This window comes from Botrytis sinoallii (genome assembly GCF_014898435.1).
Source record: "Botrytis sinoallii strain Bc 23 chromosome Unknown BSIN_023, whole genome shotgun sequence".
NCBI lineage: Eukaryota > Fungi > Ascomycota > Leotiomycetes > Helotiales > Sclerotiniaceae > Botrytis > Botrytis sinoallii.
In genome coordinates, this window is record NW_024066050.1 from 1 (window position 1) to 112,895 (window position 112,895).

Here is a 112,895-nt window from a genome sequence, read left to right on the forward strand (position 1 = left end):
GACTTATGGCTATAGCGATCTGATCCACATGGATCCACCCTATATGCCGCCTCATAGGCCACCTTAGTGTGGACCTCCTGACACAGCTCCACTGAGCTCCGACAATCTACCGCTAACCCTAATAGAGCTTTTCTATTATGGGCCGCAAAAGCGATCGATCGAATGCTGAGGGGGAACTGATCCCCCCTCCAGCCGCCACCACTGCGCCTATGCGCCATTCCGCTACTCAGCGGAACCATCGTTCCGGCTGCTCCTCTCGAGCGGCCCAATAGCCGAATCCTCCGCTCCTCTGGAGCACCATCACACACACACCCGCTTCTTTGAAGCGGCACACCTGTACACACCGCTCCTGTCCATAAAACATGGTTCTATGACAGAAGTAATTGTACAATCAGAGCGCTCCTCTCCATGAGCAGAAGGAAGCGCTAGGAATATGGGGCCAATCAAAAAACGGCCCTATTTGCGATCATTACACTGGCTTGTTTAGGATATATAGAAGGAACTGGGTTTACCCTGTGAGGTTTTACTAGCGTGCGCATCATCGCCTTTCTGTATTTGTAACTCTAGATCTAGCCACGTCTTTCATACCCCTCGGGAGGTCCTCTACAAGACGTTAATCACTATAAATAAATAAAATAAATAAATAGCTATATATTATATATCTAAGAATCTATTTATAAATACATATATGCTTTATCAAATCATTCAATATATTCTATAATAAAAAGATCAGAATAAAGTCTTTTTTGCTTTAAAAAAGTTTAAGCTTTTTTCTATATCAAGAAAGTATAAAACTGTAAATCCAATTATAAGAATAAGTTAGGATCTAATTATTATATAATCCCTTTAGAATTTACTAACAGAGTATAACCAACCTTACACTAACTTAATATCTTTTTGATTAGCACCTAATATTCTTACAGTATATTAAAATATACATTGCGAAAATTATACGCGTTATATTCCATATCCAATCAATAGCTTATATAACCTACAGACCATCTGCAGCCTGTCTGCGAAAAGCGATTATTATCTATATACTCCCCATTACCCTTTTCAATTCCAAAATATAATTTGATGAGCTATACAAACAACACTCAAATGCAAATTATATTCTAATTGATATCAAGATCAAAAAATATATCAATCTAATCAGTAAGACAATTTATAATATAATATAAGGAGCTTTATTCATTTACAAGACAATCCCAATAACCGCACTTCTTATAGAAGTTGGTTTCCCAGCTGGAATTATTGCACTAGAACAAGCCAGATTGAGGTTTGTATTTCGGCTTCAGATAGTGAATATACAATACCTACTTGTAAACCAATTAAAGTTGTATATCAGAAAAAGAGAATAAGGCATAAGCATATTGAAAAATCCTATTATCAGATTGTAGAGAATGGGATGAGCAATCCTTATAATTGAGCGTTCCAGACTTCTATAGTTACACTTCTCCCCTAAATATCATATTAATCCAATTAATGATATAAGCAAAAAGAATGCTACAGAAATGTTTAAAAATTAATAGAATCTAATTTCCCAAGAAAATTACTCTGTATTCTCAAATGGATTCGAATAATACAATAAACATAGTCATCGCATAAGATACGATTTTGCGATCTACCATAATAAACAATAGATCGACAGTGGCTACAACTGTATACACGAATAGTCACACATCTTTGATACTAAGATGATTAGCGTATAGCAAGGATTGGAATACTTTCTGAATACTATCAAATGTTTTTATTAAGGCTGAATATGATTATATATTGATAGTATCTCAGTGATCTAGGGAATACAAAGGAGTGCTGCTGATTCCTTTCAATAAGTTTATTATAAATGTTATTAAGCAATACGATACTATAATATCATAGTTAAATAGTCCTCTAAGTATATTGAGATAAAAAGCAATAAGGCAGTCAATTGTCTTGCCGATCAGGGTATAATTGGACTACTTGATCCTGGCTCATTGTGCCTTTCTATTATTAACAATTCTCGCTCTATTTTATATACTAAATATCGATATTCAAAAAATAAATAATGGAATATGAAAAGAGATCTGATCTTCAAAATATATAATATATAGAAGTCGATATATAATATCTTAGAGCTGGGGAGCCTCAAGCTTTTCTGTGAAGTACTATACAAACTTATAGTAATGCGAACTAGATATAATGACTTTACAGTTTATTAGATTAGATTCAATTACAAAAAATAGTAAAAACATTTATATATATAGGATCGAGAAAAGCCTATTATACTTCTTTCGATATCTAATCAATAATCAAACACACAACAACTGACCACTTGCATCAAATCGATTATGATCTGAATGGGATGCGATAGTATATATCAATTGCATTCTGCAATCATAACACAACTTTATTGATCTTTTTACCAAATCTAGATTCTATATTAGAATATGCTCAAATTATATATAATCACACAAATACCAATCTGCTTCAATACCCCAAGAACAAACTCTCCATTCCAATCAATCTAAAACCCGCACCGACCAGCCATAAACGCCCTAAGCACTTTCCCGATTAATAACAATCGACCCAATTATCCGCCAATATCCAGATGATATACAAAATAAGGCCCTTTAAAACAGAACCACAAACCCTTAAACAAAACAGCTATAGATCACTATAAGCAATATTGAGCAGGGGAACATTAAAGGCAACAAGTCTTTGATTAGTTAACATTATACTATTATAAGCGGCTGGAATACTAGCGGCCTGTAGGCCCGCTCCTTAATATATCTAGAATACCCCTTAGGAGGTCAGATATTAGACGTTAATCACTATAATAAATAAATAAATAAATTATAATAATTCCTCTCTTTTATTTAATTTTTTTTAAATATTATAAAAATTATAATTAGTTATAATATTATATCTCTTTTAAAAGATTATCTTTATTTTTTAATTCTTAATCCTTCTTAAAGAAGTATTATTTTATTATAATCTTTTAGTTTATTATATATAAATCTTATATTCATTTTCTCTTAATATGTATTAATAATATATTGTATATTATATAAGAGACAAAAAGACCATTGTCCTCCGCAAGGAGCCTGGCTGGTTCAGTGGTAGAGTGATCGGGTCACTCTCCTATTGTTCTACGACTTATGGCTATAGCGATCTGATCCATATGGATTCACCCTATATGCCGCCTCATAGGCCACCTTAGTGTGGACCTCCTGACACAGCTCCACTGAGCTCCGACAATCTACCGCTAACCCTAATAGAGCTTTTCTATTATGGGCCGCAAAAGCGATCGATCGAATGCTGAGGGGGAACTGATCCCCCCTCCAGCCGCCACCACTGCGCCTATGCGCCATTCCGCTACTTAGCGGAACCATCGTTCCGGCTGCTCCTTTCGAGCAGCCCAATAGCCGAATCCTCCGCTCCTCTAGAGCATTATCACACACACACCCGCTTCTTTGAAGCGGCACACCTATACACACCGCTCCTGTCCATAAAACATGGTTTCTATGACAGAAGTAATTGTACAATCAGAGCGCTCTCTCCATGAGCAAAAGGAAGCACTAGGAATATGGGGCCAATCAAAAACGGCCCTATTTGCGATCATTACACTAGCTTGTTTAGGATATATAGAAGGAACTGGGTTTACCCTGTGAGGTTTTACTAGCGTGCGCATCAGCGCCTTTCTGTATTTGTAACTCTAGATCTAGCCACGTCTTTCATACCCCTCGGGAGGTCCTCTACAAGACGTTAATCACTATAAATAAATAAATAAATAAATATATTATATAAGATAATATGGAAATCATTATTTTTTATAATAAAAATATATATTTAAATTAATATATTATTATAAAACAAAAATCTAATATCTATTTTTGTTTGTATAAAATAAATTATAGATATATTAATAGAATATTAAATACTTTAATTATTAATATATCTTTTTATAAAATGTTTCCTAAAAAAAATAGGCCTTTTTAAAGAATTTTTATTTTTTATTTTCATTTTTTTATATTCAAAAACCTTTTTTTTGTAATCAAAACTTTCTTATAAAATTCTTAAATATTAAAAGATTTGAATTATTATAAGAATTTAAAATTTAAAATTTAATATTAATTATATTCAATATAACAAATCTATTATTAATAATATTATTAATAATAATTTTAATATAAATATATCAAATCTTTTTTTTAATATGAATAATAATATATTCTTAATTTAGAAAGATATTAATTTAATAATTTTGAAAAAAGATAAAGAGTGATATTTTGTTTTAAATATAATAAAGATTAATGGGTTTTTTTAAGAAAATCTTTCCTTAGTTTTTTCGTGTTTCTATATTATATTATATAAAAATTAATATTATTAGTATTCTTAGTATTCTTAGTATTATTACTAGTCATAGGTGAAAAAGAATTTGAAATCTATGAATTCGTAGGGTTTCAAAATTATTATAATAATCAAAAAGAAAAAATAAATTCTACAAATCCGTAGTCTGAAATTTCTTTTTTCCCAACAGCTAATATTATTTCTTTTCTTTCAACAAAATAATTAAAGAATTACTTACAAAATACAAATGATTTTAAGAATATGTATATTCTTTAAACATATAATAAATTATACTAACCATTTTAACTAACCCTCTAATATAAATTCAAAACTTTATTTCTAACTTTTTTTTGGTTTTTTTATTCATAACTACAATCATTAATAACAACTTCTTCTTAGTTCTCTTATTCCTCATAATTAAAAATTCAATACCTAATTAAAAGATTAATTAAAACTATAATACATATTAAAATTTAATATCATATATCATATAATTGATTCATTATTAATTCATAAAATGATATTATTATATTAAAATCACTATAGATCAGAATTAATATCATCAACCATCTTAAAATAATCAATAGAATTTTCCTAATAACTAATAAATAATATCATCGAAATATCAATTAGAAAAAGACTCTTAATAATCTCTATAAATCTTAATTGAAAAATAAACATAGAGTTATATTCAATCAATAACTTCTAATCCCAGTGTTAAATATAAATCGAAATAAAACTTTTACTTAATATAAAACTATAAAACCTTTTCTCAAAAAATATATTCCTAGATTTATATATAAATAAATTATTTTTGATATCTTTATATTACTAAACTTAATTATCTCTATAAAAATTTCAAATTTAATATCAGATTTAATATGAACTAAAGATTATATAGCTAGGATACACTTTATAAATAACATTTTAATTTTAGAATCAAAGTAATGTTTTAAATAAAATAATTTCTTAGATATCTAAAATCAAGTTATTTAAGTCCTACGTTTTAATTTTGTCTGTTTTATTTTCTATTTTAGAAGCAAAGAAAAGCTGTTTTATAGCGTTTACATTACCTCCATTAGTAGTCTGTCTTAGAAAGCGTACTACGATACTAATAATATCATTCAGATGCTTGCTATTGTTTGATATATTATATTAAATCTACAGCTTGTAAGAGTTCTGGAAACCTACTCACCGCACCCCATATGGTTTTGTAACAAAATCTCTACAAAAATAGCGTTTCCTATACAAATTAAAAAATTAATAGTGTTTTCAATTTATAAGACTTTATTTCGAAAATTGAATTGTATATAGGTTATATAATAAATTAGCTAAAAAAATGAATAGTTTATTTTTAAATATTTTTATAAAGAAATTATATAAGTTTGAAATTGAAAAATTGATTTTTTTAATTTGTAATACTTTTTTTATACAAAATAAACGATTTTTTCGAGAATTTTATAAATTTTGTTTTCAATATTTTATAATTCTATCAATGAAATAACTCAAAATAAACTAGCTTTTTTTTATCAAATTCAAATAAATCCAAATCATTTTCGGATTATTTATATTATTTTATATGAAAATATAGTAATTAAATAGGGGTTTAAGAAATTGAAGAAATAAGGGTTTTAGCGGGGAAAAACGATTTATGTGTGGTGAGCAGAGGCCAGAACTCTTACATTCTTGAATATTGTCTTAATATATAAATCAAAATTCTTGAACATCATTCTAGTCATCATATATTAAACAATTAGAACGGATGAATTTCCAATCGCGACACGCTAAACACAATCACGGCCCTTAGAGAATTGGGTATAAAAAAAAAACTCAGACGAAATACTAGAGGGTCTCCCTGAGACCCCCATCAACCGAGTCGGAGAAGAACTTTCCATTGACAGTGACATCAAAGATCAAGTGATATAGTGATTGGTATAAACGCAGTGATATGAATATAGTGACATGAATGAAATACGATCAAGATTTAAATCGAATTTTGAACACCATTGTGAATTGAATGGATGTCACGGCTCTCCTGTTGTCTACTTTCGTGGTTTGAATGTCTATAATTTTATGGTTTGATATAAATCAGCAATCAAAAGTGGTGATTGTTATACGACATGCATGTCGGAATTAGTTGACAAGTCATATACAGTAAATAGCAATCAACCATATGAAAAGGTATGACCACAATCCTATAGCACCAGCTGTTTTACATCTCGTTTGCTCATCCTTAGGCGTGAAAGTGGTCTTCGAGTGATTAATCAAGGCCATGTTTTGGTTACTGCATATGGTAGAAATGCCCTGAAATAACGATAGAAGTCTAGTATCTGAGCTGACTAGCTCCCTACAAACTTCACGATTTTTCATGTCATTTATGTCAAATAGTTTGAGTATAAGCTCCATTTTCTAGTTTTCTGTTGTAAAGATTCTATGAGGTATTTATCTTTACTAACTCGTTTCGACATTTTAACCCCTTTCTTTCCTCTATAGACACTTTCTTCATACTTTCTCTAAATAGTCCCAAGTTTTCTAGTAACTGAAAATTACTGACCCTTTGCTTCCCAAGCCGACCAATTCCCTGCGACTGATATTCCATTGATTGAAGTTTCTATTCGTGATATACGAGATTATTAGTGACGAGTAGCAGTAAGATTCACAGTCAGGATGACAATATGGATGATATGGTCTAGTTGTATTATCGTGCTTGTCGAGGGCTGTTCATTCAAAGTAAGATAATTTACTAATATAGTAGCTCAATGAGTTTGCGATAAAGATTGAATGTTATGGGGCTCTACAAATGGTGCTCTTGTCTATGCTAAACTGTCTTATCAATACCTCTGAATTGTTTACGCATGTGACTCATTATCTTCCGTACATGATTCATCCGTATTACACGTGCCATCACAATGATTATCTATGAATCTGATAGAAGCAAATCCCAGGTTTATATATCCCGGCAAGCCTCCTCATTAAATTCTGGGTTTGTGGCCGTTTAGTTCAAAAACCTCTTCAAATGTGTCACCAGAAGAAATTATCAGAAAGCTACTATCTTAACCGACCGAAATTCGGAAATTGAGCGAGTGAGCTTCTTCACAGCCAGCTTAGTTTAAGGAAACAATTGAATTGGATTATCATTTAGATCAGAAAAATCCTCGTTACGAGAATTTCCCAAAGGCCTCAGAAACACATCCAGCAATAATTTCCAATGTCTCAACATTCAGTTGCATCTCCAACATATCTGAGGGCGCAAATATCCGGAAAGCGATTACTAGCATATGTAAAGAGTAATAATCCACGAGAAAATGACTACCCAAAACAAAGCCTACTTAATCATCAAGCTTTGCTGGACAGCAAGTGGGACGACCAAGAAGAACCCGATGAAGCCATGAACGTGATAGGGCCACTATTTGTGTATCTCAATGCTCTGAATATCCCCACAGATATCGAGTCATGGGATGGATTTGAGATTAATTTGAAAAAGGAAATTCTAGACCCTGGGGTAAGTTCTCGTTGATTAACACTGTCATAATTTCTGGTTGCTTTGTGCTTGATATTTTGGAATTGCCGAATAATGTGATATTCAAGTCAAATTACGTCTCTAGAGAGGACTTGTAGTTTTTCCAATCACCGAGAAAGCCATTCCCCCCAAAACAGTTAATCTTTATATTGGTATTTTGGTTCATGAATACGGACGTGAATTTGTCACGTTCGACCTCTTCCCCTATCTAACCGAAACTCCACTTTCATCTCAATATCAGATGATTATCAGTCCCTAAACTCTTCAATATCAAAGCAAGAACACCACACAGTTTCATTTTTCAAGGAAATAAGCTAACAATCTTTTGCTTCAGCTACCAATACCTCATTATGATCTAGCCATAAACTCTACGGTAAGCGATCACGACGTATCAGACGAAGCTTTCCATAGCCAAGCTTACCAGCGTACTAGATTGTACATTGACTGACACAAGAATATTTTAGCACGGCGTAATAGTAGCATACGACTCCATGAGCCCGCACCAAGTTGCGCTTCTCAAAGACATCAAGTCGTCCATCATCCCCGACCTCAGTCGATGGTCAGATATTACATATTTGAAATGGGCTGAGGTCTGCAAGTTTCATGGCATTGAAGCGAGCAATTTGAACTACGTCATCCAACACCACGTAACGAATCAGACAACATTGGACGTCATAAAAGAGGTACTGAAGAAAAGAGGAGAATCGCTCGCGCCATCAGGATGTGTGGTGTCAATGGGGGATAGCAATGGTCATGGTGCTGCATTATTAGGCACCCCTAATGGAAAAGGAGTTGCTTGGCTCCTGGCTCAACACAAAGAAGCTTTCAAGGACTTGACTATAATCAGTGTGGAGATATTTTCGTGTAAACTTGCAAATAACGAGTACGAGACAGAACTTGAACATCCATTCGATAAGTCTTCGTGGTTCAACCTCTGTTTTCGAATGGGCCAAGAATGATCCAGACTTTACTTCTTCGTCACCTGATTGAAATCTGCTCGGTCATTCGGAAATGTAGAAATAATGAAGGAATAAAGGGGATGTTGATATGAAGGAGAGAGTTTCGACATGGAAAGGGAATACATGGACGGAGTTTCTAGATTGAAACGTTAGATAAAATGCACTGTTCCATTTCCAAGATCAGATTTCCAACGAGAATGACTCAGTATTCAATGAAGACATTCCCGTATTTAGTTCTCGCAATATCCCGCCAGTCCATACAACCAGTGGAACATTCCTCTTACCAGAACTACGCATTTGTCAAAGAATGTCACATTTTCGATTATCAAATGAATAATACCATGGACCAGTAGTCGAAATTTGTTCTCAGTACTGAATTTGTATTTTCAAAAGATTGGATCTCATTTTAACTCTTGACTAATCTCATCACACTGATATTAAGCCCTCCCTTTCATATACCAGCCCGCTAGCTATCGGCTCTCAGGTACGTTCTTTTCCGAATTGTTTTCCGTCTCAAGTAAAAAGAAAGAGTGATACAAATCCAGAAAACACCATCCATCCAACCATCCAATGCAGAAAATATACGCCTGAAAACTTCGAGATTAATTTCAAATATTCCCCCCCCCCGACAGAATCGCTCACATGCGCGCAAATGCTAAGCACTCCTCTGCCCCTCCCCTTTTCCCAAACCATATTCAAACCTCCCAATCTCTCCATTTTGAAATCCCCGATATTCCTATCCATCTTCATCTACATAGCAGCTAATTCAGAATCAATACTCCTGTCCAAAAACGTCCTCCTCTCACCGACCAACTCTGTCTGCAACCTCTGTTCTACCAAAGCTCTAACCTGTTTCTTCGTAACATTATCTAGATCTACCTCCCTCAAACAATTTTGAATGGCCTCTACAATCTGCAAATCATCTGGACCGGCAGTACCTCTTTGGAAATCAAATCCACTGGCAGGTCTATCAATCGCAGCTCCCGCTAATGGTGAGCGGGCACCACCTGTGAAGCCTAGCGACGAACGTGATTGATGTCGTCCTTGACCACCACCGAGAAGATTGTCAGAAGACATCATTTGCATCGAAGGACGGTTGTTGCCAGGGTAGTCTTGATATGGCGAGGCGGAACGATCTTGTTGGCGAAGAGACATTGCAGATTGATTGCGGAGAGGGTGATCGGTGTATTGGTTTGCGGAGTAAGTAGATTGAGGAGGCATGTATGGACCGCGACCAGGGAAACCGGTCAAAATAGTGGAGGCTGGCTTGACAGATGAGTACATGGATTTCATGTCATCCATTTCGTATTGATCATCGAATGTATCATATGCCTTTTCAACTGCTACGCCGCGACGGCCTGGAAGGTTGTTGTGTAAAGCGTAATCATCCCATCGTTGAAGAGGAATGCTTCTTGGGTCAAATGTTTCGCCATCCACGGCTACAACCTTCGCAAGTCCCTTTTCTCCCAGGACAATACGTGTGTTACCCCACGAGAAGTTGTCTTGGTTCCAGAATGAGTAGATTGGTAGAACGAATGAGTAAATTGGGAACGCAAGGATATAAATAATCATCCATCCAACGTGTTGCCATTGGCGTTTGAGAATAAATATCAAAGCTTGTAAACCATATGTACCAGCAATCATACAAATCGAAATGAGGGGAAATTGACCTTGATGCGTTCCGACTTTGTACAACAAATATCCTAGATAGACTGTAGTAGCAGGAAGAATAATTGTACCGAAGAGATCGATGAAGACAACGAATCTCATGCTGAAACAACAGAATCCACACAGTTCAGGAAGCCAGACCAACTCAGCTAGATTATGGATGGTAGAATTGATCCAACGTCTTCTCTGAGACAGAAGAACACTCCAGGTTTCGGGCGCGGAAGTACTGGCGTATGCATCGGGAATAAACTTGTACTTCATATATGGGAAGTGCTTGGTCATCAATGTAGTTAAGAACCGATCCTCTCCGAGAGACAGAAGATTCTTCTTGTGCAAAGTATCAACCACACACTCACTGTACTCGTTGATGATAGCATCAGCGATGATCAATGGTTTGCCTTTATCAGCGGTACGTAGACGATACATAGTGAAACTATAGAGCAAGTATTAGTATGCTGCATGTAATGAGTAGAGGCTTAGAAAAAGGGTTACTTGCCAACCAGGTAAACAAGTGACACTTCCGAATAGAGATTCGAAGGCCTTTGCCAAATGATGCGAGATGAAATATTCGTAAACTTGAATCATAGTCCACCAAGAACGTTCCTCGTTTTCGAGATTGGTTTCACCACAAATACCAGCGATTTTACCATCATTGGAACAGGCAGCCACGAGACGATTCAGCGAGTCTTCCCTTACACTGGTATCGGCATCAATCATAAGTAGATATTCGTAAAGCTCTGGATCCACTCCAATAATGTTGTTGATTTGATGGAACATTTCCAGCTCCAATGGGTTCATGGGTGCTCTGTGATGGACGCGATTGAGGAAGCTCATGAGAAGAATTTGAGTGTCACGTTTTCCACGGTTACCGGGCTTTGACTTGGATTGCTCGGATTCCTTGCCAACCTTGACCACTACAATATATGGGACCACATTTCCTTCAAATTCATATAGACCCGAGTATACCTTACCATAGTTGAGTTGCTCGTTGCCATCTCCGACGGATTTAAACGGCAAGGCGGGAGGGTCGATCTTGGGATCTACACCAAGAATATCGAGGATGATCTTTGGTGTGGGGCGATCATTACCACCTCCTACAACCATACCATCACAAACGACACAGATGAGCTTCCTTTTATTATCGTATTGTAAAGCTGTCAAAGAATCCAAAGCTTTACGCAATGAGTCTTCACCTTCGGTATATGCTGGAACTTGGCAAATGACAAACTTGTCTTGAGGAGATGGACGTCGCTTCGAACCAAATTGAAGTGCAGAGACGAACTTGATGACAATGACACTACACAACACAATTGTGAAGGCAAGAAGAATGTAGTTGTTGATCTGACATTTAATGGAATCTCGAAAATCGGGAATGCCTGCATAGAACAGATTGTTCATGCAATTCAAGTTGTTGAGGATACTCACTTGATAAGATGAATTGGCGTTTTTGTAATTGTCATCCCATTTGCTCGTGATATCTAGGCCCGGGTTTCTGAGTACCATTTGATAGATTGAATCATCAATGAAATCATAGCCGGCCACATTCGTATAGAGACTTAATGTGTAATAATAATTGGTGAAGTCGTAGATCTTGCCCTTTAGAATGACCCAATAATGTTGATCGTTTTGGCCTTCACTATTGATCGCACTGTTCTTCACTACTAGATCACCATGGTAATACTCTTTGATTGCAGGTGTGTACACGTCCGCATACCAATTCCAGTCATAAAGCTTACTGGTTGTATACGCTGAGCGATTGCCAGATATATGGATTCCGGCAGGATACTCAGCAGTAGTGTTGTCCAGTAGTGCCAAGGTGTAGTCGGTCACAAGGCCAGGGCATGCAACAATCAATGGTGGCGGGAAGTAGCTGTCCAAGTTCAAACCAGCAAAGGGTTGCATGACATCGGAGGTTGTCGTGACAGAGGTATCACTATGCTGCAACTTCCAGAACTTGGAAAGATCATATACTTTTCCATGAATGCTGACCCAAAAATCGTTATCTCCTTGATGAGTGGCGACTTCATTCGCATTCCATGCTTTATCAGAATTTGGACAGAGGAGTTTGCCAAATTCAATAATCCAGAAAACAACCAAGCAATTGAGGAAGAGGATAAAGAAACACAACACTAGCTTTTCTCTCCAAGCCATGCGTACATCTGGTCGTTTCATCCGACCGATAAATGAGAGGAGGAACGAAGGAATCCACCATGTAAGAGCCCAGGTAGTGGCGACCCAGATACGACGCTGGTTTGTTGCCTTTTCATTGACAACAGCTTTCGCGGTGCCACCTTCGGGGTCATTCACCATTTCTCCATTCTCATCGGTGTAGTAAACCTGCCCCCTCATATCATCTCCCTTGAAGCCGAGTCCATAGTCACCACCACTGACATTCCTCGATGGTGTGATAGTGGGAGCCCCGAGGTTACTCCGAGCTACGTTGGCTTGACTTTGACGATTCATGATATTATCGTGACTTCCCAGAGGAGTCAGATCATTATTAGGACCAGCAAAGAAACCGCTTCCATTTGGTGGGTTGGAGGAGTATCCTGTATTCATGTCGTGGGCTCCCAGCATGCCTGCCATACCTCCGGGCCCGCCCATACTTTGGAACTCCCCTTCGGCTGGCTTTAGGTCAAGCATGGTCTCAGCTTCCCACCAAGCGCTCTCGCGGATCCATATTCGCTCTTTGCCGATGACAACTTCACCATTGCTCCAACCACGTTCCATGACCCAGCTTTCAATACCATCACGCCCATCCTTACAACCAAGGGGGGCATATCGTTGGACGAATTCTTCGAAATCGAAATCGGCTGTGAAATCCAAGTTCTTGTTTCGTCGATTTGCCCATTCTGGCAAGCGCCATGCGCGAAGCTGGCGTGAGACGGCACCCGCTGACCAAGCCGAAGTTGTTGAAGGAAGCGAAGCTAGCGCTGCAGGTGAATCGTCGGTAGGATGCATAGATAAGTGATACCAGACACGACTGCTACCAAGAACGGAAGGTAGATCAATACGACCGTTGCGGCCTAGATTGATACCTTGACCCTCGATTGGGAGCAGAAGCTTCTTGAGGAAACCATCATCTTCTCCCTCACGGGCAACCTTCTCCAATACGATCTCACGCTTCTCGAGCTCGTGTTCACGATCTCTCCCAGAAGGTCCAGTCATGATACCAAGATCTGGAGCAACTTCAGAGACAGCATTTTGCATCTCTCGGATAACAGTTGAACCAGCAGAAACCACATCAACACCATCTTCCTTCATTTCGGCATTGATACCCTGAGTATCGTCAAAGACACCTCGCATTGCAGCTGCCTTCCCAAGATTTGGATCTGGAATCTCAAGAACAGTTATGCAAACAGTGTCACCATTGTCGTCTTCTGTATTTGGGGTTCGAGCTCCTGGTCCCCCTTCGCTGGAAGAATCACCATCCTTGATTCTGGTCATCTCACTAGCAATGGCTTCATTGGCCTTCAAGATGACCCAGTCTACAAGGGCTTCATAGAGACCACCAATCAAAGTTTCTCGCTCTTGTGTTGAGCATTGCTTGACGAGAACCTCGGGCTCCAAACCAAGCAGACCTCCGACATCTTCACAAATTTCCTCCAACGCATCTCCATCAAGAACAAAGCTCAAGGTATCACCTAGCTTCAACAATCCTGCTAATATTGAGATGAGATCTCTGTGTGCGGCACCCTTGATGCCAATAGCTTTTAATGATGCTCTGAAGTCGTCTGCAGCAGCAGCGTCATCCGCGGTGGGAAGGTACGATGGAGGGTCGTATGTACCAGACTTTTCCAGAAGCGCGTAACTAGAAGCTTGTTTTAAGCTCAAGAATTCTCGTTCGGCAGGAGTCGACGCAGATGTGAGGAGGTAGTAGAAGACGTCGAAAGCTCGATATCCTGGTTCGGATGGAAGGTTTAAAAGCCCCTTTTTGGTATCAATTCCACCCTCGGATAATGCTATCGACGCAGCGGTAAGATTTCCAGCAAGTGAAAGAGTCAAGGTCACACCAAGAGCAGATTGACGAGGTGTAGCTGGGTTTTGAGGAGAGACACAGTGAATAAATGGTCGTAACACCTCAAGGGCGGTATATAATGAGTCGGGTATGGTCAGAGGGAGCGTGTTGAGGAAAGGAGCCAAAATGGAAGGAGTAGACTCGTGAAGAGAACTATGATCTAGTTAGCTTTGAAATCCGAAGAAGGTTCAATGGACCTCGTACCCTAAAACGATACAACCATCTTCCGCACGTCTTCTAGCATGTTCCCAAGCTCGTGCGGCCAAGGCTGAATCTATTACACCTCCCGCTCTTCCTTCACGATCAGGTAGTGAAGCAGATAACCAAGTGTTTACAACTAAGCTACTGCTAGCATCCAATCGATATGGTTGGCCAGATGTGTAAATGTGGTGAACGGCGTTCAAAAGTGTCGTTGCTGTTACTTGAGATGATTGTTGACCCGCAGCGTGAAAGTGTCGAGCGGCTCCTGTAGCAGAAGAGGTCATGGAATATGTTGACATTCGATTGTTGCCCGCCATCGTGTAATACAGATGGGGGGGATTTTCCTCCCTCACTTCGATCTCAAAGCCTTATTTGTTGATTTCAATGTTTTCCAACACTCCAACACTCAATATTCTTTCCTAAACCAACCCCTTTCTAAGAATTTTTTTTGTAGATGAAATGTCTTCGATATCAAGAGTCTCGGCAGTCGCGTTCTTTTGATATTGATTCAATAGTATGATATGGGAGGTTAACCGGTGTTATTTTGATTCTAAAGGGAGTCTTCTTTCTTATGTGATCGCTGAGCAAGTGTGAATTGGGTTGATGCAAGTGCACAAAAACGAGAGTTGGGAATGAATATTAAAAGGATGATAAAAAAGTACTGAATGGACTTGAACAGCCTTCACCAAACGAATGAGGTGAATTAGATGGAATCAATGGCACCAAAAATGGAGAAGTCGGAATGAGATGAGGAAAATGCAAAAGCAAAAAATGATAGGAATGTTCTGTTCATACCAACTGACTGCACTGGCTGGTACTTGAGAATAACTTCTTTGGGTTATGGGTTATGGGTTATGGGTTAGAATGATTACCGGGGAGGGTAGGGTAGGTAGGATGATTACCCAGCAGGAAAGGGTACTACGGTAGACGATAGTGACATCCCCTGGAATGAAAATAAATCAAGAGAGAGCTAGTGGGAAGTGGTCAAATGGTCAATGGTCAATGGTCAATGGTCAATAGTCAATAGTCAATGGCCACTATAAACATCTCACTCAACATTAGCTACGAGTCCGACCTGCAACCTACAGACTTTCCAACCTACCATCTGCAAGCTACCTAGGTACCCGTACCGGACGGGAATTCTTTTCTCTTTTCCTCTTCCAGTGCGCCAGTCCCAAGCCAAGTCTCCCTATGGTGGCTCAATCAATGCCTTTTGCTGAACATGGGTCCATGGGTCCAGGGATTATTTATGTTAAACTATCTTGCTAAGCCGCATGTTGGGAAAGAAGAAAGAGATAAATACGAGACTTGCGGTGGTTGGATCAATGCTGTTTTAATCTTTGCATTTGATCTCCCGAGGAGGAATTTAAATGATATACATGATACTCGTTCTGGACACATACTCTGTGATTGTGGCTATCAGAGATTCCCGAGGTCCTCATACAACTTAATTGCCACTCTCGAGCCACTGCATTCAATGCATGGAGAGGAAAGAGTACCTGCCTCGCGTCTGCCAGCCAGCCTAGGTAGTTGGACCCTTTGAATCGTTATACATAACATATCACGATTCACGATTGACGATTCGCCTTCCGCCATCCACCATCCACCATCCACCATCCACCATCCACCATCCACCATCCACCTTCCACCGTTCACCACCCTTCCGATCCAATCGTATTCTCTCAATACCTTCCTCAATGAATCCATACCTACCCTATGGTCCATACCTCGTGCCTACACCTCGTACCTACCCAAGTACGAGTATTTTAAAACAGCGACAAACTTCACGTTTATTTTAAGAAATCCACATGTACTAGGGAGCTTCTTAGTTTTCCATAGTCGAAGTCTATCGAAGACAATATCGTAACCAAGTGCCCCATCGTGAGACATTTGAGAATTCAGACCTGATCTTTGCAGCTCTCTCTTCACATATGATTTAAACGACCTTGCGATCTAACACATTTTGGCATTTCAATTATAGATCAATCACTCAAAGCGTTCCCAAAGTTGCCCATAGCTTTGTGAATCCTTACTCCATCAATCCATCAACCTAGGTACCTACACTGTCTGTCCATCCTATCTAGGTGCGCTCGACGTGCTTTGCTTGGATCATCATCTATCACCGAAGGTATGTACATACAAGCGCCGAGTCCTCTTTTCACACACCTCACAGTGATCATGCAGTTGGAAGATATGTGAAGGGGTTACAATCCCTCGGTAGGCCATAGATAAATTATTCATCTGCCTACAGAGAGAGAACTGCACAATTTGGTATCCATTTAATAACAAGCATCTTCTAATGATTTCGAAAGTCAAAGATTGATGCTTGAAAGAAATAAGGGGCATATGGTTGTATGTACTTCATAGATGACTATAAAATTAACCCTGCTCAGTAATCAATCCAGTAATCAATCGATCCATATTATTTTTGCCTGGATCTATTAAAGATACTCGGAGTCAGTTGTTGTTTGAAGATCTACCCACATTTGACTTACCCCTTGGCTTACTCATTAAGCAATGGAATCGCTGGAAGGAAATTCTGGGCGGACGTCGCGTCTCTAGAACTTCCTCGGAACGATCCCCCCCCAAGCCCCACTATATGTATGTTGAGTTGTTGACGGGCGTCAAAATTAAAATACCGGTAGAAGGAAGAATGGAGGCGGAAGACAAGACGCCTTGAAGGGTACTGGGGAGGGGGGGGGGGTCTTGAGGGGATGGGTGTATAGTACTCGAGTACGATGTAGGTATGTATTTTATATTATATGCGTGTACCTTAATATATAATAAAAGCAGTCAATTTTGCAAGAGGAGAAAGGAGTAATCAAAAGCCGAGAGCAGTATATGTATGTGTATGTGTATGTGTATGTGTATGTGTATGTGTGTGTGTGTGTGTCAATTATCTACATAACATGATACACTGGTATCACATAACAATATATAAAAACGGACATTGGATATTGTGATGCAGTATTATACCTATTAAACCTGACTTTCCTGTACTTCGTAAAAGATGTTGATGGGCGAGATGGGTTGATGCTTGTGATACCCATCTACCTCGTACTTGATCGCTTTCTCTGATGCAATCAGTCCCTAGGAGTCCTGATAATATGTGGATCGGTTGGTCTATCTATCATCCATCCCCATCCCATTCATTCCCTCGAAATTCCCCATCGCTTCCTCTTCTCTTCCATTCGACTCCGATCATGCCAAGCGTGCCAATCAACGGGGAATGTTCGAAGCGATGAAGAAGGCTTTTCATAATACCATTGTGCGAGTGAGTGAGTGAGTGAGAATAGCTTGCGATGAGTACCTATGATGATGATTCGATCGAGTCCTTTGTAAGCATTTGTTATTGATTGGTGGCTGTGTATGATCTCTGATTATCTAGTATGCGGGTATGATGATTTGTTCCTCAATGATCATCCGCTTGATTTCTCGTGTTGATGGAATAATATAAAAAAAAATCTGGAACGAGGTGGTGGCGTGTAGCTTTTTTTTTTCTATGGAGCACGTTCGCGTTCGGGGGATTTCTGAATGTTTAAGTCTTCTTGATTTTCTTTTCCTCCAAGTCTTATTCTTATTATTGGATCTTCCAAATAACCTTATGTGGTGAGCTGTCTGAGGCGGGATTCAAGCTCTTCGCAAGTTTAAATAAATTGCCGTTCTGTTCTCTCCCTCTCTCCTTACTATATTATATGTCTATATGAGTGAGCACTATGCACTATGCACTATGTCCTATGTAATATATCCTCCGTCCGTATTTCTTCATGGCGCAACTCCCCTGCTGATGTAAACCCTGGTCGTTCCTCCTTAAAATAGTTCACACACGAGAAATGTTAAACCCCAAGTAATGATTACGGTAGACCATAACATCATCGAATCTCCAAAATCCCAAAATATTCATCTAACCCTGTAAACATTAAACCAAATCATCTTCTCGTACCTACCCAAAGTATTTCCCTTTACTTGCTGCTTGTAGGAAAAGGAAAGTCCATTGTTTTTGGGTAAAAAGAAGGGATTCACAACTTTTCCCCCTTCAACTTCAACATCAATAACATATTCATTTCTTTTTCTTTTGAATTGCTTCCTTAAACCTTTTTCGGGGCAATTTTGCAATACATTCGCTTTCATCTGTTGCTCATAATTCACTCGCTATTTAGTCCGTTTTTAATAGAGTCTTTCGTTCTCTTCAAGAACTTGAACCTGAATTACCCCTTCGCTGACCCAACATTTACCCCCAAACGCGGTCCAATATCTCAATACCGATCATATTTCTTACTCGAGAATTTCCAGAGCATCGATTATACATTGACGCAAAAACACAAAAGTTAAGGGTTTCGACCCAAATCCATCCATCATGGCTCTCAATAATCCAAGTAGCGGAGCTCACTCGCAGCCATCCCTTCCTGCCTTGCCAGCCCATTTACAATCAGACACACACTTAACTGCACATCTTGCGAGTCGATTCCATGTTTCATTACCAACGGCAGATCTGTCCTCTCATGCCTTAATATCTCTCAACACATATTCTTCGTCGACAAAAGGTCCAGATGGAGGCAAAGAAGGGAGTGCAATGGGGGGCGCCGAGGGTATGGCCGACAGGGCGTACACAAGACTTGGGGCCAGAACTGAGAACCAAGCCGTAGTCTTCTTGTAAGTGGGAGATGTTATATTCATGATTCCCCAAAATATATTACTAATTGGACAAATAGAGGAGAATCAGGATCCGGTAAAACCACCGTTCGTTCCCATTTGCTTTCTGCTTTACTGAGCAAATCCGGTACACCTCTTTCCACCAAGTTATCTCTGTCCGCATACGTCTTCGATACTCTCACATCCACTAAAACAGCTACCACCCCAACCGCTTCGAAAGCAGGTCTGTTCTTCGAGCTTCAATACGATACAGCATCAACAGTCAACCCAACCTTGATTGGTGGAAAGGTTCTCGATCATAGATTAGAAAGGAGTAGAGTTGCGGCTGTACCAACTGGAGAGAGGAATTTTCATGTGTTGTATTACCTTTTAGCTGGTACCAGTGCCGCTGAGAAGGCACATTTGGGATTAGATTCATCCGCAGACCATGGAGGCGCCGGTAATCGACTTTCTACTGGAGGCCAAAAGAGATGGCGATACCTTGGTCACCCAACGCAACTCAAAGTGGGAATCAACGATGCGGAAGGGTTTCAGCTATTCAAAACAGCATTGAGAAAGTTGGAGTTTCCAAGAAGTGAGATCGCCGAGATTTGCCAGATTTTGGCTAGTATTCTTCACATTGGTCAACTTGAGTTCGAAAGAGCGGAAAATACAGCAGCAATGGGTGACGACAGTGGTGGTTATTCACACGAAGGTGGTCAACAATTCACGGCTGTGAAAAACAAGGATGTCCTCTCTATCATTGCAGCATTTTTGGGTGTTGGAGCGACTGATTTGCAAACCACTCTTGGATACAAAACCAAAATTTTGCACAGAGAAAGGGTGACGGTGATGCTCGATCCCAAGGGTGCTAAGAGCAATGCAGACGAACTAGCAAGGACTCTATACTCGTTACTCGTAGCATATGTTATCGAAAGCATCAATCAAAGAGTCTGCGCGCCAGAAGAGTCGGTTGGAAACACCATTTCCATTGTCGATTTCCCTGGTTTTGCTCAACAGCCTGCCACTGACTCAACTCTTGATCAACTTTTGAACAATGCTGCCACGGAAGCACTCTATAACTTTACCTTGCAAAGCTTTTTCGAATCGAAGGCCGATATGCTCGAAACTGAAGAAGTAACTGTTGCAGCTACCAGCTACTTTGACAATTCTGATGCCGTTAGGGGTCTTCTCAAGCATGGTAACGGTCTTTTAAGTATCCTTGACGATCAAACCAAGCGTCATAAGACAGACGTACAACTACTAGAAAGCTTGCGAAAACGTTTCGAGGGCAAGAACCCAGCAATAACAGTCGGTAGTGCAACTGCCAGGCTCCCAGGAAGTAACTTTGCTACCCACAATGCTTCCGCTGCATTCACAGTCAAGCATTTTGCTGGAGAAGTAGAATATCCCGTTGCGGGTTTGGTGGAAGAAAATGGAGAAGTCATCTCGGGAGATCTTATGAACTTGATTCGTGACACGAAGAGCGACTTTGTAGGCCAGCTCTTTGGTCAAGAAGCTCTTCAACGTATGGTTCATCCACAAGAGAAGTCAACTATTATGCAAGCTCAAGTTAGCTCGAAGCCTCTAAGACAGCCAAGTGTCATGCGCCGAAAGGGGGATCGACCAAGTCGTTTCGGTGGCTCAAAGAATGCAGCCGACTCGGTTGAAGACATCTCTGAAACTATCGATTCTGGAAGCAAATCTAGAAAAGGTCTCAACATTGACCAAGGCGCTGCTGCACAGTACCTGTCATCCTTGGACAATATCTTCAAAGCTCTCAACTCACAAAACACGAACCCATACTTTGTATTCTGTCTTAAGCCCAATGACCGTCGCATAGCAAATCAATTCGACAGCAAATGTGTACGGATGCAACTTCAAACCTTCGGTATTGCTGAAATCAGTCAACGGTTACGAAATGCCGACTTTAGCATCTTCATTCCTTTCGGAGAGTTCCTCGGACTTGCAGACACCGAAACAATCTTGGTTGGAAGTGAGCGAGAAAAGGCTGAAAATGTGATTGAAGAGAAAAGATGGCCATCTAACGAGGCTAGAGTTGGAAGCACTGGAATATTCCTCAGTGAGAGGTGTTGGGCGGAAATTGCGAAACTGAATGAACGTGGTTTCGTCGCCGGACGCTACCCATTACCATCTGATGATGGTGGTGAGGCCAGACTCACACCAGGCGGTGAAAACTATGGAGCCTCAAAAGAACGTCTTTTGGGTCCTGGGGCCGCTCTACTCACACCATCCCCTGGAGCGTTCTATGGAGATAAGAAATCTGGTTACTTTGGTAGCCAAGACGATGCACGCTCTGATGCTGGTGCTTCAGCTCTTGGTCAAGGTGATATGTTCCGCAATTTGGACACCAAAGAGCAATTGGCTGAGAAGGGAAATGAAAAGACCATGGTTGAGGTAGAGGAAGTTAGAGTCAGCGCGAGTCGTAAGAGGTGGGTAGCAATGGTCTACTTGATGACTTGGCTCATTCCTGATTTCTTGATACGATGGATCGGTCGCATGCCTCGAAAAGACGTTCGGTTGGCTTGGAGAGAAAAGCTTGCGATCAACATGATGATTTGGTGGGCTTGTCTCTTCTCCGCTTTCTTCGTCGTGATCTTTCCAAAATTGATTTGTCCAACTCAACACGTTTATAGCGCAGCTGAGTTGACGTCGTACGATGGGAAAACCAACGATGCCTATGTTGCCATTAGAGGAACGGTTTTTGATCTTTCAAGTTTTTCAACTCGTCACTACCCGTCGATTATACCCCAAAAGAGTATCTTGAAGTATGCTGGTATTGATGCTACTGGCCTATTTCCGATTCAAGTCTCGGCTCTCTGTCAAGGAACCACAGGCTCTATCGATCCTTCAGTGCAACTTGATTATACTTCTTCTAATGTCAGTGGTTCCGCCTCTACAGTCAGTAGCACAGATGCCAATGCTGCATATCATGACTTCCGTGCCTTCAAGAATGATTCCCGTCCCGATTGGTTCATAGAGCAAATGATTATGCTTAAAGAGTCCGGTTATTATAAGGGTCATCTTGGTTATACGGCGTCATATGTTAAAACGCTTGCTTCGAAATTGGACTCGATCGGCATCATTGATGGTAAAGTCTATGACCTTACCAAGTATATTTCTGGAGGTCGTAAAATCATTGTTGCTGAGGGCGAAACTGCATCTTCGGATGTTAGTGTCGACTTCATGTCACCCTTGGTCGTGGACTTGTTTCAACAAAAATCTGGAAAGGACGTCACGAAATACTGGAATGCTCTTGCCATTAGTGATGAGATGCGGTCTAGAATGAAGATTTGTCTCGATAATCTTTTTTATGTTGCAGATGTTGATACCAGAAACTCTATCAAGTGTCAATTTGCTGAGTACTTGATTTTGGCCATCACGATCATTCTTAGCTCTGTCATCGTCTTCAAGTTTTTTGCGGCTCTTCAATTCGGTGGCAAAAACATACCCGAAAATCTGGATAAGTTCGTCATCTGTCAAGTGCCTGTCTATACAGAAGACGAGGACTCTCTTCGACGTGCTATTGACTCCATTGCCAGAATGAAGTATGACGACAAGCGTAAACTCTTGGTTGTTATCTGTGATGGTATGATTATTGGTCAAGGTAACGATAGACCTACTCCACGCATCGTTTTGGATATTCTTGGGGTATCAGACACCGTTGACCCTGAACCCCTGAGCTTTGAGTCTTTGGGAGAAGGAATGAAACAACACAATATGGGCAAGTGTTATTCCGGTCTTTACGAGGTCCAAGGTCATATCGTTCCTTTCTTGGTCGTCGTGAAAGTTGGCAAGCCTTCTGAAGTTTCCAAACCAGGAAACAGAGGAAAGCGTGATTCTCAAATGGTCATTATGCGATTCTTGAACCGTGTTCACTACAATGCGCCGATGAGCCCTCTCGAGCTGGAAATGTATCATCAAATTCGCAATATCATTGGTGTCAATCCGACATTTTATGAATTCATGTTACAAATTGATGCCGATACGGTGGTTGCAGCGGACTCTGCCTCACGAATGGTTTCAGCATTCTTGGACGATACTAAATTACTCGGTGTTTGTGGAGAGACGGCATTAACGAACTCCAAATCTTCATTCGTCACTATGATTCAAGTTTATGAGTACTTCATCTCTCACAATCTTGCGAAAGCGTTCGAAAGTTTGTTTGGTAGTGTTACTTGTCTGCCAGGTTGTTTCACAATGTATCGTATTCGAGCTGCAGAATCCGGAAAGCCTCTATTCGTCAGTCGTGAAGTTGTGGAAGCCTATGCCAATATTCGAGTCGATACACTTCACATGAAGAACTTGCTACATTTGGGAGAAGATCGTTACTTGACCACACTTCTCATGAAACACCACGCCAAGTACAAGACCAAGTATATCAGTACCGCTCACGCTTGGACTATTGCTCCTGACTCCTGGGCTGTCTTCCTTTCTCAACGTCGTCGCTGGATTAACTCAACAGTACACAATCTTGCGGAACTCGTGCCTATGTCCGAACTTTGTGGTTTCTGCTGCTTCAGTATGCGTTTCGTTGTCATGATTGATTTGATCTCCACATTGGTTCAACCGGTCACTGTTGCTTATATCGTCTATCTCATCGTCCTCGTTATCCAATCGCCAAGTTTTGTTCCTGTCACGGCTTTCATTCTACTTGCTGCAATCTATGGTTTGCAAGCAATCATCTTCATCGTACGACGCAAATGGGAGATGATCGGATGGATGATTCTTTACATCCTTGCCATTCCTGTGTACTCTTTGTGTCTTCCATTGTATAGTTTCTGGCATATGGATGATTTCTCTTGGGGTAACACTCGTGTTGTTACTGGAGAATCGGGTAAACAGATTGTCATCACCGATGAAGGAGTGTTTGATCCCGCATCTATTCCACACAAGAAATGGGAAGACTATCAAGCCGAGCTTTGGGAAGCTCAAACTCAACAAGATGATGATGGAAGATCTGTCATTTCAGGATATTCCTATGGTACTAAGTATCAACCTAACGTCTCGGAATACGCCATTCCGGCATCTCGTTCAATGTCCCAGTACAATGGTTATGGTATCGACTCTAAGAATGGCAATCCGTATCAATCCCGTCTCTCATTGGCTCCATCAGAAATGGGGATGGGTACACCGGGAAATCGAGCTAGTCAATTCAGCGGAAGTCAACATTTCGGTCAACAAGAAATGGAAATGTCCAATTTGGCAGGTTTGCCAAGTGATGACTCTATCTTGCAAGAGATTAGAGATATTCTCAGAACAGCTGATTTGATGACAATTACGAAAAAGAGTATCAAGATGGAGTTAGAGAAGAGATTTGGTGTTTCACTTGATGCTAGAAGAGCTTATATTAATTCTGGTATGTTATCACTTATTCCCAATTCAGATTTTTCGTCAACTAACTTTTAAATAGCAACTGAAGCACTTCTTTCTGGTCAACTATGAGGGAAATGAATGGAAAGAGATTTATATTTGAATTACATGCATATAAAACGGAGTCATTATTGTCAATCTTTCGACGATTTGAATAATTTTCTTACTAGGGTTTGAAAAGATTTGAGGGAATCAATGGGGGGTTGGATTGGGTTTTGAAGCATTGGAGCGATCTGAATTGTATGGTTGTGAGAAATGGTTGTAGTGAAGAAGGAAAGGAAAACTTGGTTACATTATATTACTGGGTTTTATTTGAGCTTGAAAGTTGACTTCAAGATGGGCAGAATGGAATGCAACGGGGCGTAATTAGGGCTTTGGAGATCTTTTCTCTGAAGATTAATAACACTTTTTCTGTCAGATTCCTAGTTTTTTATTGTGTGATTGTGAAGACCGATTTGTATAGATTATGGTGGTGAGAGGCAGAGTTGAAATTGAGGGAGGTGAGTGGATGGGAGTAATGTTTTAGAGCCTACGAAAAAATCACTGGTGATGCTTTTACGGAGGGAGAGTCTTTGGGTGTTATACACTAGGTTATCATCCTGAGGGAAAGAGAAGATATCTTGAGCTAACATTGTGATTTCTGGAATGGTTTTTGGGAGACTAGGAACCTTTTGGGGTGTTGAGTGAGTGCAAGGTGGTATGGTAGTGAGGAAGGTTCTGCAATGGAACTCCTGTGTGGAATAATATCTTAAAGCGCTAGATTGCTGTGGTTAGATGAGTCGATTTGATGGATGTGTGTGTGCTGGCTTTTGTGTTGTTGGGATGTTTGTTGATGCGGAAATAGGAAATGGGAAATGGGGAAATGGGAAAGCAAGTGTTTGAGAGTTGGGGATGTTTAGATGACTGGATGGTTGGGATGGTTGTAGATAGATAGAGTGGTGAGTGCTTTGTTTTTGGAATGGTGGGATTGGTGGGATAAGTAGGTATAGAGGGGAAATTTGTGGGAATTGACGAGTGAGCATGTTGTGTTATGTAGTGAGATATTATGCGTGTTTGGGTGAGGTATTGATGGGATTTTCTGTACATGGATTCCATGAGTTCTTTGGATTCTTCTTTGGCTGATAGAATTGAATATTTTGGAACTGTTGTGTGGAGTTCTTGATGCTTATGGGGAGGAAAGAAAATTTGTGTTGTGTTGTGTTTGGTTGTTGATGGAGAGAGCGCGTATGCGGGATATGTATCCTTGGTTAGAGGGTAGAAGCCAGGAATATGATGAGATGGAGGGGAAGTTAAGGGTAGAGAAGGATAGGGCTGATGATTTGGATGGATAGTTTGAGGAGGCGAGAGAGGAGGGAAGGATGAAGGAGGTGGATTGGAGAGAGGGGTTGTGGGGAGAATTGTGGTTTCCACGATGATTTAGATATTGCAAACTTTTACATATATTCATGGGTGCAGTCACTTCTAACTCATGGTTGTTAGTCATTTCGAGGATGGAGTGTTTTTGAAATTGATTGATCATTGTTTGCTCTTTGAAGATTCTGAAAACTTCTCGTTCTGTAATCTGACCTCATTAATACCAACAGTCACTTTGACAGTGGTCGCTTGCCGTGCAACATAGATGAGTATGCAAACTTTGTACATTTTGAAATATATATTGTGTTGAGGTAACCAGTTCGACATTTCAACATCATGATTCTCACCTAGGTTAGGGGATTTTCTTTCAAAATCAGATAATTGCTTATTCTTACCTTTATTTACCGAGTTCGAACTCGGCAAAAAGATCCATCGCCAAAATCATGCCATCAATATTCAATCGAACCCCAGTCGAAGTTCGACAAAAAACCGAAATCGATCTTCTCAGAAGAAAAGTGACCGCACTGGAAAAGGAAATTTCGGCAGAGAAGAAGAATGTAGCTAGTTATGTGAAGTCCGAAAAGGATACTCTTGCAGCGTGGCGGAAATACGTGGAGAATTTATTCAGGGGTCTGAGAGAGGATTATGCGAATCTACAAGAGAGTTTGGAACGGACGGAAGCGAATTATAGGAATAAATTGGGATTGCCTAGGTATGAAAGGGAGGGAGTGGAAAATAGTGGGGTGGGTAGAGATGATAATCGGGATGTGGATGGTTATGGAGCTCAGAGGAATGAGTTCAGCAGAGAGAGTAATCGGGGTGAGAGTAGTTACGGTGGACGGAGGAATCAAGGGGTCAAGAGGATCAAACGGAAAAAGTTGAGTCTGAGACTCAAGGAGATCAGGGCTTTGGGAATGGAGGAGTTGAAGAAGCTCAATCAAATACAGCTTGGGGAGGTGGGAATGAAGAAGAGAAAAATTAAAAAGAGGCGGCTGCGGCGGCAGAAAGTGTGTGGGGTAATTGAGCGGGAGATTATAGAAGTAGAATTTTGGATGTTATCTGGTAGGAAATTTTTGTAATTTCTTAGCGAATCGATTAATTGTGGAAGCTAAGCTCTGGATCTTGCGTACAAGTGATTCGTAACATGAATTCAAATGACCGGACTTGGATTGTGGAATAGATGCTTGATATCTGAAAGTAGCTCATGCAATAAAGATTCAGTATTTGGCAAATTATCTAATTAGACTAACCACAGGTTGATGGAATGACTCATGAACGATTAAACTCCTCGCATATGAAATGGAAAGTAAATTTGTCAGTTGCTGTGTATACACTCTATGAATGATTAATAAACAAACTCGAAAATGAGTCGCAAGGATTGTTTGTATAGTGACTATAGTCTGCCAATGTGTGACATATCAATGTCAATTAGATAGAATTACAATCATCATGACTTGGACCAGCAAACTCTGAAACAATGGTAATATATATCACGAGTAGAGGCGACCAACCAAAATATCATGAACGTAGTGTTCTCCTTCTTAAAAGACTCGAGTAAATGCAACCAAAGAAGACAAAATGGGAATATTTTCAAGCTCAGAGTCTTCTTTCAATCACTCGCAACAATATTGTAAATCCTCAAGTAGTTACAGAATCCCCGCAAATCCTCAGACAAGAATTGCTCCCCAAATGACATACGAACAACTCAGAAGAAGAATTGTGTATCTCGAGGAAGGAATTCATAAACTAGAGGGACAATTGGAAGCAGCTGATTTGCGTAGTAGAATGTGGTGGACAGATGTAGAAAACTATTATAAAGGCATGAAGAAAGATTCTGAGGAGTTCCAGAGGAAGGTTGATCAGAGACAAGTGCGGTTTAGAAATGCAATGAGGAAAGCTCAGGATCAGGAGAGGGCTATCAGAGAATATGAAGAAAGAGTGTAGGAGTGGCGAGAAGAGATTGAGGTTACTTGAGCCAAGTGAAGGGAAGATGGCATGAAAGTTCGGGTAGATGATGCAATTTTGTTTTAGCGAATCGATGATTTATGAAGCCAAAATAATAATTGGCAGATTTCGAGACCTTGAGAGAAACACCGTATGAATTCTTAAAAGTCTCATTATGTGATGTAGTCTTATTCTACTTTCTGAAATTCACCGTAAGCCCTCCTCCCCGATATTCTTCCATACTACTACTAGTGATTCCTTATGTGTTGGCGAACACCGTCGGAAAAAGCAGCCACGAATTTAACATCGTCATGATATCTCATAATGCAGTCATATGTATCTGAATGCTGTGAATATGCAAACAAACAAAGACCATATAATGAATCCAAAATCGTTGTGGCATAGTTATATTTTCAGAATCAGCACGGTAGAGAATTCGGAATACAATCCCAATCAGAAACACGACCCACCCCGAATAAGTAAAATGGGAGACCGCGGATACTACCAACATTATTACCTTCAAAGGGCCAGGGAACAAGCAAGATATGATGTACCGACATTCCAACGTCTTTCGCCCATTACACCTCCCCCAGGCATCTTCACCGAAATAGAAAAAGCAGTAGAAAGCACCAAAAAAACGCGCGAGAAATATTTCTACTGTATCAATAAAGCAGAAGAAGATCTTATGAAGTATTTAAAATCCAGATGTGCATCTCCGGTACCAATGGGTCATCTCAGAAGCTTCTGGGAAGCAGCAGAAGGGCGTAGGAAAGAGGCTAGAAAGGCAAGACAAGATTATTATGAATCGTGTAAACATGGGGAGAAGATGAGAGAGAGGCTGCAGAAAGATATGCTTGGATTTTTGGTGAAGGACTTGAATTCTTTGAGTGCTGCTGTTGGGAAATTGCAGGATGAGAATATGGTGAGGACATTCAGGGAGGGATATACAGGGGAACATGTAGGCTTGGTACGCAGATAATGGGATCTTTTGCTCCTAAAACTGGGAAGCTGAGAGGCACCCGGAGTGAGACGTTACTGAGGGTAGACTTAAATCATTGTGTATGTGGATATCAAGATTGAATTAATCCCATCTCTTTCACTGATGATTCGAGATTTGTTTGCTTTCGGGATGTTGTGACAAGTCAAGTAAGGTGTATTGAAAAGTATTGAGATAAATGAGTGACTAATTAGAAATTCACAATTTACGTCATGAAGAATGGCAAAGTCATCGTCTAAAAGGAGAATATATGATCGCGTCAGTAAACCAGAGAAGGAATGACAATCACTAACGAATCGTGAAACCAAAGATATATCAACTATGACTGGTAAACATTTGGTATTAGAATTTTCAACAAGGTCAGCACATCTGGCTCTATGATTGTTTCTTCGTCAGTACCAATATCGGAGAGAAGCTATGAGTGAAATAGAAATATTTCTGTAGGGACATTTAACTGGTGAAGACCAAGATATAAAAGATAGGCAATGGCCGCTCTAGAATTATATTGGATCATTCAATCACTCCGAAGAGAGGAAGAAAACAAAGAGCATAATAACTACAATCCATCCAATGCCCAAAGCAACGATATCCAACCCCGAGTGGTGGGAGCAAAGACAATGCTGCGATGGGTCGAAATTCTACTACAACATTGCAACAAATGAAAGAACAAAACTAAATCCCACCCGTGGTCCACTTCCTCCGGGTTGGCTGGAATTTGAAGATCAGGGAGAAATTCTAGCCCGCCAAGTCCGCACTGGAATCATTGCAAAAACAGACCCACGATGCTACCGACCAGAACAAGAGAGACGAGCGGCTGCAACAATCCATGAATGGACGACGCACCTAGCAAGTCCTTTATATAGCCAACCTACCGCTCACAGCGTCTTGAGAATTATCTGGAGAGATGTGGAAATGCATCTTCCTGGATTCCGAGTAGATTTGGAGCAATATGAAAAGTTGAGAATGAAGGCTGCCTTCAATGCTGAGCTCGTTCAAAGTTTAGATGATAATCTTCAAGCTATTGAAACCTGGCGTGCTATAGCCGAAATGCAGGTGGAAAAGTTGGAAAAGAATGCTGCAGCTTCGGGGAGGAATATCAATGTGGAAGGATTGAGAAGAAACTTTGATGCTTTTGGAAAAGCTGTTGATGCAGCAACACAAGAAATGATTGAAGGGTGGTTGACAACAGAACACAACATGTATCTGTTGAAATTATTGGAAGTTTTCTTTAGTTCATTGAGAAGGCCAACATGGGGATAGTTGAATTATGTAGATGCGATACTCCCTTCACAATGTATTTTATTAGTCTAGAAAATCTTACTCAAAACCCTCTTCACCTGTTCTGGTTGACTCTGAGTCTTGTTCTTCAATGCTGGAGCATTTTGCTTGAAGCGCATTGGTCTGTTAGCATCCTTCTTCTGCTTCTTTGCCTCCATGTTTTCATCCTTTGTGACCTCGGCGTCATCGCCATCCTTCCTCTTCTTTGCAGCCTTCTTAGCTTCCATTCCCTCTTGTATCTTCGCGCGTTCAACGTTTTGTACATATTCCTTATTCTCCTTCGTCGTCTTGCTGATTTCAGCTCTCATTCTGCTGTTTCTCTCCGCATTTTCTGCCGCAATTTGTTCCGTCAAATTGTTCCATTTAAAGCCCTTCAAATAGAGAAGATTCCATACATCGTCATGATAATAGTTTCCTTTTTTGCCTCCAATTGTCTTCGCATTCAATAGTTCGCACACCTTCTTGGCGTCCGCTTTATTCACAAATTCTACCCACCCATCCACAAATGATCGTTTCTTATTTCCTCCATTGCGAACTCGTCTTGTGTGCGAAGCTGGATCTTCAGGTGTCATGAATATGCGATTAATGTCACCGTATGGTTCAAGGAGTGATCGTAATTTTGTTGGTTTCATGAAGGGTGGTATTCTGGAAAGATAGACAACGCCGGATTTCTTGATAGCAGCAGCACTTGCGACAAGATTCTTCTTCGTGAGAGGCCTTGAAATTCCTGGTAATTCCAATTCTTTCGAGGTATTCTTTGGTTTGGATTTCGATTCTGGTTTCGATTCGATCTCTTTTGAAGCTTCTGCGACTATATCATCCTTAGAGTCCTGTTCTTCTTGATCGCTATTCTGTTCGATATCTTCGTCATCGCTTTGATCGTCTTCAACCTTTCTCCTCTTTAAACTTCTGCCACCCTTTTTGAGATCCTCTGCTTCCGAATTATATCCTTGACTCTCATCTCCGTCACTCTCTTCCAAATCTAGGAAATCGTTGTGCTTTCTCGTCGCCATTCTTATGCTTGACTGAGTGATTGATCGATCGATTGACTTATTGCTTGGTTGGTAGGTTGGTTGGTCGAATAGCTTGATTGATGAATGGGAAGAAATTCGGATTGCCCTTCGTAAAGAATTATAAATTTTGACCAGGATCACTTATCAATTTTTTTGGGTGGTGAATTAACAAAAAGTATAAAATTTTAGCGGCTTGGAATCTGTCGGCACCACTGGTGAACCCCTGTTACATCCTGTCATGACATTGACGCATAGCGATACCGGTAAGTGGGCGTCACTGATAGCTTTGCTTGACTCTCTTTATCCCACCACCCCCACTAGAATTAAATCTGCAACATAAGAAGAGTCTCATGGTGATTGTTTTGTTTTGTTGCGTGTTGTATTGAATTTCATACAATTAAAAGAATAGTACACAAAATTTCCAAAATGTCTGTCGAAACAATTACTACCATTTCTCCTATCACCAACAAGCCTGTCTTGACCAGAACTGGAATCTCTGCGGAAGATTTACAGCAATTGCCCGTCACTGCCACCGAAGCATTCTTGAAGTATCGTAAGACTTCATTGAAAGAACGTCAAGATATCGTAAAGAAGGCTCTTAAGCTCTTGAACGATAAGCAAGATGAATTGGCAAAGGAGTTAACGGAACAGATGGGCCGACCCATTGCCTATACTGCGAAAGAAGTTGCCACGGCTGTGAAGAGGGGCGAATACCTTTTGAAGATCAGTGAGGATGCATTGAAAGACACAGATGGAGAGGCAGAGAAAGGATTCAAGAGATTCATCAGAAAGGTGCCAGTTGGACCATGTCTCATCCTCTTTGCATGGAACGTAAGTGTTATTTTCCGGGCCCTCATTTCTCTGGCTAACTTGTTATTCTCAGTACCCCTATCTTATTCTCGTCAACTCTCTGATACCTGCTCTTCTCGCTGGTAACTCGGTCATTCTCAAGCCATCTCCGCAGACGCCTACAATTGTTGAACATATGGCATCCATCTTCTCTGAAGCTGGCCTTCCAGACAACGTCATCCAATATTTCCATTGCGGCTCCCCCCTCATTATCGAATCTATTGTTAGAGATCCAAAGGTAGCTCTCGTGTGCTTCACTGGATCTGTAGCTGGTGGTTTGGCTACAGCTAAGGCAGCAGCAGATCGAATCGTGAATGTTGGACTCGAACTTGGTGGTAAAGATCCCGCATACGTAAGAGGTGATGTTGATGTAGCGTGGGCAGCTGAGGAGATCGTCGATGGAGCTGTTTTCAACTCGGGTCAAAGTTGTTGTAGCTTGGAAAGAATCTATGTTGATGAGAAGATCCATGATGAATTCATTGAGGCGTTGCAGAATGTCTTGAAGAACTACAAATTAGGTGATCCTTTCAATAAGGAAACGGTAAGTACCTCACACACAATTATCGCTGGCTAAATACTTACTACTTGCTTATGCAGCATGTCGGCCCCGTCGTCTCAAAGAGGTCAAAGGAAACGATCGAGGCACATATCAAGGATGCATTAGATAAGGGTGCCAAGGATCTCACGCCCGAGAATGAAACCTTCAAGTCTCCTCCTTCAGAAGGCAACTACGTTAAACCTACTTTGCTTGGTAATGTCGATCATAGCATGACTGTGATGACTGAGGAGACTTTCGGTCCAGTCATTCCCGTGATGAAAGTAAAGAATGATGAAGAAGCCATCGAACTCATGAATGACAGTGAGTTTGGCTTGACTGCCTCAATTTGGACCAAAGACACGGCAAAAGCAGCCGAATTAGCTGAAGACGTAGAGGCTGGAACTGTCTTTGTGAACAGATGTGATTATCCAAGCCCTGTAAGTCACCTCTACCCTTTGATGATGTACATAAACATGGCTCACAAATATTGATAGGACCTTGCATGGACTGGATGGAAAAATTCCGGAAGGGGCGTCACTCTAAGTAAATTTGGCTTTGAACAATTCGTCAAGCTGAAGAGTTACCACTTGAAGGATTACCCTAAATAAGGGCTTTTAAGTATTACTTCTACACATGTGTGCTTGTAGTACAGAACTCTCGAACGACTTTTGAGTCTTTTAACACCAGAAATCGGAGCCACAAATCGATAAGTTCTAGTCAAAAAGGAGCATTCGAGTAGAAATAAGCGATTGAAGGATCCATATAGACGAATGACGAATATACCTTATCTCTTTCCACGGCGCTGAAATCAATTTTTGATGATCAAGTTCTACACATGTCGAATGTCATTCTGGCATTGATGGGCCATGGCGCTTCTACGCCATTGGTACACAGATATCAATTTGTAGCCAAGCAATATGCACATTTTATTAGTGATACAATCTCGAAGAATTCTTGTGTCAAGTAAAAGGATTTGGATTAATGTTGATCCATTTTCTAAAGTAACGCAAGGGATCCATTTGATTGGGCAAGACAATTGAAGAATGGGTGAAGATTACCTAGCAATAAGCCTTACTGCAAAATCATTGGAAGGGGGAATTCTTTTGAAAAGTTAATCACATGATCAACCCTTCCTACTTCCTATCTTCCTGTTGTGCTCCCTCACATTTCCACGCTTTTCCCTTATTCCGGGTATGTTCTTGGGGCGACATTCCGTGCCTCCCTGATTCGAATCTGTACATCATAATTATTGAAGGGGAATTTTATGTAATTCATCAATTTACTTCAAGTCAATTTAGTCATGTTGATGAATTGAGGACAATTTCATTCTTTTATTTATTTATTACTTATTGTTAACATTGTATGGTGCTACTGACTCGAATTGTTTGTCTCCTCATAAGTTACCAGGTATCTAGTAGTCCTTTTGACATTAAACGTATTCAGCTCGTTAACCCCCCCTTTGACAGATTTAGTAGAAAAGAAGCGATACATCCTGATCATCAACATTCCAGAAGGGCCTCATCTGATAAGGGAGTAATCAAGGGAACTTCTCATTTCCTTCAAGCTTTGGAGTAAGGAATCCGCCACGTTACGTCGCCGGATTGCCGTTACTTTGAGGCGTACCAAAGAATGGGAATTTTGATGCACCCGAAGTAGTACTCATTGTAGTACTGACTCTGTGTAATTTCTCATATGATAGTATCGTTGCCCTTGACAGCAAACTGGCAATCTATATTCATAAATTTATTTTCCTCTCTTTAATCTTTTTTTCTCGTATATCTTGTTCAATCATCGCCAGTCTTATTATTCGGGGCATTGGCAGACAGCTCTTCAGCAATTCTTCTTCTTCTACTTCTTTTATAGTGAGCAACATACCTACATCAACAATCATTTTTTCATTTATTTTCTTGTGTCATTAATTACAGTCATTCCTCAGTCACGCGTCTTCCAATATCCTGCATATTCATCGTTTCAGAAAAGCGCGTCTGCCTTACATTTTCATACCCGTTCTCAATCTACGGTATAACATCACGAGGACATTCAATTATCAACATAACAATTACTTATCGTTAGACATCACAAGATATATATATTTATACGCACATACTTTCATCTCAATCTCAATTCAATCATTTATCAACATGTCCTGCATACAACTCAAAGCTACACTCTTAAAGCTCAGCAATAAATGTGCTGAAACCCTTGGATTAAAATCAAAAACTCCCAAAGCTTTATCTATAGTAAGTATATATCCATATATTCGGGTTCCGCATTGCACGATCTCTGACATGACCATCACAGAGTGCACCATTCAATTTTCAAGAAGGCCCAGCAGTCAATCTCCCCGGTTATTCCGAGGATGAGTAAGTTAGCCTTCCCACTTCTCAAATCTCTTTCGATACCTTCAAATCCTGATAACATCTTAACAGGATATCACTCATGAAAGAGAAAGCTATTGCGTCAACAGCCGTCGTTTCAGATAATCACTATGCGAACTTGAATCGATGTTACGATTCAGATATCTCGGAATCACATTCGAGGACGGGATCTCATGGGTGTGGGGTTGGGAGGAGTGTGGTTCATCATGCGAGGAGAGCTAGTAGAGGGTGTATGTATGGGAATTGAGATGGATGGGTGGTGATACAGGTTGATTGGGTGGCTGGGGTTACTTGTATGATTATGGATTGGTGTACGATAGGTATTGGGTGGGTGGGATGGTTACGGTTGCTGATTTGGGGTTATATGGACTGGGTGGGTGGGAGGGGGTTGGAGTATTGTTATATCGTCGATATTGTTATGGGATGGGGTTATTGGCGGTACGGAAGGGGATACTTTTGACTATATAATCGAGTATGGTGATAAATAGGGGATAGGTGGTAATGGAAACGGGAATAGATGATCGCATGGTGGTTTTTAAACAAATTGATATGAAGAAGGAAAGACGAAAGCAATAAAATAATTTTTGCATCCTTATATCTTGAGATAGTATCTTAAGAAGTCAATTATCCCATTTCTTGATTCAAGTAATGCAGGAATACGGATCTTCTGAGTGTTTATGATTCCATGCGTGTTTGGGAAATCACTGTCGGTTCTTCTGTTATGCTAGATCTATCTACGTATTAGTTCGATTCTCCCTAATTCTCTTCATATTTAATGGAGTCCTTAAGGAATCAAAATATTTATCTAACTAAAGAAAGGAATGAAGAAAAAAGGTATTCCTCAACACTATTCTCGGAAAACGTAATCAACAAACGCCGAGCAGATTAACCATATCAAGTATTTGGGTAGTGCTGGTTCGGAAAATTCCTCATCAACTCATGAACTCATTATCTATATCAAGCCCTTCTTTCCTTCCTCCATCTTTCCTTTCATAAATCCAACGCCTTGCAAAAACTTCTCAAAATCCATCCACATTCAACGCAGACCAAATCAGGATATCATATCATCGAAATTTAGAAGAAAAGCACCAAATATAAAGAAACAATCCTAAATAGGAAGAAAGAATAGAGAGCAATGAAGGTGAATCGCTTGCTTATGAGTCTTCTCCATCAGGCTCCCATGAACCGTCGGCACTTTCTCCCGAAACGCTCTTCTTGAGAGAGGATTTTCTGGTGACGGGTACTTTGAGACTGGGGGTTGAAGCAGATGAGGAAGGCCTGGGGGTGTTGGGCTTGGAACTAGCTCTTGTGGCGGGAACTTTGGGGGTTGCGGTGCTAGGAGCTGCAGTCATTGGAGTGGAATTTCTAGTGGTGATAGCTCTAGGAACAGTAGCTTTGAGCGCAGCAGACTTGGGTCCGACAGTTTTGGGAGCAGCGGCTCTAGATTTCCTAGTTTTTGGGGCGGCAGCTGGCTTGATGAGGTTGGGTGTTCCAACTGTAGGACTGGTAGCTATGGGACCAGCGACACTGGGAATAGCAGTCTTTGGCTTCCTGGTCCTTGGTGTAGGAGTTTTACGAGTGATTGTTTTTGGTGTGATCGGATTGGCAGTGGCAGCTTTAGAAATAGCAGTCTTTCGGGTGGCTTTTGGTTTTGGCTTTTGACCTGGCTGCCAGTCTTCATCTTTTCCGTCTCTTGCGGCCATCCTTTTGTTGATGGGAATGAGGTTCTCCATGTTGGGGTCTTGGCTTGCTGATGGCATTGAAGGATTTCTTCACTTTCAGGTGCGGGTGCGGATGCGGCTGCAGTGGGATGATTGGATTGCTGGGTAATTGGTCGAGATTGAACTTCAATGACGTTGTGAGGGTCTATGCTCTTTGTGATAGAGGCGGCATGTGTAGGGAAAGATTTAGCATAGTTATGTATGACGGGCTCGGCTAGAGATTTAGTATATCCTTGATTGTAATCTGGGATAGGACGGGAAGAGTCGCTCGAGGTATTTGTTCCACCACTTCCTCTGGTACTAATTGAATCTCTTGGAGTCGGAGTTGACAAGGTGTTGTGTCCCGAAGGGATTGCTGCAGTGTTAATTGTGTTGTTTATGCCAGGTCCAGAAGTATATCCGGAAAGAGCTGCCATGATGCTTGAACTGTTACTTTCGATAATCTCAGAGTTGTACCCAGAAGGGCCTGGTGCGGTGTTTGCAAAGTTCCTTGCATTGGAACCTGCATTGGGACCGGCATTGTGTACTGGATGCTTTGGCGCATCAATAATGGAAGAAGCCATTGGTGTATCCATAGGAGCAGCACTTAAGACAGCTCCAGAATTGTATATCAGAGCATCTGGTGTATTATTGGCGACAGTTGTTGACGTATTGGTGGGAACAACTACTGAAGCGGTTCCAAAATTATATCCAGAAGGACCAGCAGCATTGTTGACAGTGCTAGCTGGAGCAGCAAAGTTGTATCCTGAAGCAGGAACAATATTTGCACCAACAGAACTAGACTTGTATCCCAAAGGACTAGGAATCTCATTTATAGTACTCATTTGACAGAATCCAGAATTAAACTCGGAAGGACCAGGAGTATCCATCGTAGCACTTATTTCGTCAATAACTTCAGCACCAACGGTATTACCCCCACCGCTCACACTTATTCCACTCATCTCAATATCTTCATTATCTTTGGCCGAAGCTAGGCTATCTTGCTGGAGAAGCCATATGTGATCTTGAGAAATTCTCTCCGCAACATCTTGTCGGGGTTTTGGGGGAGGGTTTCGACTGCGTCCTATAGGACCTTTTCGATACCAGTTTGTCATAGCACCTGATTTTTTCGATGAACCTAATCTCTTTTCGGGTACAAGATCGGGGTTCAGGTAATTTGCACGGTAGGTAGCATCATAGCTTCGGAGACCCTTTTGAATTTCTCGACGGTCTGATAAGGCCATCTGGGATGAGGTGTTAGTCTTTGGATTGTTGCGATTCATGGGTATGGAAAGAGGAAGGATGAAAAGAGACATATGGGGATGAAAGACTTACATCTTCTTCATCATTAATATCGAAACCTCGATGTGTCCATTCTGGTATTTCTGGGCCTTCTCTAGCTCTATACAAATGTCAATGTCAGTCTCGGACAATAGTAGGATTTGATATTAGGAACCGGAGCATAAAATACCTCATAGCAGAATCAAAGCTCTGCTCTCTTCCGCTGAAGAATCTATGCTCATGTACAAGATAAGGAATATCTTCATATGGTTCTTCTCTCGTTCTCTTTTGATTCAAATTAAGCTTTATAAAGACGAAGTCCTCATCACTGACTGTAGGACCTTTAATCGGACCAAGGAGTTCGGGTTCCATTAGATTGATATTGTACCGAATACTTTGGAGTAGATTTTCAGATATTGGCGGGATCTCAATATCATGATAGTCGGGCCAAGGAATATCATCCATAATATCATCTCCGGACATATCTGCGAGATTCATATCTGGCATCTGGTCGCGGATTCTTTGCGACTTCTTGATGTCGCGATAGAGATCTGAGGGAAAGTTGATCGTAAAGGGAGGTTGATTGTCGCGATTTTTTTAAGATTGCGAGGCAGAACGTGAGGTATGGAGGCCCAGTGTGAGTGGCTGGGGACGGCCAGCGTTGAAAGCGCTCTTGTCCCAGGTGCATTGGTTCGCACATTAAGTAAGGAGAGTTTGCCATGGTGAGAGCTGTTGATAATTTTAGATAAGAAAGTTTGGATGTTGGGTAATTGAGTCATAGAACTAACTCACCATGGGTTTCGAATAAAGCCGGAGGTTCCAAGGTTGTAGGATCTGCCACAACTTTGTTTGGAAGAAGAGGAAAAGTCAGTGTTGATTTTCGAGGTTAAATATAAAGTAATGGGAAGGCGGTGAAAGGAACTTGATTGCAGAGTTGATTATGGTGAAGTGAACTCTTGATAAAGTTCATGTTCCGAGTAGTGAATAAGAGATTGTTGGATGATTGAATGAATGAATGTATGAAATGATGCAGTATTTGGAGTTCGACCGAGATAGGAAGAATTGAAGTCTCTCTCATGAACAAGAAATGTAGACTGTTCTCAAAAAGAGATTCGAGGATATGAAGAGATGAAGAGATGATGTTGTCCAATGCATCATTTATGATTTAATTCCAAGAAATGACTTAATTGTAGCAAAATGTAAAGTGGTTTGAGAAAATAAGATGTGGTCATCCTCAAAATAAATATGAGAAGGACAAGGAAGTAAGTAGCTCTAGGTTAGTTCTTCAAGTTCTCAAGATCATTCTAACAGGAGGTCAAGGATTTGACGTCTGAATGAAAGAAACATACAATAATTAGTACCATTCAGTGACCACTAGGTCTAAAAGCTTTCAGAAACAAGACTATGGGCTATTCTCTGGAATATCTTTGTAGACTTTGAGAAACAGGCTTGCTTTGAGCATAAAAGGAATTGATTGGAGATGAACGCAAGAATTTGAAGACTCTTAGACAGAACAATCCCAGACAGTTCTTAAATCGACCCAAAGACAAGATTATCGCTTATTGCTTCATCAAGAAATGGAGTATGATAGCTCAGACAAGCAACCGATAGTAGATGGGAAAGTTTTTTATAAAAGGAACAGAGAAAACTGGTGTTGGCTATGCTGGTATGTGTTGAATAGAAAAAAGCTAGATAGCTCTCAAATCCAGATCAAGAAATAAGTTAAGAGCTCATTTCTCCTCCTTACAACAATCATGGGGTATTTGGAAATATGAACAGACATTTTAGGACTTCCTTGAGTGTATTGAACGTGCTGCTTAAACGGAAGATAGCCCATTAAGAGCTACTGGAATAACAAAAGAATCGTTAGAAATATTAGAAATTACTACCAAGATCCTCGTTTTCTCCAGTCATCTCCAAAGTTCTTTGATGGTAATTATCAATGATAGACTACACAAGTAAATCAGTATTGTTGAATGAAATCTATTTGAAGCTGGGAGCTGAGGGACATGAGGTAAACAAGTCTGTGCTTCAGCCGAGCCAATCGGATGACTTTACACCTTTTCACAACTTAATCTCAACAATTGTATGATCGAGTAGTACTGCTAGCTTTGAAAGGAGAGAGAAACTTGAATGGAAATGAAAAATAATTGAACGAGCGCAAGGAAAGAAATATACGTACTTGATCGATATCCCCCAACATAGTCTCCATTTGAGAGCTCGACATGATTGCTGAAATAAAGAAAGAAGAAGGAACAGAAGAGAAAACTTTAAGTAGGCCAAGAACCTGAGAGCCAGCTCAACTGTACGTGATTAATTTGATCCAATGTGAATATTCTCAAAACCGCTCTATTGACTGGTTTTTGATATGAGAATGACGTGATACGGCTCGGCATGAAACGGAGCTATGGCTTTCATAATAATTTTCGGGGACTAATCTCCTATTTAGAGTATCAGATTTGAAACAAGTAGAGGTGAGATGGTGAAGTTATTGAATTTCATTCTAGAGAATAATGGCGCGTGAGTGAATTACATTAGTAGTGCACATATCGCAACTCATCAAGAGTTCTTCATTTAATTTATAAATCTGCAGACGACTGACAATATCCATAGATGCATTTTAAACCAGAGCCATATCTTTTAGAGTTATATAACTCTCCAGAAAGAAGCCCCTGATAGAAGTCTAAGGGGAGTAGAGTAGTCTTTGTACCATGATGATAGAAAGACATTGAGAATACCAAACACCGTGATGTGATATATCTATTCCCTTAAGCATGGCGTTATTCACTAGTTCTTATATTCGAGATGGCTTAGGCCGACTTCGTGAGCTCCCGAGGTCGTGGCTTGTGTTTACTAGTTCTTCGACTTTGATCAACTCTTGCGGATGAGGATCTAGAGCCTGCCATGTTCTCAAGGCTGAAGATTCCTGTAGTGATACGAGTGAATATGCATACGTGAATGCACTAGCACACTAGCGGACTAACTTATTGCATATAGGTCTCGTAGCTCTGAATCTAGAATAAAGAAGACACAATATCAATCAATGCATTATACCTATTATGAAGACGTCATAATCAACACCGGGGTGATACCAACAATTCCATACTTTGATTCATTCCTGTTCTAACTCATCCCGTGCCTGCAAAATGAAAGTTGAATAATAATATTACATCTAGATGAGGAGAATGAACAGAAGAGAATGTAACTTCAGTGATGTTTCAACATTTCCAAAGAGGACCACATCTTCTAGGCCTTAGAATAACCAGTCAATTGATGTTAGACTAGCCTGTTCACTGGTAATTCATCATTGTAAGACTTCATTTCGGATTGCATCTAGAATGCTGTTGACATTTTCACTTGAATCTGTTGATCTACTCACAAGACACTAAACAAAATCAGTCAGTGACATGCTCTCATGACAAAACTAAAAAATCCAGGCAAACAAAAATAAAATATCTACGGCTATAAAATCAGTCTGTATTCTACCACGAAAACTCAAATTTCCCTTCTTAATTTCTCACACTCGTCACATATCACAAATACGTGACGAACAACATATTCACCTCAGAAATATGGACGCGTTCTCAGAAGCTAAGACTGCAGGTCAACTAATGCTGCAACGAATCTCTCAAGATGGCGATACTCAAGACGATTATCCAACCCAAAGTATTTTCGACAGACCCGAATCAAGAGAAGAAAACGGATGGGCTATCAAAATAGATCGCCAGGAAGTTTTCATCCGCATTTCATAACTTGGAGCACATACGGAAAATTACCAAGTCGAATTTTGGAGAGAATTGGGAGGGGATCTTGACTAAGCATTTTGGTAAAGCTGATAGTACATTGGGTCAGACTACTGGGGTAAGATCATCTGCTTTTATTCTGTGGGTGAACTATATATTCGAGATTTGGTGTTCGTGTTAGGAATGTTTTCCTTTTGAGAAGAAAAACTACGAATAAGGATGTTTCTCATTATATTTTGTTGTGAGGATGTTTGTAGCAGGATTTAGATTGGGTTTACAAGTGGTGGATAAGTGGTCCTTAAACCCCTTTTCCTGAAGCGAAAGATAGATTCTATCTCATTTTATCTCTAAATACACTTTATCAAGTTAGAATTGCGTTATGAAGCATGTAAGCTAACTGAAGATAGGAAGAAGATGGTCATTTTTACTACGCAATGAATGCAAAGGTAAGATCATTCCAGACACATGTCACGCAAAGTTTTGTTACGCCTTTTTATCCAAGCATCAATTCCAGAGGAGGCAATTTAGTGACATTCTAGAATCGAGTTATCACATTGTCTGGATACTGTAAATTGACTAACATAAATCTTTCAGGATGGAATCATCATTAGCATCGATTCGAAGTCTCCCAACTTCACTAAACAATCAAAGGCAATAGCAACAGGCGAGCCAGTAGACAACGTATCAGCAACTACCCTCCAGACATGGTCCGACATAACCTATCTCTCATGGCATGAAGAATGCACTAAAACATCCACCCCCCTCAAAAATCTCAAACATATAATCCGATCGCACATCACCAACTCCGAAACCCTCTCAGTAATCACCGAGATCCTGGAAGAAGAAAAAATAATCTTCCCAACCAACGGATTGTCAGTCGAGATCGATGATTCCAAAGGGTATGGAGCTGCACTGCTGGGAACACCGAATGGGAAGGTATTGGATGGTTACTTGCACAGCACAAGAATCAGCTTGGGAATGCGAAGATCGTGAGTGTGGAGATTTTCCACAGTTTCCAGGTGGGATTTTTTGATTGTGATGAGGAGACGGGAGAATTGATTATGAGAAAGAAAAAGATGATGGGGGCGGAGGAGCCTCGCGATCGTCTGAATTTGGACTTTACGATACAGTGTGGATGATGTTTTAGTAGCTGTGTTGGGTAATGGAATTTATTGGTCGTGTTTTGTCTTTTCTGAGTTCAGAAAAAAAGGCGAATGGAAAATTAGAAGCGTAATTATTTTGCGAATGTTGAATGGGAATTTGAGTTATGAAAGTTATGTTGAGACCTACATTATACTATATTCAAATCATTCATCTTCTTTCTCTTTTCTTTTCTCGACCCCCATTCTTTATCGAGTGAGGTAGCAGAGAGCAGAAACCGTCCTCTCTCTACGTAATCGAAATAAGAGACGGAAATTAAGTATCCTTTTAAAAAACTTCTTCAATAAATCATAAATCATAAACTCATTTCGAATCAAATATTAAAATTTCAGAAGACTAATCAGATATTAAACTTGAATTTTCTTTATATCAACAATCAGAAACATATATAGTTAATATAACCTCGAAAAGATATTCAAATAATCGAAATCCTTCCAGATAGTACTCTATTCCCGGCTCTCATTTCGATTACATAAAACTCCTCTTTTAGTATAAAAGCACTCCGATATATATATCTATAGAAAATCATATACCAGAAACTACTACGAGTATAACCTCTATCCCGCAAAATCCTTCCCTCCAAAATACCTACTCATTGATTTTCTTGAATGCTCTAAAATATCACGTAAGATACTATTCATATTCATATTTAAAAGGTAAAGAAAAAACTCGTATTAAAAAGAATTGTCTTTTTATATTTATATTTACATTTACATTTATATTCTCAGTAATCTTATACGATCTCTAATAAATAAATAGATAGAATATATAGTCATAATTATGATCATGATCATTATATAAAACTATATTATTCTATATTATAACTCAATAAATAAACAATATATAATCTAATATAGAAATAATCTTCTATCTAGATATAATAAACTGCTTACTGATTTTGGAAAACCTTATATATATAATATCTTACTCTTTATTTAGGCGACTACGCCGCTTACCATCAGCGATTTGGTCATCAAAACAACAAGCTGGACTGCTCATGCGACAGCGCTAAGGAATCATATCACTTCTTTAAATACACTATAAACAACCTAAAGCGTTCAGACTGACCCCTTGCCCCTATAGAAATGCAATCTAACAAGCAGGCGATCATATATATCAAAAAACTCTTACACACACCTAACAAGCTTACTCAGCTAATTACCAACTCAGAGTTCTACACTCAGATCTATCCTAACTACTAAAGGATTCTTAGAAGCAATAATCTTTTCAACAAAACTTGCTGCTCATCCCTTATAAACTTATTACTCAACTGATTATTCGAATATACTACACCCTAAAAACTGCAAACCCAATATATAACACAAGAGCCCTACTGCTCGGCTAAACAAATAGCAACCCACTCTCGCTTCTTCTCCTCTACCATAGGGATCGAAGCCCACAACAAACCTATCCACCCGGGAACCAAGCTCTGCCTCAATAACAACCCGGATCAAACATTCCCTTCTGGAAACAGAAGCGGATCGCACCCGCAGAAGAGCGAATAGCCCCTAGCATTGAAGTTAAATTGCTAAATTCGGTCGCGACGATCACGCCGCTCAAATAGTTCCTTATCTTAGCACATCTAAATACCCTTAGGGAGATCCAAAACAGACGTTAATTAATATAAATAAATAAAATAAAATAAAAATACTCTTTATTATCGTTTATCGTATTTAGCTTCTAGGAAAATTAATGATTATTATTAGTATTATTTATTCATTTATTTCAGTTATTCATTTATTCATATATTCATATATTCATATATATACACATCCCACTTTTTTCTCTCTCCCAAGATAAAAATACATAGAACCCAAACTACCTACCTACCTACCTATCTATACAGAGTACCTACGTATGAAATTCCATGTAATCTTACAAATATGAGCCAGCCGTCTACTAAAACCTCTAAAACCTCCTAAAAAAAATCACAATCCTCAACTCAAGAACCCAAAACCATATCAAAAGATACAACTGTGTAAGTATGTAAGTAAGTAAGTAAAATGAGATCATCCAGTGTATAAGGTATGTATGTATATTTTAACGCCATCGGTATCGATATCGATATCTCAAAAGAAGAGGCAAACGCAAGGCAAGGTTATGAATTCTTTTACATCTATCCATCCATCCTATCGTATGCTGTGTTATGTTCCATCTCCCATTATCGAAAATCTTGCATATATGTTTATGACATTTGAAACTGAGACTGAAATTGATTTAAATCCCATCTAGCAGATGCCATAAAGTCTCGCAAATATCTTAGAAAAACTCCCCATCAAAATCCCCATCCCAAACTAACAAGTACTATCCCAAACCTTCGCACGATCCAAAACCAAACCCACAGAATTCTTCCAACCCAATCTCACCACCGTCTCCTCCTCAGGCTTATAAACCGGCCATCCGTAATCACTCAAACCCTGCTCACTATCCTTTGCAAAAGCCGCCCACGCACCTCTCATATATCTCCCCAGCAAAACCTGTTCTTTTCCCGCGCCCGTGATCCCCGGTCCCGTCGGCCACGTGCCAAAAACGCTATAGACATCCGTGATGTGGAAAGCGCCGGCATCCACGCCCTTGAGGATTTGCAGGTTGGGAAAGTCCCCGAAATAGCGGTATCTCCATGTTTTGGCCCCAGCGGCCGTGCTTACGTTTGCGCGCGCGGCGGTGGGACACGCAAAGGTGGAGTTGGTCATTTGGGGGATGTCGATGGGGTGGCCGGACATGAGGGATTGGGCGGCGAAGACGGCGGCTTCGTTGTTGGTGTTGCCGATGAGGAGGGGGAGGGTGGTGAGGTTTCCTGCGGCGGCGCGCGCGGGGTAGTCGGAGAAGACGAGGGATTCGTCGATGGAGGGGAGGAAGGTGTAGAGGTGCGCGATTTGGAGGATGGCGGCCGTGGTGAGATTGGGGTTGCGCATGCATTGGATGACGGAATCGGGGTCGACTGAGGCGTCGCCGCAGCCGAGGGATGAGGAAGTATTGCGCCAGGAAGAGAAAGCTTCGGAGGAGGAGAAGGTGGGAAGAGAGGGGATGGTACCGGATTGCATGATCATAGCCGAGACGATGGGATCTTGTGGGTGAGCGTAGGAATAATAGTCGATGGAACAACTTCCTGCCGATTGACCAAAGAGAGTGATACGAGATGGATCACCTCCAAAATTGGCAATATTGTTATACACCCATTCGATAGCGAGTCGTTGATCGAGCATTCCATAATTACTGGTTGGACCTGTTGAATCACCGGAGAAACCAAAGATGTTTACACGGTAACTTTGAATTATTAGCGACGATCGAATTGATGATGATGGAAAAGAGAAACTTACTTGATGCTAACCATAATCACATCTTCTTGATCCACGAGAGTCGAGCCATCATAAATATGCGATTCAGTCGCGCCATCTCTGAAAGCACCACCATAGATCCAAATCATGACTGCTTTTTTGGTTCCAACGACTGGGGCTTGAGCGGGTTTGGGAACCCAAACATTGAGTGTTAAGCAATCTTCATTGTTTCTAGGTCCATCACCTGCTTGAGTAAAGGTATCGAGGATACTAATACCAGAAGCGGTGTAGTTATCGACTACATCTGGGAAGTTTGATGGGATGAGTGAAAGTTCATCGGAGAAAAGCTTTGGACATGTATATCCCTATTAATTATTAGAATGAGTGTTGGAAGATACATCAAAGATAGTCTAACTTACAAAATTTGTACCATTAAGAGATTCGTTTCCAGTAAATGGTTGTGGAGGAGCAAATCGTAAATCACCAATAGGAGGTTGTGCGAATGGGATACCGAGATATTCATAAACGGCTGGTTTCTTGGGAGATGGATGACCAGCCACTTGACCACTGGTTGTATTGACGCAGCGATAAAGTCTTCGACCTGCTTCGGATTGTTCGGGACATTGAGCCAGGATGGTGGCAGCAAAGAGAAAAAGAAGGAGGAACTTCATCATGATGAAGAGAGCGTGATATGGTCTAGAGAACTTGGCGTTTGTCTTGGGATTGTAGTAGAGATGTGTAGGAAGGGATTTTTCAGTAGTTGTGTGTATGCTGTGTATGTTGTGTTTATTGTAGATCAGAATCTCTTTTGGCAAAGGGACGAGGAAACTATATAACCTTTCAAAAGCACTAGAAGCTCGTAGGGTTCCTATGCTAAGCCCTGAGGTTGATACCGCAGTCTTGTTGAAGTCCATACCACAGCCTTCTCATTCAGATTTTTCGGTGGCTGTTAGAACATTAGACGAAGAGTGACTTGAGACGATAGTATAAATACCTATCGATTTTGTTGAAATTGATATGATTGAAATTGGATACCTATATATAGAAAAGGCTATGTTGTGCATGCCTTTACGATTTGGTGAATATCTCCAAGCCGCACTTGCAGAGATTCAGACGTTGCCATGCAATACCGATGTTTTGGGTACGAGAATCATGTATCTAAGTGGTATCATGAAGCACTTGTTGTTCTCTCAGGAATTTAAGCAAGTATGTGTGTGTAACCATTTCTCACCAATATTATTTAGAAAACGAAACACTTTTCAACGCAAAAGAGACGTTTCCAGTTCAATAAAACTACAATGATATCATAAAGACTCGAGATTTAAAACATGTTTTCTATTTCATCCGATCCAATCTTGTGTCTTGTGATTCGTGGTACAACAGAATTCATAGTTTCAGGCTGGTGATACCGAAAAAAATCGAAAGGGGCTTATGTTGTAGAACAATATCAAATTAAAGAATGATACATACATACAGATTTCTTTCCTTCAGAATATGAAATATGAGATATGAATGGCAGAGTTCGAACGAGCCACGATTAAAAAGGCGGAGTCGTCTATCAATTCATTCATCAACTTATTTGAGTATCGAGGAGTTCCGAACTGAATTGCATGCGCAGTCGAAGGTTCATTGGTGATATCCTCACGTTACTCAAAAAGAATGGGATATATAAGTATATCAAATATTCACAGTGCTATGATTTTCAGGGTTCGCTGTCTTATGTATTTACCTATCTATACCTACCCATATAAACCACTGAGAAACGATTTCATTACTAGGAAAACAAGATAATATACTCATACATTCTCATCAACACATGTTATCCATCCCGCAGATAGAATGAAGGAAATCCAAAGATTCGAATCATTACACTTGTAAGGTTACTCCACGTTCACCAATTCTTGATTCTACTTGAGATCCTCAAACACTCTACTTAAAGAGATGTCTTTAGATAGGTAGTCGAATATTCCAAACACAGACTCTATCTAGACCGAATCAAATACAACTTGACTCGTGATACGTGGGACGAACAATAGGGTCGACTTCTCGAAAGAGATATGTCTTGATAGCGACGTGATCGATGGATTTTCTGGGGAAGACGATGAGAATAGGTAGTAAGATGTAATTTTTGAATGGTAGTTGTTCTATGGAATTTCTTAAAATATAGAGAGGAATAGCATGGCGATAAATGTATTTTTACCATTAGAATTGAAATCTAGACTTTGAAATATTTACATACTCATTGCTAGTTTAAACACGCGAAAGAAAAAAAAAATCATCTCTCAAGCCCCAAAACCCAAAAACCACTTACACATGTCAAATCTTTCTGGCCACGCATTTCATCTCCGCCTCACTCAGTATCATAGGTAGATATCCCCATATGAAAATCTCTTCAACATGCTGCCTGAACCCCCCTCCTTCCCTCCCTCCAACACCAACCTACCATCCGAAACGCCCAAACCAAAAAATCCCACGCCCAAACCAAGTCTCAAGAAAGACCTCTATGAAATAAAAATAAAATAAAGATAAGACGAGGCAACTCCAACTCCAACCCCAACCTAAACCCCAACCAAGCCGCATCCACAGCCTTACGGCCCAAGGTACTGGATTCGGGTCATTTTAACGCACGCACGCGCGCACGCCTGCATTCGATTCGCCTTACCACGCCACGAGCGATGTGGATATACTTACGAACGATTTGAGAATTCTCCAGTGCTGACTGAGATTTGGAACACTTCACAGCTGAAGATTGTGATTACGATTATGATTGTCAATATGATGACCAAACGAAAAGAACGAAAGAACGAAAGAGAGAAAGAAAGAAGATTCGTTGGCATCGCCTCGCGATACATACTCAAAACGAGAAACGAAAACGAGCATGTTTTGTCTGACACGTCAGATTCCAATATCATCCAGGTGCTCTGCTACCCGTCCGTCCGTCCGTGCTCATACCTACCGAGATGGATTGAGTACGTAGATACTGAGGCTCGGAAACGGAATCTTCTGCGTACGATGGATGCCATGTACAGCTCATCATGGATCTGGTTTGGGTTTGTAGGTAACCCCGCAGGAAGACTTATCCATATGTAGGTACTCACCGTTACTTGCGGGATGGTTTGTGTGGTGTGGTGTGTTGTGTGTATCGTAGTGCGGATATAATGCGAGATGCGAGGTAGCTCTGTGCTCAGGGTTCAGTTCATCCAGAGTTTCGCCGCTCACCGATTTTATTTTTGATGGGGCCACCAGCATAATGTGTGTACTCCCTAGCCACTGGTTATTCATCATTCATCATTCATCAGCCACATACAGACCCGCAATATCACAGCCACATCACATGAAATTCATGATACTGAAATCCTGTTCCTGGCCCCCATTTCTTCTTTACAATTCATAGGTACCGACCAATTCTCAGTACAGAAGCGATCTGCATCCCAAGACCAAACTTGTCGGTAGTATGGGATGATGTTTCATCTCTCTGTACGTATGATTCGATCTCAGGATTTGCCACGAGTCACGACTTGTAACGCGTTCGGTAGTTCCCGGTAGTTGTGTTGTGTGTGTATGGATTGTATCACGTGAGTGTGTAATGATTTGATATTGATGGAGATAGATTGACGGGGGTGATGATTCGAATTGGCGATGTGGTGATGTGTGATATGTGATATGCGATGTGGGCAAAAGTGGACGGAGGGAATGGATTTCAGCAATGGTTATGTGGCTATGTTGAAATTTTTTGTCAATGATAGCCTATCGACAAGTCGGTGGAAACTTTATTCAACTACAGCACGGGACGGATGTTTCGATACGATACGATGGAATGGATAGGATATTGTTCATCCCCGTCCCAGTTCAGTCCCCGCATTGAATGAAGAAACCTTGAACGACTGGATCATTTGTGCGATGGATGAATTTGGATTTTCGAAATGATTCAGAGGGTTTGAGATTGGAGTGTGTGTGTATGTATGTGTTGAACCTTGATATGCTATCGATGATGATTCATGATGCCGTGTGTTATCCTTACCCTTACGGTAATATTGATGTCGACATTGATTAATGAAGGAGGTCAGCCGCTGCACCAATGTTAGTGAGCACAGATTCAGATTGAAATTCCAATTCCAATTCAAGAAATGTGTACGATATGTATCATGTATGCACCACCGAGGAAATGATATGGAGTAAACAAGCTTGCAGCGACCGATATGCGACCCCGGGAGAAGCGTTCATGGATGTGGGGGGTTTGGCTTAAGGGGTAATTATAATGTCGTCGTCATCACATAAGAGGGCGCTTGTTTGTGATTGATGGAGATGGTAAAGGGATTGTATTGTTGATTGAGAGTTGGTTTGATATTTTGTACGAATACTGTATGTGTTGTTGTCGATTGATTGAAGTTTTCTACTTTGTATTGATCAAATAGAACACGAACTGTACTCGGTCGTACGATATAAAGTGTATGTACCTACTAGATATAGCACCATCTCAATAGCAGACGATGAAGTGTAGTACAAATATCAACCGTAATGGAGTGTCGTTGTCGATGTTCAAACTAATGTACGCCAATATCTCGTTGATAGAAGCTTGATAAAATCAAGATTATTGGCTTCTCTTGTGTAAATGCGCCAAGATGGGAAGATCAAGATTTAAGTGGTGTGGTGATTTTGGAGGAGAGAAGAAATCTTGATTTTCGTGAGGAAGATTCCTTGGTTTTAGGGGTAAATGCTTGAATGTTTAGGAGATTTGAGGATGGGATGGGATATGGCATTGGGATTTGGAACTTGGGATTCAAGACTCGAGATTTAGAATTGATTGTATTGTTACTGGATAGTTAATGGATCGTTAATGGATAGTTAATGGATAGTTAATGGATAGTTAATGGATAGTTAATGGATTGTTATAGATTGTAATAGATTGTGGAAGAAAGTATTGTCTGTGAATAGTAACAATTTATATGATTATCATTAGGTGTAAAGTATCGGTAGATATATACCAGTAATATATATACACGGTAATGTTATTTAGACAGTCATAATATCATGAAAACCATAATATCACGACAATAAAGCTATCAATCACCCTCGCATTGGTGCCACGCAAACTATCGACCATCTACCTCAATATCATTGGACAATTTACAATCTTATGATCCTTTACGCATCATCATCACCATCATCGTGATAACATCATCCAGCATAGCACATTTAGCATTAATGAGGCATTTATCACGGAACCAAAGAAAGTTGGTGAACGGGTGAACTGGTCTGCACATTGCACCGAGAGGACGCAGGAAATTTGCCAAGACATTAAGGATCCTCTTGACAATTTACATCTTAATCCTCACTCCATCACTCACATCACTCACTTGAATGTTTTGTGAATCTTTCTCTTCTGTCTGTTCTTCTCTTCGTTCGGCCTCTTTCTCCTACCAACCATCACACTTTCCACACCTTGCCCATCTGGAATTTTACATCCAACCTCAGCCTCCTCTAGTCTTCTCGGCCACAGGTCTTTCCAAGGTTCTTCTAGAAAATCAACCTACGAAGAGAACCTTCCTTCCATTCATCACCAGCCACACTCACACTCACGCTCACCCTTCTACAGCCAGAATATCTGGGGCAAATTATTCTAGGAATGACCTCGTAGATAAAAAAGATCATCAAATTCACATCCCAATCCCAATCCCAATCCCAATCCCAATCCCAACGTCAACATCTGAGCCACCTCTTGAAATTTGCCCATCCAAAAAAAAAAAAAAGGTCGAGAAAGGAATCAATTCCTCAAAGGCAGTTATCTCAATTCGCCTCTTGTGAAGACATAAAGTTAATCTTCTCTCTATCCAAGAAGTACATAACTATTCTGTCCTTTGGATTCTCGTGAAGGATCTCTTATTAAACACCCCCTGGTCAAGAAGACCCAGGTACTAGGACTCCATACAATCAATTTAATCTTATTACCACCATTACCACCATTACCACCATTACCACAATTATCACATTTCCTACCCAAAAAAAATCAACAAATCAACAACTACTACCGGTATCTACCACCTACTAGGTACACGGACGACGCATGGGAACTTAGATCTGAACCATCCAATTCCAATCAACAAAATCACTCTGGTCTCGGAAAACGATCAGCTCACTGGGAACGAAAAAGGGTGTCACTTCTCAACTCAACTCTATCTTCTTCACAGTCATCCACCGTTTTTTCAATCATCGAAGCGCCAACATCAGCACCAACATCAACACCACCATCAGCACCACCGTCAGCATCAATTGGGTCTACAGGAATAAAGCCTGACTGTGCCTTATCCGCCCTCCCTCCCTACCTCCCTAGTCCTCATTTTATACGACCACAACCTCGTCAACGACCACGACCATTATTTAGTCCCAAGATCCACCTTCAAAGGTCAAGTTTCGAATCATCAATCCCCCCCATACATTGTTTGTCAACTTGATAATACAAAACATGGCTCCAAACGATTATAACCTTTGTTAGTTAATTCCTTTTCTCACTAACATCTTTTGCAAATGATTATCATGTCCATGCCCTTATCAACATTTGTCACTTATTTATTCTGATTTTCCTTCCCAATTGTTGATGGGTCAATACTTACCATTATGTTCAATCTAGATACAACAAAACGAGCGGCGCGACAAGAAGCATGGCATGGTCCAGGAACAGAATGGAATCCTTTTTCGAAAACCACTCGACGGAGCAGTACCTTTCCCGCTCAAGTTCCCGATGAAGAAGCTTTGAGAGGATTAGAAGAACCTGCATTAAGAACGATAAATACCGAGAATGGTCCACGATCATCAGCGAGCCAAGCACCATTTTTTAATTCACAGAATGCTGGCACGGCAATGGAAATGCAAGATTTAGAAAAGTCGGCGACAAATAATGGTGGACGTCCTAGCGATCCAAGTACCGAAGCAACAATTGTTGGAAGACAATCATCGAGGCAACCGAGTGTGGAGGAAAAAGCACGACGGAGATTCCTGAGCAGATTTACCAAGAAGGGTAGGGAAGAAGTCGATGGTGAAGAGAAAAAGAAGAAAGGCGGAATCTTTCGAGGAAAGGATATAAAACACGCGCCCTTCACCCTGAGGAGTCAATTGCAGAATACCATTTTCAATTCCTGGATCAACGTCTTACTTATCGCTGCACCAGTCGGTATCGTACTCAATTATGTTGGTGGGGTAAATGGAATTGTTATTTTCGTGGTCAATTTTCTTGCCATCATACCACTGGCAGCGATGTTGGGTTTTGCCACTGAAGAAATTGCTCTTCATGTGGGTGAAAGTTTAGGAGGTTTATTAAATGCTTCTTTTGGGTATGTATCATGTCTGGCGATTTATGGTCTTTATGGTCTTTACTAACTTGAATTAGAAATGCCGTCGAGATGATTGTCGCTATTATTGCCTTGGCCAAAGGAGAAGTTCTCATTGTTCAAACTTCTTTGGTTGGTAGTATTTTATCCAATTTATTACTCGTCATGGGAATGTGTTTCTTCTTTGGAGGACTTCGAAGAGAGGAACAATTCTTTAACCAAACCGTTGCTCAAACCGCTGCAAGTTTATTGGCCTTAGCTATTGCTAGTGTCATTGTTCCAACCACCTTTGATTTATGGAGTGAAACAACCGATGCTCCAATTGCAGCTATTTCACGTGGTACTTCGGTCATTCTTTTGGTGGTATACATCGGTTATCTTTACTTTCAATTACATACTCATTCTACCATGTTCAATGAGGAAAGTCAAAAGGTACCAATGAAACCACGCAAACACGCTCTACCACACGGTGCAATTGCAAAGGGTTTGGCCAAGGCTGGAGGAATTGGAGCAGGACCTGGTCGAGCAAATATTGCCGAGAGACCACCTAACGATGAACTGATCAACCCAAACGCACACGAGGAAGATGAAGAGGAAGAAGGTGAAGAAGCACAATTACACATCTTGGTTGCGTGGGCGACTCTTGCAATTTGTACTGCTATCATTGGACTTTGTGCAGAATTCATGGTTGATAGTATCAGTGCAATTACTAAAGGTGGTGCTATCTCTGAAGAATTTGTTGGTCTTATCCTTTTACCTATCGTTGGAAATGCTGCAGAGCATGCTACTGCTGTAACTGTTGCTTGCAAGGATAAAATGGATCTTGCAATTGGTGTAGCTGTTGGATCCAGTATGCAAGTTGCTTTATTCCTCATTCCTTTACTGGTTGTTATCGGATGGATCATGGGCAATGATGCTATGAACTTGAGTTTCGATGGTTTCCAAGTTGCTGTCTTATTTGTGGCTATTTTACTAGTCAATTATTTGATTGGTGATGGTAAAAGTCATTGGTTGGAAGGAATGCTTTTACAATGTCTTTACATGTAAGTTTGAATTCATTCCTTAGGTGATATCCTTATACTAACATTTAATAGAATTATTGCAGTATGTGCTTGGTATTACCCAGCAACAGGTGCTGTATAAATCAAAAACATCGAAAAATCAAAATACGTTTAGCTCAATTTGGAGTTAATACTTCTTTCCTATATTGAAGTCTGACGTCATTTTCGACGTCTATTAGCATTTCGAAGCTCAAATCGGCGAAGATATATCATCTCGAGGATTCTACTTTTTTTCAGAATCAAAAATCAATTACAGTTCATATTCGACCTCGAGTTTTCAGTGTATACACACGCATACACAATTCAATATTTAATGTTTATGTCATTCTTTTTATCGCTTCTTTTCATATCTTTCAATGCCGATTGTATAAATATGAATACCACTTTTTCACGCTTGCTGTACATATCCCACAAAATTGCATGCGTTTTTTTGTCGATGAGATTCTTTATTGCGTTAGATGGGTGTTTAGGAGTTGAATTTGTCATTCTTTTCTAAGATGAGGTGAGATGGAGAGGTAGAAATGGAAGGCTAGTAAAGGCAAGCAGTCTGGGGCAGAATGAGAGAAGGAAGCAACGATTGCAATGGATACCATATAAAAGTCTGCGAGAGAATTGAAAGAGGACTTGTAGATGTTAGGATTAGAGTAGAATGGATGCGATGAGATAAGAAAAGATGATAAGAAAGATCTTTTGAGGATGATTATTAGCTTTGTGATGTGATGACTTGAGTAAGTGAGTGAGTGAGTTAATGAACTCTGCATATTACGCGTTGATTTATTAGATTAGGGTATGAATATGGAGAGGGTAATGGTAGATAGATAGCTATATCAACTACTATGAAAATAGACTATAATCGAGAATAGAGAGATAGAGATTGATCGATTAGCGAGACTGATAGATTGATAGATATCTAGATAGGGGTTGGGAGTTAGTTGGTAGTGAGGAGGAGGAGGGGAGGGGTTGGAAGATAGTTGGTAGTGAGGAGGAAGAGGAGGAAGAGGAGGAAGAGGAGGAAGAGGAGGAAGAGGAGGAAGAGGAGGAAGAGGAGGAAGAGGAGGAAGAGGAGGAAGAGGAGGAAGAGGAGGAAGAGGAGGAAGAGGAGAAAGAGTAGTTGTAATATATTGAAAGGGTTTCTTGGGATTTATTGTTTAGAGTAAGTGAAATGTGATTTTGATACTTTTTGGGGGAGGGGGAGGGAGAGGGTGATTTTATTATGTTTTTTTGGCTGAGAAAGGGAAGCCAGAATGAAGGAGGTAATTGAGGATTTTTGTTAAAAAAGTAGTTGTTTATTTTCTATAAATAGAGATTAAAAAAGTTATTTTACTAATCTGATTATAGAGAACATATTCGCTGGGAAGTTGTTATAAATTTGAATTTTCTACTGAATTGGAAAATAGAGATTTAGAGATGCGGATCAAGAAAAGATGAGAGAACTGGTAGATGAGATGGAGAAGGGGAAGGTGAAGGTATGTTTGGAAAATGTGGTTTGTGTTGCGTTGGGGATGTTTCGTGAAGATGGTGATAGGGGTGGAGAAGCGAGTTTGGGTTAGTTTGCTGTGCTTGTCCTGTAGTAGTAAAGTTAATATCTAGATATAAAAAGAAATTTAATATAAATCCTTATATAATGTAAACTATTATATTAATGTAGCTATCAATAAGGTCCTACGAATAGCGATTAGAGGAGTCCTCCCAGTCTAGCGAACGACCCCGAATACAGTGATGATGAGGGACAGCGCTCTTCCACTAGCAGAAGTAGTGCTAGAACAGATAAAATGGAGAGCAGCCCTCTGTACCCAAACTATTGATCCAAAACACTCTCTTTATTATCGAGGGATAAGAGCCACCTATTCCTTTAGTAATAGGGAAGACTAATTGCAGTTAGTTAGAACAAAAGTCTAGATAATCAATCAGTATCTTCCCCGAATCAAGGAAAAGATTTTAGTAAGGCCCTACTACATACCAGGATATCGAATAGATCTTATTAGAGGCTTTACAAAAAAAGCAGTAACAAAGCAATTCCAAGAATAGTGGAATAAATACATATACGATCAGATTACTATATTCTCTGATAAATTGGAATAGACTGATAAGGATGATAGACAAGTAGGATATAAATATATTGTATATAGAGGATAGATGGTAGTATGTAAAGGAAACGGTAGATTGTATTACAATTCTTATATATTCGATACAGAAGCAATCGGGGTATACCAAGGCCTTCAAATAACGATTAGAAATATTATTGGTATAAAATAAATGGAAATCTGTATATATATTGATAATATATTGATAATATAGGGAATAAAAGGTATAGCCTTTATTATATTGTAATAGGTCTTTCTTAAATACTACAAATTAATACAAACATACCTAATCCAGATCAAATAGTCGTTAGGCTATACAAGAATCGAAAGGAATAAGCAAACAAACATACTCGCTAATAAAGGAATAAAAAGATTAGCCTCAGGATATGCAAATCGATTTATAATAAGCGATATCCGCTTTATAGCAAAAATCATTATAGAATCAATAATATAAGTATAATGAATTAAACAAATATTAATACTCTTCAAATAATACCAGAAATGGGATTCAAAGAGTACAAACAAATACTCTAAGGAATTAGAATTCTCATAAGTAATTCTCTATTATATACTAACAATCCACTCAACACATAACAATTTCAAAAATTACTACCAATAATTTAAATATAAGGAAGCAATAATCCATTACTGTTGGTTCAATAATGAGATCAGGAATACGGGAGACGTGGTTCCCACTATCATTAGTAGGCCCCTAAATGTCTGTATTGTATTCTGTCTAAAGAGCTAGCTAATGAGGGGAAGTAGTAGGCCTTATATAGGCACTACTGAAAGAGCTAGTCTCCTTCGCATTCGCCTAAATACCTTTGATACAGTAGCCATTGTATTGAAGTCATTCTTTTGAAGTGAATTCCCTTGTTCACACAATTACTTATACAAAATATTCAAATCTTTTGAATATATTATATATTACTGCAAAATCCTCATAATCTATAAAACCTAACCTTTAGATATCAAGTTTAAATATTTATTCTATAATTAAACAACTTAAGAATGATTATTGAAATAATTAATATATATATCAGCTAAATTTGCTAAATTTATTGTTATAACAGATTTCTATAGAAATATATATCTTAGAATATTATCAGAAGAATAAAAGGAGAGAAGGAAAGGGATTGATTGATTTAGGCAAATATAAGCAAGAAATAAAAGGGAATAGATTTAGAAAAGCTATATGAAAGAAAATTAAAGCATATAGTATATTATATTACAATAGAATATATTATTATTATTATTATTATTAGTAATTTTCAACCGGGCCGTATAGGCGAGCCTCCCAGGGGGCATTACAGTTGGGCTAACTACGGGATGATCTTCTAATTTATATAATCCCCTTTTTCTAGGGATAAGATCTCAATACCCTCAATAGCCTTCCAAGCAATAGCTAGCGCACTTGCACCTTTGTCTCCAATCCTCTGAGCACCTCCGTATACACTTTCCAATCTTCTATATAATATTTATTTGAAAGCTACTTTATCCTATAAGGGTAGCTTTTGTATACATTCTATTGCAACATGATATACCGCGTGCTTCAATTTTCTTCCACATAGCTTTTCTAGATCTATCCCCTCCTACTCCCTGCTTATATTCAATAGAATATATATAAAAACTATTCTTATAGGATAAAACAGCTTTTAAAACAAATTGTCACGGTGTGAGATCACGTGACATATTGGTCCCCTCGGAGGGGACTGAATTGGGCGCTCGCGCCGGAGCGCAAGTAAGCTAGGACCTGATCGGACTAGCTTGCTTAACAAATCCTGTATATCTTCAACTTGGAAGATCCTGTATTATAGCTCTTTGAGCTATATTTTAATCCTCAATTTAAATTTATTACTTGAATCAATATAATCTTATCAGATTAGGGCAAAGTTATTAGAACTCTATTCTGTTTGTTTATCTCGTAATACTATGTAGCTCTTATTTATTAAAATATCACTTCTATAATGAACTGCTTTGTATTTGCCTAGCCGATCTGGGGACTCCTTGGAATTTGATACTTCTATATTAGAGAATCCCTAGGTTTGATACTAATATCTTCTAATCAGTATCTGTATATTATACCGAGCTAAAGGAAAATCAATAGATTACTCGAATACGAAATTTCCGAATCCCTAGTTTGCAAATGTATTCAAACTATTTGTATAAGCAGATTATTATTCAAAATATTTATCTACTCGATTGGTCTTACCAATCTATATCTATTATATTTGCTCGTTTGAAATTGTATTCCTTAAAACTTTTGCTAACTCTATTTCCAAATTTATTGTATTTATTTTGATTATTTGATTAAATAAATACATCTTTAATTCAAAAAAGGTTAATAATATTTACTTTGATTTATATAGATTTATTCAATAGATACACGAAAAATTGGCCCATCCCTTATAAACTCATCACTCAACTAATCACTCGAATACACTATACCCTAAAAACCGCAAACCCAATATATAACACAAGAGTCCTGCTACTTGGCTAAACAAATAGCAATCTATTCTCACTTTTCTCCTCTACCATAAGAATCGAAGTCTATAACAAGCCTATCCACCCAAAAATCAAGCTTTACCTTAATAACAATCTGGATCAGATATTCCCTTTAAAAACAGAAGCAGATCGTACCCGCAAAGAAGTGAATAGCCCTTGGCATTAAAATTAAATTGCTAAATTCGATTGTGACAATCACGTTGCTCAAATAGTTCCTTATCTTAACACATCTAAATACCCTTAGGGAGATCTAAAACAGACGTTAATTAATATAAATAAATAAATAAATAAATACGAAAAATTGAATATGAATAATAATAAATTCCTAATGATTTATGTTTGCTTGATTTATATTATTAAAAGATTTATTAGAAAGATATACAAGCTTATATTACCTAAAATCTTCTATGGGATTCCTTAGTTTATCAATTATATTATACTCCTTGAATATCTCGAAAATTACTTTTAGGGATTTTGATCGAATATAAAATATATAGAATAAACTATATATATTAAGTAAAGATATCTTGATTTTAGTATTTTCTTTACAGAATTCTAGAGATTTGTTTTAAAAGAAGAAATACCTAATAATACTTTAATCCTATTTCTATTTTAAGGAATCTCTTGCAAATTATAAGATATACTGTTATATAACTCTATTTCAATCTATGAATTTCGTTAATATATTAATTATCTATAATAATTCAAGAATTGATTTTGTTAATATTAATAACAAGTTTATTGTATTTATTCTATTATTTTTAAAAATTTCATTCTAAAGAATATGTCACGGGTTCACTAGCGTAGTATATTAGCGTAGTGGATGCTTAGTCATCTTGCCATTATATGGCAAAGTTACATTGTATCACTTTCAACCTCTTTGTAGAATATCATATTGTGATACTTTGCCTTAGAAGAACTGCAAGAGCAGGGTACAATTTATCCTTAGAATCTATAACTACAGAATCGGGAGCAAAGCGCTCATAGAGCGTTTCTATATACTAGCTATGTATATATGATCGTGTATGTGCGCAAGTGTGCATGTGAGCGATCGCAGTTGTGATTAGATGCGATCTATGATACTACCCCCCTTTTCGAAAAAGCTTGCCCTCAAGCTTTACAATTACCTAATTTGTAGATGTATCGGCAATCCAATAAGGCATCATTGTTATATTGTAGCATAACGTAGTAAACAGGCATATACGCAAATTTTGCTTTTTTTGCAACAGGAAAACATATGGGAAACAAAGGAAACCGTCTTGTAGCTTAGCAACAGTGCAAAGCCTTCGAAATATATAGATCGCCTGAATTTCCCTTTCTTTTTCAATCTTTTCTGGTTATTTATCTTTTTTTGTATTTCCTCGATCAATAATCAATATGCCTTTTTATATTATCAAGAAAACGTAGTAGCAAGAGCAAATTATCGTCAGTGTAGCTAAAGCAACAGGAGGCTGCACATATGGTGGTGAATTGTTTATTTTTCTTTTGTATTTACTTTACTAATATACTTTTTTATAACTTGTGGCAAAAAAAACATCTGCCTCTTCTATTACACGAAACAAGCGTTCTATTGAAAAAAAGAAGAAATCGAACCACAACAAAAATAACAATAATCCTATCAATGAGGAGGAGGATAATAAAAAAGATAAATTAAACAATGAAGATGCATGTAAGTAAAACTTTCTTTAGTATTTCTGACTTGCGGTCAGTTATCTAACAAATGTGATTACAAATACCAAAGGCAACATACCTAAAAATGGGATCGATTTCGATATGCTTATTGGATATATCCCATTCCATCGTCTTCCAAAACAGAATTCGAAAAAAGAATACAATCTCTTGATTGATTATATTAATAATTACAAAAAAAAGTTTGCTAACAAATTGACTGCAATAATACATCATTTTCGTAATCTCGAAAATGATAACAAAATAATTAAGGAAAACATCCTGAAAACCTTATATCAAAATCAACCTGGTTACAAATTCGATATGCCCTGTTGCAGAAGTGTTGGTTTCGTTGATGTTGATGAATAAGGATCTTAAGCAAAAGGTATTAAAAAAAACGGTACTATAGCAGGAATAATGTATTCGGGAGGATGGTTGGGTTTATGTTGGCTGTGTACACAATTGTGTTTTCAATAAGGAAAATAGCGTCTACTATCGACTTCCTAGATAATTATCTAATCAATCTCACTGTTTACTTGTTTAACTAACAAGTATAAGTGTAAACACTTACCTAATGGGATATGTGTAAAATATTTCTTTAATACTAATTGGTTATTATTGAATACAACAACATAACAAAAATAAATTACAACTTTGCCAATTTTTAGTAAAATTAACTCTTAAGATAGCTTGATATACAGAAAGAGTTAAAGAGTTGTATTTTGAAAAAAATACTTCCTTTTATCCTTACTCAAAAAGCTATGGAATATCGCGTAGCGGAGACCGCATTGTAAAGAAACGAATTAGAACAACAGTACTAGTTTATCCTAATTCAAATAGAAACAAAGCTTTTAGCAATTCACAAACGATTAAATATAACTAAGCATTAGTTCGGTTTTGTTATCGCACATACTGTGACTAAGGATCGTTTTGTTTTTCGATTTGTGATTGTTTTTGTATATGTTTGTTGTTACTGTTAGCTAGGGACTCGACTGGTATTTTGATTTAAATTATCCAGTCTTTACTATTATGTCTTGCCTGATTGTAACCATTAATACTTGTAGGGGTTTTCTTTCTAGCTTAATTTAAGTTTGTCGAATAAGGGAAAAGACTTTTTTTATTGATATTTCATCTTTATCTGATTGCTTTCAGTCTTTGTATAATTAGGATTTTCTTTATATAATAATGAATTAAAAAATTCTTCTATCTTTTTTATTTATATATTGATTATTATCTATAAAATTATAATTAGTCTTTTTATTGTTATAAAGATAAATTTATTTTGATAGGTGTGTAAGGGGTTTTGGTAAAGTAAGATTTTGTAGGTGGAAGTTATAGAGATAATACAGAGCAGTTTTTAAATCAAAGGCAAGGTATTAAATAAGATGTTATTAGTGTTAGTTATGATACTCTGTACTTAAACTATCAACATACTTTTTTTATAATTAGAATATACTCCACTTCCTATTGGTATTATTAGTGATATTTATTAGAAATAATGGTTTGAGGATTTATTCAGAAAGTAGATTGTTTGTCGCTTTGTAAAGCTTGCTAAATGGAAATATAGGGTGGATTTTCATAATGGGTGGTAAGTCCAATCGAAAGGAATCTCCGGCCTGACTAATGATCTTGAATCTATTTTGAATAAAGTAATCCAGTTTTTTTGAATGATTGTTATATCAGAAAGTCCCTTATATTGAGCTATATGTAGTTTTTTATATTGAAATCGATTGAATAGTGATGTGAGTTAACCGATCGAAATATCTTTTCTTGTATATACAAGATATTTTCTTTTATTCGATCAAATACTAGTTTATTATATTTGGCATACTCTCTAATATTGATTATATTCAAATTGTTAATAGGTGTGGTGGAGTCGAGTTTCCAATTCCAGGGATTGCAGGGTAGGTAGTTATATAAGATCTTATATAGGATTTAATTATTTAGTAATTTATAGGGAAGTGTGAATTGAGCATAATTCATTATTGGTAGGAATTCAGATTAATTATCTTAATAATAACTTATAAAGGATTATAAGTATTATTAAAGATATTGATTATAAATCTCAATTTGATTATCAGTTTGTGGGTAGTGAGTGGTAAATAACTTGATTTATATTTTTAAGATATTATTGAATTCTTATCAGAATTGGATATAAATTAAGGATTATAATTAGAGATTATAGTCTCCGGAGCACTATAGTATCTGTATATATGACTAGGTATAAAGCGGGCCTTGATTTCTCGAATTGATTAATTTATAATAGGATATCGAAATAGCTTATTTGGTTAATCGGTTGATAATAACAAAATATATTATTGTAATTGTAATTATCCTTATTGAAATTGTTTAATAGTCTATGGTGATATATTGCTATACTTGTATAGGGATTGGGACTAGGTGGAGGAGATTGGAGTGCGATCTCTTGTATGGAGCTACGCTTGTATTTGTTAGCCAATTCCATATATATTGATTAATTATATCATTTATATTCTTCTAATAGTATTGATTAATCAAGAAAACATAGGTCTTTTGATATTAGGGTGTATAGTGGAGATTGAATCATAAACTTTGCAAATCAAATAGATTCGCAGATTTTCGGTATCCGGTATATAAAGTTGATTATTGTAAAGCAAAAATCCTTTCTCGAACATGAAATATTTATACGATTTGGTAATCTGAATGTATAAAGCTTCTAATTTGAATGGGATCTATTTGTTTCAATAATACAATTTACGATATCGAAAAGCAATGTGATTATGTGTATATCGATATTGCGATTACATCCAAATCTTGCTGTAAAGATTTGTATATAATTTTTGTATCCATTTGATTATTTTTTATAAACTACTGAAAACAATTCTTCTTTTTAGTATTGTTTTATTAATCCAATTTGTCAGTGTAGTGTATAAGTGTATTTGCGAGGGGATTGTTCTTTCCAGTATGGTATATAATAATAAAGTTATAATCAACAAATAATTTTACCCAACACGCTTATCAAACGTTTAGTTGTTTAATAGATATAAAGTACTCAAACACTTTATAATCGATATACATTTTGATTTGGTACAGGGATTTAGCAAATTCGGCTTTCTAGTAGCCTAGGGATTTGATAATCACAAGCCTTTCTTTATTATAAACTTTGTAATTCAGTTTGGCGGCGATTATTGTTTCGAAAAATAGGCAACTGATAACTATTCGTTGCTGTGCTTTTGAGATAGTATACTAGCGACTATATTATCGGTGTATTGGTTTCCAATATACAAGATAGTGTATAATCGTAATACTGTAGGAGAGGAGTGGAGATAAGTCTATCTTTGAGTATATCAAATACGATTTGACAGATTTCGTTGAAATGGAATTTGACATTTGCTTTTGTGAGTTTATAAAGAGGTTTTACTATTATACTGTAATCCTTGATGAATTGATAATAAAAGTTATAAAAACCTAACAACCGATTGGATACTCTTTTATGGTAATAGGGTAAGTCTAAGTAGCAACTACTTTAATCTTTTCTGAATCGATTTATACATTATTTATAAAGATAATAAAATCTAAATACTTTATATGTCTGATATGAATTCACACTTTTTGAGGTTTGTCTGGAGGCTAGTGGATTCAAATTGTTTGAGGATATACTTGATGTATTTCTTGTATTTATTTTCGTTTTCAAAATATATAAAAATATTATTGAGGTAAGTAGTATAGAAGTTATTTAAATAGTTAAATAGGATATTGTTTATATATTGTTGATAAATTGTAGAGCCGTTTATTAGTCCAAAAGGTAAAACTTTATATTTATAAAAACTATATCAAATGTAAAAGATAATATATTCTTTAGAAGCTGGATTTATATAAATATAATAAAATATTTGTTGAATATCTAATTTGATATATACCTTTACATTAACGAGTTGTACAAATATCTCATTAATAAGAGATAAAAGATATCTATCTTTACATATTAAAGAATTAAGTAATCGGAAATCTATACAAAACCTTAAATTTCCATTTGGCTTTTTTATAAAGAGAATTGATATTATAAATAATACTTAACTAGATTTTATAAATCCTTTGATAAGATTCTTTATAATATATTTTTTAACAATTTCAAGTTATTCAAATGATATTTTATATAGGGAACTATATTTGAAAGCTTTTTCATTTTCTTCTTTAAATATAATCTTGTAATTATATAATTAAAAGAAAGGTAGGATATCGGATTTGTGCTTAAAGAATGCTTAATAATATTACTAATAAACTTCGGGGATTAAAGATTCTGTCTCGACATCTATAATAACGCAATTAAGAACAGTAATAATTTCTGATTTAGAATTATTTAAAACAATAATTGTAATTAAGATTTAATAATTATTATCTTAACTAGATTTATAAATTGAAATAATATTATCAATCTCTATATATATAATTATAAAAATCTTATAATCCTTACTTCTTTTACAAATAAATTGAAATTAAGTTGACTTGAGTATATAGATATTAAATATATCGAAAATATAAAGTAAAATTATTATTATTATTATTAGTAATTTTCAACCGGGCCGTATAGGCGAGCCTCCCAGGGGGCATTACGGTTGGGCTAACTGCGGGATGATCTTCTAGTTTATATGATCCCCCTTTCCTAGGATGGGGTTTCAATACTCTCAATAGCCTCCCAAGCGATGGCTAGTGCACTTGCGCCTTTGTCTTCGATTCTCTGAGCATCTCCATATATACTTTCCGATCTTCTATATAGTATTTATTTGAAAACTACTTTATCCTATAAGGATAACTTTTGTATATATTCTATTGTAATATGGTATACTATATACTTCAATTTTCTTCCATATAGCTTTTCTAGATCTATCCCCTCCTACTCCCTGTTTATATTCACCTGAATCAATCGATCCCTTTCCTTCTCTCTTTTTATTCTTCTAATAGTGTTTTAGGGTATATACTTTTATAGAAATCTGTTATAGCAATAAATTTAGCGAATTTGGCTAGTATATACATTAACTGTTTCAATAATCATTCTTGAGCTGCTTGATTATAGAATGAGTATTTAGGCTTGATATCTAAAGGCCAGATTTCATAGGTCGTGAGGACTTTGCGGTAATGCACAATATACTCAGGGGATTTGAATACTCTGCATAAATAATGGATTGTTATTTCCTTATATTTAAATCGTTAATGATAGCTTTCGAAATCGCTATATGCTGAGCGGATCGCTAGCATGTGGTGGAGAGTTGCTCATAAAAGTTTTAATTCCTTAGAGTAATTTGTTTATACTCTTTAAATCCCATTTCTGATACTATTTGGAGAGCATTAATATTTATTTGATCCACCATACCTATACTACCAATTCCATAACAATTTTTGTTTATAAAGCGGATACCACTTGCTGTAGATCGATTTGTATGTTCTAAGGCTGATTTTCTTATCCCTTTATCAGCAAATACATTTGTATATTTATTTTCTTCAATCCCTGTATGATCTGGCAATCATTTGATCTGGATCAAATGCGTTTATATTAGTTTATGGCATTTGAGGGAAAGCTCATTATGATGTGATAGAGGCTATGCCTCTTATTCCTTATATCACCGATGTACTATCGATGCACATACAGATTTCCATTTGTTTTATGCTAATGATATTTCTGATCGCTGCTTGAAGGCCTTGGTATACCCCGATCGTTTTTCGTGTCGAATATATAAGAGTTGTAATGCAATCCATTATTTCCTTTGCATACTACCATCTGTTCTCTATATACAACATATCCATATCCTACTCGCCTACCATCCTTATCGATCTGTTCCGATTCATTAGAGAATATGGTGATCTAATTGTGTGTACGCTTATTCCACCATTCCTGAAATTATTCTGTCGCTATCTCTTTCGTAAGACCTCTAATGGGATCCGTTCGATACCCTGGTATGTAGTGAAACCCTGCTAAAATCGTCTCCTTGATTCGGAGAAGGCATTGGCTGATTATCTAGACCTTTGTTCTGGCTGGCTGCAATTGGCCTTCCCTACTGCCAAAGGAGTAGATGGCTCTTATCCCTCGGTGATAAAGCGGGTGTTTTGGATCAATAGTTTGAGTACAGAAGGCTGCTCTCCATTTTATTTGTTCTAATACTACTTTTGCTAATAGAAGAGCGCTGTCCCTCATTATTACTATATTCGGGATCGTTCGCCAAACTGAAAGGGACTCCTCTGATTGCTATTTATAGAACCTTATTGATAACTAAAATCGCTCCTTCTAATCAAGCACTCACTACTACTAATATCCCATCTCAATGCTATCCAATGGTTTTTGTTTGTCCTGCGTACCATACCTCTGCCCCATAGAATAGGGCTGGGTATAAGCAAGTGATCACTGCTTTCCGTAAGGATGCTGCTGGGGGTCCGTTTGTGATCCGGGCTAGCCCTTGGATGTAATGAGCCAATTTCCGGCAATACAAAGTAAAAGGGATTGTAAACAAACTGAATAGAGATTTAATTAAAAATAGATTTCTTCTTTAAATTGATTAAAATCTGAACTTTGATTACATCTAAGATTACTATATTAATCTCTTAAAAAGAGATAATAAATATCTCAGATACAATCAATACTATAATCGGTTATCCATTATCAAATCAATAATATATCTCTTCCAATCAAGTATTCCGATTGTTAATATTTTCTATCTTCAAAATAACTGATTCTAGATTATTAAAGATTGTTTCTAATTAAAAATATATTTTTAATAAAAAAACATAAAAGAATACTCAAAAAGCTGTGACGATCTGGCCTCAGGCCTAGATTAGTCCATCCATTTGCCCACCTGGCAAGGTCAAATCTCGCTTCGCTTTTGGTCCCCCTCTTGATCCCCTCCTGGTTTCCTCCGGACCTATAAAAGCCTCTTACAGTTTATCCTTTGTATAATAGTTTGTTATTCTCTAATATCAATAATTGATTTATTTATTATTTATATTGTGAACCTATTGTTATTATATTATAACAAACTCTTAGCATTTCTATAAAGAATAGAATATCTTCTGAGAAGGTCAAAATATTTATCTATAGTTATACTTTTGAGTTACTGATTATTTGTGAAGAATAAAATTCCGTTTACATTACATTCTTCTGAATCCCTGAATGAAAATAGATATATACTCAAATTATAACTTTTGAAGTTACTAAACAAAAAAGCAAAGAACCTCTATTATTCTATTATTACCAAATTCATAATGCCTTTTTTACTATATATCAATATATCAACAACTTAAGGAAAACCAAAATCCAAATTAGTAGCTCTATCAAGAACAGGAAATTAATATAGGAAAGGTATTATATAAGGATAACGAAGAGATAGAATCCAATCACCCCAACCTTCCTCCTCCAGATCTGTCAAGATAGAATCTCTTGAATCTTTTTAATATTAATATAATAGTAATGGCTAGATTTCAAAAACTATTTTCAGAATAACTATTGGAACAAGGAACGTATAGCAAAAACTATTATTGCTCAAAAATAGTTGGATAGGCTACAGCATTAAACTCATTGGATTTCTATCTACAGTATAGGAATACCTCTAAAAATCCTACAGGAATTTTTCCTTCAATTGAAATATATAATGGCTTTGTAATCTTCTTTACTTCTAAAACAAGGTTGAGTGCTAGGGTGAAAGATCCGAAACCCTTGAATAATAAGGTTAACTCTATATTTGAAGTATAGAGATTACTTGTTGAAGATAAACTCTTGAATAATATTAATCATTATCTGAACAAAGATTTATAAATAAAAGTAATCTTTAAATTAAACTATTAGTAAGATATAAAGATATCTAAAACCTAAAATACTATGTAAAGATTTCTGAACCTTTGAAGATACTTTAAATTATCTTAAAGGTATATATCTAATATCCAACTATTTGGAACTAGCAATTGAGAAATTTAGAAATTTGAAAATAGAACCCTCTATATTCTATCAATTCTATATTCAATTCCTAGAACTGACTATAGAATCAGATCAGCCTAAAAAAAACCTTTATAGAAAACTAGTTACAAAGATATCCCTATCATTAAAAAATACAACCGTTACTACTATAAATAGTTATTCTGAATTTCAAAGATACATTTCTCACCTAACCAATATAAATACAAGGATACAAGCTAGCTATCTAAAGAGCTTGATAATATCAAAACAGACATCCCGACATTCAAAAAAATTACTTTCAAATTCTTTACAATCTGATAGAGCACCAAGCCAAAAGAAAACTGTTCTTATTGAATCCACTAGGAAGAATTCTACAATTCCAAAGTTTTACCCAATCAGAAATCTTACCCCCCTAAAGCCCTAGGAAAATGCTTTATATATAATACTTTTAATTGAAATAAAGATCACAAATATCCAATAAAGATTAATAAAATTAATAAAAATAAAAAAAAGCCTTCCCACCTAAAACAACTAATCAGATTTGAAATAAATCTCTAATTCTAACTTATACGAATCGGGAAAAGATTAGTTCTTGGAAAAATCTCCATTTAAGGATTTCAATATATAAAGAATATTGATTTTAAAAACCTTATAAGAAATAACAGCTTTACTATTACCTACTATCTATAAACTCATAGCTTTCAAATTCACTACTATACCCTAATAAATATCAATACTAGCATTTACCTCTTATCAATACTCAATTTGTACAACAAATTTCCAAATACATGAGTACCCCTATATTTACCTTAAATCACTATATTGATATTCAAGGTTACAATAAATGGCTAGGGGTCTCTATCACTCAAGCTATACATCTAATTCTATAATTAAATGATAAAACCTTTCTCCAAGCACTATTCTTACTAATTAATATAAAAAGAGATATAATCTTAGATAATAGATAGCTTCGATTTTATAATATTACCTCTCAATCCTATAACCACATCCTTATATGACCTGTTAATCTATTAGCTATATCTAGTTTCTCTGGTAAAATCAATATCCCCACAATTCTTTAGAAACCCTTAAAATCTACAGTTATAAAGAGCATCAAGTAGATATTGATCAAAGAGATTAATTCTTTGATATCAATTTTATTAATCTCTCTTTTATATTTCAAGCTAAATTTATTAATCAATATAATTAGGATATTAGAAATAATCTTAGAAAAATAAAAAGATTGATTAAACAATATAAGAATAAAGAAATTTCGATTCTCTTTGAGGATATCAAAACTAATATTTTGATTCTCTTTGTAGGTATCAAGACTATTATTCTCAATTATATTCTTATCAATTCTAATTCTTTTGAATCTCCTTTATATAACTTAATAAATATTACTATTATCACTACCAAAGCCTTTAAGATATATACTCATCATCACAATAATACGGTTTTTTGGATTAGTATACATAAAGTCAATAATATTCTTAAAGATTGCATAGGAAATATAGAATCTACTGAAATCGAAGAATTTTATTCTCGGATTCTTATTATCTACCATAACTGAATTGATATCTTTTCCAAAATTATGTTTAATAAACTACCTAACATACTTCTTACAATTATTATATTGAAATACCAAAAGATATAATCTTAAAAACAAGCCAATCTATAATATATTGACTAAGAATTCTTAGTTATTAAGGAATATATTATGAATAACTTAAAAAAAGGTTTTATAGAAACCAGTTTCTCTTTATTCGCAATGCTAGTTCTATTTATAACTAAGCCTAATAGAGAATTACAATTCTGTATAGATTACCAATATCTTAATATTATCACCAAAAGAGATGAATATTCTTTATTACTTATTGATAAGATATTAGTTATATCTCTAAAGCTAAGATCTTCACCAAACTCGATATCCGTCAAGCCTTTTATCGAATCCGAATCCATCCTGATTTAGAAGATCTTACTATATTTCGTATACAGTATAGTACATACAAGTATAAGGTCTTACCTTTCGGTTTGATTAATAGTCCAATTACTTATTAAAGATATATAAATAACATTTATTTGATCTTCTCAATATTATCTATACTGCTTATTTAAACAATATTCTTATTTACTCAAAAAACAAAAAGAAGTATAAGCAATATGTTATTCAAGTTCTAGATCGCTTATGAAAAGCTGATTTTCAAGTTGATATAAATAAGTATGAATTTGGAATTACTAGGATTAAATACCTAGATTTTATTATCAATACCAACAGTGTAGAAGTTGACCCTGAAAAGGTTGAGGTTATTAAGGAATGAAAGTTATTAACTAATGTTTGAGGAGTGCAGTTCTTTCTCGAATTCTGTAATTTCTATTATTGATTTATTCAAGATTTCGGTAGGATTACTAAACCTCTTGTTTAATTGATTAAAAAAAACATCAAGTTTTTATAGAATATTAACTGTAATATTAGCTTTGAGAAATTGAAAAGACACCTGGTGGATATCTCTGTTTTGAGATATTATTGTATAGAGAAGCAGATTATAATCGAAACTGATATTTCTAATAGAATGGTTGATGAAGTTCTTTCCCAGCTTCAAGAAGATGATCAATAGCATTTGATAGCTTTCTTTATTAAGACTATACTTCCAATAAAAATAAATTATATTATCTTTAATAAAGAGATACTTGTTATTGTAAAAGTATTTAAGATATAATATATTGAGTGTATTGCTTTGCCTTATTATATTAAAGTCTATACCGATCACAAGGCATTAGAGTATTTTATAATAAAAAGAACCTTGAATCAGAGGCAAGCTGAATAAACTGAAACCCTATCGAATTTCTGATTTGAGATTGTATATTGATCAGGAGTTAGTAATACTGTTACGGATGTTTTAAGTTGCAGAGAATAGGATATTGCAAATCAAGAGCTTAAATGCTTGGAATAATATATTCAAACTCTTCTACCAGATATAGTTCTCAATAAAAGAATTGTTAACAAATTCAGTACAGAGAGGGAGGAGATAACAGAATTATTAGCTCTCAATATTGAGGATATGGATTTGATAGATAGAATTCTGATAATTAATCGAAATCATTTTTCTCTACAAATAGAATATAATTTGATAATACACTTGAAGAAAGGATACTCTATAAAAAACAGTCTCGTCTTATATAAAAACTGTCTTATTGTTCCTAATATAAACCATCTATATACCAGCCTCATAGAAAAAGCTTATATTCAAATCTTTTTAGCACACTCTAGAAAAACTAAGATTAAGCTAATCTTACAAAAAAGATATTTCTGGAAAGGTATATCAAAATTCATTAACCAGTATATTGATAATTGCATTATTTATTACAACTTCTATATTCTCAGAGATAAGATATTAGAATTCCTATAGTTATTGTTTATATCCTTAAGATTCTAGGCAGATATATCTATGGATTTCAAAACATTTTTTATTAACAAGTTTGATTATAACAATGTCTTTGTAGTAATAAACAGACTATTAAAACAATCTATTTCTATATTATACTATAAAACTATTAATATTAGAGATATAGCAATGATGTATCTAAACAATATCTATTAATAAAAGAATGCTTTAAAGACTATAATCTTCAATAAAGATCCTCAATTTATATCTCTTTTTTGGAAAGAATTTATTCGAATCTTGAATATCAAGTTAAAACTTTTTATAATATATTATTCTCAAATGGATAGTTAAATAGAGATTATAAACTAGTATTTAAATCAATACCTGTATCCTTATATCAATTACTATTAGGATAACTAGTTTAAGCTCTTATGTATTATAGATTACGCACAACTTACTCTTCTATACAAAAGCCTAGGAATGTTTCTATTTGAGTTTCAAAACGGGTATAGATCTGTTACCTTTTTCGATTGGAATAGATCCCCTACCGCTTCTATTATTCAAAAGAATCTTTCTCAAAAGGAAATACAGAACTTTGTCTTCAGGATATACAAAATCTAGGAAATTGTTAAAGAAATTATTCTTAAGTCTCAGAATAAGAAAAGAAGAGATATTAACAAATATAAACAAATTATCAATTTTGAGGTTAGTAATAAAGTCTTTGTTATTATAAAAAACTTGCTATTAAAAGATTTAGTTAAAAACTTGATCTATAAATAACTGATTTTTATATTATTCTTTTCAAAAAGGATTATTCTTATCGTTTTGACCTGTTAAATAATATAAAAGTATACAAAGTCTTTTTTCCAAATAAATTTTGAAAAGTACTAGATAATTTTATACCTAATCAAAAAGTCGATCCGCTACCCCTAATCGTAATTATTGCAAATGCCGAATTCGAGATTCAAAATATATTAATCTTAAAGATTATTCGAAAAGAGATTCGTTACAAGATAAGATAAATAGGCTATAATAATAATCCCATATAATATTACTATAAAGATATAATATATACATTCTATAAAATTAAAAGATTCTATATGCAATACCTATATACTACAAATCTTCCTAAGAATTTATCAAAGTGAATAAAGAACTAGGAAAATGGTATTAACAATTATAATAACCTATCAAATAGAAACCCTATAGATATAGATAAGAAACAATCTTATCTAGTTAATTTATTTCGAGAAGAGTAACCTGATATACAGGCCTTTTTCCATTACTATAAGAATTTGTTTACTTTATATTTACTTTTATTGAATTTTCTATACTTTTATCTTGCTTTTCATTTTACTTCTATAAATCAACTTTACCTAAATCAAATCAACTTTTCGATTCAACTCAGAAATAAAAATATTAGCAATGTTTCAAGCTTTGCGAAACATCTTTAGCTCCCCAACACACTTCCCCAAGCAGCAAGCTCAGGCAACACCATCACAATCCCTCTTGCCCTCTAGTTCACACCCAATACCAGATTACGAAGAGCAAAATCTACTAGACTAACAATTACAAGCTACAATACCTACTCCACTACCTATAAATTCATCTACTTTCACTCTTGCCTCTAGCGATTCTATTCATTTCATTAATATTCTTATATATATCGATTCACATTCAAATCTCCCAAAGCTCTAGCAAGCTGAAATAATCGAATTCGGTAAAACACAAACTGTAAAGCTCGATATCGATTTAAACAATTTTACTACTAGATTATAGATCTACAAATTGAAGGAGGAATTTTATAAATGTTTGAATATAACAAAGAAGGACTCACAAACCAAGCATACGGTTTTCATGACTATAGCTACCCGCAGCAAGCATTTACAGAAAAACATTAAACTTACCATCAAGCGATTAAATAGCCTTGTAAATGAAAAAAGTAAATGTCTAGGTTAGTTTGTTTAAAGTAATATTAGATAAAAGAACAATATAATTGAAACTACAGCCTTCATCTGATTTCTGAAAGTTATTCCAAATAGTCTCATTGCTTACTGTATATTAAACACAATAATTATCAAATAATTTGAAAAAATCGAAAATTACTAGCAAAATGATATTCGCTTTCCAGAATCCACTATCACCAATATCAAAAGAGTATAAACCCTTTTGAAAAAAGTTCCTTATTATATCTCTCTTCATTCTTCTTATAAATTCTTCTTACTATAAAAGTATGATATATATATACTACTTGAGGGTATCTGTAATGAATAGTAAGATAACAAACTATATCAAATAACTAGCTTCTGGTTTGATAGAAAAGAAAAAAGAGAAAATGGGTAATATATTTTAAAAATAATAAATGACGTTTTATATTATAACCAAACAATTTGTATAATTACAATAAACCCCCTACAATAAGCATATAATATCCCAATCAATATTTCTAATAACAAGGAGAACGATAATAATAAGAAAGAGGAAAATGAATCATTGATTATATCTTCAAAAAAGTAAAAAACAATAAGGAAAATAAAAAAAACAGTAATAATGAAAAAAAAGCCTAAATCTCCAAAATAAAAAAACAAAAGAAAGAATAAGAATAGACTTGAGGATAAGTTATTTCTTAAAGAAAAATAATATAACAATTTAGCCTTAGACTTAGATTAATTATCCATTTGCTCTACCTAACAGATCAAATCTCGCTTCGCTTTTGATTCTCTCTTGGTCCCCTCCTGGTTCCCTCCGGATCTATAAAAGCTTTTTATAGGTTCACTCTTTATACAATAGTTTGTTATTCTCTAGTATCGATAATTGATTCATTTACTATCATGTCGTGAACCTGTTGTTGTCACAAAAGCCATTTAAAACATTAATTAAAATAATTGATTTTAACTCAGATTTCTATTAATCATTTGCAACCTAGAATTACATTATATAAATCCAAATCGGTAATGAGAAATAGCAAATAAAACTGTTATTAAGTATTAATCATAAAATTAAAAAATATGAAATAAATAATAGCTTTACTTTATATACCATTATAGCTTTCGATTTTAATTGGTAATTTGAATAATATAAAACAGAATTTGAATATAGAGAATAATAATAAAAGGAATATCTTGTTGATAAAAGCAAAGCCATTTGCTCCGGAATCTATAAGAAATTAAATATTATATAAATATCCGTTCTTCGAAAATATACATAATAAATTTATAAAATCATCTCCTATTAGTTTTATCAAATCAAGGAATTTTATATCCCGGATTATATTTAAAAAAAAACTTTTATTTAAATATATTAATTTAAATATTGATTTTCAATAATACAAACAAATTCGATAGTTTCCATTTATACTTTTTAATTTATATCCTTCTCAATATTCTTTTTTACATCATAAAAACTCTTTATCTTCTCCAATCTCTTAAATCTCGACCATAGCATTTATATTACCTATATATAATATAAAACTATAATTCACTTTCAATATAGAGGTGATAGTATTATAATTGAAATTGTTTTCTGGAAAGGGAATATTATTTGACTTGAAGGTTTTTATATAGCTAATAGGAATGTAAGAAGAATATTGAATATAAAACTAAATAGATAGATTCGAATTACCCAATAAGTAGAGAGTATTTTTAGAGATAATCGATAAATCGATATTATTAGATAGCTTTTTAAAAAGAATCTCTTTAATTGTTTTGTAATAATTATATTCTTAAAGTATAATTTTGAATTTGTTAATTTCAATAAGCTTAATAGCCAGATCCTTAATAATATAATATTCATTGATATAGAAACCAATAGCTTATCAAAGGAAATCGAATATTTTTCTTTTCAAATTGTAAAAGAGAATTATCGAATTAGTGATTTCTGTTTATATAATTAATAATTTAAATCTGTGATATTATATTAGAAAGTTTTCTTATTAAATATTATTAGATATAATTTAATATTTATACTCAATTTATATATAATCGGTTTCAATAGAATTCTTATAAATGGCTATAAGCTAATCAATTAATTGTTGTTTTGTCAAATGGGGAACTTGAGTATACAGCGAGAATATATATTCTTGTATCTTTTCTTCCATCTGATCTACTATATAAAATTACTATTATATTTCTGAAATAAGCGAATTTTTGTAAAGTTTGAGTTATTTAATAATTAATAGCTATTAAAAACTTGCTTTCAATTTTATATTATCTTTAAATTTGAATGAAAGATTAATGGGCTTTGGAATATATGGATATTCTATTGTAATAATAAATAAACGAGAATGGGGTATTTAGTGAATTTGTAGATTGCTTGATAGGATGATTGGGTTTGAGAGAGGTTTGTTATTAGTATTTGAAAAGGATTATTATAAAAACTGATTTCGCAAATAAAGGTTTTTTTTATTCTTTTTTTTTCCAATAATAAAAGATATCCTCTTAATAGAATTGATTGGAATATTAGGAGTCTGGATTTTGTGATTTATAAAAAAATCTATATAATATTGTTGTTGGTATTTTGAAGATTGAGATAAATAAGCAGTATTAAAACTACACTATAGTAATTTATTTTTGAGTCTTGTAATTTTGTTTTGTAAATTTTCAAAATCTTTAAAAATCAGTATTTATTTTTTCTATAACGGGAGAGTATATATCAGTATATTATCTTTAAGAATTAATATCTTGATTAAGGAATTGTTTCCAAGCTATTTACTTTTTCTATATTTATTAGTATTTATATTAAAACTGTAAGGATTATAACTATCGCTTTATTGAGATTAACTATCGTTGGCTAGGAGCATTCAACTAATAAGAAGGGGAAAGTAATAAAATCCCTTTAAGATAAATAAGTTGAATATGATAGTGATATTTGTAATTTTATATATTGAAGATTTGTTGTTTTTTATTAAATAGATTTATTTAGAATCAATTCTTTTTTTATAAGTAATATCAAATATTCTCGATATATTTAAGAAGGTATTATAATTATAAGATATTATTTGATCGGCCATCAAATGGCCGTATAATTGTATAGTGAGTTGTAGATAATGTGACATTTTGTCTTAAAAGAACTGTAAGAGCAAGGTACAATTTATTCTTAGAATCTATAACTACAGAATCGGGAGTAAAGCGCTTGTAGAGCATTCCTATATACTAGCTATATACACGTGATCGTGCATATGCGCAAGCGCGCATGTGAGCGATCGCAGCTGCGATTGGGTGCGATCCGTGACACATATATCCAATCTAATATCTATCCCTTGCACCGTAATAGTATATTCTATCTTCTTAAAGGTCCTGTTGCTATATATTAATAGCAATTTGACCTTAACAACAATACTCTAATAGAAACTTCATCTTTGTCTTTATCTTCGTTCTTATTTTTGTCTTTATTCTTATCTTTATCTTCATTTTTATTTTTATTTTCGCCTTTAAAATAATGGATATATCTGATTTGTTGTTTATAGAAGATAGAGTTTAAATACTCAATAATCTTAGAATAAGTATTTGAATTATCTTTATTAAATAGCAATAACTTGTAAGTAAACTTTCAAGCATCTCTAATCCCAATCTTTGAAATCCAGCACTTAGTCTTTCTAAGAACGAACAATTATATTTACATTATTTATATAATATTATTAATAATTTATTAAAATCACTTTATAATATATAAACTAGAATAGATATAGATCTGAGTAACAAACATACAGCCCTGGCTGACATATAAATTCACTTATAAACCCAGATATAACTGAATATAGTATTACAAAATCAGCTTTTCTAACTACTACAAAACACATTAGCTCAAACCCTCAACTCACTTACTGGCACTTGGTAACAAACCTCCAAAAACCTGGAAACCTTTAAAGGAGAGAAGACTGATATAATAATATAACAAAACAAATATCTAGTTTGAAAACAAGAATTACAAATCTGCTGGATATTTGATACTATTATATTTGATATTGAGAAGAAGAAAACTTTTGTATATAGTCTCCCTTATTAGAGGATATATATATTAAGAATAATTAAAAGATATTAATAATATTTTATAAAATAACTCAATTTATATAATCATCGATTTGTTTTTTAAAAAGCTTGATAGCCTTTATATTACAATCAACTTCAAACAGAAAACAGTGATTCAGTTCGATAAACTCAAGATACTGGAAAAATAGGCCTTTACAACATTTTATATACAATTAAAATACTTAGACAATCAATATTATAAGTCTAATCAAAAGATAATTCTTATTTTAAAACAAAAAGTCTTTAAAGAATTAAAATTTATAATTTGTATAAACTCAAGTCTTTGTACACTAAATAATATCAAAGAATAAAAAAAGAAATTCACAATTTGGAGTCAGAATTGCTGGGAGAATGATTATTATAATATAAATCTATCAAAAAATAACTATAATCAACCTCAATTCAATACAACCCTTTCTATATTTGTCATCACTTTATATAATAATCCTATAAAGCTCAATACAATCAAATTCCAAAACAAGATATAATAATACGAGGAGGAGTATCGTTTTGGCCTTTACTATTACTGTAAGAAACTAGATTACTCTATTTAGGATTGTAATACGAAAAAACAAGCCGATATACAACAAGTGGCCAGAGGATACAATACAGAACCCTCAAAAGGGGTATTAGGATATAGTCATAGTAATACCGGAAAAGGAAACCAATAATTCGGTTGAGGTGGATAATATCGAAGTAATAGCAATTACAATCAAAATGACTTTTGGGAATATGGCTATTAACAACAGCCCTACACATGATAATAGCTTAATATAGTCTATGGCTATATCGAGAATGATTCTTTAGTATTCTCGGAAAGTGCTTCTAATATTTCTTTATATAATAATACAATATTACCATTATCATTCAATAGTACATACAAGTTCCCAGGAAATGTATTACCTTCACAATAAGTCGATTGTGGAGGTTATCAAGAAACAAGGAATGGATAAGATACACTATAGATAGTACTGAGCCATTATAATTTAGCTCTATAAATAGCAAATCTCTACTTATTCAAACTATTATATTTCCAATGTATACTTCCCTTTTTAATGTAATTAGTCTAATTAATAACAAGTATTCCAATAAAGCATTCGCTGATTGATTATTTATTAACCAATATAAAATTCACATCTAACTCTTATCTCATTACTGATAGCTTTGCTTAGCCAATAGCAATATAGTAAATATCATTACGGAATACTTTATTATACCTATAGCAATAGGATTATATTTAAAAACCTGAATATTCTTTATTACAAAACTCTTTTCTAATATATTAGTCATTTTTGGCTTGTCATAATTACAACACTACAATCTATATATAAATTAAACGAATATAACACTTTCTTTTACTTCTCAATATTGCGCAATACAATATTATTATAAAGAAAGCTTATACCTTTAAGCACCTATAATCAAATTGATTCAATAATAACCTAATAATACTTCAACTCTTTAAAATATTAATCTAAAGACTAAAAGGGTCTTAAATATATTACTACTATTAAAGATTATTTCCCAAAAAGCTTATAAGATAAAAGATTATCGATTATTATATATAAAGAACAATAATAAACTTAATAATAATTATAAATCTGAAAACCCTAATTTTTATTTATTTATTTATAGTGATTAACATCTAATATCTGACCTCCCAAGGGGTATTCTAGATATACTAAGAAGTGGACCTACAGGCCACTAGCATTCCAGCTGTTTATAGTAGTGTAATATTAGCTAAACAGGGGCTTATTGCCTCTAATATTCCTTTATTCAATATTATTCATGGCAATTCTATAGCTATTTTGTCTAAGAGTTTGTGGTTCTGTTTCAAAGGGCTTTGTTTTATATGCTATTTGGGTGTTAGCGAATAATCAGATCGATTACTATTAATTGAAAAAGCATTCGAAGTGTTTATAGCTATTCAATATGGGTTTTAGATTAATTGGAATGGAGAGCTTATCTTTAGGGTATTGGAGTAGATTGAAATTTGTATAATTCCATATAATTTGAGTATATTTTAGTATAAAATCTGGATTTAGTAAAAAGGTTAGTAAAATTATATTATGTTTGTAGAATGTGGTTGATATATGTTATTATATCCTATTCGGATTGAAGTTGATTTGGTATAAACGGTTAATTATTATGTATCTGATTATTAATTAGATATTAAAAGAAATATAATAGACTTTCTCAATTTCGTATATATAGATATTTATATTATTTTTGTAATTAAATTTAATATAATAAATTGTAAAGTCATTATATTCAATCTGTATTATTATAAATCTATATAATACCCCATAAAAAAGCTTAAGGCTTTTTTGATTTCGAAATATTATATATTAGTTTTTATATATTATATATTTCAAAGATTAGGTCTCTTTTTTCTTTTTATTATCTACTCTCAAAATACTGATATTTGGTATATAGAATAAAGCAAGAACTACTGACTGTAAGAAGATAGAATGGGCCAGGGTCAAGCAATCCAATTGTACTCTAATTAGCAAGGCGATCAGCTATCTTGTTATCTTTAATCTCAGTATGTCTAGGGGACTATTTAATTATAATATTGTAGTATTGTATTACTTGATAGTATTTGTAATATACTTATTAAGAGGAGACAGTAGTATTTCCTTGTATTCCCCAGATTACTGAGGTGCTATTAATATATAACCATATTCATCCCTAATAAAGGTAATTAATAATATTCAAAAGGCATTCTAGTTCCCACTACGCGCCAATCGCCTCAGTATTAAAAATATGCGATTGTTTGTGTATATAGTCATAGCCAATATCAATCTATTGCTTACCATAATAGATTACAAAGCCGTACCCCATGAGATAACCGTATTCATTATATTATTCAGATCTGTCTGAAAATACAAAATAGTTTTTTTAGGGGATTAAATTTTATTATTTCTTAAATATTTTTGCAGCATTTTCTTTATTTATATTATTTATTGAATTAATACAATATTCAAAAGAGAAATAAGACTATAAAAGTCTAAGGTACTTAATAATAAAAATTATCTATTCTATTCTTTATAGTTTTGTATTGGAATCTTTTAAAATATCTATATCTTATTCTCTTTTTCTAATATACAATTTTAATTGATTTATAAGTAGATATTGTGTATTTATTATCTAAAGCTAAAATGCGAATCTCAGTCTGGTTTGTTTTAATATAACAATTCCAGCTGGAAGACTAGTTTTTATAAGAAATGTAATTATTGGGATTGTTTTATAAATGGATAAAGCTCCCTATACCATATTATAAATCGTTTTGTTAATTAGATTAATATATTTCTTGATTCCGATACCAATTAGAATATAATCTGTATTTAGATATTGTTTATATAGCTCATTGAATTATACTTTAGAGCTAAAAAGAGTGATAAAGAGTATACAGATAATAATCGCTTTTCACAAGCAGGCTGCAGATAATCTGTGGGCTGTATAAGCTATTGATTGGATGTGGGATGCAATATGTATAGCTTTCGCGATATGCATTTTGATATATTGTAGGAACGTTAGACGCCAATCAAAAAAGATGTTAAGTTAGTGTAAGATCAATTATATTCTATTAATAAACTTTAAAAAGATTGATATAATGATTAGATCCCGATTTATTCTTATAGTCGGGTTTACAATTTTATATTTTCTCGATATATAAAATAGCTTAAACTTTTCCGGAGTGAAAAAGATTTTATTCTGATTTTCCTATCGTAGGATGTATTGAATGGTTTGGCGAAGTATATATATATTTGTGGATAGATTCTTAGATATGTAATATATAGCTATATTGTTAGTATATTCGAAGCGCTATGCTTTATCTTGATTAAGAAGCTCAGTAAGGTAGAGGGTATACAGGATAGGGGAAAGTGGTAATCCCTAAGGGATACTGTATGCGATTGGGAAATCCTATATTATAATCCCCTCAAGCCTTATATATATATATTTTTCAATTAGAAATAAATCAATAAGTTGTAAGAGTATTATAAACTAATTCTGCTTTTTTATACATTATAAAAACCGTTTTTTAAGGAATACATTATAAATATCTTGTATATTCATTATTATTAGTATAATCACTTTGCTAATTACTAAAGTAAGCTTAGTATTATGAGTGAAGGCAGCTATAAGATTAATATCGGCTCTTTTCAGTAGTACTCCACAATGCTGAGGGCTAATAATATTGTATTTTATGGCTGTTCATACAATTTGACTAGCGATATACCTTTCTAGTTCTTTTCCAATATACAATATCAATATAATTGGCCTTTACAATCTCGGGGATGTCCTATCCTTCTTATTAACCTTGGGTAGTATAATTATTTTAGTGAGTTTCTATTTATTAAAGTAATAACTAAGCTTGAGGTAGGTTATGAAAATCTTATGTATTATACTCTTTGTGTTAAGCTAGTATATCTTGAGGAGACAAATAATTGCTTGATTAATTTCGAATGATATACTTCTGACTTTTATTATATATTTTTCTATTTTCTTTATGGTAATTGTTTTTTTATATAGTAAGATTATCTAGTAGTCCTATTCCTATAAAGGGTTGTGCTATAGATTATCTAATGCTTTAAAATGGTTGAGTATTGTTGTAAAGAGTACTTTGGCTTTTTCCTTAATATTAGTAATCTCCTGACCTTCGATTACTAAAGGAGGGGTCTTGAAGCCTACTTCTGGGATTAGCTTATGCCAGTTTATGACTTTATATAATTTCTGATTATTCTATATATTATCCAAGCGCTTAGTTTAATAGGCTTGTTTCGATATTTGTACGATTCTTTGTAGGTTTTGCTGGGCTATTGCTATTCCATTAGTAGTTTCAGTTCTCCTAGTTTATATATATATTCAGTATATCTCCTTACACTTATCAATCCACCACAGGAATAATCGGTAGGGTTTGCGGTCTTTCTACCCTATAACTATTATAAAGGTGCTTAGTATGCTTGTAAATCTGGTGATTAGTTTATCGATATTATAAATAGATCGGAGATTCGGGTTCTGGAGGTTCGCTAAGTAATTGGCTATTATGCCTGTTAGGCAGGGTAGATCTGAATTGTATATCCGGATGTGTGTTTGCTTGTATTTAGAGGTTTCTTTATTCGAGATGATAATGACTTGAATGGTGTGATTGGAGCTGTTGTGCAGGTTGTTATCAATCACCGTTATAGTGGTAATTAGATTGGAAAAGGTTAGGTCCAGAATGTATCCCCTTGCATATATAAGAATACTAGGAGTCCTGATATACTCTATTCTTTATTTGATAGTTTATTATATAAGTGTATCATCTTGGTTACTAATTGTTATTCCAGGTTTCCATAGATTATATTTAGCATTGAAATTATTTTCGATTAATTATATCAATCTTAAGGCGATTTTTAGTCCAAGTATATATTCTATTATTAGTGGATCAAGTGGGGTGCGGGGTAGATATTGAGAATCGAATATCTATTAATATTAATTCAAAATAAGTTCCTGCTTTCGGTTTACCTTATTTGTTAATCTTCAAGTTACCTCCTTTTTATATATAAATAATTATTTGTGATCCATACTTAGGGCTATTAGCTGCTTTCTAGGTATTAATTAGCTGATATCAGTTTATATATAGTATGATTTTGAATTACCGAATTATTATATAATCAGGGTTTCTTGGATACAGATAATATTCATATTAGCCTTTCCAATAATCTGTAAAAAAATAATATAATTGAAGTGTTCGTACTTCATATTCGCCTATATAATTATAAGCCCCCTTCTCTTTATTGAGTTTGCACTAATTATATAATTTATATAAGAATAATGGTGGCTTTATTAGTATTTGACTTACTCCCCTTACTTATTTCAGAATCAGAAGATGAAAAGGCTTTTTTAGCTATAGCTGCTATATTGTAGTTTACCCCTTTATTAGTATGATGCGAAGGGTTACAGCCCAAAATATAAATTGGATTGTTAAAGGGGCCCTTCCTTAATCAAGCCTGTTTAAATAATTAGTTTACCAATTGCTATTTGTTCTTGTAGATAATAATACGAGCCCCTGGTATAGGGGATCTGGGAATAACTATTTGAGGTTATTTGGCTGGTGTTGAAGCAAATGCCTTTCCTTTGTATACTTTCTGAGTCTCTCTTTAGTTAGTAATCCTGATTTCTCTCACTTGTTGGTAGGTAAGTCTGATTAGTTTTCCATTGACTGATTGTGGTGCTGTAGGGTAATTGTTGTGTGCGGATTGGAAGGGTTTTAGGTATTCTGTATATTGAGTATTATTTTGATATTGCTTATAGATCTTTTTGTTAATATGTTAGCAATCAGTTTGTTGCATCTAGAGTAATAAGCCGGGTGATAATATATATACAGGTTATAGTATAGCTAGCACCCGTTGGAATACTGTTGTGATTAAGGGCATTACAATCTATCAAGAGGCTTTGAATATTCACTAATATTAAATAGCTGGAATGGTTTTATTGTCTTCTTAAAACTAACAATCTAGTTAGCCCTCCCTATAAAAGGATTCACTCTGTACTTAGAGACTCTGTATTGCATTAATTCCTCTCCTGCCTGTGCCTTAATCTCTTCTTGAATAATTGTATCTAAAAGTATTATGAACACGCCCAATATGTTATAAAGAACCTAAGGTATAATATAATTATATTAAATCTTCGTGGCTTGAGTATTATCTATATCAAACACAATGATTAATTGTATACAATTTTCATTTTACAAGAGGTTCTTGTATTTCTCTAATATTTTGCATTCCAGGGTCTATCCTGTTCTATTACGATAAAGCAAAGGGATTAGTTTAAGCCTTAATCCAGGAATTGCTTTTATAATCTTCAATTACAATTCGAAAGGATTATTAACAATTATTTGTTACTTACTTCCTATCTTTATAAAAATTGTATAACTATTTCACTCCCATTATTTGCACTCCTGTATCATCTCTATCATTTTGAGCATACTCGCTTTAACACTCTTCAATACCTAAAGCGCCTCTTCAGTCTTGAGCATATCAATATAGAATTTAGTAATTCCCTTTAGGATTGCTTTTATAATTAATATAGAGGTTCTTTATATAAACCTAGCTTATCTTATAGTCTTAATTATACTATCAATATACATAGATCTTAGTATATTGATATAACTCAATTTCGTTTTACTTAGGGTTTTAATGTATATATCAATCGCACTTACAATTTTTAGAATTACTTATCACTTTCCATTCTCCTTATAGAATTAATCAGTTATTGCTTTATAGATAAATTGTATATCGTTATCTTTATTCACTTTAATTATCAATATAATTATTGTTATTATTATTAAAACAATTAGATCACAACCCAACACACTCGGTGGCACAACAGATCATTTACGATCGCATATTGACAGTATTATGATATTGTAAGATGCCTTCAATATGATTTGTTATAATATAGCTAGTATCCGACTTTTGTTTTGTATGATTTGTATAGAATAAGTGTTAGTGCTTATGAAGAAAATCAAAATATTAGTTTTGCTGAAAACCCTAATATAAAACAAAATATATCTATTAAAGCAATGCTCATCTTTAATACAAATCATTATTATATAAAGGCCTATAATAAAAATACAGATATATAAGCACAAATAATACAAAACCAGCTGAAAACACATTCAGCAGCAATAAATAAGATTACAAAATAAAAAACAAAGAAAACCAAACCCAGCAAGGGAATTATTATTATCTCTTTCGATACTATTATTAATAGTTCGAAAACACAAAATAAACCCAAATATGGAGGATATTTAATAGTTATATACCTTAAGCTTTGTTTCTTTCTATCAATAAGATAATGTTTATATAATATAAATTATCTAGAACAAATTAGATTAAGCTATAGCACTCAAATATAAACTCGATTATATTTCTATAAACAATTTTACCAAAAATGAGCAAAGTTATAAAAACATACTTCAGGAATATAATAATTTGACGGAAGCATTTTCTATAACGCTATTATACTTATATGATTTTATTCGAGATTACTATAAACCAGCTTATCTATAAAGAATCTCTAAGGCTGATATATTAAAGTTCTTAATAGGAAAACCAGATCTCAATAATAAAAAGATATAAAATATATTCCCTAATTGATTTTGAAACAAATTACCAGCTTTCCTTCCTTAAAACATTAAGGTACTATTATTACAATAAGCTTAGGATTACAAAATCGAATTAATGCTAGATAAAGAATTACCTTATTTCAAAAACCGGCTACTATTACTATTAGAACTCGAGATAATTTGGAAATGGATTGATAATAATCTTTCTAAAGGATTTATTCAGGAATTAAGATCTCGCAATACAGCACTATTCCTTTTAACAGCAAAACCAGAAGGCGGAGTTTGTATTTGTTAAGATTATCGAGAATTAAATAATATTACAATAAAGAACCATTATTCTTTATTTATTATACAAAAGATTCTTAATATATTATATAACACTAAGGTTTATTCCAAACTAAATATTATCACTATTTTCAACAAACTAGATATCACAAAAAGGGATAAATGGAAAACAGCTTTTATTATATATTTTAGATTATTTGAATCCCTTATTATACTCTTTAGATTATTATTATTATACTCTTTAGATTATTATTTATATTATTATTATTATTAGTTATTATTATTAGTCTTATTATTATTATTCTTATTATTATGATATTATTATTATTATTATGATGTATATACTTATTCTTATTATTATTATTCTTCTTCTTCGGATTCTTCTTTATTCTTCTTATTAGTCATTCGTCTACTTACTTCGTATTCTTAGTCTTACTTCTTCAGTCCTTTTCTCACCCGGGCCACGTATAGGCGAGCCTCCCAGGGGGCATCTCATTACAGGGTTGGGCTACCTGCGGGATAATCTCTAATTTACATGATCCCCCTCTCCTAAAAATGAGGGTCTCAATACCCTCAGTAGCCTCCCAAGCGATAGCTAGCGCGCTTGCGCTTTGTCTCCGATCCTCTGAGCGCCTCCGTGCGCGCTTTCCGATCTTTTATATAATATTTTGATTGAGAGCTGCTTATTCTGTAAGGATAGCTTTTGTATATGTTCTAGTACAGCACAGTGTATTGCATATATCGATTTTGTTCTTTATAGCCTTGCTATATCGATCGCCTCCTATTCTGTATTTGTGTTCACCTGGATCGGTCAATCCATTCCATTTCCTCTTCCTATTCTTCTGGTAGCGTTCTAGGGCATATGCTCCTGTAGAAGTCTGTTATAGCAATAAATTCAGCGAACTTGGCTGGTGTGTGCATTAGCTGTTTCAGTAGTCGTTCTTGAGCCGCCCGGTCTCTTTAGATTATATAATATACTAGCATCTTTTTTAGCATTATATCAATCATATGCTTTTCAATAAATTCGATAAATACTATACAATATACCTTAATAATATTCTTATTTATTTTAGTAATAAAATAGAATATAAGAAGTATATACGAATAATTATCCAAAAACTATTGATATAAACTTACAGATCGATATTAATAAATGCAAATTCGAGATAATATTCATATAATATCTAGATCTGATTATTATTATAAACAATATCAAAATGGATGCCAATAAAGTTAAAGCGATTATATCTTGAGAGCAATCCTTTTTGGTAAAAGACCTACAATGTTTTCTAGAATTTGCCAATTTCTATTAATAATTTATAAAAGACTTCTCGAAGATTTGTTATTTTTAAATAACTTATTATACAAAATATCTCCTGAATATAGGATTAAATATATAAGAATACTTTCGAAATTACTAAAACAGATTTTTACAACCACACCTATCCTTACATATTTTAATTATAATAAATATATGGTTTTAAAGATTAATACTTCAGATTAGATTTTTAGAAAGTGCTTTTTCAATACAATAATAAGAATATTTTATAACCAATAATCTATTTTTTATTGAAATACTTAACAGCAAAGTATAATTATGAAATCTATAATAAAAAGCTTCTAACAATAATCAAGTTAATAAAAAATAGCAATCTGAATTTTAAAGCTTACAATAGGAATTCGAGATTCTTATAGATTATAAGAACTTAGAATATTTTATTATAATAAAGATCCTCAATTAATAATAAATTAAATAATTCGAGTTTTTATTTCAATATAACTTCTATATCATATACAGACCAGGTATTAAAGCCATTTATCCGAATACTTAAGCCGTAAGTAGGAAGATAGATTAGATTTTTCAAATCCTAATAACAAATAACTAAAAAATAAAAAAGAATAATCTTATTAGTATAAAGATTCGATATTAATCTATATAAAGAATTAATAGGAAAAATAATACTGATATTTATAGATTTAATAATATCTATGAGAAACAAGCCTATTAACACATTAATTAATAATATTTATACAAAATCTAATATGATATAACAATTATTAATAGTAATTAGAATCTGTATATACAAAAATAACCAGCAGAATTCCGAAAGACTATAAGAATTGCTATATAGGACTATAGAATATCTAATAATAGGATATATTATTATAATAAGCTTTGAATATCATTTAATAATAAACTAAAAGTACAAATTATTTATAGAATACATTTTTCCGATTCAATTGGTTATCCTGAATGTATTAAGACTATTGATATCATTTTCCAAATCTATTAATAATCAAATATGTATCAGAAGATTGATATATATATGTAAACATATATATTGTATATTCGTATTAAGTTATCAAAGTTAGTTTTATTGGGGTTTTTAAAACCTCTCCCAATTTCATTTTGAATATAATCTGATATATCAATCGATTATATTATATTTTTTCCAAAAAATAAATATTACAATTCAATATATAAATATATTCTGATAATAATATGTAGATTAATAAAAATATATTATTTTATTAATATAAGAATTTTACTTATAGAAAAACTAATTAGTATATTTATTAATCGGATATATACCCTATATAATATACTAAACAATATTATCTCGAATTGAGATATACAATTTGTATCAGGATTCTAGGTACAGTTGTTAAAAAGACTAGTAATGATTTTAAAATACTCTTCAGCCTTTTATTTGTAAATGGATAGATAGATAGAGTATATCAATTTAGTTCTTGAGTAATAATCTATATACTTTTATCAACTTCCATTAAAATAATTAAATAGAATAACTATTATTAATAAAGTTTGCTTTTAATAATATAATTTCGAAAACTATAGAATATTCTCTATTCTTTACTAATTACAATTTTAATCTAAGTATTGATATAAAGCCAAGTAAATTCTATCTATCAAAAATAATATTAGCTTAAAAATGTGAATTTTTTAAAAGTAATAAAATAGTAAATAGAATGGAGAGAATTTGAATCAACTTTAAGTATTTGTTAAACAAGTTATAAATATATACAAAAATATGTAAATCGATATCGAATTGATTTGTCCTGATATTATATAGAATAAAAGGTATTTATTAATACAAAGAATATAAAAACCTCTCGAAAGGTAAAGAAATTAGATAATAAATGGATTGGATTTTATAAAGTTATTAAAGTTTATTTATAATCTTGTTTTATTCAATTACTAAAGAATATACAAATCTTTCCTGTTTTTTATTACTCTTTACTTCTATTAGTATATAACAATAAACAATTCCTGATGTAATTTTAGATTAATAAAACAAAAACTATTATTATACGGAATAGAGTCCTTAAAAAGAAAACGGTGAAAAGGAGCTAGTCTAGAAGTAAGTATTTGAAGGCATTTTAGATAATTATAATGAGGATGGATATTACTATTTAATTAAATGGAAATATTATACCCCAATTTAACAATCGGCCTCAGATTTTAAGGATAATGAAAAGATTATAGCTTACTATTATCACTTACATTCAGAAAAACTAGATCCACCGAATAAATACTGGAAAACCCGAAAGCTAAAGCAATTTTGATTCCTGAATAAGAAACTACAAAGAACTTGGGGAGCAAAGGTGTTTATTACGATAAAAGAAAGTGTGGTTTGTATAGTATACTTTCTTTCAGCTTACTTAAAACAAGCAAGTCTTAAAGGGGGGGGTATTATCACAGGTTCACTAGTATAATATATTAGTATAATGGATGCTTAGTTATCTTTACTATTATATAACAAAATTACATTGTACCACTTTCAACCTCTTTGTAGAATATCATATATCCAATCTAGTATCTATCCCTTGCACCGTGATAGAATAATTATTGTTCTATCTTTATAATTCGTTAATCTAAAGTCTATTCCTAAAGACCCAATAGATCTGAATTTAGGAAAAAAGGAATATATTATTAGGAATCTGGGTTTGTGATGGGAATATAGCAAATATTATTATTACAGCTTTATTAGTTATCTAATACGAGATTGCTTATATCTTGATACTTATTCTATTCAATTTTGAATTATTATTACTATAATCAGTTTTATGAAAACCAGCTTTATATCAAATAGTTTTCCAAGGGGCCGAGTCCCTATCTATTCCCTACCTTGCTTTTCTCTCTGCTTGTTAATTAGCTTAATTAATTCGGGAAATGGGATATATCTGATTTAAACTATAATTAGAACGATTCTTTGTATACCCTCTGTTTATTTGCTATTACTATTTATAGTCTTTCTTTAGAAGATAAACTAAATAATTATATGGATTTAATAATTCTATTTATTATTTTGTTTTTGAAAAAAGATATCCTTTTGATATATATTATAATCGATAATGAATATAAAGAAATTACTTTTGTAAATCAAAATTGAATATCTTTTTAAAAATATCAGTATACTAATTGTTTACAATATTCGAAGTCATAGAATTTGATAAAAATATTCTGTTCAACAATCAAGTTACCTCCTATATCCAAATAGAATTCAGAATCAATAATTATATCGAAAAGAAGATCGTTTTATATATAACCGAGCTAGTTTATTATCCTATTATATTGAGGATAGCTTGGCTAAGAAATACAACCCTTATATCGATTTTGCAACAAACTCGTTTTAGTTCAATAATTCGTTTTGTTACGAATTTTGTAATATTCTGTTTTACTCGTTTTATATAAAAGCTTTACTAGATATTCCTTTAAAAACCTGATCTATATATTTATCTGCTTGCTCTAAAGAATTAAGAATAAGGATATAGTCGCGATCTTCCTAAAAGTCTATTTGACTTATATTTATTGGAAATATGAAATGTTTTAGATATCGATTAAACAAATCGATAATATTCTAAATAAAAAAAAAAAGGTATTCGATTCTAAAGATCTATTATCTGAATTCCGAAATTGAAAAGATATCTTTTTTTTAAAGAATATAAAGAAGCTATTTTCTTATTAACTGTATGATTATAAGATTCGTTTCAAAGAAGAAGCTGTTTCTCCTTTCGATACCTTGTACTCCATATTCTGCTCTAAATTAGAAGTTCTGAAAGAATGGTTAGAAGAGAATCTTAGAAAAGAATTCATCCGGCCAAGCTCTTCCCCTACTACTTCCTTTGTTTTGTTTATCAAGAAGGCTGATGGAGATCTCCGGTTTTATGTAGATTACTGTGCTTTAAATAATTTATCAGTCAAGGATCGATACCCTTTATTATTAATAAAAAAATCTCTGAATAATCTAAAAGGAATGAAGTATTTCAGTAAGATCGATATCATCTCTACTTTCAATAATATAAGAGTAAAAAAAGGATAGGAATACCTGACTATATTCTATACCCGATTCGGATTATTCGAATCCTTAATTATACTATTCGGGCTAACAGGGGCTCCCACAACCTTCCAAAGGTTCATTAATAATTCTCTACAGGGATACCTGGATATATTTTGCACTACTTACCTAAACAACATTCTGATATACAACCGAACTCGAAAGGAATACATCCGCCATATCTAGAAGGTTCTACAAGCATTAAGGGAAGTCAGCTTATTCGCTAAATTCGAAAGTACGAATTCCTGAAATCCGAAACCAAGTTTCTAGGCCTTATTATAGGAAATAATGATATCTGAATGGACTTAGAGAAAATCCGAATAATTGTGGATTGGAAATTGTCTATTAGTATAATCGATATTCAAATATTTATTAGAGATTTTTCGAAGATTATTAATTTGATAATATCACGGTGCAAGGGATAGGTACTAGATTGGATATATGATATTCTACAAAGAGGTTGAAAGTGGTACGATGTAACTTTGCCATATAATGGCAAAGATGACTAAGCATTCATTACGCTAATATACTACGTTAGTGAACCCGTGACAGTACCTTTTCCTTTAAGATTTGCTTGTTTTAAATAAGCTGAGAAAAAATATACTATACAAACCATACTTTCTTTTGTTGTGATAAACGCTTTCGCTCCCCAAATTCTTTTGTAGCTTTTTATTTAAAAATCAAAATTGCCTTAGCCTCCAGGTTTTTCAGTATCCATTTCGATGAACCTGATTTTTCTGGATATAAGCGATAATAGTGAACTATGATCTTTTTATTACCCTTAAGATCTGAGGTTGATTATTAAGTTGGGGTGTAATATCTTTATTTGATTAAGTAGTAATATCCATTCTTATTATAATTATTTAAAATACTTTCGAATATCTATTTCTGAACTAATTCCTTTTCGCTATCTTCCCTTTCAAGGATTTTATTCTGTATAGTAATAGCTTCTACTTTATTGATCTGGAATTATATTGGAAATCATTTATTATTATATATTAATAGAAGTAAAGAATAATAAAAGACAGGGAAGATTTATATATTCTCTAATAATTGAATAAAACAAAATTATAAGTAAACTTTAACAACTTTATAAAGTTCAATCTATTTATTATCTAGTTTCTTTGCTTTTCGAAAAGTCTTTATATTCTTTATATTAACGAATACCTTCTGTCCTATACAATATCGGAGCGAATCGGTTTGGTATCGATTTGCATACTTTTTGTATATATCTATAATTTGCCTAGTGAATACTTAAAGTTGATTCAGAATCCTCTTTATTCTATTTATTGTTTTATTACTCTTAAAGAATTCATGTTTTTGAGCTAATATTATTTCTGATAAATAGGATTTGCTTGGCTCTATATTAATACTTGGGTTAAAATTGTAATTAGCAAAGAATAGAGAATATCCTGTAATTTCCGAAATTATATTATTAGAGGCAAACTTTGCTAATAATAGCCATTCCATTCAATCATTTTGGTGAAAGTTAATAAAAGCGTGTAGGTATTGCTTGAGAATTGAATTGATACGCTCTATCTACCTATCCATCTATAAGTGGAAGGCTGAAGAGTGTTTTAAAGTCACTGCTAGTCTTTCCGATAACTGCACTTAAAATCCTAATATGAATTGTATATCTCGATCTGAGATAATATTATCTAGTGTGCTATGTAGGGTATATATCCAACTAATAAATATACTAACCAGTTCTTCTGTAGTCAAGATTCTTACACTAATAAAGTGATACATCTTTGTCAATCTATATATCATTACCAGGATATGCTTATATATCAAGTCATAGTGTTTACTCTCTGGAAAGAGGTATGATATAGTCGATTAATATATCAGATCATACTCGAAATGGGATTGGGAGAGGCCTTAAGAACTCTGGTGGAGCTGACTTTGATGATTTAGTACAAGTATATAACGTATATGCTTACATATATACACTAATCTCCTAATATATATTTAGTCACCAATAGGTTCGGGAGATAATGTCGATAGTCTTAGTACATCCAGGATAACCAACCGGACCGGAAGAGTGTATCCTGTAAATAATTTATACTTTCAGTTTATTATTAAGCGATATTCAAAGCTTGTTATAATAATATATCCTATTATTGGATATTCCATAGTTCTGTATAGCGATTCTTATAGTCTTTCGGAATTCTGCTAGCTATTTTTGTATATACGGATTTCTAATTACTGCTAACAATTATTATGCTATATCGGATTTCGTATAGGTATTATTAATCAATTCATCGATAGGCTTATTTTCCATAGGTATTATCAAATCCATAAATGCTAGTATTACTTTCCCTATTAATTCTTTATATAGATTAATATCGAACCTTTATACTAATAAGACTATTCTTTTTCTATTCTTCAACCGCTTATTGTTAGAATTCGAAAGATCTGATCTATCTTCCCGCTTGCGGCTCAAGGCATCCGGATGAATGGCTTTAGTACCTGATTTGTATACAATATGGAAATTGTATTAGGATAGAAACTCAGACCATCTAACTTGTTGTTGATTAAGGGCCTTTGTTATAATAAAATATTCTAAGTTTTTGTAATCTATAAAAACCTCGAATTCCTATTGCAAGCCCTGAAATTCAGGTCGCCATTTTTTCATTAACTTGATTATTGCTAGAAGCTCTTTATTATAGATTTCGTAATTATACTCTACTACTGAATACTTCGATGAGAAGTAGGCTACTAATCGCAAAACATTCTCATTATTGTATTGAGAAAGTACTCTCCCAAAGGCCCAATTCAAAGTATCAGTTTCTAAAAACCGTATATTTGTTATAATCAAAATACGCAAGGATAGATATAGTTGTAAAAGCCTGTTTTAATGTTTCGAAAGTATTCTTATATGTTTAATTCTATATTCAGAAGATATTCTTATATAACAAGTTATTTAAAGGATAATAAATCTTCGAGAAGTTTTTTATAAATTGTCAATAGAAATTAGCAAATCCTAGAAAACGCTATAGGTCCTTTATTAAAAAAATTGCTCCCAAGATATAATCGCTTTGACTTTATCGGTGTCCATTTTGATATCATTTATGGTAATAATCAGGCCTAAATATCATATAGATATTGTTTCGAATTCACATTTATTAATATCAATCTATAGGCCTGCATCAGCGAGTTTTTGAATAATTGTTTGTATATACTCCTTGTGTTCTATTTTATTATTGAAATAAATAAGAATATCATTAAGGTATACTGTATAGTATTTATCGAGTTTATTGAAAAGCATATGGTTGATATAATGCTGGAAAGATGCTGGCGCATTATATAACCCAAAGGGCATAACAAGGGATTCAAATAACCCAAAATATATAATAAAAGCTGTTTTCCATTTATTTCCTTTTGCAATACATAGTTTATTGAAGATAGCAATAATATTCAGTTTGAATAAATCTTAGTATTATATAATATATTAAGAGTCTTTTATATAATAAGTAAAGAGTAGCGATTCTTTATTATAATATTATTTAATTCTTGATAATCTTGATAAATACAGATTTCACTTTTTGGTTTTGCTGCTAAAAGGAGTGGTATTGTATTACGAGATCTTGATTTCCAAATAAATCCTTTAAAAAGATTATCATCAATCCACTTCCAAACTACCTTGAGTTCTAATAGTGATAATAGCCGGTTTTTGAAATAAGATGATTCTTTGCCTGGCATTAATTCGATTCTGTGGTCCCAAGCTTATTGTAGTAATAGTACCTCAGCATTTCGAAAAAGGAAAGCTGATAATTTGTCTCGAAGCCAATTAGAAAGTGTATTTCGTATCTCTTCATCACTGAGATCTAGTTTTTCTACTAAAAACTTTAATATATCAGTCTCAAAAATCCTTTGTAAGTAAATCGGTTTATAGCAATCTCAAATAAAGTCATGTAAATATAATAGCATTATAGAAAGTACTTTCATCAGGCTACTATATCCCTAAAGTATATTTTTATAACTTTGCTTATTTTTGGTAAAGTTGTTTATAGAAATATAATCGAGCTTATATTTGAATGCTATAGCCTAATCTAATTTATCCCAAATGATTTGTATTGTACGAATATTATTTTGTTGATAGAAAGAAATAAAGCTCGAGGTATATAATCATCAAATGTTCTTTATATTTGGGTTTATTTCGTATTCTCGAATTGTTGGTAATAGTATTGAAAGGGGTAATAATGATTCCCTTGCTGGGTTTGGTTTTCTTTGTTTTTGTTCTGTGATCTTGTTTATTATTATTGGGTGTGTTTTCGGCTGGTTTTATATTATCTGTGTTTGTATATTTGTATTTTTATTACAGGCCCTTATATAGTAGTGGTTTGTGTTAGAGGTGAGCATTGCTTTAATAGGCATATCTTATTCTGTATCAGCATTTTCAGATCTATAACTATTATCAAGTTTGTTATTATTCTCTATATATAATAATTGATAATCTTTCGTCTTATAAGCTTTTTGGGAGATAACCTTTGGTGGCAGTAATATATCCAAGACCCTTTTGGTCTTTGAATTAATACTTTAAAGAGTTGAGGTATTATCAGATTATTGCTAAATCGATTTGATTATAGGTATTTGAGGGCACAAGCTCCCTTGCAATAATATTGTATTATACAATATCGAGAAGTAAAAGAAAGTGTTATATTTGCCTAATCTATATGCGGATTGTAGTATTATAATTATAGCAAACCAAAAATAACTAATATATCGGAAGAGAGTTTTATAATAAAGAATATCCAGATTTCTAAATATAATCCTATTATTATAAGTATAATAAAGTATTCTATAATAATATCTATTATATTATTATTAGCTAACAAAGCTGTTAACAATAGGGTAAAAGTTGAGTATAAATTTTATATTAATTAACAAATAATTAGTTAGTGAATACTTTACTAGAATACTTGTTATCAATTAGATTGATTATATTAAAAAAAGAAGTGTGTATTGAAAATATAATAGTTTGAATAAATAGAGATTTGCTATTTATAAAACTGAGTTGTAATAACTCAGTACTATTTATAGTGTATTTTATTCATTCCTTGTTTTTTGATAACCTTTACAACTGACTTATTGTAGAGGTAATACATTTCCCGGAAATTCATATATGCTATTGAATAGTGATAGTAATATTGTACTATTGTATGAAGAGGTATTAGAAACACTTTCCGAGAATGCTAAAGAATCATTCTCGATATAGCTATAGACTGTATTAAGCTGTTATCATGCGTAGGGCTATTGTTGATAGCCATATTCCCAAAAGTCATTTTGATTATAATTACTATTACTTCAATATTATCCGTCTCGACTGAATTATTGGTTTCCTCTTCTAGCATTATTACAACTATATTCTAACATTTCTTTTAGGGGTTCTATATTATATCCTCTAGTCACTTATTATATATCGATTTGTTTTTTCATATTATAATCCCAAATAGAGTAATCTGGTTTTTTACAGTAATAACAAAGGCCGAGACGGCGCTCCTTTTTGTATTGTTATATCTTGTTTTGGAATTTGATAGTATTGAGCTTTATAGAATCACTATGTGGAATGGTAGCAAATATAAAAAGGGTTATATTGAATTGAGGTTGATTGTGATTGTTTTTTGATAAACCTATATTATAATAATCATTCTCCTAGTAATTCTGATTCCAAATTGTGAATTTCTTTTTCCACCCTTTAATATTATTTAATATATAAAGGTTTGAGTTTATACAAATTATAAATTTTAATTTTTTAAAGACTTTTTGTTTTAAAACAAGAACTATCTCTTGATCAGACTTATAACATTGATTATCTAAATGTTCTAATTGTATATAGAATATTGCAAAGGCCTGTTTCTCCAATATCTTGAGTTTATTGAACTGAATCGCTGTTTTCTATTTAGAGTTGATTGTAATATAAAGACTATCAAGCTTTTTGAGAAACGAATTAGTGGTTGTATAGATTGAATTATTTTGTAAAATGTTATCAATATCTTTTAATCATTCTTAATATACATATCCTTCAATAAGGGAAGCTATATACAAAAGTTTCTTCTTCTCAATATTAAATACAATAGTATCAGATATCCAACAGATTTATAATCCTTATTTTTAAATTAGATATTTGTTTTATTATATTATTATATTAGTCTTCTTTTCTTTAAAAATTTCTAGGTTTTTGGAGATTTATTGCTAAGTGCCAGTAAGTGAGTTGAGGATCTGGGCTGATGTGTTTTGTAGTAATTGGGAAAGCTGGTTTTGTAATACTATATTTAGTTGTATCTGGATTTGTAAATAGATTTGTATATCGATTAGGGCTATATACTTATTGCTCAGATCTATGTTTATTCTAGTTTGTATATTATAAAATAACTCTAATAAATTATTAATAATATTATATAAATAATATAATATGATTGTTCATCCTCAAAAAGATTAAGTGCTAGATTTCGAAGATCGGGATTGGAAATACTTGAAAGTTCATTCACGAATCATTGCTATTCAGCAAAAAACAGTTCGAATACTTGTTTTAAGATTATCGGATATTTAAACTTTATCTTCTGCAGATAACGAACCAGGTGTATTCGTTATTTTAAAGGCGAAGACAAAGATAAGAACGAAAACAAAGACAAGAATGAAGACAAAGATGAGGACGAAGATGAGGGTGAAGATAAAGACAAGGGCAAAGACGAAGTCTTTATCAGAGTATTATTATCAAGATCGGATTGCTATTGATATATAGCAACAGGACCTTTAAGAAAATAGAATATACTATCACAATGCAAGGGATAGGTACTAGATTGGATATATGATATTCTACAAAGAGATTAAAAGTGATATGATGTAACTTTGCCATATAATGGCAAGATGACTAAGCATCCACTACGCTAATATACTACGCTAGTGAACCCGTGACAGATAATAAATCTAATCAAAAAGAATATTTTGTTTCTATAAAGCTTTGCCTATCAAAAAGCGTTCAACCAATTGAAGCAAGTGTTTATCGAAATACTTATCCTGGCTTTCTTTGATTGGAGAAAGGAAGTGATTATAAAAACCGATATTTCTGATTATATATCTATTGAAGTATTCTCTCAATATAACAATAATGGAATACTTAGATCTATTATATTCTTTTTTAAAAAACACTCAATAGCTAAATATAACTATAAGATTTATAATAAAGAACTATTAGTTATTATCTATTACTTCAAAGAATAATATCTCGAGTTGAAAGACATTATATTATCAATTCAAGTGATTACTAATTATAAGAATTTGGAATACTTTATTACAATAAAGCTATTGAACTATTATCAAGCTCGCTAATTCGAATTTCTATTTCGATTTAATTTCCAAATCACTTATCATCCCGGAAAGCTAAATGCCAAATCTGACACACTAATTAGAAGGTTAGAAGATCTCTTTAAGGAAGGGAATGAACGCTTTCTATATCAAAGCCATACTATCCTAAAACAAGAAAACCTGGATCCCAACCTGTTTCCCACTATTGTTATTCTAATCGAATTTAAGATTACTAAGAAAGTATGCTTCGCTGTAATTACTTGTAGCTAGAGAAACCCTGATCCTATTGATATTACTAACTACTTGGATTTCGATAATACTATAATTTTGCCAGAAAATGGTAAAGTTATAGAGCCTGTAATTCCATATGCTATATTTATATCCAATCCTGTAATATGATTAGAGAATCTAGAAAACCCTTTAAACCTTTCTACCGATTTGCTTACTCTGTTCCATGAAGATTATCAAACCGACTCTATATCCAAATCTGTTCTGAAATCCCTATGAAAGGGATTCTCAAAACACTCGAAAATCACTTTTGCTGAATATATCGAAAACAACAATCTATTATACTACCAAGAGAAACTATATATTCCCAACTATAACCTTCTGAAAACCTATCTGCTCTATTTATACCACAAATCGCCTGCTGCTAGTCACTTATACCATACCTAAACCTTCGAATTACTATCCCAAAACTTATCATGGTACAAGGGATAGATACTAGATTGGATATATGATATTCTACAAAGAGGTTGAAAATGATATAATATAACTTTACCATATAATAGCAAAGATAACTAAACATCCACTACACTAATATATTACACTAATAAACCCATAACAATACCCCCCCCTTTAAGACTTGCTTGTTTTAAGTAAACTGAAAAAAAGTATATTATACAAATTGTACTTTTTTTTGTTATAATAAACACCTTTGCTTTTTAAGTTTTTTTACAATTTTTTATTCAGAAATCAAAATTGTTTTAGTCTCCAGGTTTTCCAATACCCATTTCAATGGATCTGGTTTCTTTAGATATAAGTAATAATAGTAAACTATAATCTTTTTATTATTCTTAAAATCTGAGGCTGGTTATTAAGTTGGGGTGTAATATCTTTATTTAATTAAGTAATAATATCCATTCTTATTATAATTATTTAAAATGTCTTTGAATATTTATTTTGAATTAACTCCTCTTTACCGTTTTCCCTTTCAAGGACTCTATTTTGTGTAGTAATAGTTTCTGTTTTGTTGATTTAGGATTGTATTAGGAATCGTTTATTGTTATATACTAATAGAAATAAAAAGTAATGAAAGATAAAGAAGATTTATATATTCTTTAATAATTGAATAAAACAAAATCGTAAATAAACTTTAATGACTTCATAAAATCCAATCTATTTATTATCTAGTTTTTTTGTTTTTCGAGAGATTTTATATTCTTTATATTAACAAATACCTTTTGTTCTATACAATATTGGGGTAAGTCAGTTTGGTATCGATTTGCATATTTCTTATATGTATTTATAACTTGCTTAACAAATATTTAAAATTGATTTAAAATCCTCTCTATTCTATTTGTTGTTTTATTGTCCTTAAAGAATTTACATTTTTAAATTAATATTATTTCTAATAAACAGAATTTGCTTGACTTTATATCAATACTTAAATTAAAACCATAATTAGTAAAAAATAAAAAATATTCTATAATTTCCAAAATTATATTATTAAAAGCAAACTCTATTAATAATAACTATTCTATTCAATTATTTTAATAGAAATTAACAAAAACATATAGATATTGCTTAAAAACTAAATTGATATATTCTATCTATTTATCTATCTATGGGTGGAAGGCTGAAAAGTATTTTAAAATTACTACTAATCTTTCTAACAACTACACCCAGAATCCTGATATAAACTGTATATCTTAATCCGAGATAATATTGTTTGGTATATTATATAGAATATATATTCAATTAATAAATATACTAACCAATTCTTCTATAATCAAAGTTCTTATATCAATAAAATGATGTATTTTTGTTAATCTATATACCATTATCAGAATATACTTATATATCGAATTGTAGTATTTATTCTTTGGAAAAGGTATAATATAGTTAATTGATATATCAGATTATGCTCAAAATAGAATTAGGAGAGGTTTTAAGAACCCTGGTGGAACTGATTTTGATAATTTAGTATAAGTATATAATATATATGCTTATATATATATATCAATCTCCTAGTATATATTTGATCATTAATAGATTCGGGAAATGATATTGATAGTCTTGGTATGTTCAGAATGATTAATCGAACTAGAAGAGTACATCCTATAGATAATTTATACTTTTAGTTTATTATTAGGTAATATCCAAAGCTTGTTATAATAATATATTTTATTATTGAATACTCTATAATTCTGTATAACAATTCTTATAATCTTTTGGAATTCTGCTAATCATTTTTGTATATATGGATTTCTAATTATTATTAATAATTGTTATGTTATATCAGATTTCGTATAAGTATTATTAACAGCATACAACAACAACACATCAGCGAGCTTAGATCGTACTAAGCCGCACCTTCCGACTATGTAAGCTTTAGTATCAGATATAGCTACAATTATCGCCAATAGTGTGAGCGCTATAGCGATTATCCCTACAAGAACGCCGATCGCAATCGATCCCCGGTTTACTTGCAACCGATTACTATCCTTACCCTTACCATTCAACTATAACAGTACAAGCGTCTATAGTGTAGAAGCTGTGAGAGCTGCTGTATCAAGTCTGTGAGTAACAAAAGGATCTTTTATTATAGTATAATTTAATGCTTTCGATAAGCAAGCGCAATTCAAATGTAAGGTCTATAAAGTATTCGAAACAATGCTTTATTAATTCGAAACTGATAGTATATTAGAAAAAACAGCCTTCAATAAAGAAATATATAATATAGTAATAAATAATATCAAAGCTAGGTTATTACAAAGTATGATATAATCTATAGCTGAAAACAGAAATAGTAACAATCCAAACTGTACTTATATGGATATTATAAAGACTCTGAAAAACTTGAGTGTGTCTATGAATGCGAATGCGTATATATAAGGGCAGGTCAATAAATAGAGATCAGTTAAACCCCGGAAAACCAAAATGGATATCTGTTTATTAGCAGCAGGAATTACTGTACTGATAGTAAGCTGTCCGAGCGCCTACATATTAAGAAAAGCAATTGATAAAGCTATTCCTAATCTGAAAGTAATCGATATAGCAGCTATTATCTCTACAACTACTGATTAAGCAATATATGCTGTTAGCAGTACTATATACAATAAACTTCTTGAAATCGAGAATACGGAAAAGATCAAGAAAATCCTGAACTATAATAATCTAGAACAATCTATAACCTGATATCGCTATATACTAGAGAGGGTTCTAACTTCCCTTAATAATCTAAATAAAGATAGAATACTTATTATTAAGGAAATAGTAACTAAGTAAATATTAATATAAATAGGCACTCCCCCAATCGATTATCGAATTATTATTCGAATAACCGATTCCTATAAGCAGATCTGAATCGTTAGTCTATCGAAAGAAATCTCTTTCTTCAGGTTTTTTAATAGCTTTAAATAAGCTTAGTATATTAAGTTCAAACAGTATATTATTTACTATAATCCAGAATGCTAGGATTTCTATAATTTAATGATATATAAGAATACTCTAAAATACAATAATTACAGTGTTCTATAAATAAATCACAATAACTTATTTGGACCTAAATGTAAGGCCAAAACTGAATACACAAACTGCACAAAACTGTTCTAGGCTGAGCATAACGATTGTCCCGCGATATCATGCCGAGTCAATAGGAAAGTTGTATATCTTACGAAATCCGAAGTCCACAAGATTAAGAAATACAATTGAAAAACTCATTTAATTACTGAAATACTAGTTAATAAAATATCTACCTCGATTGCAATGGCCTTTCGAAATGTTATAGTAAAGATTCCTCCTCCGATTCATAAGGAATACATTATTATATATAAAAATCTGAGCAGCTCCTAATATACCCCTCAGAACATTTCCTTGATTAGCAGTTCGTTTGAGGACTTCTATTACTTTAAAAGAAAGTGCTCAAATGAGGGCAGCTTGAATAAAAAAATGCTCTTCAATGTTGTATTATTGTAATATATTGATATGGATATCGATATCGATCTGAATGAGTAGCTATTTCTCTCGACATTATGGTATTAGTTGTTAGATAGTTGCAGCCCGATCTATATAGATTAGCTAGATAAATATATAGAAGAAGATAGGAGTGCATATTGTAATACTACAAATAACATATAAACAAGACCTAGAGATTCTATATATATAGGAACCCTTCATATACCCTGGAATTTGGACCCAGAACTATCCAGGATATAACCTCTTTACACCAATAAATAACTAGGACAGCCTGAATAGCCCTGAAAGAGAAAGAGAGAGATTAAGAACAATAATATATATATACAAAAACAAGCGATTATATACTCAATAAAAATATATTCAATTATATTAGGATTTTCTTTAAATAAAAGTGAATAATATATAGATTATTAATATATATTAATAGCTAGATATCAGGAAGATAGTGAATCTAATAGTCTCTATAGTATTCCCTGATTATATAATAGTAGATAATGATTTTAATACTAAGTATAATCTATTTGAGCCTAATATAACTTCGGCCGGTTAAGGAGCTCTCCTTGCAAAATAGTTTATTTCGAATGGGATAGATTTTATTGGGACTCTAGAAGTCCCTATCCATAAAGCAGGTTATATAATTGATCTGATCTTCTCTAATATCCCTTTTACTAGCATTATTGTTGATACTAATCTGAAAAGCAATTCCGACTACAAAATACAGGTAATTATAATCCCAAACCTTATCTTATTTATTACCAAGCTCTTTGATTGTGTAATCAGTGAAAAAGGCCTTTCAGTTTTTAAGGAATTATAAAAAACGGAGTTTTCTACTTTTCAAGTTTAGCGAATATATTTACTGGGCAGGTTAATGAATTAGTAGGAATATTGGATTCTTTATTTGAATCGGCAATTCGTTTAGTAAAAAAGGAAAAAGATGTTTTCAAATATTCTACCCTTTAGTAAACAAGCGAATACAGAACGGCACATCAAAACTATAGAATAATCAGAGCTGAAAATATTGATCAGACAGAATAATAGCAATAGGGATTGATAACTACAATTAGAAAAGCAAAACGCTAATATTAGCATGGGATTATTGATGGGGTAAACTGCGATAAAGATCTATATAAAGTAATTAGCTAATATAAGCTCATTATTAACCTTAGAGCACTACTTTTGGTTATTGATAATATGGTGATCGAAAACATTGCGGAAAAAGCCTGAATTCTATAAAAGGAGATCCTCAAGTATTTCGATAGCAGTGATAATCTTACAATAAACTTATTCCGGCTAGATCACATATTCAACAAACTTCTATAGAATATGAAAGTATTCCTCGAAAAAGTGAAAAAAAGTGTTATAAGAGTTTCAAACATCTCATCAAAGCCTGACCAGATTATTGTTTGCTTTTTGAAGGCTTGCTAGGACTTTATTGGATTAATAATTATTAGGATTTTCAATAAATATCTATAACTTAATTACTTTCTAAACAGATAAAGATAGATAGAGATAATAATGATTTCTAAGATCGGAAAGAAAGATAAATTATTAATACAATCCTAGCGACCGATAGTCCTACTTTTATATATCTCGAAGGATCTGGAATGCATAATCGCTCAATATATCTTATGGACTATAATAATAGTAGATATATTCAGTCTCTAATACAATAAAGCGCTTTTTAAGCGAATAATAATAAATCTAGTTATTTTGTTTATATATAATATCGAAAAGACCTTTGCCTGTAAATAAGAAGTTAGACAAAAAGACCATTGTCCTCCGCAAGGAGCCTGGCTGGTTCAGTGGTAGAGTGATCGGGTCACTCTCCTACTGTTCTACGACTTATGGCTATAGCGATCTGATCCGCATGGATCCACCCTATATGCCGCCTCATAGGCCACCTTAGTGTGGACCTCCTGATACAGCTCCACTGAGCTCCGACAATCTACCGCTAACCCTAATAGAGCTTTTCTATTATGGGCCGCAAAAGCGATCGATCGAATGCTGAGGGGGAACTGATCCCCCCTCCAGCCGCCACCACTGCGCCTATGCGCCATTCCGCTACTCAGCGGAACCATCGTTCCGGCTGCTCCTCTCGAGCGGCCCAATAGCCGAATCCTCCGCTCCTCTGGAGCACCATCACACACACACCCGCTTCTTTGAAGCGGCACACCTGTACACACCGCTCCTGTCCATAAAACATGGTTCTATGACAGAAGTAATTGTACAATCAGAGCGCTCCTCTCCATGAGCAGAAGGAAGCGCTAGGAATATGGGGCCAATCAAAACGGCCCTATTTGCGATCATTACACTGGCTTGTTTAGGATATATAGAAGGAACTGGGTTTACCCTGTGAGGTTTTACTAGCGTGCGCATCAGCGCCTTTCTGTATTTGTAACTCTAGATCTAGCCACGTCTTTCATACCCCTCGGGAGGTCCTCTACAAGACGTTAATCACTATAAATAAATAAATAAATAAATAAATAAATAAGAAGTTATGATGATTACACTAAACGTACAAGACACATTCAACGCATTTCTGTTGAACAGACTATTGAAATGTATATGCCAGCAAGAATAGCTCCACTTCCTTCTACAACTAGTCCAAGCCTTTTGAACAATTGCTTAATAAGAATTCGGCTGGAAAACACAACTATAGAATACAGCCACATCAAATACAGCACCCCGCAGGGCTCCTCACTCTCATCTGTACTATATATTCTATACCTTACTGAGCTTTTGAATCAAGACACTAAACTATGCTTCGAATATACTAACAATATCTGCATCTACTATACATCCAAAAATATTTACAAGAATATTGATCTTCTCAAATATAATCTCCATCAGATTTTCTAATAGAATAAACAAAACTATATAATATTTATATTAGAAAAACTAGAAATAATATATCTCTCCCAAAGGAAAAAGGTATATACCCTGTACCTAAAGGTAAACAATAAAATAACGATTTGTTTAATCAATAAGACGAACAATAAAACTATTCAACCAGCTTTATACTGACTAGAAGTCTAATTTGATCAAAAGCTTTCCTTCAAAAAACATATAGCAAAACGAAAAGCAAAAGCCTATAAGGTTATGAGGCATATCAAAGAGCTTGTACAGATATGCTACAGCCTGCTAGCTGTAGTATTGTGTAAGAAAATGATCATCTGTATCCTTCCCTTTGCTCTTTATAGATCCGAGATATAGTATATAGGCTGAACAAAGCCAAACCAAGCAGGGGGAGCCATTCATGGTATAATAATAAACACAAGGCTAGGCAGTTATATCACCAAAATCGATCGAGTAATCGTTCTAGTAGCAAAAGAAGTTCTACCCGCTTAGTGTACAACTCCGATCATTACAATCCTAAAAGACTTTGGATTATTGCCTAACAAGCTAGCATTTGAACAGATACGAATAAGATTTGCGCTCTAACTCCACAAAGTAAACAAAAATCATTCACTAACAATTCGTCTAGTACAAACACCTCAATACAAAATGAATAACACTAACCTTTACAGACTAATCGAATTGATCCCAAAAGCATCAAGACCAATACTCTCCCCACCACACTTCTCCACAGGGAGCTGTAATGATCCTATAGGAAGTGTGAAGAAAAAAGCAGCTGCACTTGAATTCATATAATAATAAAATTGTTTGTCTAATAGTTATATTACAATTTTCTCGAACAGCACTGAATAATACTATTGAGGGCAAAAGATAATTGACTATAGCTATACGATCTATCAGAGACAATTTCCAGTAGCATCCAGCTATAAGACGATCAACCCACTTTTATATGTCTTTGACACTGAGGTAATAAACATTCTAAAAGATTTAAAGTATATTATTTGACTGAAACCGACTAAGCAGATTACTATATATATTGATAGCACCTCAGTCATTTAATATATCAGAGACAATACTTTTGATTTATTCTAATAAATGTTTCTGCACTATCATGAGATTATAAGGAACAGGCAAATAGCAATCTGATAATCGTCTGGATATATTGGAATCCTTGAAAACAAAAAGGCCGATTGGCTTGCCGATCTGGGCACTCGTAATGATTATATTGAAAATGATAACTTATCGCTTTTTATTATTAATGGGATAAGCTTAATAACCAGAACCCTTAGATAAGAGATAGAATAAAGATAATAAAAGTGAAATGAGATTACCCTTGCTAGCCAATACCATTACTAGCACCTCAATTATCAAGTTAAGGAATCTGAGGAACTTGCTTTCCCCCATTCTATTCTTTAGCGACTAGTAATGCTTAGAATTGGATATAGAGACTTTATATTCTATTACCGATACTTTTAATATGATAATACTATTTCAGAATACTTCTGTAGATATAATAAAGAGCCTAAATATCTAATACTCTGTCAATACTCTTATATTCAATTCAATAATTAGCTAAATAAATCTGATTTAATTCTATAAGATATAAAAAATACAATCGATTATCTCTTTTTTCTTCTGAAAACTTCAATAGACTTTGTAATCTTTCTAACAATTACCAATCATTTCAAGTAATTATGCTTAATTTCTCCAGAAATCCTTTAATTTCTTACTTTCATATTGCTAATCGGAACTACACCCCCCTCTAGAGCTGCTTTTTCTTTTCTATCACTATATATAAACTATATTAAACAAAAACTGATAATATAGGGCCCTTTAGCTAACTACAAACCTAAGCTATCTAATATGAAGTGGATTGAATAATACCGATATTATAAGCGGGAAACAAACAACAGAAGTATATATAGCGCTCCTGGCTGCTTCTCCCCCAGTCTGTATCACAGCTGTAAAAGAACGGAACACGTGGTTATACCGGCACCCCTACTAGCATAGTCCATCCCTAATACCCCCTGAGAGGTTGTGGCGAGCCCCTGCGGCTTGCCCCCTGGATGTAAATTAAAATAAATAAATAAGTATTATTAATCAATTTATTGATAAACTTGTTTTCTATAGATATTATTAAATTCATAGATGCTAGTGTTACTTTTCCTATTAATTCTTTATATAAATCAATATCGAATCTTTGTATTAATAAGACTATTCTTTTTCTATTTTTTAGCTACTTGTTATTAGAATTCGAAAAATTTGATTTATTTTTCTGTTTACGGCTCAAGGTATTCGAATAAATGACTTTAGTATCTAATCTGTATACAATACAGAAATTATATTAGGATAGAAATTCAAATTATCTAACTTATTATTAATTAAAGATCTTTATTATAATAAAATATTCTAAATTCTTATAATTTATAAAAACCTTGAATTTTTATTATAAACCCTGAAATTCAATAGTCATATTACTGTACTTTAACAAATAGCTTACTTACAATCTAAATCGATCGCGCCATAACAATTCATATTGAAGGAATCTTACAATACCATAATATTGTCAATATGCGGTTATGAGCGACCTATCGCGCCGCCGAGTGTATCAGATCGTGATCTAATTGTTTCAACAACGACGATGATGATTATATCAACAATTGAAGTAAGTGGAGATAATGATATATAATTTATTTATAAAGCAATAACCAATCAATTCTATAAGGAGGACGGAAAGCAACAAGTAACCCTAAAGATTGCGAATGCGATCGATGTGTGTATTAAAACTTTGAATAAGATGGAATTGAGCTATACTGATATATTGAGGTTTGTGTATATCAATGGTATAATCAAGATTATAAGACAAGCTAAACTTATACAGAGAATCTTTATATTAATTACAAAAGCAATCCCAAAGGGAATTACTAAATCCTATATTGATATACTCAAGATTGAGGAGGTATTTTAAATACTAAAAAGTATCAAGACGAGTATACCCAAAACAATAAAAACAATACAAAAATGTGAATGATAGAAGCGAAACAGCTGCATGATCTTTATAAAAATAGGAAATAGATAATAAATAATTGCTAATAATCTCTTCGAATTGTGATTGAAGATTATAAAAGCAGTTCCTGGATTAAGGCTCGAACTAATCCCCTTGCTCTATCGCAACAGGATAGAGTGAATCTTAAGATATAAGATACTAAAAGAATATAAGAATCTTTTATGAAATGAAAATCGTATACAGCTGATTACTATATTTAATATAAATGATATTCAAGTTGTGAAGATCTAATACAATTATATTGTACTTCAGGTTCCTTATAATATACTAAATGTGTTTATAATATTCCCAGATATGATTATTCGAGAAGAGATTAAGATATAGACAGAAGAGGAATCAATATAATACAGAATCTCTAAGTACAGGGTAAACCCTTTTATAGGAAGGGCTAATTAAATTATTAGTTTCAAGAAGATAATAAAACCATTCCGACTATTTAATATCAGTAAATATTCGAAGCCTCTTAATAGATCGCGATACTCTCAATTATAATAGTATTCCAATAGGTGCTAGCTATACTATAATCCGTATATGTGTTATCGCTCAGCTCGTTGCTTTAGATACAGCGAATTGACTACTAAATATACTAATGGAAAGATCTATAAATAATACTAAAACGATATTTAATATACGGGATGTCTAGAATTCTTTCAATCTATATATAATAATTGCTTTATGGTATTATAATCAATCAATAGAAAACTGATCAGGCTTATTTACCGATAAGTGAGAGAAGTCAGAATCGCTAATTAAAGAGAGACTCAGAAAATATATAAGGGAAAGGCATTTGCTTTAATACTAATCAAACAACCTCAAATGGTTATTCTCAGACCTCTTGTATCAGGGGCCTGTATCATTGCCTACAAGAATAAATAGCAATTGGTAGACTGATTACTTAAATAGGCTTGATTAGAGGAGGGCCCCTTCAACAACCCGATTCATACTCTAGGCTGTAACTTTTTGTATTGTGCTAATAAAGGGGTAAACTATAATGTAATAGTTATAACTAAAAAAGCCTTCTCATTTCCTGATTTTGAAATGAGTGAGAGAAATAAATCAAACACTAACGAAACTACTATTACCTTTGTATAAGTTACACAACCAATATGAATTTAATAGGAGAAAGGGGGTTCACAATTGTATAGACAAATATAAAGCACAAACATTTTAATTATATTATTTTCTTATAGATTACTAAAAAAACTAATATAGATATCATTTGTATCCAAGAATCCCGATTATACAATAACTCGGCAATCCAAAATCATATTGTATATAACCAATACCAGCTAATCGATATCTAGGGAACAGCTAATAGCTCTGAGTATAAGCTATAAGTAATTATTTATGTATAAAAAAGAGGCAATTTGAAGATTAAATAAATAAAGCAGATTGAAAGTAGGAATTTACTTTGAATCAATATTAACAGGTATTCAATCCTCAATGTCTATCATGCCCTACTTAATCTACTAATAATAAAATATATACTCAAATTAGAAATTACCCCAAGGATTGGTATAGTTATCAGAGGTGACTTCAATACTAAGTATAATCTGTGGGAATCTAGAATAGCAATTGTTAATCAAGGTGATATATTTGTATAATAAGCTATCAAATAGGGAATGGAGTATATCGGGACTTCTGATACTTTTATGTATATAAGGGAATATGTTTTGAATCTAACCTTTTCCAATCTGATTATTGTTATGATAGTGATTGATAACAATCTGTATAGCGGTTTCGATTATGCTATTCAAGTTATTACCATTTTGGATAAAGGAATCTCTGAATACGAGCAAGCGTATATCCGAATATACAATTCAGATTTATTATGTCTAACAGGTATAATAGCTAATTGCTTAACAAACCTCCAGAATCCAAATCTTCGATTTATTTATAATGTCGATAGACTGATTATCAGACTTATAAGCATACTAAGCATTTCTATAGTAGTTATAGGGTAGAAAGGCTGCAAACCCTATTGATTATCCTTATAATAGATTAATAAGTATAAGAAAGTATATCGAATATATATACAAACTAGAAGAACTGGAATTGCTAATGGAATAGTAATTGTCCAGTAGAACCTATAAAGGGTTATTTATTTATTTATATTTATTTATATTAATTAACGTCTGTTTTGAACCTCCCTAAGAGTATTTAGATATACTAAGATAAGGAACTATTTAAGCAACATAATCGTCACAACCAAATTTAGCAATTTAACTTTAATGCTAAAGGCTATTCACTTCTCTATAAATGCGATTTGTTTTTGTTTCCAGAAGGAAATATTTGATCCAGATTATTGTTAAAGCAGAGCTTGATTCTTGAATAGATAGACTTGTTATAGACTTCGATTTCTATAATAGAGGAGAAGAAGCGAAAATGAATTGCTATTTATTTAGCCAAGCAGCAGAGCTTTTATATTATATATTGGATTTGCGGTTTTTAGGGTGTAGTGTATTCGAGTGATCAGTTGAGTAACTATAAAGGGTTATGCGAGTATCGAAACGAGTTTATTGAACTAAGCATTTGAATAATATACAGAATGATCAGGAATTATATAAAGTTATAAATTGATATAAGCTAATTCTAAAAATAGATTTCAAAGTCTTTTTTTTAATGATTGAAGGTAAGGAGATTATTGATATTAAGAAAAAAGCCGAAGTACTCTTTATAATAATATTCGACTATTTTAAAGTATTAAACAATTTACAATACAATTTTTTACAGGAATAGGGCTGTTAGATAATCTTATTATAGAAAAAAATGATTACTATAAAAAAAGTGGAAAAATATATAATAGGAGTTAGGAGTATATTATCTGGAATCAATCGAATAACTGTTTGCTTTCTCAAAGTATACTGGCCTAATACAAAGAGTATAATATATAAGATTTTCACAGTTTGCCTTAAGCTTAGCTATTACCTTAACAAATAGAAACTTATTGAAATAGTTATACTATCCAAAGTTGATAAAAAGAACAAAACATCCCCGAGATTATGAAGGCTGATTATATTAATATTGTATATTGAAAAAGGACTAGAAAGATATATCACCAATCAAATTATATAGACAGCTATAAAATATAACATTATCAGCCCTCAGCATTGCAGAGTATTATTGAAAAAAGCTGGTATTGATCTCATAGCTGCCTTCACTTATAATACTAAGCTTGCTTTAATAATTGGTAAAGTGATTATATTAATAACAATGAATATATAAGGCGTTTATAATGTATTCCTTAAAAAACAACTCCTACAATATATAAAGAAGCAGGGTTGACCTATAGCATTCTTATAATTTATTGATTTATTCCTGATTGAAAGATATATATGTGTAAGGCTTGAGGGGATCACAATATAGGATTTCCTGGTTATATACGATATCCCCCAGGGATCGCCATTCTCCTTTATTCTGTATACCCTCTACCTTACTAAGCTTTTCAATCAAGATAGAATACAACACTTTAGATATATTAATGATATAGTTATAT

General features: G+C 34.3%; 15 protein-coding genes across 15 annotated transcripts; 11 read left to right on the forward strand and 4 right to left on the reverse strand.

The window, feature by feature from the left end:
* Nucleotides 1-7,540: 7,540 nt before the first annotated feature.
* On the forward strand, nt 7,541-8,811 carry EAF02_009943 (uncharacterized protein; the record flags this gene model as incomplete). Its single annotated transcript, XM_038905991.1, has 3 exons — nt 7,541-7,834; nt 8,187-8,225; nt 8,317-8,811. The coding sequence occupies 3 exons, from the start codon at nt 7,541-7,543 to the stop codon at nt 8,809-8,811; spliced, it is 828 nt and encodes a 275-aa protein (XP_038754103.1).
* Nucleotides 8,812-9,561: 750 nt separating this feature from the next.
* Nucleotides 9,562-15,015, reverse strand: EAF02_009944 (uncharacterized protein; the record flags this gene model as incomplete). Its single annotated transcript, XM_038905992.1, has 3 exons — nt 9,562-10,912; nt 10,976-14,650; nt 14,702-15,015. The coding sequence occupies 3 exons, from the start codon at nt 15,013-15,015 to the stop codon at nt 9,562-9,564; spliced, it is 5,340 nt and encodes a 1,779-aa protein (XP_038754104.1).
* Nucleotides 15,016-18,690: 3,675 nt separating this feature from the next.
* On the forward strand, nt 18,691-25,143 carry EAF02_009945 (uncharacterized protein). Its single transcript, XM_038905993.1, has 3 exons — nt 18,691-19,351; nt 19,411-24,710; nt 24,765-25,143. The coding sequence occupies exons 1-3, from the start codon at nt 19,056-19,058 to the stop codon at nt 24,794-24,796; spliced, it is 5,628 nt and encodes a 1,875-aa protein (XP_038754105.1). The 5' UTR covers nt 18,691-19,055; the 3' UTR covers nt 24,797-25,143.
* A 1,377-nt stretch (nt 25,144-26,520) lies between these two features.
* EAF02_009946 (uncharacterized protein) lies at nt 26,521-27,059 on the forward strand (the record flags this gene model as incomplete). The annotated part of the gene is made up of 2 exons (XM_038905994.1): nt 26,521-26,896; nt 26,956-27,059. The coding sequence occupies 2 exons, from the start codon at nt 26,521-26,523 to the stop codon at nt 27,057-27,059; spliced, it is 480 nt and encodes a 159-aa protein (XP_038754106.1).
* Nucleotides 27,060-27,655: 596 nt separating this feature from the next.
* On the forward strand, nt 27,656-28,021 carry EAF02_009947 (uncharacterized protein; the record flags this gene model as incomplete). Its single annotated transcript, XM_038905995.1, has 1 exon — nt 27,656-28,021. One exon carries the CDS (start codon nt 27,656-27,658, stop codon nt 28,019-28,021), a length of 366 nt encoding a protein of 121 aa, XP_038754107.1.
* A 484-nt stretch (nt 28,022-28,505) lies between these two features.
* EAF02_009948 (uncharacterized protein) lies at nt 28,506-29,000 on the forward strand (the record flags this gene model as incomplete). Its single annotated transcript, XM_038905996.1, has 1 exon — nt 28,506-29,000. The coding sequence occupies one exon, from the start codon at nt 28,506-28,508 to the stop codon at nt 28,998-29,000; it is 495 nt and encodes a 164-aa protein (XP_038754108.1).
* Nucleotides 29,001-29,588: 588 nt separating this feature from the next.
* On the forward strand, nt 29,589-30,278 carry EAF02_009949 (uncharacterized protein; the record flags this gene model as incomplete). Its single annotated transcript, XM_038905997.1, has 1 exon — nt 29,589-30,278. The coding sequence occupies one exon, from the start codon at nt 29,589-29,591 to the stop codon at nt 30,276-30,278; it is 690 nt and encodes a 229-aa protein (XP_038754109.1).
* Nucleotides 30,279-30,325: 47 nt separating this feature from the next.
* Nucleotides 30,326-31,309, reverse strand: EAF02_009950 (uncharacterized protein; the record flags this gene model as incomplete). The annotated part of the gene is made up of 1 exon (XM_038905998.1): nt 30,326-31,309. One exon carries the CDS (start codon nt 31,307-31,309, stop codon nt 30,326-30,328), a length of 984 nt encoding a protein of 327 aa, XP_038754110.1.
* Nucleotides 31,310-31,617: 308 nt separating this feature from the next.
* EAF02_009951 (uncharacterized protein) lies at nt 31,618-34,097 on the forward strand. Its single transcript, XM_038905999.1, has 4 exons — nt 31,618-32,140; nt 32,193-32,699; nt 32,756-33,133; nt 33,191-34,097. Exons 1-4 carry the CDS (start codon nt 31,736-31,738, stop codon nt 33,302-33,304), a joined length of 1,404 nt encoding a protein of 467 aa, XP_038754111.1. The 5' UTR covers nt 31,618-31,735; the 3' UTR covers nt 33,305-34,097.
* Nucleotides 34,098-34,252: 155 nt separating this feature from the next.
* On the forward strand, nt 34,253-35,429 carry EAF02_009952 (uncharacterized protein). Its single transcript, XM_038906000.1, has 3 exons — nt 34,253-34,936; nt 34,998-35,059; nt 35,126-35,429. Exons 1-3 carry the CDS (start codon nt 34,838-34,840, stop codon nt 35,319-35,321), a joined length of 357 nt encoding a protein of 118 aa, XP_038754112.1. The 5' UTR covers nt 34,253-34,837; the 3' UTR covers nt 35,322-35,429.
* Nucleotides 35,430-36,228: 799 nt separating this feature from the next.
* Nucleotides 36,229-38,562, reverse strand: EAF02_009953 (uncharacterized protein; the record flags this gene model as incomplete). Its single annotated transcript, XM_038906001.1, has 4 exons — nt 36,229-36,824; nt 36,851-38,018; nt 38,110-38,176; nt 38,246-38,562. The coding sequence occupies 4 exons, from the start codon at nt 38,560-38,562 to the stop codon at nt 36,229-36,231; spliced, it is 2,148 nt and encodes a 715-aa protein (XP_038754113.1).
* Nucleotides 38,563-41,627: 3,065 nt separating this feature from the next.
* On the forward strand, nt 41,628-42,791 carry EAF02_009954 (uncharacterized protein; the record flags this gene model as incomplete). Its single annotated transcript, XM_038906002.1, has 4 exons — nt 41,628-41,721; nt 41,888-41,916; nt 42,206-42,244; nt 42,393-42,791. The coding sequence occupies 4 exons, from the start codon at nt 41,628-41,630 to the stop codon at nt 42,789-42,791; spliced, it is 561 nt and encodes a 186-aa protein (XP_038754114.1).
* Nucleotides 42,792-45,023: 2,232 nt separating this feature from the next.
* EAF02_009955 (uncharacterized protein) lies at nt 45,024-47,440 on the reverse strand. The gene is made up of 4 exons (XM_038906003.1): nt 47,232-47,440; nt 46,657-47,183; nt 46,280-46,602; nt 45,024-46,226 (listed from the first exon to the last, which is right to left on the reverse strand). Exons 2-4 carry the CDS (start codon nt 47,149-47,151, stop codon nt 45,254-45,256), a joined length of 1,791 nt encoding a protein of 596 aa, XP_038754115.1. The 5' UTR covers nt 47,152-47,183; nt 47,232-47,440; the 3' UTR covers nt 45,024-45,253.
* Nucleotides 47,441-52,181: 4,741 nt separating this feature from the next.
* Nucleotides 52,182-55,025, forward strand: EAF02_009956 (uncharacterized protein). The gene is made up of 4 exons (XM_038906004.1): nt 52,182-52,725; nt 52,866-53,565; nt 53,622-54,605; nt 54,657-55,025. The coding sequence occupies exons 1-4, from the start codon at nt 52,701-52,703 to the stop codon at nt 54,703-54,705; spliced, it is 1,758 nt and encodes a 585-aa protein (XP_038754116.1). The 5' UTR covers nt 52,182-52,700; the 3' UTR covers nt 54,706-55,025.
* A 393-nt stretch (nt 55,026-55,418) lies between these two features.
* Nucleotides 55,419-55,734, forward strand: EAF02_009957 (uncharacterized protein; the record flags this gene model as incomplete). The annotated part of the gene is made up of 2 exons (XM_038906005.1): nt 55,419-55,433; nt 55,522-55,734. 2 exons carry the CDS (start codon nt 55,419-55,421, stop codon nt 55,732-55,734), a joined length of 228 nt encoding a protein of 75 aa, XP_038754117.1.
* Between the last annotated feature and the right edge of the window lie 57,161 nt (nt 55,735-112,895).

Coding starts and splice junctions, on each gene's coding strand:
- EAF02_009951 (XM_038905999.1), top strand. CDS start 31,736: ATGTCTGTCGAAACAATTACTACCATTTCTCCTATCACCAACAAGCCT. Junction 32,700..32,755: donor ATCCTTTCAATAAGGAAACG/GTAAGTACCTCA, acceptor TTGCTTATGCAG/CATGTCGGCCCCGTCGTCTC. Junction 33,134..33,190: donor GATGTGATTATCCAAGCCCT/GTAAGTCACCTC, acceptor AAATATTGATAG/GACCTTGCATGGACTGGATG.
- EAF02_009955 (XM_038906003.1), bottom strand. CDS start 47,151: ATGGACTTCAACAAGACTGCGGTATCAACCTCAGGGCTTAGCATAGGA. Junction 46,603..46,656: donor CTCTTAATGGTACAAATTTT/GTAAGTTAGACT, acceptor AATAATTAATAG/GGATATACATGTCCAAAGCT. Junction 46,227..46,279: donor GTGATTATGGTTAGCATCAA/GTAAGTTTCTCT, acceptor AATAATTCAAAG/TTACCGTGTAAACATCTTTG.
- EAF02_009952 (XM_038906000.1), top strand. CDS start 34,838: ATGTCCTGCATACAACTCAAAGCTACACTCTTAAAGCTCAGCAATAAA. Junction 34,937..34,997: donor CTCCCAAAGCTTTATCTATA/GTAAGTATATAT, acceptor TGACCATCACAG/AGTGCACCATTCAATTTTCA. Junction 35,060..35,125: donor CCCGGTTATTCCGAGGATGA/GTAAGTTAGCCT, acceptor ACATCTTAACAG/GATATCACTCATGAAAGAGA.
- EAF02_009956 (XM_038906004.1), top strand. CDS start 52,701: ATGGCTCCAAACGATTATAACCTTT. Junction 53,566..53,621: donor TTATTAAATGCTTCTTTTGG/GTATGTATCATG, acceptor AACTTGAATTAG/AAATGCCGTCGAGATGATTG. Junction 54,606..54,656: donor CTTTTACAATGTCTTTACAT/GTAAGTTTGAAT, acceptor AACATTTAATAG/AATTATTGCAGTATGTGCTT.
- EAF02_009945 (XM_038905993.1), top strand. CDS start 19,056: ATGGCTCTCAATAATCCAAGTAGCGGAGCTCACTCGCAGCCATCCCTT. Junction 19,352..19,410: donor AACCAAGCCGTAGTCTTCTT/GTAAGTGGGAGA, acceptor TTGGACAAATAG/AGGAGAATCAGGATCCGGTA. Junction 24,711..24,764: donor AAGAGCTTATATTAATTCTG/GTATGTTATCAC, acceptor ACTTTTAAATAG/CAACTGAAGCACTTCTTTCT.